The sequence below is a fragment of the Carassius carassius genome, chromosome 1, assembly GCF_963082965.1.
Source record: "Carassius carassius chromosome 1, fCarCar2.1, whole genome shotgun sequence".
Classification (NCBI taxonomy): Eukaryota; Metazoa; Chordata; class Actinopteri; order Cypriniformes; family Cyprinidae; genus Carassius; species Carassius carassius.
The window spans coordinates 28,596,791-28,728,137 of record NC_081755.1 but is presented as its reverse complement, the minus strand read 5'-3'; the positions used below and the strand labels follow the sequence as shown (position 1 = coordinate 28,728,137).

The 131,347-nt window shown below is 37.9% G+C and overlaps 14 protein-coding genes and 1 long non-coding RNA gene across 23 annotated transcripts; 8 read left to right on the top strand and 7 right to left on the bottom strand.

The window, feature by feature from the left end:
* Positions 1 to 1,839: 1,839 nt before the first annotated feature.
* LOC132116374 (protein Njmu-R1-like) lies at positions 1,840 to 7,344 on the top strand. The gene is made up of 10 exons (XM_059525231.1): positions 1,840 to 2,226; positions 2,636 to 2,710; positions 3,006 to 3,131; positions 5,073 to 5,201; positions 5,351 to 5,408; positions 5,534 to 5,653; positions 5,762 to 5,826; positions 5,917 to 6,056; positions 6,143 to 6,246; positions 6,955 to 7,344. Exons 1-10 carry the CDS (start codon positions 2,078 to 2,080, stop codon positions 7,171 to 7,173), a joined length of 1,185 nt encoding a protein of 394 aa, XP_059381214.1. The 5' UTR covers positions 1,840 to 2,077; the 3' UTR covers positions 7,174 to 7,344.
* A 3,551-nt stretch (positions 7,345 to 10,895) lies between these two features.
* On the bottom strand, positions 10,896 to 16,711 carry LOC132144263 (sterile alpha motif domain-containing protein 9-like). The gene is made up of 4 exons (XM_059555046.1): positions 16,515 to 16,711; positions 16,225 to 16,304; positions 16,038 to 16,092; positions 10,896 to 15,832 (listed from the first exon to the last, which is right to left on the bottom strand). Exons 3-4 carry the CDS (start codon positions 16,039 to 16,041, stop codon positions 13,764 to 13,766), a joined length of 2,073 nt encoding a protein of 690 aa, XP_059411029.1. The 5' UTR covers positions 16,042 to 16,092; positions 16,225 to 16,304; positions 16,515 to 16,711; the 3' UTR covers positions 10,896 to 13,763.
* Positions 16,712 to 24,611: 7,900 nt separating this feature from the next.
* On the bottom strand, positions 24,612 to 38,616 carry LOC132144234 (mitochondrial Rho GTPase 1-A). Of its 4 annotated transcripts, XM_059555020.1 has the most exons (21): positions 38,249 to 38,616; positions 37,259 to 37,317; positions 37,076 to 37,157; positions 36,890 to 36,933; positions 36,748 to 36,801; positions 36,587 to 36,639; positions 34,712 to 34,820; positions 33,771 to 33,872; positions 33,557 to 33,655; positions 33,286 to 33,394; positions 33,063 to 33,183; positions 32,800 to 32,884; positions 32,360 to 32,505; positions 32,167 to 32,267; positions 31,952 to 32,082; positions 31,792 to 31,875; positions 31,597 to 31,719; positions 30,521 to 30,723; positions 29,039 to 29,161; positions 26,709 to 26,855; positions 24,612 to 25,638 (listed from the first exon to the last, which is right to left on the bottom strand). In XM_059555020.1, exons 1-21 carry the CDS (start codon positions 38,283 to 38,285, stop codon positions 25,521 to 25,523), a joined length of 2,130 nt encoding a protein of 709 aa, XP_059411003.1. In that variant the 5' UTR covers positions 38,286 to 38,616; the 3' UTR covers positions 24,612 to 25,520. The 4 variants fall into 4 exon arrangements, with proteins under 4 accessions (XP_059411003.1, XP_059411007.1, XP_059411019.1 ...); XM_059555024.1 differs by lacking the exon at positions 26,709 to 26,855 and having other exon boundaries at positions 38,249 to 38,614; XM_059555030.1 differs by lacking the exons at positions 24,612 to 25,638; positions 26,709 to 26,855 and adding an exon at positions 27,200 to 27,476 and having other exon boundaries at positions 38,249 to 38,615.
* Positions 38,617 to 41,032: 2,416 nt separating this feature from the next.
* Positions 41,033 to 50,761, bottom strand: LOC132144199 (arf-GAP with dual PH domain-containing protein 2-like). Its single transcript, XM_059554976.1, has 11 exons — positions 50,307 to 50,761; positions 45,198 to 45,328; positions 44,942 to 45,033; positions 44,383 to 44,465; positions 44,141 to 44,250; positions 43,711 to 43,860; positions 43,534 to 43,617; positions 42,830 to 42,892; positions 42,310 to 42,387; positions 41,943 to 42,171; positions 41,033 to 41,856 (listed from the first exon to the last, which is right to left on the bottom strand). The coding sequence occupies exons 1-11, from the start codon at positions 50,392 to 50,394 to the stop codon at positions 41,828 to 41,830; spliced, it is 1,137 nt and encodes a 378-aa protein (XP_059410959.1). The 5' UTR covers positions 50,395 to 50,761; the 3' UTR covers positions 41,033 to 41,827.
* A 132-nt stretch (positions 50,762 to 50,893) lies between these two features.
* Positions 50,894 to 63,777, bottom strand: LOC132144190 (ATPase family AAA domain-containing protein 5-like). The gene is made up of 24 exons (XM_059554963.1): positions 63,638 to 63,777; positions 63,420 to 63,459; positions 63,104 to 63,177; positions 61,251 to 63,007; positions 61,090 to 61,168; positions 60,711 to 60,866; positions 60,443 to 60,584; positions 60,230 to 60,308; positions 59,941 to 60,122; positions 59,709 to 59,857; positions 59,352 to 59,505; positions 58,838 to 59,188; positions 58,432 to 58,528; positions 58,224 to 58,306; positions 58,008 to 58,138; positions 57,738 to 57,909; positions 57,473 to 57,649; positions 56,851 to 57,087; positions 56,708 to 56,772; positions 56,428 to 56,608; positions 56,169 to 56,326; positions 54,902 to 55,761; positions 54,586 to 54,744; positions 50,894 to 51,471 (listed from the first exon to the last, which is right to left on the bottom strand). The coding sequence occupies exons 3-24, from the start codon at positions 63,152 to 63,154 to the stop codon at positions 51,393 to 51,395; spliced, it is 5,499 nt and encodes a 1,832-aa protein (XP_059410946.1). The 5' UTR covers positions 63,155 to 63,177; positions 63,420 to 63,459; positions 63,638 to 63,777; the 3' UTR covers positions 50,894 to 51,392.
* Positions 63,778 to 63,968: 191 nt separating this feature from the next.
* On the top strand, positions 63,969 to 67,269 carry LOC132144222 (serine/threonine-protein phosphatase 4 catalytic subunit B-like). The gene is made up of 9 exons (XM_059555014.1): positions 63,969 to 64,299; positions 64,797 to 65,105; positions 65,266 to 65,317; positions 65,408 to 65,458; positions 65,588 to 65,689; positions 65,793 to 65,966; positions 66,297 to 66,423; positions 66,504 to 66,693; positions 66,825 to 67,269. Exons 2-9 carry the CDS (start codon positions 64,996 to 64,998, stop codon positions 66,952 to 66,954), a joined length of 936 nt encoding a protein of 311 aa, XP_059410997.1. The 5' UTR covers positions 63,969 to 64,299; positions 64,797 to 64,995; the 3' UTR covers positions 66,955 to 67,269.
* A 1,017-nt stretch (positions 67,270 to 68,286) lies between these two features.
* LOC132144206 (ADP-ribose pyrophosphatase, mitochondrial-like) lies at positions 68,287 to 71,586 on the bottom strand. Of its 3 annotated transcripts, none has more exons than XM_059554988.1 (8): positions 71,413 to 71,586; positions 70,970 to 71,221; positions 70,604 to 70,693; positions 70,433 to 70,519; positions 70,147 to 70,258; positions 69,857 to 70,003; positions 68,868 to 68,952; positions 68,287 to 68,784 (listed from the first exon to the last, which is right to left on the bottom strand). In XM_059554988.1, exons 1-8 carry the CDS (start codon positions 71,502 to 71,504, stop codon positions 68,639 to 68,641), a joined length of 1,011 nt encoding a protein of 336 aa, XP_059410971.1. In that variant the 5' UTR covers positions 71,505 to 71,586; the 3' UTR covers positions 68,287 to 68,638. The 3 variants fall into 3 exon arrangements, with proteins under 3 accessions (XP_059410971.1, XP_059410988.1, XP_059410979.1); XM_059555005.1 differs by having other exon boundaries at positions 70,970 to 71,197; XM_059554996.1 differs by having other exon boundaries at positions 70,970 to 71,200; positions 71,413 to 71,583.
* A 1,330-nt stretch (positions 71,587 to 72,916) lies between these two features.
* On the top strand, positions 72,917 to 81,632 carry LOC132144183 (mitogen-activated protein kinase 1-like). Its single transcript, XM_059554952.1, has 9 exons — positions 72,917 to 73,385; positions 75,945 to 76,127; positions 76,249 to 76,438; positions 76,798 to 76,914; positions 76,996 to 77,110; positions 78,064 to 78,195; positions 78,564 to 78,673; positions 78,789 to 78,917; positions 80,589 to 81,632. The coding sequence occupies exons 1-8, from the start codon at positions 73,174 to 73,176 to the stop codon at positions 78,906 to 78,908; spliced, it is 1,179 nt and encodes a 392-aa protein (XP_059410935.1). The 5' UTR covers positions 72,917 to 73,173; the 3' UTR covers positions 78,909 to 78,917; positions 80,589 to 81,632.
* A 3,858-nt stretch (positions 81,633 to 85,490) lies between these two features.
* LOC132144163 (lysophospholipase D GDPD1-like) lies at positions 85,491 to 89,522 on the top strand. The gene is made up of 10 exons (XM_059554929.1): positions 85,491 to 85,788; positions 86,261 to 86,303; positions 86,721 to 86,856; positions 87,332 to 87,377; positions 87,472 to 87,590; positions 87,727 to 87,816; positions 87,917 to 88,050; positions 88,126 to 88,185; positions 88,276 to 88,327; positions 89,184 to 89,522. The coding sequence occupies exons 1-10, from the start codon at positions 85,650 to 85,652 to the stop codon at positions 89,310 to 89,312; spliced, it is 948 nt and encodes a 315-aa protein (XP_059410912.1). The 5' UTR covers positions 85,491 to 85,649; the 3' UTR covers positions 89,313 to 89,522.
* Positions 89,523 to 90,054: 532 nt separating this feature from the next.
* Positions 90,055 to 93,337, top strand: LOC132144173 (protein yippee-like 3). The gene is made up of 5 exons (XM_059554939.1): positions 90,055 to 90,362; positions 91,698 to 91,816; positions 91,913 to 91,956; positions 92,051 to 92,159; positions 92,278 to 93,337. The coding sequence occupies exons 2-5, from the start codon at positions 91,700 to 91,702 to the stop codon at positions 92,365 to 92,367; spliced, it is 360 nt and encodes a 119-aa protein (XP_059410922.1). The 5' UTR covers positions 90,055 to 90,362; positions 91,698 to 91,699; the 3' UTR covers positions 92,368 to 93,337.
* Positions 93,338 to 93,879: 542 nt separating this feature from the next.
* Positions 93,880 to 98,069, top strand: LOC132144151 (sarcalumenin-like). Of its 2 annotated transcripts, none has more exons than XM_059554912.1 (12): positions 93,880 to 94,182; positions 94,647 to 94,758; positions 94,885 to 94,978; positions 95,160 to 95,214; positions 95,294 to 95,434; positions 95,577 to 95,737; positions 96,358 to 96,456; positions 96,559 to 96,704; positions 96,812 to 96,983; positions 97,066 to 97,178; positions 97,669 to 97,753; positions 97,843 to 98,069. In XM_059554912.1, the coding sequence occupies exons 1-12, from the start codon at positions 94,065 to 94,067 to the stop codon at positions 97,897 to 97,899; spliced, it is 1,353 nt and encodes a 450-aa protein (XP_059410895.1). In that variant the 5' UTR covers positions 93,880 to 94,064; the 3' UTR covers positions 97,900 to 98,069. The 2 variants fall into 2 exon arrangements, with proteins under 2 accessions (XP_059410895.1, XP_059410902.1); XM_059554919.1 differs by lacking the exon at positions 93,880 to 94,182 and adding an exon at positions 94,240 to 94,343.
* Positions 98,070 to 99,284: 1,215 nt separating this feature from the next.
* Positions 99,285 to 105,580, top strand: LOC132144136 (rab GTPase-binding effector protein 2-like). Its single transcript, XM_059554891.1, has 13 exons — positions 99,285 to 99,524; positions 100,123 to 100,287; positions 101,253 to 101,341; positions 101,501 to 101,839; positions 102,084 to 102,179; positions 102,569 to 102,667; positions 102,755 to 102,865; positions 102,973 to 103,051; positions 103,279 to 103,290; positions 103,429 to 103,484; positions 103,646 to 103,744; positions 103,831 to 103,947; positions 104,178 to 105,580. Exons 1-13 carry the CDS (start codon positions 99,479 to 99,481, stop codon positions 104,277 to 104,279), a joined length of 1,410 nt encoding a protein of 469 aa, XP_059410874.1. The 5' UTR covers positions 99,285 to 99,478; the 3' UTR covers positions 104,280 to 105,580.
* Positions 105,581 to 105,595: 15 nt separating this feature from the next.
* On the bottom strand, positions 105,596 to 117,124 carry LOC132144117 (sarcoplasmic/endoplasmic reticulum calcium ATPase 1-like). Of its 3 annotated transcripts, XM_059554890.1 has the most exons (25): positions 117,001 to 117,118; positions 116,726 to 116,905; positions 116,016 to 116,033; positions 115,689 to 115,771; positions 114,450 to 114,554; positions 113,548 to 113,686; positions 112,012 to 112,092; positions 111,833 to 111,918; positions 111,313 to 111,610; positions 111,006 to 111,172; positions 110,789 to 110,877; positions 110,586 to 110,688; positions 110,366 to 110,497; positions 110,018 to 110,143; positions 109,719 to 109,937; positions 109,512 to 109,623; positions 109,182 to 109,405; positions 108,843 to 109,063; positions 108,550 to 108,752; positions 108,337 to 108,422; positions 108,078 to 108,211; positions 107,869 to 107,986; positions 106,861 to 106,978; positions 106,412 to 106,451; positions 105,596 to 105,925 (listed from the first exon to the last, which is right to left on the bottom strand). In XM_059554890.1, the coding sequence occupies exons 2-24, from the start codon at positions 116,841 to 116,843 to the stop codon at positions 106,447 to 106,449; spliced, it is 2,985 nt and encodes a 994-aa protein (XP_059410873.1). In that variant the 5' UTR covers positions 116,844 to 116,905; positions 117,001 to 117,118; the 3' UTR covers positions 105,596 to 105,925; positions 106,412 to 106,446. The 3 variants fall into 3 exon arrangements, with proteins under 3 accessions (XP_059410873.1, XP_059410869.1, XP_059410862.1); XM_059554886.1 differs by lacking the exon at positions 106,412 to 106,451 and having other exon boundaries at positions 116,726 to 116,864; positions 117,001 to 117,124; XM_059554879.1 differs by lacking the exon at positions 106,412 to 106,451.
* Positions 114,469 to 119,709, top strand: LOC132144148 (uncharacterized). The gene is made up of 3 exons (XR_009434334.1): positions 114,469 to 114,601; positions 119,309 to 119,404; positions 119,500 to 119,709. It is a non-coding gene; the product is annotated as an uncharacterized LOC132144148 (long non-coding RNA).
* A 7,705-nt stretch (positions 119,710 to 127,414) lies between these two features.
* Positions 127,415 to 129,996, bottom strand: LOC132144094 (heat shock 70 kDa protein). Its single transcript, XM_059554840.1, has 2 exons — positions 129,779 to 129,996; positions 127,415 to 129,385 (listed from the first exon to the last, which is right to left on the bottom strand). The coding sequence occupies exon 2, from the start codon at positions 129,362 to 129,364 to the stop codon at positions 127,433 to 127,435; it is 1,932 nt and encodes a 643-aa protein (XP_059410823.1). The 5' UTR covers positions 129,365 to 129,385; positions 129,779 to 129,996; the 3' UTR covers positions 127,415 to 127,432.
* Between the last annotated feature and the right edge of the window lie 1,351 nt (positions 129,997 to 131,347).

Below are 131,347 nucleotides of genomic sequence, written 5' to 3'. Positions count from 1 at the left end.
AACAGATTATTTTGTATAGCAATTCTAAAGAAGAATTGTGTAAAATAACCACAAAATTATGTAAATGATGAAGAACATGTGATGTATGTAAATAATGCAAGAAGGCTGAAAGCAATGTTATTATTATTATTATAGGTTACTTTTTCTTTTGTTATACCTAGACAATTGTACAGGAATGCTTTATCATTTCTGGGGAAAATGTTCATGATATTGAAACACTCTCCTAATAACAGTCATTAACATATTAATTGTCTTTAATACATTTGTAGACACGAAAATTTGTATAATAATGTATAAAGTACAGCCAGGTGTTTTTAGCTGATTTTAGTGTTTGTAACAAATTGGTTGCAAATTAAATCACACACAAAAGGATGCTTTTTTATTATTATTATTATTTTTATTGTGAACATAATAGACAACACAGATCAATCTAATAAGTTTAAAACTATGTGTAAAAAAAAACAAACAAACAGACATTTAGTATCTTGATGTCAGAGGAAGCTCTATCTCTGATAGAAGGCAGACCACATCTGGTCAGAGTCTATGGTGCATGTCCATTTGGCTGGTTCTTCAGCAGGAGATCCATGTAGGCTCCGTCTATCAGGTCCTCCTCCTTCACTCCCAGGTCCAGCATGAGCTGATTAGCGATGGCCACTCCTTCTTCTCTGCTCTGCTGCTCCTTCATCACCACCTCCAGCTCCATGAAGTCCCCCAGGCCCTCCACACAATCAACGTGCACTCTGGTTTGTCCCACCATGTACAGCCTCCTCTCCTTCTTCACCTGCCCCACTTGCCCCAGTGCGTCCGTCAGAACCTTGACTAGCCCCTGTGGGTCGCTGGTAGGTGTTATGGAGTAATTAGACAGCTTGGGTCCTTCTGTATCTGGCCTCTCATAGAAGATCAGCTGTCCTGTCCTATCCTGGAAGTCCCTGAGTTTCAGGCGACCTGCGGGCACTTTGAAAAACGTGTCCTGCTGACGGATCACTGTCCCGTCCGAACCGCTCAGCTCCTTTGCACGCTGCGTGAGGTAAGGCAAGTCACGCAAGGCTGCTTTTATTTCAACATTTGACGGCATGTTTAAAAGTTATGCAGTAAACTAGAATGTAAGAGCTGCAGTGCAGATCTAAGTGCTCTGGTTGTTTGGCGCGCTTTACACGCAAACCTTTAAAGCGCATGCGTACTAGTGACGCTTTGATTCATTCAATTGAATCGAATCTTTTGAATCCATTCGCGAAAAAGAAGAAATCACATCATGTTACATGATTGCGGCAGTAGGTGGCAAGAGTCTTTTGTGCGCTATTTTAAAACATACTGTCATCCATTGTTAATGTACCTAAATGTTTGAAACGTATAGGATTTATCTGTGTTGTCTTTTGTTTGCAATAAAATGAAACACAATAAAAAGCATCTTTTTGTGTGTTACTTAATTTGCAATTCATTACAAACACTAAAGTTAAAACGCATGGCTGTACTTTATACATTATTATTAGAATTTTCTTGTCTACAAATGTATTAAAGACAATTAATACCGTTAATTACTGTTATTAGGACCCCCCCCCCCCGCCCCCACAAATGACAACAAAGCATTCCCCTACAGTAGTCTGGGCATACCAAAAAGAGTAACCTAATAATAATAACAACATATTGCTTTCAGCCTTCTTGCATTATTTACACACATCAAATGCTCTTCATCATTTACATCGTTTTGTGGACATCAGTTAAAACACTCGTCCAGTGAATGTGCGAATATGATAATAGGTCCAATCAATTATATGGTTTGATGATTTCTATAAAGGTAGGGTGAAATTGTGATGAGAGTGAACACTGAACACAAATGATTCGTTCACTTAAAATATTCATCCAAAACACAGTTACAGCGCATGCGTATCAGTATCGCTGTCACTATTATAGGACTAGTTAAATGTCACGTAGCATTTAAATCGATTTTTAAACAAAATAGTTACACGGCTTCAATGCATTAACATCTTTGGGACTGGAATGTATTAGCATTATCGGAACAGCACGCAATCCGTAGCAGATTTCAGTGTCGCTCGTCTTCTCTTGGTTCTGCAGAGACATGTTTACATCCCAGACCTCTTCCTTCCAGGAGTCCATCGACGTGGATGAAAGGGATCCTGACTTCGACAACGAAGAGATCGCAGGATACAGCCACAACATACAGCAGATCAACAGCTACTATGCCATATACTACTACCAGAACACAAGGTGCAGTGGTTTTCATGTCTAACTGTATCATTGCATTAGGTAACGTTTTGCTAAGGAGGCTTTCCAAACTGCTAGTTGTTTTAGGAATATGTTTCCCTTTTATACCGCATATGGAGTGTATGAGATGCAAGCATGCATAGTAAGGTCTAGCTGTATTTTTCAAAGTTTATGAGATGAAATGCACTTGCATGACACTGAAGAACAAAGCAGGAATATCTTTAATTTGAAGCATGGTTTACAATATTTGGTTAGTCCTATGAAATCATATCAAAACATTATTTCTTGGTATAAGTATATGGAGACTTATAAAGACAGCATAAAACACAGTACATGGCCAGTGAGAAGAACGCCTGAAGACCTTAACATGTGAATGCCTGTGAAGTATTAAACGCATTATCAAACTACCCAGATCTGAGGCTTCTGGAGACAGCGTGGCCTGGAGCCAGAGGAGGTCAGACTCAACCACAAGTCAGGAAGACTTTAGGTAAAAAGGGTCGTCATCTCAATCATTTCAGCCCCATGGCTTTCAGTGTTGTGATGGAAGAAAAATCATGGCTTCGGTCGGGATTCTGCGCCTGGCTTCTCATCATGTTGGCTTGCTCACATCATTCATGACCATTGAACGTATCTGTCTAACGTCAGACTGTATTTCTGATGGTGTGTATCTGCTAGGTGCCGCTGGTGATTCTGTGCACACCTTTGCTTCATTGACTGCTTCTCTGTCCGCCGGTATTTCCTTGTTTTTATTCTAGTTTAACTCATATTTGTCACTCTTAAAGTCTGACGCTGCTGGACGCCAGCTTGCCCCCCGAGGCCGAGCCGGAGCTACGAAGCTACATCTCCCGCAGACTGAGCAAGGGTGCTTTGCTCGGGGGCATGGGGAACATTGCCACGGTGGAGCTAAGGTACAGCATATCAGTGTTGTTATTGTTAAAGTCCCCCTGTGCTGAAATTCTAGTTTTTAACTGTAACTCAAGTTTGTAGCTGGCCCTATATAATTCACTCTTCATCAGACATACAGTGCCACTTGAAAGTTTGGGAACCCCTTGCAGAATCTGTGAAAATGTAAATCATTTTAACAAAATAAGAGAGATCATACAGAATGCATGTTATTTTTTTATTTAGTACTGTCCTGAGTACGATATTTTACATAAAAGATGTTTACATTTAGTCCACAAAATAAAACAAATAGTTGAAATTATTAAAATAACCCCCTTCAAAAGTTTGGGAACCCTTGGTTCTTAATACTGTGTGCTGTTACCTGGATGATCCACGACTGTCTTTCTGTTTTGTGATGGCTGTGCATGAGTCCCTTGTTTGTTCTGAACATTTAAACTGAGCTCTGTTCTTCAGAAATCCTCATATTTGCATATTTGTACTCTTTCCAACATTGACTGTATGATTTTGAGATCCATCTTTTCACACGGAGGACAACTGAGGCACTCAAACACAACTACCATATTAAAAAATGTTCAAACGTTCACCGATGATCCAGAAGGAGACAAGATGCATTAAGAGCCGGGAGGTGAAAACCTTTGAACAGGATGAAGAGGTCCAAATTTTTCTTATTGTGTAGAAATTTTATTTTATTTTAGGGTTCAAATATGCAAAAGAAGCTGAAAACAGTCGTGGATCATCCTGGTAGCCACACACAGTATTAAGAACTAAGGGGGTTATTTAAAAATTTCAGCAATTGTTTTTGTCTTATGGACTAAATGTAAACATCTTTTATGTAAAATATCGTACTCAGGACAGTACTAAATAAAAAATAACATATTTTGTATTATCTCTCTTATTTTGTCAAAATTACTCACATTTCACAGATTCTACAAGGGGTTCACAAACTTTCAAGTGGCACTGTAAATGGCTGAATTATTCCAATATCATATAGTGGGAGTGATTGAGTGTAGATAAGGACTAATATGTATATTCGCATATACTAAATAAGGTAAGGGTTTAGAGTCTTATTCAAGCTGTTTAAGACATTATTTTCAAAATTAGTGACTGCAGGGGGACTTTAAAGCTAAAAATATTGATACGTTTTCGCTAATTGAATAAAATAAATATACTAGATGAAAAACAATGTTGCTTTGACAACTATCTGAAAAATCTTATTTTAAGTAGAAGTACTAAAACTGAAACAAAAATTTATTTGAGCTAAATAGAAATATAAAAAAGAATAGAAAAGGCCATAACAAAATTACTAAAACTTTAAAATAAACGGACAATGTCAAAATAAATGCTAATTTAAAATATAAATAAATAATAGCATTTAAATAGTACTAAAATAACACTGTTTCATATTTATGTTCATATTTCATAAAAGTGAAGGATGTTTTTTTAAATAATATAGTATTAAAACATTTGCATTACTTCAGAACAAAACTAAGTGTGACCCTGGAGCACAAAACCAAGTCACTTAAGTCTTAAGTCGCTGGGGTATATCTGCAGCAATAGCCAACAATACATTGTATGGATCAAAATTATCGAATTATCTTTTATGCCAAAAATCATTAGGATGTTTAGTAAAGATCATGTTTCATGAATATATTTTGTAAATTTTCTACCGTAAATATATCAAAACTTAATTTTTGATCAGTAATATGCACTGCTAAGAATTCATTTGGACAACTTTAAAGGCGATTTTCTCAGTATTAAGATTTTTTTGCACAGATTCCAGATTTTCAAATAGTTGTATCTCGGCCAAATATTGTCTGATCCGAATAAACCATACATCAATGGAAAACGTATATATACAACTTTCAGATAATATATAAATCTCAAGTTCAATCTCATTGACATTCAGAACAGTATTAGAATGGATTGGATGTTTGTTTGTGTTCAAGCCTCCCTGAGCAAGCGGTGGGCTGTTACTGCTGTCTGCTGGAGCAGGAGAAATCTCCAGAACAGCCTGAGGCCGACAGCAACGGCTGGGTGGTGTGTCTTCTCGGAGGATCAGAGAAGGGCCTGAATCAATATCCTTAAATCCCAAAAGACTGACCATTAAACTGTAGGAAATACTGCAGCGTGCACTGAAGAATGGAGTGTTACCAAATGACCACTGTATTCAAGCATGCAGTTCTCTTAATAGGATATTTAACCCATGTTCTTTAACTCTACAAACGTTTAGAATTGAGCTGGACAAGTACGTCCAGGGTCTGCAGGGCTGTCTGACTCCAGAGGTGAGGACAGTTTTTGCCACTGACAATGGAAATAATGTACATGTTGAAATCTGTCCAGTTTTTTGCAAGCACACTCCTTTTTATATCCATTTACCATAAATATTGTTGGCAACCTCTGGCTACAGATGCAGAATTTGGAGAAAGAAGTCAGTCCCTACCTGAACCGCTGGTATGAAGAGTCAGTGATGCACATTCACAGAGTGGTCCAGCTGCTGCAGGCGAACGTCGGGTACCTTCTGCATGCTGTAAGAAACCACTGCTGTCTAGATCAGATACGCTTTGTAAAGTCATATATGAAAGCGGTAACATACTGCATTATATGAAATGGTGAATGAACTACTTCTCTGCTGCAGGCTTTGAGTCACAAACTCGTCGAGGTCACAGGGACCGATGAGAAGACAAAAGCAGACATAGCAAGGTATGCGAAACAACATTTTCTTAATAGCTGCTACATTTTTACAGGTTTAAATACTGATAGCCATTGCAACTTGGTTAATTGTCCTGTTAGATTTATCAAAGCAGCAAGCCTGCAGGGTCTAGTTCAGGAAGACACCACTGCAGCCTCCCTCTGTAAGGCCATCTCAGAGGACTCTCACACCGGTCTGATCATCGACTGCTCCACAAGCCCACCTACACTCACCAACGAAGGTCAGCAGCAGCAATCCACTAAAAGTCCAGACCTCCTCCTTTCATAAATGTCTTATTTTGATATTGTTGTGTTTGTATCTCTGCAGTCAGTAACCGGTTCTGCGATGACTGGATCCAGGCCTTCCTCAATGCTGCTGAGCGCTTTAACCCTTTCCTTCTCCGCCAAATCCTGGAGAACTTTAAACTTAAGGTTAATTTGCTTCTGAAGCTTTCCGTGTATAATTGTAACCTGGTATCCAGACATAACATTTAACATTTGTATTACAGTCACTCATTTTTGTTGCTTGCTCACCTATATTTACTTATACTTAAAATTTAAAAAGTATGTAATAATACACTTATAAAACAGACGTTTCCTCCCACCAATAATTGTCTTTGCTATTAAGGTAGCATTTCTGAAAAAGGAACGTTTAGCATACTAACATACTATTGAAGCGTTAGTTCACACAAAAATGAAAAGTTCTGTTATCATTTACTCGCACTCACGTAGTTCCAAACTTGTATGCATTTCTTTTTTCTGCAGAACACAAAAGAAGATATTTTGGAGAATGCTGATATCTGAACAAGATTTGTAGGATGTTGACTTCTGTATTTTTTGTCCATACAATGGAAGATAGTGGTAACTGAAATTGTTTATTAGCAACATACTATAAAATAAATTTTGTGTTTCAGGGAGGAAAGAAAATCATACAGGTTTGGAATGACATGAGAATGTGGATGCTACCCATCTAAATGCATTTAAAGTATTCTATTAAAAAGTATTAACTTGCATTTAAAAAGTGTTTAAATAAACAGTCTTTTCTGTATAGCAACGAACTGACTTGAGAGTGGTCACATTCAGAAATGCCAATTACCTCATTGTGACTGTCTTCAAAAAGCACATTGTTTCTCCATGCAGGCCATCCAGGACATGAACAACCTGAAGCGCTTCATCCGTCAGGCTGAAATGAGCCACTACGCTCTGTTCCACTGCTGTCTGTTCCTGCAGAGCTGTGGGAACGGAGACGTGCTGCTGCAGAACGCGCGGGCCGAGCACAGCAGCCTTCCTGAGGCCTGTGGCATCATAACTGTGCTGGAGGAGTTTCTCGGGGAGCACGCTCAGGGCACGCTGTACTGACACCACAGTGTTACTGTACATGCACGCACCTGTCTAAAAGCATTCTGGAGGAGGATGCCCAGAATTACTATTTAACACCCATAATCATAACAGTGTGGTTTGCATTTTGAGCAACTTCAACAAACTTGAATTGAAACACTAATTATGGTCCATCTTTGTGTGTGTTGAGGTTCAACACACACAAAGATGAAAAATTTGAAGGATGGTTGAAGGATGAAAAATATTATGCAGTGATGTGCTGCTGTATGTTGATTTGAGGGCCTAAAAATTATAAACTAAATAGATCCTATAAGATGCACCAGTGAAAAATACACGCGTGATCAGACTTTATTTAAATATTTTTTCTCAATATATATGTATATATATATATATATATATATATAAACACAGTACTGTTATGTGACAACTGATTCTAGGAGAGAGTCTCTATTGTGTAGCAGTCATTGTTTTGAGGATGTGTGATTTCTTTAAAACAGGCAGTGCTGTAGATTTACAGAAATAGCTCAGCATCAGCAAATAACGTATTAACACTCCGCTATGATCTACCATACTATGACTTGCATTGTCAGGTTTTTCGTTATTTTTTAGTTTTTTTTTTTTTTGTGGTAATTTGATAATATTCTATTTCACTTTATAATTCCTATAATTTATGTTCTTGTTTGCTGTTTCAGAGTTTTTCTTACCAAAGACAAACAAAACTTCTGATAATCATAAACTTGGTTGTAAATGTAATGTTTAAAAATAACAGAAGTGTGAGAAACATATTCCTTAAACATCATGTATAGATTGACCCAGCTGTAAATGGCGATAATTTTTATAATTATCATAATGTATGGTTTATCTTCTTGCTTAGATTTGATAGACTGTACTGTGAGTAATTTGTTCCAGGGACATTTCATTTGTGTGAACTTGTATAAAAGAAAGAAATGGGAAACTCTGCATCGACTCGCTGTTAATTTAACTGTGATTCTTGAATTCATGCAAGAATTAAAATAACACATTGTGACTAAACACAGGCAAAGTTGGCAGAGTAGTTTTTATTCAGTTTTAATTCATCCACTGTAAGCATCTAATCCATAATTAAATAAACTGGGAAAATAATCATAATCTGCCTGTCAAATACCTGTATTATCTTCCGTAGCCATTTGTAGATTGTTGTGATGTTAGATTATAACCACAAGAGGGCAATGCATAGGTGCTGGAGTTTCTTTAACAGGAGTTCAGATAGATGGAGGACACAATTTTTTTTCTTTTTTTTTTTTTCTTTTTTTTTCTTTCAGAAACAAACAAACAAATACTTAACACCAATTAGAATATAAACAAAAAAAGGGGATACATATAACAGATATACATCATGGACAGTAAAAAAAATATTACAGTTTACAAATGAAATTTTTTAACATGAGGGATGTTTTTATACATTTCTTGTTCCTGGTAGTTGAAATCAATGAGTAATAAAATATTTTAAGCTCTTTACAAAAAAATTTAAAGGAGGGAGTAATGGACATTGTTCTTGCTTTATGTACATGAAACTTCCCAAGAAGAATTATCACCTTCAAAGTGTTATCAACTACATCTGATCCAGTATTACAACTCAAAAAAACGATCATAGATTCGTCTATTTTAATTATTTTATAAAATATATCAAAAACCAGCCTAGATACCTGTTTCCAAAAGTCTTCAGAATATTTACAGTTACAAAATAAATGTGTGTTTCATTTTCTAAATTACAAAAAGAACATTTTGGAGAGACATCTTTTCTAAACCTGTTAATAAATGTGTTACAAGGATAGTACCTATGTAGTATCTTAAAATGTACTTCCTTTGCCTTATTTGGCAGTAAAAATGTGGAGGGTATAAAAAAATATTGTTTCCACTTTATGAGTGCTTTTGGGTAACAGCTGACATCACAACTAATACATTTCCTAATATGTGAGTTATTACACTTTGAATTTGTCGGACAGCTGAATTATACCTGAGATGTACTTTCACAAGGTACAGCAATTTAGGGGAAATGCTTTTCACAACCAAATTATAATCTCTACAGGAAAATTCAATCCCTGAAAAAGAAACAAACTGCTGATAAGTATATATCTCACCGTTAATATTTAATAAGTCTGAAATAAATATAATTCCCTTATCAAACCATTCTTTTTAAAATATACTCTTGTTTTCAGCCAATACAAATTGGTTATTCCATACGATGCAAGTATGTGGAGAAAAATTATGCTTAAAGGCTATTTTCCATGCTTCTAATGATTGCTTATGAAAGTTAGATAATTTTAAGTTTACTGTATTTGAAGTCACACGATAGTAGAAAGGGTAATCAACCACACTTTTCAAAAAACAAATTGGGTATATAACACCATATAGATTTACTCTGGGCCAAGCTTCCATTAGATTCCATTCTTTCAGATGAACATTTATTAATTATAATACCAAGATATCTAACGGAAAGTTTTACCTTAATTCCACATACATCTGATATATCAGCGTGATGAATCGTCATAGATTTAGACTGGTTAACAGAAAGGCCAGAGGCCTGCGAAAACAGTTTTAAAGCTTGTAAAATAATAGGGACCTGCCTTTTGTCTTTTAAGAAAATACACGTGTCGTCTGCAAGTTGACTAATCAAAATAGTGCGGTCTGCAATTTGGATGCCCTCAATATTCGAGCAATTCACTGTATAAAGATTAAGAAGCTCTGCAACTAACAGAAACAAAAAGGGAGAAATAGGACATCCTTGCCTAATTCCTCTCCCAATGACAAAACATGGGGAAGTTCCAGAAGACAAAGACACATTACTTGTGATGTCTTTATATAGGGTCTGTACAGTTTTCAAAAATTTAGGACCAAAACCGAAATGTCTTAAGGCTTCATACATAAAGGCATGCTCAACAGTATCAAACGCCTTATAGAAATCTAAAAAATATATGAAATATATTTGTTGCCAAACATTTGCATTTTGAAGCTAATCAAGGAAATGTCACTAAATAACAATATATCTTATTGTACCTACAAATTAAAGAAAAAAAAAGGGAAAAAATAATTTAACATTCCAATAAAATAACGTTATAATTAATTTGCTGTGTGCACGACCACCACTGCAATGTTTGATTCTAAAATAAAGATTTTTAATATTAAATAATATTCTCTCAAAACCGTTTCATGAGACTAGCAGTGCTGGAGAAAGTAACTTTTAAAAGTAATGCATTACAATATACGTTACTTTATTAAAAAGTAACTAATTACGTTACTTGGTTACTTTTTATTGAAAGTCATGTGTTCCGTTACTTTTTAAATCTGGGCTGGGATCTCGTTTGCTTTTAATATAAAAAGTTATATTTTTGACAAATGTAAAAGCCCTTTCACACCAAAAGCCTCAGGCTGAAGGAAATGTAAATTCACATGGCATGTGTAAAGTAGAGCACAGAAAAAAAAAAGTTTAACACTCTTCAGCAATAATAAAGAACAAATGTTAGTTTATCTTTATCTTGTCATTTTTTCTTATTAGTATGGTTGAATTGGATCATCAAAGGTCAGCAGCAAATTGGTTAATACAACTGGATTAAATAAATACAAAGGATATTTGTATTATTTAACATATTTAATTATTACAGCTTTGAGTAATATTCTTTGAACCATGCTTTGAACCATTTTTATTAATTTTGAGGAAAATTATTATTATTTTTTTATTTTATTTTATTTTTTGCAAGTGAGATTAATGAATGCATGTTCACATTTATTCTAGAGTTAAAGGATATCTTACTCCCGATTTCTCTCAACATGAGGCCAGGACTGCTTTCAATCAATAACTGGGAAGAAAGTAACTGGCATTACTTATTACTTTACTAGTTACTTGAAAAAAGTAATCTGATTACGTAACTGCGTTACTTGTAATGCATCGACCCCAGCACTGGACACTAGTGTAAAAAAAAAAACATCGGTTCAGATGCACATTATTTAATACACATAATTCATATCATGCAGCTTAATTATAGTGATCATTTTTATCATTTGATTGGTATGTTTGAATAAATTTAAAAACTCATCTTTTGAGAAACTCTCAATTGTGGTTTCAAACATGGTTTCACTCTGCCACCTTGATGTCAAAAGCTACCACTCCATGAAGAGAAAATCCTAGGTAGAAAGTCACATTCTCATTTGAATTTGGCAAGGAGGCAGAAAAAAGTGGAATGACTCTTATGTTGCTTTGATCGGATACCCGAACAAACAGATTTCCATTTTCAGTGTATCCAGTAACTCGTTTAAGCTCTTTTACAACGTCTGGGTTTGTCCACACTTCACCGCCTTGCCATTTGAGGCGTCTCTCACTGAGGGTTCCCTTGCAGAATTTTTCAATTGTGGTCTTGTGCACTATTTTATTGAGACCTCTTGCTTTTCCAAGGAAGAAGTGGGTGAAAATCCTGCCTTTTCTCGAGGAAGCAGATTTCATCTCAGTGTATTTTTGAAGTGCTTTTATTGCATTCATGACAACGTCACTTCTTGTATTGGTGGGCTCTTTGCCCATAGAGTCCTCTGGCCAAAATAAGAGTGATAGGAGCAGGTATGCAGTTTCTGGTAAGACAGTTTTCTTTACACTGCAAAACCGTCTGCTGAGATTTTGAAGTTCTTCAATGGAAAGAAGCTTTCCAGAGCCAGGTGAAGCACAAGAGAGTGCTATCTGACAGAAGATGAAGTTTATGAGCTCTGTCTGTTCGAGATCCTTGTTCAGGTCAGCTGGAAACAGGTTAATTATTTCCTCAAGCTTTGCTGCAGCTCTTCGCTTATTGTTATTAGAGAGAAGGTAAAGAATTGTTGTAAAATTGCCTCCTCCAAGTTGGAAAATTTTCATTTGTCTCATAAATGGGGAAACTATGTTTGCATCAGAAGACTCATCCTCCTGAATGTCATGAAAGAATAACTTGGCATACACAGCACTTTTCCTGAGGAGCCATCTTCTTGGATTATTGACCGTTTCAGGCTCTCCTTCAGCCAACTCCTCCTCTTCCTCAGAACTGAAATTCTGAAAGTGAGCAAGATCGTCAGAAATACATTCCAGAGCAAATCTGATGCTGTTTTTCATTCCTTTTAAAAGGCCATGAAACCTTTGCCAAGGTTTCTGTACTTCTTCTGGTATGTAGTCAGTGAGCAGGTAATCCATCAACTCCCTCTTTCCCTCTTTGGTAGAAAAAATGTCTACATTTGACAGGAGCTCAAGCAATCGGCATCCAATATCAACTTCCCCAAAATAAGAATTATTCAAGCAGACCATCTGTGACTGGGGGCATTTTTCAGATTCTCTAAAAGCAGTGATTCAGTGATTCAAGAGCAGTATTAATGATATCAGTGATGTCCTCTGGTTGAATATTAGCATTTTTCTTACATATGGCATCATGTTTACTGTAGAACCATTTTTTGTATACTTGTCCCAGTGTGTCAAGTATGTATATATGCTGTGGAAGATCAGATTTGGCTCTTTTAGCCCAAATCTCGGCTTCCTCAAAATTTTTGTTTTCATTTAGCAGCCGTGCAAGCTGTTGAGCAACAAATGCATCCTCATCAAAACGGGTGTAAGCTACATTTAAAAGCTCAATGGCTTTCTCCACATCTTCTGCCTCCCTAACATGCTCTATTAAGGGAGAAAACCAGCTGTCATTTGAATCTCCCTTGATTTTTTTAGTGCGTTTGATGAACAGATCTCTGACAAACCTTCGAAAGTCATCTCTTCCAAATCTGTGGTCAAACAGCACTTTGTCCTGAAGCAGACTCATTGCTATTTCACTTTGACTCTGATAACTGGAGAGCTGCTTCAGGATCTCCTTAGCTATCAAATGATGAATTATTCTCACAGAGGAGATATGAGTCTCACTAGATTTTAGCTGTATAAAAAAATACCTAGCCTGCTCACTTAAGGAATTTTCGAATGTCTGGTGTCGAACTTCATCAATCCATGTGGATTTTGGCAGTTTGGCCATTTTATCAAATTTGTCCAAGTGGACTCGTAAACCTAGGAATGCCTCACAGTGGGATACAGACAGGTATGAATTCTCAATGTGGCTGTTCAGTAGTGCTACAAATTTAATCAACTGTGTCTGAAGAGATGAATGATCAATTTCCTTCATCAGGTTTTCAACAAAGTCTGTGATGTAAGACTGTACAAACTCTTCACTCATAAGCACAAAAGTAAGTATAAACTCTGGTTCAAACTTCAGCTTGAGACTCCCTGCTTTCTTTGAGAAGAGCTTCTTTTCTGCTGCCGATAGTTTGTGTGTAACTCCAACTGTGCGTAACGGCAACGCTGTGCACATCCTTTCTGGATCAAGAGACCTTTTACAACAAAGAATGATGAAGCACAGTTTTGAAGGACTTATTTTCATTGTTGTGACTGCATTGCTTAATTCTCGTCTGAGGTCACCCTGATAGTCTGCATTGCAATCCTCTAGCAGCAGAAGCACAGGTAAACAGGCATTGTTGTCAATTTCCTTGTAATTCCAAAGCTGAATGGCATGTTCACAGACAGCCATGGCCTGGTAAGATTGCTTTACAACAGCACATCGCATTTTTTTCCTCCAGTTCCAGAGGATCTGTCAAGCCACTGTGCTTCCTCCACTACCAGGTTCATGATATATGTTGATGTTTTCAATGGACCGTTTTAATGAGTCACTCCGCTCAAGGTCTTCCAACATTTTGTTAATTTCTGCATATGCATCACGTTTGATGACCTCCCCACACTCATTTCTGTCAGCCAGCCACAAATTTACCCAATCAATTTTTCCTCCCTGATAGAAGTATTGTTCAATATTCTGTATTTGCTCTTGCCCCATGACATTCACATTTGTTTCGTCACACTGGTCAACACAGACTACTTCTAAGGAGTTAATACGGTCTATATCCACAGACTTTATAAAGCATACACCATTGTTTGACACAGGTAGACACCCATCCTGATGACTGGTAAGCAGATGGACTTGAATTGTAGCATCTATATGACTCATTGGCATACCAACAACACTGATTTGTTCAAGAACGTCTAGTGAACAAGACACTTGGGCAAGGCTTGACCATATCTTATAATTTTCCCTTGACTCTGAAATGATGATAATGTCCTCATGGCCGCTCATTTCTGCATAGAATTCATGGAAGGTGTCAACGAGGGGTTGTTCAACGTCAGATGTGAGAATGAAAATCACCACAAATGATCCTTTGGGAAGAATTTCATTACAGATAACACATACAGCTCTTTTCAACAGTTTCTTCTTGGTTTTGATCCAGGTTTTTTCATCACAAGGACTCTCACCTCCACTGTAATCACTTCGACCGTTGCAGAAAATCCAGCTTGTTCTGTCAAAGAGCTGTAACTTCTTGATTAAGTCAACTGTGTTCTCCCTATGATCATAATCTCGCAGGAAGTGCAGGTTTACAGCATGGCACTCTTTGTAATTGTGACAAAGTCCAGATGATTTGGAGTCAGGGTCATAATCAAATACACAAAATATATTCATTTGGGTAAGGAACTTGATGTTTTGCAGGTTTTCTTGATCAAATCTGTTTGACACAAGAATGTAACGCAATGTATTGTCCATGTATTTCTTCCCACGTGTCAGAAGAACCAAGAGTTTTCTTTCCAAGTCCTCTTTAAAATGAGCCTGTGCCTGATTCTGGTTGTTTTCTTCTTGTTCTCTCTTTTGGTCAAGGTCTTTGAGAGCTTGAATGAAACCAACAAGTTCATCCTCAGTAATGAATGGTGTATTTGGTCCAACTCTTTTATAATAAGCTTTGTGCTCATATTCAACCTTATTGGTTTTCTCGTTGAACTTTGGTATTCTGGCACCATACAGTTTATCCCTCACAATGTTCACCATGGGAACTACATCCACTTCCACAATCCAGTTTTGGGTCTGACGGTCTTTGTCAATTACTGGGATGAATTTTGGGGTCTTGATACACTTTCTGGCATCAGAATGATGTGTTGGAAAACAATTTTCAATGTACTCTAGAGCTTCTTCAAAGATCTCTTTGTCTTCAATAGGAATTCCAATGATCTCTCCATGTTTGTATGATGTTTTTATCTTGTCCATGACTCCAAAGTGGATCGTGCCATTTGCACGCATATTCATGCATGCACATGCAAACCGAATGACTTCATTAGCAAATTTGATCTTTAGCTTTCTTGGTTCTAATTTACAGGCATTTTCGAGTGATTTGTACTCATGGCATGGAGTGACCAGATTGTCTATTCCTGTCTCTGGTGGGAGTATGGCATGTTTAATGTAAGTGAAGTGTTCATCCTTATCATTAAATTTCCGATACCTACTCTGTGGCAAAGACACAGATGTTTCAGTTAAATACTTCAAATCACTTGATAATAAGGGTTGTTCAGGACTTGTGACGTCATTGGAAGGCACAACTTCATGTTTTGCTTCTTCTCTGTTTTCTCCTTTCTTTTTAATGGTTTTTGACTTCTCTGGTAACAGTTCATCTCTTTTACACAGCAAAAGCTGAATTTGGCCACCTCCCAGACCAAGTTTTTTTAAGAATGATTCATTAATATTTAGAAGAACAGGTCCTGTTACCTCTTCTGCCTTAAGTTTCTGTATGTGCTCTGGTTTAATCCCAATGTCCTGTAACCATGAGCTGACGTTGTCTTCATTCCAGTCTGAACAAGGTATGGAATATAACTGTCCTAAATTATTAATGTATATAGGAAACGGGCTCTCATAGGCAAATGTACATGTAAAGTGTTACAAAGGCAAATTAAAAGAACAATATTAGCATTTTCCCTGAACATAGAATATGCTCTATGGTTCTAAATTCATAAGAATTAGCTTATCTGAAGACTTTTTCTAATTATAAATACTCACCCATTCTGTGAGGAACATTCAAGAAGCACGTTTTAAAGTTTTTGTGCTATCAGTGCTGAAACAAAGAAAAAATTGTTTACTATATTTGAGCCATATCTATTTGAATGGTTTTATACTGCCAGGTGTAATTTTATTTAATAGTATAGTAGTAAGTAGTCACAAACAAAAAAGTTCACATAAAACAAACCTGAAATTGATTTGCTTTGAACAGTCTTAGTTTAAAGAGTTTTTTTTCAGGATGCATATCATTCTTGCTTTCTGTGTAACCTGAAGGATTGGAAATAAAATATTAATAGAAGAAATACTTTGATCAACCGGTTCAACTTTCAACTAATCATTTGCTAATGCAATAGAAATGTTAGGAGCATGAGGCAAATCAAAACTTCTTTCAAACAGTGGTACCTGCAATCAACCATCTACATATGTTTGTCATGGTTCACAGAATACTTAAGAAAAGAGCAAAAACAACATACTTACATTAGCTCAACCAAAGTCCCTTTCAAATAAAGTCTGTTCACTTGGTGGCCATATTTGCCATGCCTCTGGGCAGCTATTCTGGGCAGCTATTTCGGGCAGCTATTTCGGGCATCCAAGACCAAGTCCTATCTAAATGAATGGTGAATTCTGAAATCTTAAAACCTGCCCCGTGAAATCACAATTAAATTACCTACTTCAAATCAGCAACAAAATCTGAAATTAACTGCCCTGTGAATGTTGTTCCTTATCCTCAAATAGATTTTTTTTTTTAAAGCTAATTTTTCAAGCTAGACCAGCCAATGCACATGTGCAGTTACACCATAATGGGCATTTTTAACAGATGGCATTTTTCCTTGAAACAAATTTCCATCTTTTAGATGCACATTTGCAGTGGTTCCTACACTTTTGATTTTTAAAACGTGGACAATGTTTTATAATTACATATTTTGTGACCATACATCAATGCTTATAGATTGGGTATATGAGTCATTCCTGCGATTTAGTGCCTTTTGTGTTCCTAGTAAAGATCATGATCTTACTTATTTAAAATTTGCAACAAAAGCCATTGTAATGCTCTCTTAGTCAAAAAAAATTAACACCATTTGAACGCTAAACACATTGAAGTTAATTTAAAGAAAATAATTAATTGTTAGACATTTTACAGCATTTGAACTATATGACTATTTTTCTTCTGTCCCCAACCTTGTGTTTCCCAATTTCATGATAGATACATCACTTACTATACATGATTCACCCATTACTGTTATTTTTGACAATTTTCCCTTCAGATCAAAGCTGGGAAAATTAAATGACATCTGTCAAACTTTCATAGAAAATAACTCGGAAAAAATGAGCGAGATCCCCTTCTTATTTTAGCACACATTTGACAAGTTATTTCAGATGAAATACGAGAGCTCTCTGACCCTCCATAGACAGCAACCATAACATACGTGTTTGCATTCCTCGGCACATAAACAAAGTGGAGGGTTTGAGTGTTCTACATCAGCAGCACCATACACATGCCTTGCTTATCCACAGAGGAACTCTCGATAATGGCGAGATTTGGTGGAAAATATTTTTTTTTAATAAAGTCAATATTTATTTTATTTATTTTTCTCATACAAAAACTATTCTCATAGCTTTGTAAAATCGAGGATGAACCACTAATGTCACATGGACCGTTTTAACAATGTCCTTACTACCTTTCTGAGTCTACCATCTACCATCTGCGACAGCTGAGGAAATTCAGGGTATCACAAGCAATCCTGAAAACTTTCTATTCTGGGGCTATAGAAAGTGTATTGACTCAGTGCATCTCAGTGTGGTATGGGAACAGCTCCAGTCAAGACTGCAAAACCCTGCAGAGAGTTGTGTGCTTAGCTGAGCGCATTTCAGGGTCTGCTCTCCCCTCTCTGCAGGACATCTACCTCAAACGCTGCAGAAGTAGAGCTGCTAAAATCATCAAAGACTCCACCCACCCCAGTAACCATCTTTTCACTTTGCTGCCATCTGGTAAGCGCTTCCGTAGCCTGATGGTAAAAACCGAGAGACTCGGGAGGAGTTTCTTCCCCCAGGCCATCAGGCTCCTAAACTCTAAACCAGCCTCTTAACATCCTCATGCCTCCACTTAATGTTCACTTTATTAGTAAGATATTCATCATTCACTACCTCACATAGACACACTGACAGTGTCACCCTGTTTGCACATTTGCTTCTTGTACATTCCTGTGTATCTTAATATTTAAGACTACAGTAAAATGCACATATGCACATTGTACATTCCTGTATATCTTAATATTTAAGACTACAGTTTACTTTCATGCACATTATTTTGCGTTCTATATTTAATTCTACAATATATATTTTTCTACAATTTTTATATTTTATTCTTATATTTTGATTGTTTACTTTTATCTCATTCTTACATAGCTATATTTATGTATATTTTCATCTGTGTTGTTTTCTTTAATAATTGCACTGTCCATGGAGCGGACCTGACTCACATTTCACTGCTGGTTATATATGCTATGTATAATTTTGTATGTGACGAATAAAAATCTTGAATCTTGAGTCTGGGAACATTTCAACATTGCTGTCTATGGAGGGCCAGAAAGCTGTCGGATTTCATCAAAAAATAATTTCATTTGTTTTCCGAAAATGAATGAAGTTCTTAAAGGTTTGGAATGACATGAGGGTGAATAAATAAAGACATAATTTTCATTTTTGGGTGAACCCTTTAAATAGACTTGTAAATAGATTTGTCTTGCAAATCTGCAAAACAACAGGTGTAAACATTCTGTCCAAAAGTTAATTTGTTTGATAGTTAATTTGTTATTTTGAGTTGTGACAGGACAAAAGATGTGTTGACACTTCACATATATATAACCAATGGATCAGTATTATACAGTAGGCAAGGCAAACCTAAATGCAGACATGTGGACATACTTGTCATACCGAAATACCATTCGCTTGTAGCTCATACAATTTCCAGGCAATTCAATGATTTTGTTTTGGAACTTCCCTGGTTACAACTTCACGAGCCTCAAATCACATGGAATAATGGGCAAATCACACAATGGTCAGAGAACTGCTACAAACTTTGTTTGCAGGCAGTGGAATCACCAATCCTTCAGGCAGCCACCATAAAAATAGAGACTCCATCAGTGCCCAACCTACTTTTGGAGTATGCTGATCTGGCAGAGGCATTCAGTAAAATGAAAGCCAATTACCTCTCCATAGACCCAGCGACTGTGCCATTGAGCTGCTTCCTGGTACAACTCCTCCTAAAGGCAGGACTTTCCCTCTATCTCAGCCCGAGTCAGAAGCCATGAGAGCCTATGTTGATGAGGAATTAGCCAAAGGTTTCATTCATCCCTCCACATCACCTGTTTCCGCTGGGTTTTTCTTTGTCAAGTAGAAGGACTGAGGTCTGCATCCTTGCATCAATTACAGAAGTCTGAATTAGATCACAGTAAATTTTTTAGTATCTCTCATCATTAGAACCAGCAGCACTCGAACAGCTTCACACAACCAAACACTTCACCAAACTGGACATGCGCAGTGTTTACAACCTGATCCATATTCAAGAGGGGGATGAACGGAAAACAGATTTTTCCACTGCTTCTGGGCACTACAATATCACATCATGCCATTCGGGTTAGTCAATAGTCTCTTTGTGTTTCAGGCCTTCATCAATGACATCTTGTGCAATATACTCAGCGGATGGGTCATAGTATATATCGACGACATTCTCATTTACTCAGATTCTCTCTAGACCCTAATTTCTCATGTCCAGGCTGTTCTTCAGTGTTTGATTTCCCACCAGCTGTGTGCGAAAGCTGAAAAATGTGAATTCCAACAGTATTTAATGACATTCCTCGGATATGTAATCAGCCTGGAAGGCGTGGCCATGAATGATCACAAGGTGCAAGCAGTCTTTCACTGGCTTCAACCCATGACAGGGAAGGGGATGCAATGCTCTCTAGGATTAGCTTTTTTTTATTTTCTTTCATAGAAGTTTCATCAGAGACTTTAGTTCCATTGCAGCTCCACTAACGTTCATGATTAAGCGGGGGGGATCTGCCTGAAACACGCTATCTGGGGTCAAAAGAAACAGGCTGACTGTCTCTGACCTCCCAGTCCAGAGTATGCTCCTGGACAATGGGTCTGGCTCTCCACCTGCAACCATCGCTGGCTGACATATGCTGGAGTATTTCCTTGAACTACTCTGTTTGATTACCGTGTTTGACCTTAGACTGTTACCTGTTTCACGATTGTTTGCTCCCTACCTCCATCTCCTTGCTCTGTTGTTTGGACTCTGATTCTGCTTTGGTCTCGTTTCTGATAACCCTGACTACTGGTGATTGAACCTGCCTGTATTTATACTCTTCTTTTAAAATGAATGAATGAATGAATGAAAGTTGCACATAGATCCTCACTCTGTTGACCCCTCATTACTGTTAATATATGATATTATATTTAAACAAGCACTGCCAAAAAAATAAAAATCATTATACACACCTATTCATCTGTGGATGAATCTTGCAAGAACATACATAGACATTTTTAAATGCATCTCAAATGTTATTTGGCCTGGGAAGTTTCCCAATACAGAAGATGGATAAGGAATTTCATCTGCTAAAGGAAATAACTTAAAGGGATGGTTCACCCAAAAATGAAAAATGTGCAAGTATGTGCACTGGTCAGTGTTAAGTAAATGTCAAAGTCAAAGTCACCTTTATTTATATAGTGCTTTAAACAAAATACATTGCGTCAAAGCAACTGAACAACATTCATTAGGAAAACAGTGTCAATAATGCAAAATGATAAAGGCAGTTTATCATTGAATTCAGTGATGTCATCTCTGTTCAGTTAAATAGTACCTGTGCATTTATTTGCAATCAAGTCAACGATATCGCTGTAGATGAAGTGACCCCAACTAAGCAAGCCAGAGGCGACAGCGGCAAGGAACCAAAACTCCATCGGTGACAGAATGGAGAAAAAAACCTTGGGAGAAACCAGGCTCAGTTGGGTGGCCAGTTCTCCTCTGACCGGACGAAACCAGTAGTTCAATTCCAGGCTGCAGCAAAGTCAGATTGTGCAGAAGAATCATCTGTTTCCTGTGGTCTTGTCCTGGCGGTACTCTGAGACAAGGTCTTTACAGGGGATCTGTATCTGGGGCTCTAGTTGTCCTGGTCTCCGCTGTCTTTCAGGGATGTAGAGGTCCTTTCTAGGTGCTGATCCACCATTTGGTCTGGATACGTACTGGATCCGGGTGACTGCAGTGACCCTCTGATCTGGACACAGACTGGATCTGGTGGCTACGGTGACCTCGGAATAAGAGAGAAACAGACAAATATTAGCGTAGATGCCATTCTTCTAATGATGTAGCAAGTACATCGGGTGTTATGGGAAGTGTTTCCAGTTCCGGTTTACCTAATTAATGCAGCCTAAAATCCTTTAACGGATTTGGATATTAAAAGTATATTAGTATGTTATGTATATGCCAGGTTAAAGGGATGGGTCTTTAATCTAGATTTAAACTGCAAGAGTCTGTCTGCCTCCCGAACAAAGTTAGGTAGGTTATTCCAGAGTTTAGGTGCCAAATAGGAAAAGGATCTGCCGCCCGCAGTTGATTTTGATATTCTAGGTATTATCAAATTGCCTGAGTTTTGAGAACGTAGCGGACATAGAGGATTATAATGTAAAAGGAGCTCATTCAAATACTGAGGTGCTAAACCATTCAGGGCTTTATAAGTAATAAGCAATATTTTAAAATCTATACGATGTTTGATAGGGAGCCAGTGCAGTGTTGACAGGACCGGGCTAATATGGTCATACTTCCTGGTTCTAGTAAGAACTCTTGCTGCTGCATTTTGGACTAGCTGTAGTTTGTTTACTAAGCGTGCAGAACAACCACCCAATAAAGCATTACAATAATCTAACCTTGAGGTCATAAATGCATGGATTAACATTTCTGCATTTGACATTGAGAGCATAGGCCGTAATTTAGATATATTTTTGAGATGGAAAAATGCAGTTTTACAAATGCTAGAAACGTGGCTTTCTAAGGAAAGATTGCGATCAAATAGCACACCTAGGTTCCTAACTGATGACGAAGAATTGACAGAGCAACCATCAAGTCTTAGACAGTGTTCTAGGTTATTACAAGCGGAGTTTTTAGGTCCTATAATTATCACCTCTGTTTTTTCAGGATTTAGCAGTAAGAAATTACTCGTCATCCAGTTTTTTATATCGACTATGCAATCCATTAGTTTTTCAAACTGGTGTGTTTCACCGGGCCGCGAAGAAATATAGAGCTGAGTATCATCAGCATAACAGTGAAAGCTAACACCATATTTCCTGATGATATCTCCCAAGGGTAACATATAAAGCGTGAAGAGTAGCGGCCCTAGTACTGAGCCTTGAGGTACTCCATACTGCACTTGTGATCGATAGGATACATCTTCATTCACTGCTACGAACTGATGGCGGTCATATAAGTACGATTTAAACCATGCTAATGAACTTCCACTGATGCCAACAAAGTGTTCAAGTCTATGCAAAAGAATGTTGTGGTCAATTGTGTCAAACGCAGCACTAAGATCCAATAAAACTAATAGAGAGATACACCCACGATCAGATGATAAGAGCAGATCATTTGCAACTCTAATGAGAGCAGTCTCAGTACTATGATACGGTCTAAATCCTGACTGGAAATCCTCACATATACCATTTTTCTCTAAGAAGGAATATAATTGTGAGGATACCACCTTTTCTAGTCTCTTAGACAGAAAAGGGAGATTCGAGATTGGTCTATAATTAACTAGTTCTTTGGGGTCAAGTTGTGGTTTTTTGATGAGAGGCTTAATAACAGCCAGTTTGAAGGTTTTGGGGACATATCCTAATGACAATGAGGAATTAATAGTAGTCAGAAGAGGATCTATGACTTCTGGAAGCACCTCTTTTAGGAGCTTAGATGGTATAGGGTCTAACATACATGTTGTTGGTTTAGATGATTTAACAAGTTTATACAATTCTTCCTCTCCTATGGTAGAGAAAGAGTGGAACTGTTCCTCAGGGGGTCTATAGTGCACTATAGTGTCTGATGTGATACTGTAGCTGACGGCTGAATGGTTGCAATTTTATCTCTAATAGTATCGATTTTAGAAGTAAAGTAGTTCATAAAGTCATTACTGCTGTGGTGTTGGGAAATGTCAACACTTGTTGAGGCTTTATTTTTACAAAAACAACCACTGACGTGAAGTGTCATAAAGAGCAGTGGCACCAGGGACGGCTTTGCCGACAGGCGACATCTGCTGGACGGGGCGCAAAATTGCAGAATTAAAAAAAAAAGCTCTCTCACCTTGGGCACCAAATTCTTCCAGTCACAACAAGCGCCATCCATGTTCCCTTTTGAAACTATTATGACGGCCTTGCCTTACTCTCAACAAAATTACGTTGTTCACATGTGGTTTTTAGTAGACCACATCCTCAAACACAGATTACAGAAACTCTCTTGATCAATGTAAAACTCACCAGCAATTTCTTCTTCCCATTTTTCATTGTGATCTCAAATAGGTATCGATTGCTCTCAGATCTGCTGACCTCCTGCACAGACTGAACCTGTTTAGCCATGTGAAGACAGCATGTTGTTGACACGAGAAGCACATATTTGACCTTCTAATAATCAATTTACCAGCATTCACACAATTAAACTCAGATTATGTTACAAACCGACTTTACCTCAGATGTATAATACTGGCCTCTGAGATCTAACTGTTGGAGTTCAAGAGAAACAATGGATTAATAACCATAGAAACAAGAGCCTTTGTCAGTATGTCAGTAAATCATATTTTAATCGAAAGCAAGGGTCCTCAACAGGTGGGCCACCATTTATAAATCTTAAACACATTGCACAAAAAAAAAGTATTTTTTTTATCTGACATCAGCAGTAATTTTTTTAAAAGCATCATAAGAATTTTTAAATGAAACAGTTGAATACTTACAGCACTCCCATGTTTTTAGTGTAGAAAAAGAGAGTTGTATGGTAAAGTCTGAAATAGCAAGTCACCCACCAAAGCCTCTGAGGAAAACACATTCAACCACTGAGCAGAGATTCCCTTAGGTGTACACATTATGTACTAATAAATATAAAGGGAGAATATAAAGCATTCTGCAACAGGCCTTTAAATTAATTTAGCAATAGCTCTTTTTAGTCACACGGTTCCTGCAAATAAGAGACATGAAATATGTACATTATATTCATACCATTTTGTCTTTGTTTCTTCAGAAAGCCCTGGCAGAGCCAAGCTGGCACTACTCCTCCAGTAGACATGCTCATGGCTCTTTGTATGCTGAAAGTGATCACACTTCACCATTAACTTAAATCAACATCATGACTTCCCCCTGAAACGGTCACATCCTCTCTTCTGATCTTTGTATAAGAAAGAGATGCTGTACTCAGTCAAATGCCAAAATATAGGAAGGTTCTGGTTAATTTGCTTTGCAGTTCTCAATTTTATTCAATTTGTGCTCAATTGAGTTCCCATTATTGCAAAAACTGCTAATTGTGAAAAAAAGCAAACAAGATTGATGTATTCACACCATTATTTATTGTAAATGTTTGAAAACCCACATGTGCAACAATCCCATGGTTTTGAACAGGGAAAGTGCATTAAAAGTTACATATGCATAAAAGCTGAAACATTAGAACAAACATGACAGTCTCTACATGATTGTTAGTTAGGAAGAATTCATACAGTCAGGACCTTCTTAGTCTGCTTTGGAATTAACCAATTCACGCCATCTCATTACTGAACATAAAAAGGGTTTTTTCCTATGCATAATCTTTATAAAGGCCATGAGTAGAAAAGAAAAACAAACAAATTATCAAAATAAAAAACATATTGCATAAAAGAATCCATAGCTCTATGACTGCTTCAAGCAATGCCAAAAAAGACAGAAAAAAGGCAAATAAATTAACATAGCTGAGATGTGTCAAGAGTAAAATGACCTTAACATGCGAGAAATGGCTTTGTTTCAGTGCTCCTCCCACAAGCACGAGTGTTATCAAATACAGTTCATATATGGTTTGTTCACTAACTAGAGACAATCTTAAGAGTGTCCAGTAAGATATATATACACACATATAAACCTAGTGTTCAGTCACCTATCAGTAAACCCTCGCGCTCTGCTGTCTCTTCAGTTTAGGTCACACCAATTAATACTGACCTGAGGAAAACATCAGTGTGCATAAATAAAAACCTCATGTCTGAAGAGCAGACAGCTCCCGCCGTTACTGTAGATGTCCTGTTCCACCACACGGCTGATGAGGTGAGTTCCTATAACACTTGGTTTTGGGAAAAGGTAATTTTAACTATACAAAATGTAGCTAACTATTACTAGGAATCTTCTCTCCTAAATGAAACTAGGATGGAATGAGGGATCATGGGTGTTGTAGTTTCTCAGAGGGCCGGGGTTGCTTTAACATGCCGGATGCACTGATCACCGCTGCTTCAGGAGAGCTTTGTACATGGCGAAGCCAAGAACGGCAAACACGGTGGCACCGACGCTCGCCCTCAGCCAAAATGTAGAGTTTTTCAGGTCAGCTTGGGTCATGTGTCTGGTAAAAGAGCAAAAGTGAAGGGAAAAAAAAGTGGATGTTTGTTAATAAAACATAAGTGCACTCATATGGTTTGTGAGATGAAAAACGACTAAATGCCTAAATATTACTAGCGTTCCCTACATCATTTATAAACCATCATGTACAAACATATTTACCATTATTTGAAAGAACAATCTCTCCCAAATTTCCATTTCCATAAAAATTACAGTTGTTAAAAATGTATTAATGTAATTACCAATATGACACATTAAAAATATGCAGATATCAATGTTGCATTATGTAAAAAACTAAAGTAGGTTTCATTCCTTTAAAAAAAATATACAAATTATGTAATATGGAGACATTTGTTTTTCACAGGCAAAAAAAAAAATCCTTCAAAGGGTAAGTAAATGGGCCTCGTTTAGATCAAGCAACTTTTTTTTTTTTTTTACATATTTATTATTTTTTCTAGGGGGATTTGGGGGTGAATTATTTGAGCATATAATAGTGTTAATACTTAGTAAAAATGTATTTTGTTTTGCCTATTGGACATAATATACACAGATAGATACGCTGTTGAAATGGGGAAAGATGTAGCATGGGAAAGCATTAGAGCCAGCTAATGTTTTCAAGGGATGAACATGTTTAAAGGCACTCAGAAGATAAAGACATGGTCAAAGTGAGAAACCCAAGAGGTCAAGAGGTCTCTGGTGAGATGAAACCCACCCAACAAAAAACCAGAAGGTTCAAAAAGCTCAACGCTGCACATTCAAACTTAAGACTGAGACACAAAACTCTAAAGGTTTATCAGCTCAGTGTTTTGTGTGTGTGAGCAAAACCTATGAAAACATGTATCTGAATAAAGCCCACATTACAGCAACAAAAGTGTCATTCACATAATTCATAATCTTTACAAATCAGATCAGTCAGTGACATCTGCAGATACCTTAAGGATGTGATGAGAAAAATGAGTAAAGAAGAATTTCATTTAATCACCTCACTGAAAACCAGTCAAGAAGAATCCTTCTTTCTACTTAACATGCCATTTAAATCATGGCACCTTGTACTCCAGTGAGCGGGGGCTTTACCTGTTACACACGGGCACAAACGGGTCGACAGACGACTCCATGTAGACCGAGTCCTCTACAAAGCTGACTGCATGAACCTGATGGGTGAGGCTGGACTCCTCGTCAGCCAACAGAAACGTGCCCACATCTTGTATAAAAGGCCTCAACCTTATGCACACATGCATGGCAGTTCAACAACCACACACCTGACAGGACCACCGCAATATACCCCACTGCTCACCACATGCTCTAAACACACACACACACTCTTACACACTCACTTATTAATGCAAAATAGCAACTTTGTCACTGAATTTTTTTGTTGTTGTTTTCATCATATTTAATGATTGGTTATTTAGTGGCTTTAATGTGTATCAAGCAAATTTGTTATAAAGTTTTCAAAATGTATATATACTGTTTAGAAATATATATAATAATAATTATTTTTTGTGCTATGTTTTTTAACCACCTGTAAATTAAGACGATCCACTACTTAAACAGCACTGACTAAATGACAGTCAAGAACAATCCATGAAATACTATCCATCAAAGCACCAAACAATAATGGCAAGGGAAGCTCGTGTTTTAGATGAAACACTATATTAGCAGCAACAGGTTAGACGTGTTAGTCATCCAAATACAGGCACGAACACAAACTAGGGTATTTAGATGTCTGAGAATCTGATGATGGTTAGAGAGGACAGGGACAGACGGGGAGATTGCTAACATGATGTAAAGAGATGCAAAGCAAAGATGAAAAGGGCAAGCCAGACAATTGAAAAGGAACACCTATGTAGGGACAGAACAAAAATTCACAAGATTAAATCCAACAGATTTAAATTCAATATATACATTTAAAAAGGTTTAACAAAATTTTGTGCACCTTGAGAATGAGATGGAATACATGCACATGCTTTAAAGAAAATATGATGCATAAAATAAAGTTCTGCAATAACATTAATGGTCACTTATTATTTTCTATTGAAATAAGCATTGGGGAAATTGTTGAGTTCACACCCGTGCATTCTTCTGGTGTTACAGTTTAGGAAACAGTAAGAAGATTAGAAGATCTATGAAATCTAAGAGATCAACTGTGCATTATCTAAAAACAACTCAGGAAGAAATGCAACCAAAAAGCAAGGGCTCATATGAACCAGCTGGCCACATTTGTCCCTGGAGCAAGGATGAGTGAATTAGTGCAGATTTACTGCTTGCATATCCACCTCTACTCACTAGAAAGAAGGGTTAAACATCATGAGGACAAATGCAAATCTGTCTTATCCTGTCCAGGATCAAAAAGATTCCTTTTTTTTAAATGGTTTTAATGTTTATGGCAGGTATAAAACAAACTAATTCTTCTAAGCAATGATGCATGAGCCTGAATGAAAGTATGCCTAAACACAAAAACTAGAGATGAAAATAAAACGATTTTAAATATGTTCGCTCAAGCTCAACCAGGCTGCAATTGTATGCACAAAAAAAAAAAGTCCAAGTGCAATATTGGTAAATATTATTAAATAAATAACAGTTTTCTATTGTAATGTGTTTTACATTTGTATTTATTTTTATATAGATTTTATTCCTGAGATGGAAAATCTGATTTTTTTTTTAGCATCCATTACTCAAGTCTTAAAGGGATAGTTCATCAAAATTGAAAATTCTATAATTAATCTGAATTTCTTTTTGGGGTGAACTATCCTTTAAGTGTCACATGATCCTTATCTTTAAATATTGGTTGTCATACGAATAATGACTAATCAAACTGACATGGACTAACAAACAATAAAACAAACAATAACGAACACCATATTTGGTTTAAGTAAAAAAATATTCCCATCTCTAGTTTTGAATTAACGTTCATATTTGAAAAAAAACAAAAAACAAAAGTAAAGCTCAAACACGCAAGCAGGATTTAGTCGGCTTCGCACAGTGGGTTAAGAAGTATTGCTAAGATGCTTGAAGCAGAATCAAAAGTGCGCTACCATGCCTCATTTGAATTACTGAGACATAAATAGCACATGCTGGATTCAAAGGCAATGTAAATCAACAAGAGCTGCTAGAATGCCATATGTTTGGGCTTTGTGTGGATGAAATGAGTCGCTGGGAGCATCTAGCCAATCTACTTGGAGACACATCTCTGACTTTTTTAAACTTATGATAAATTTGAACTGTAAAATAACACCGAAGTGATCATTTTAACATGGAGCCAGAACATTTCCCAACATCTCTCTGTGGATATGCAACGTAAATCTGTCAGGCCAACAGCAAGAAGGCGTGTTAAGAAGCCGAGGTTAGAGAGATCGCCCTGCAGAGTGGGAGAATGGGGGATATATAGAACTATACTCAGAGACCTGTTCAGAACAGCACTGTAGAGTTTGGCCTTTACCGAGCGCACCAGCTCAGAGTTCAGGAGGTTGTGACAGATGCAATAGGTGCACCTGTTGCAGCTGCACATGCAGCGTAACCTGGCGTGGCTGCAGAAACACACAGACAGGAAGAGTCAGTATCATGTGACCGTTCAGGAGAGCTGGATCCCAAAGCTGCTTCGCTTCTTGGGCTTGGAGATGGAGGAGTACAGGGAGGTAAGCTCAGGAAACAAAATATACGGGGGGGGTTGGACAGATTCTACTGCTGCGAGAAAAGATTATTGGGAAAACTGGCTATCTACAGACACGCTATGAAAAAAGAAAGAAAGAACAGGCTCGAAACATCACAAGGAAAACACGTAAAAGGAAAGATTCCTAGAAGCTTGCAAAACAAACTCGAGCAAAAAGCTTGAATGGGGCTGCACGATTAATCCAAATAAAACCTAATTAGTCATATGGTTTAAGAGCGATTTGCCAATCACGAAGCCTGCAATTTAATTACATTTTTGTGCTGCGTATTTCAGAGTGAAGCACACCACTTTCCAGCTCATGATCTGGTCCGTGTTTTCAAAGTCTCATGGCAGCTCAGTTTGCAATAAATGCTGTTCATCCCAAACTCCATCTTTGGATTTGCTGTGAGTTTTTTGATCCCTTATAACATGCATTTGAGAAGCAACCATCTTCCAAACTGGTAACGAGAAGCACTTATAAACTGACTGCCAGCAACAAGTAGTAGTTTAAAGGAACAGTTCAGCCAAAAATGAAAACAGTTGCTGGTACACATTGACTTCAAGAGTAAAGAAAAAAATACTATGGAAGTCAAAGGGACAAGTAATTGTTCACTTGTGATCAGCAGAATAAGGAAATTCATACAAGTTTGGAACAACATGAGGGTGACTACATGAAGACTCCCTGCAGTTTGCCACCAAAATAAAAGCTTGAGGGTTTAAAGTTTGAAAATGCTTAAAAACTTTGAAAAAAATTAACATTTCAAATGCAAGTTTTTTTCTAAAAATAGATTACCAAAAATGAAGCGTATTAGTACTCCGTATTTTATAAAGCGGTCCAGACCAGTAGCAGGCCCTTTTTCACATACACCCTTTCCTGGAAAAAGAATGGAATTTTTATTGTCAAAATCAGTTCTCATACACAGCCTTAGGAAAGAAGAACTGGTGCATAGCTTGCATGTCACTACATCACAAATAAAACCTGAAATTGTTTTGCGCTTCATTAAAAGAGCATAGACCAAATAATAGTCGAATGACTCTTAAACCAAATCAATGAAAGATCAGCTTTCCGAGATACTGCAGCTAGCTGCAACTATGATACCTAACAGCTTTAGAAGCACAAAAGAGAAAATAGATAGACAAACAAAAGAGGGAGAGTCAGAGGAGCCAATCACGATCTACCAGGAGTAGCAGAGAGTGGAGCAGATGGGTCTGGATGAAGAAGGGGCGGTGTACTCACGGATACATGGCCATAGTGGTGAGTTTGGTGTAGATGTCTTTGCTGGGTGCTTCGTCTGTGTTGCAGGTGAACATCTGTGGCGGGTGAAGCTTGTGTTTCCGACAGAAATCCAGCGGGGAAAGACCGTAGTACTGACGGGCTTCATGCAGGTCTGACTTGGCAGCAATAATCACACAGGGAGTCTTGCTGTCCAAGAAGTGTTTCTGTCAAAGAGCATCACAATGTTAACATGTGGAGTCGTTTTTGTATTTTTATTGAGCTTTTTGTTGTTGTTGTTGTTGTCCATTACTGACTGTTTACCACATCTACTGAGCTTAAACTGATTCACAATGAACTGAAAAACAAGTAAAAGAATCTTGGAGAATCAAGAGAATTACCGGATATCAATAGAATTTTTTTTTTTTTAATGGACTAAAGCACTTAATTGCACAATAAGAAACTAGAATGATATAAGACGTTTTGTGAAAACCATACACAAATTCAATTTAAAGGCTTTGGGTCAGTAAGTATTTTTTTTATATTTTATGACGATAAAGACATTTACAATATTAAAAAAAAGAAACGCTGTTCTTTTGAAAGTTCTATTCACCAAAAGATCCTGAAAAAAATGAATGCACATCACAGTTTCCACAAAAAATATTAAGCAGTGCAATTGTTTAACAGTCATGAGAATGTTTTTGTGTTTAATATTTGTTGAGCAACAGATCAGCAAATTGATCGCTGGAGGATCATGTGGCTCTGAAGACGCGAGTAAAGGCTGCTGAAAATTCAGCTTCGTCATCACAGGAACAAATTACATTTTAAAATGTATTACAATAATAAATATTTCTTATATTTGTAATAATATTTCACAATACTGCTGTTTTTCTGTATTTTTAATCAAAGAAATGCAGCTTTGGTGAGCATAAGAGACTTTTTTCAAAAAGATTTCCCCAAACTTTTGAATATATGCAAGACAATTATAAAAAGCGGAATTATTATTTTTCTTACCAAAGTGACATTTAATCACATGAGAAGGACATAACCAGTGCTCCAAGCTAGTATCAAACTGACTAGAGTCTTAAATACAGGCTAACCTTGTAGACTTTAGCGCAGTACTCAAAAGAGCGCGAGTTGCTGATGTCATACACCAAGCACACAACATCACAAGCCAGATCAGCCTCAGAAAGGAACTCAAAGTCCGGCAGCACCTCGTGCAGCTGAGAAAGAGAGAAAACCAATCATGAAGATGACTACACATTAGTGAACGAAGTAACAGAACTTTGCCTTACAAGCAGATATTTCTCTTGTCCATAAACATAAGTGGTGCTGATGGCATAGTAAGACTTGTGGTCTTCTCTTATCCTCTTCTGACGCTGCAATATGAAGGAGACAGTCAAAATCAAGTCCACGTCTAAACACTACATGCTCCTGTGAGGCATCTGTACTCACCGCAAGGTTCCTGCCAAGGAAAGCCTGCAGAAAGCCACTTTTACCGCTGCCTCGAGCTCCTAAGACATTGCAGCGGAAAACACTGCGCTGGGTCTGTTTCTTCTGCAGGTCGATGCGCTTATTCCTCGTGACTGCACAGCAACGACACATTCATGAATTCAAAATCAGCCTTATATATGAACGAATGATTCAAGATGCATACTAAACACTCTTACTTGTGACAGCAGCTGCCTGTGACTCCTGTTCTTGGATAATGGAGTAACCAAGATAACCCAAGTACTCTAGACATCGCTGCACATCGAGGTATGTTGTAAGCCTGAAACGGAGATAAATCATGTTTAAGTCATTCGTTCAGATGAAGTCCTTTATTTCCATTTTTAAGTACTGTAGGATGAAGGCAGCACTCACGTCCACTGGGAAAGGTAGCCTTGGTAAGTGATCCAGCCCTGCTCATTGGTGCAGACTGTGTAGTTGACATCGGGACCCCAGGGCATGTAGGGAAAGACCTTGAACAAATCCTTCAGCTCATCTGGAGACAGGGCACAGTCTCGATCCTAACATACAAACCATTTGGGGTAAAAAAAAACATGGGTATCTTTCATTTTTGCATCACGCCTCGCTATTTTTTTCTTAAGCCAATTTTTAAAAACTCAAAAATGCCTGTGAAAGGCTCCTGTCATGTCCTTCTACAAGGAGGCATCTTAAAACACACCCTTGCATTACGCAATTAAACAAAAACCAGATGGTGTACAGTCAGTCAATCATCTACATTCATGCTCTGACTGAAGCTAGATAACCGTTCTTATCAAATGCAGCTATTTGGAAAACTTGTATTTGGCTGAGCTCACTTTGTCGTGCTTGTCAAAGACGCTCTGGAGGAAGAGGTAGGCGTTGTGGTTCAGCTCTGTGGTGCAGTCTGGAGGTATTTTTAACCTAGGAAAACAAATAGATGTTAGGAATTCTTCTGAACCAATTACAAAGCCACAATTTAAATTTGTATGTTTCTTTGCAAAACGGGCCAGCGCAAAAGATCTGTAAAAAAAGTGATCCAACCAGAGATGAGCTACTTGTTGAGATATGACTCATGTACTGGATCTGGGGTGGGACTCACAGTGGAAACAGGTATTCCTGAGTCAGCTCCAGGTCGTCATCATAACCAAACCTCCTGAGCACAGTCCATGTGGTCTCATGCCTTCCTCTCTGAATAAAAAGTGTATGAAGGAACAGGAAACCTAGAGAAACAGAGAACATCTCAGACACAATAGAACCTGATAAATGAAGGAACATGAGGAATTTACAAATATGCACTATATATGTTTGTCTACGCAGCTCACCCTTCAGTGTGAGGCCATTGTCTTTTACTCCATCAGACATATTTTTCCGCACAACATTCTTCACGTCCTCCAGGGCTTGAGGTGCTAGGGGTATGTTAAAACAAGTTCTCTGCAACGCAGTACCAACAATCATCAACAAAGTTGCTTGAGAAAACACAATGCTCTCATTAATGTGCAGTTTGTGCAGATGTCTGTGTACACAACGCTCTGGAGGAAGTTTTAAAATGCCAGAGCAATTTGAACACAGAGTGCTGAAGAAGACTGCTCTCACCTGGAAGAAATTAAGCTCATTATCGTTCAGAATGCCATCGTTGTCCAGGTCTGATATTTTGAAAATGCGAGTAAGTGCTTTGATGCACGAAGGCTTCATCTGGAGAATGAACAGAAAGCAACACATTACTTATTTGAATATTTTGATGGTCTTCTTTGTAATATAAAGTGGTCATATTAACAGGTCCAGCAGTCCCACTGAAGTAGTATTTGACCTCTTTCTCTTCTGGAGAGTACAGCGGTCCTGTCGGGTGCAGAACAGCCTTCTGGGCATAGTAGAACAACTCAGAGATGTTCTTCAGGTTTTTGGCTGAACACTAAGAATGAAAAAAAGTAATTATATCAGTAAAGTACATCGTGGTTTATGTCTTCCATATATTCAAAAATATACTTTTTTTTTTGTTTTTGGTTTTTTTAAGTACAGCATTCTTTTTTCCCCTCTACATCTAATATAATGAACACTAATGAACATTAAGCAAAAATATACTGTAAACAACAAATAATAATTACTTTGCTATCAGACAAGGATCTTTAAGAGGGAAGGAACCACAATATATTTTGTATAAAACTCAATAGCATGGTCTATAAGGACATAACTAACATATCATAAAATATTTACATATTTTGCCATTCAAAAAAGTGCTTTATAACGGACAAAGTTGAATACTTGCATTTGCATTTTATTAAATTAACTTATTATTATTAAATTAATATTTGTACATACAATCCTCACATATTGATTTTAACGATTTTTTTTTATTACATTTCCCCCCACAAATAAATAAATGATAATGATCTGAAATCAAACAAATACTGGTAGATACCTTGCAGTATCACTACAGAAGATACCCGAAAAAGAAAAGAAAAGTGTGGTTTACTTGGTGGTGTAAAAACCGCATGATACAGAGTCATGCAAATCAGGTAAAGCTTCATGTGCACAGGAATAAAGGACTTTATTTATAAAGGATTTGTTTGCATTCACTGGACTCTCAGTGTGACAGCTCTGTCTTTCCTTTTAGACTAAAACCAATGGCTCTAGTAAAGCAGGAACGAGCGATGGACACATGTCACTCTCCTCCATGACAGTCCTGTCCATATACAGAGGCATATACAGCACGCCGTCACTACGTTTAGATCAGACTGTGCAGACTCTCACCTCCACACAGGTCTCAATCTCAGAGAACTGGTTCATGATGGGCAGGATGGTCTCCATGCTGCTGTGCTCCACCAGGTCAGATTTATTCCCCACCAGGATCAATGGTACTCTAGGACAAGACAATACCATTTTAACATTTAATAGCTTTAGACACAATGCTTGAATCATGTGTGAAATTTTGGTGTTACATTGTGCAAAAAAAAAAAAAAAAAAAAAGGATAAAGAGAGGAATTTCATCAGTTTTCCTCTAATAAAAAACAGCCTAAGAATGCCTTGCCTATAGATGCCTCTGTATATTCAATCAGGTAAAAGCAACTTACCAAAAAAACAAACAAACAAAAAAAGGCAAAGTGAGGACATGCATACAACTATTACAGAATTACATTCCAAGTACATCGATTATTTTGTTACACTTTATTTTAAGGTGTCCTTGTTAGTGTAACTGTACATTTAGGAACGGAGTTATAAAAAGTAAAAAAGGCCTCTAACACTAGCTTGCTCTATTCTTTTCCTCTTCTATCTTTTTATTTTTATTTTTTTATTTTTATTTTTTGCATTAATCTAACTGAGACTTGTTATAGCACATGTATATCATTGCTCTTTTGTTGTTTTTGATTGCTTCCACTGTCCTCATTTGTAAGTCACTTTGGATAAAAGTGTCTGCTAAATGACTTCATGTAAATGTAATATTAATTAACTACATATACCTACTATATGGTTAGGGTTAGAATTAGGGGTTGTCTTAGACTTACTTGCATGTAATTACCTATAGTCTATGGTAATTATGCATAATTTAGTGTTGTTAAAAGTATGAGTATATGTACACACACACACATATAATAATTTTTTTTTTTTAAGAATAACGGCACTTAATGGCAAGAACATAATACATGAAAGCAATAAATTAGATGAAAAAAGTTTATATATAATATGCAGTGAGTACATGGAGTCAACGTTACCATTTAATGATATTTGCTGTACTGACACTAACATCTTATCAAACAGTTATTTACATGTGTTTTTTTAGCAGAGGTTTAACCAATATTTGCATAGTTATATAATCAGAGCTCGAAAATAAGAACAGCCCAGTGGCCCAGGGCCAGTGTGAACAACACTTAGGACAAAACTGATGATTCTGTCGTATTTATTTCTGCTACTGCTGGTAATTCATTTATTTGTTCTTTCATTACTTACAGTTTACTAATAATGTTTCTATGTTTTAACAGCATGTCAGCAACAAAGACATCTTCATGGTGAAAACAGAAAAAAAAAATTACACAATTAACAAAAAGACATTTAAGGGTAATTAATGTTTGAAAAGTGTGTGTGTGTGTGTGTGTATATAAAAATAAAAGTGTTGTCAAATGATTAATTGTTCCAAATCCAAAATAAAATTTTTTGTTTAAATAATATGTATTGTGTAATTTTTTTTATGTATATTATAAATACAAACACATGTATAATGTTATGTGTATATATTAAATACATTTATATATGATATAATTTATATGAATATTAATATATAAATGCAAATACATGCTAATATTTTCTAAATGTATACTGTATATGTGTGTCTTTATATATAATGTACATAATAAATATACACAGTACACATACATACATAATGAAACCAAAACTTTTATTCTGGATGCAATTAATCCTTTGACAGCACTATATATACTGTATATATATATATATAGAAGAAAAAAAACATGTATATGTGTGTTAGGCTGGTATTTTTTGCTCCAGTATCGAAATTGAAATCAAGAAGTGTGAAATTTGACTCACATCTACATTTTCGGTGTCATAACCTTATTTAACAGAATACATGTTTCAAAAAAAGTAAGATTAAAAACCTGGCAGGACGCCACACACCTGCTGTCCTTATCTGTTCTTTCATTGATGAGGGGAATCCAATGACTCGTCACCTACAGGACGCCAATATGATGAGACACAGCTGTACCATTCACATTCCACAAGTAAAAGCTACATTAGACAAACTAAAAACCCTTGGCATACAAGGAAACAAGACTTACCTTTTCGATTGATTTCTTGTTGTTTACTGAATATACGATGCATATAACATTGGCCTGCGCCAAGAGAGAAAACACAAGGGAGGTGAATAAAACATTAAAATCAAACTAAATTGTGTCAGCAAAGACACTAAACCAGCCCCACCTTTGATATTTCTTGGTAAAGCTGCTCATCTGACTGTTCTGCTTCTGTGGGATCAGAAATATGGAAGAAGAGAATTCAAAACTAAAGGAATAACCAGCTTAGGAGGAGAGGCTTGAAGCACTGACATAAGAACAGCAATGCATGCCATACGAGTCTCATCATACAGTGATGTACATGTCTCAGTACCTGAATAGTCCACTATATGAGTGGGCACTCTCTCAGGAGTGACGTCCGCTGGGATAGTGATCTCCTCAGCTCTGAGAGGAACCTTTCATGAGAGACACAACAAGCATGAGAAACACAATCAAGCATACGATTGACCTGAAGTTCTCTTTCAACTTGAAGAGTCATTTCAGTGAATGACTGTACCTCATCAGGGAATTCCTCACTGACGAGAGACATGATCAGGGAGGTCTTCCCCACTTTGGCTGCGAAGAAAAAGAAGTCCACAATGACCACTGACTTCTAGATCTGTTCATAGCACCAACTGACTAACAGAAACATGCCTGTCAAGATTTGGGCGTCCTTATAAAGGGGTAGCGCACACATTTCAGTTGAACGGTTTCATTTCAATATTAACCATGCAGCTTTTATGACCTCATGTTATGACCTCATATAAAGACTACTTTGAATAAAAAAATCATGTCACACCACAAAATAAAAATGAACTAGCATACCATTAAAAATACGGTTTTAGTTATTTTAGTACATCAAATGAAAATGAGAAATTCTACCTCGTCGTCTACCTAAAATAAAAAGATTATTTTTTTTGTTTTGTTTAACATTTAAGTAACAATTTATGAGTTTAGTTTAAGTTAATAACAATAACCCTGGTTCTAATATTTCCAAATATAACAAGGCACTGATGAGCGATCAGTATGTTATCTTCTGAATCTTAACATCTGTAAAATGCTGAAATGTCACGCATCAATGATAACTAAAGACAAATATTAAATGACAGGCTGAGGGGTCTGAAGCTTGATGGTTTGGCATTGGAGAGCAGTATGTTTACATGGACAAAAACTGCTATTCTTTCGATTAAGTCACACACAATACACAAGCATACACACAAGCATGTGTATTAACATACGATCTTTAATGACTGTAGTCAAATTGGACAACATTTAAACACATGTACAAAGCTTAATACTTGTTATCTCTGGGAAATTAGGCTATATCTTTCATTCTGTCTTGTCAATTTAATTTCACATGGCTGAATAAAAAAAGTTTGTAGAGACATTTAAATCTAGAATTAAAGAATGTTACTGTGTTTATGAGCAGCTATTAGAGAGATGCAAATCATCTGACTAACAGCAGCCATCTGACACTTACATAATTGACCTGAATCAATTCACTTACGTTCACCGACTAGTAATATCCTCACGTCCTTTCTCATCGTGGCAGCTTTGATGTGATCGAAATCAAGAAGGAGCGAGCTCTTTGTCGTGGATCATTGATCCTGCGGTTATATGTAAGTTGACAGAGCAGGCCTCTGTAGGGCGAAGCGGACGGATCAGCTTCTGTCTGTCAGTCTGATTAAAACCTCCGCTCACAGCACGTTCACACACACCGCTGATTCACGAGACCACGAGGGCACTGCTTGCTTTCTTCAGATTCACTTCATGACATTTCGCCGTTCACATTTCAAGCTCACGCCAGAAACGACTGACCTCCAACAACCGGTAACTACGGGACGCAGCACCGGACAAACGCGGAACTCTTCTTCTTCAAACCAGCTTGGCGGATCTCCTGTTTTCCGTTCGCAGTTCTGATGTTATAGCGCCTCCTGTAGGACTGGAGAGGAGACGCTCGACCTCAGGGAAGATCTTTACAGCTGGCTAAACATTGACATTTATACTGATATTCCGTCACTACATTTATTTCAGGTTTTGGTTTATGCAGTTGGCCTTTCTAAAAAGATGTTATTTATGTTAAAGATTATTATTACAATGGGTAAATATCATATACATAAAAGTAAGCACAATAAAAGTAAACCCCCTTCAAATTGAAAATGAATGCTAAAAATGAAAACGCTTGTTCAAAAATACCAACCCTTTGGTGAATTGTATGAAACCATGTACGAGTCACTTTCCTTTTAAGAACGGTAAAATACCAGTTTGGTAAAGAAAAAAAAGGAAAATTATATTCAAATTTCTGCATAAGCCCCAATTTTTTTTTGGTTACTCTTTGAATAAAGGGTGGATTAGGGTAATGAGGGAGATTTTTAGCCATTTTGATTTGGGCATCATATTTCCATATGAAGCCAAAATGTTACATCAAAATGTTATATTATTATGAGATCCCTAATATATATTAGTGCTCCTTGTGCCAAATCGTTTAAGAATTTGTTGATTTTCAAATGTGGGACAGCGCATGCTCAAATCTGGGACAAATTGTTTTTGGCTTATAAGTAGTAAAAAAAAAAAAAAAAAAAAGTTTTTTTTCCCTTTAGGACATTTAACACTCCTGTTTAAATGTGCACACCCATGTTTGCACATTTTATTACATAAATCTTATATTATTTAAAATAATGTATTATTTTATTATTTACAACAATAATAATAACCATGTAATGAATAAAATAAAATTGAACTTTATGAAGATAGCAAAATAATTAAATTTTTGTAAAAATGTAAAATTTGGAACATGGAATGCTTTTAAAACTGTTATTAAACTTCTATAAAATTCTACTTTTAATTTTTTTTTTTCAAAAGCTTATGTTAATCATATTGTAATGGTAAAAACACTTTATAACAGAAGTAAGCAGTCCAGGGCAGTCATGGCCTCATTATGGTCCAGGATGCCATTGTCCTCTAGTCGCTAAATTGTGAATCTGGATCTTAAAAGAAATAATACTGATGCATTATAAGCACCACAACTGACAAAATTACATGAATGGCATTTAACCTTCTTAATGCACATTTTATCAATTGAATAACATAGTATATTTAACTGTCCCACTTTAGTCAAAACATGCTGTCCCACTTTTGAAACATCCTTTTCTAAAGTGGGACGACAAAGATTGCTTTAAATAGAAAATATTCTTAACACATTTTAAGAATATTATTGCAAAATCTGATGTCTATATTCATGTCAAATATAATTTGATAACAATTTAGAACATTGTTTTATTTATAACAGATTTATATCCTTAACATTAATTTAGTCTAAAATTTATGTCAATGTCATTTCAGTGAACTTTACAAGAGGTACTTCCTGTTTGTTGATTTTCTTGGCCACATCTCTGACATAATTTCCAGAAAGTCAAGTGATTTCAATAACTTGACACCCCTGCTTGAATTCAACACCAAAACATGTTCACTTTTAATGTTGTAAAAGAAGAGATAAACGCACTGAAGTGTGGGTGTCCAACATTAGTCAGTGTCCCACATTACACTAATCCACCCAAGACACTTCTCACTTCAAATTTATTAATTTATTGCTTTAATTTATAAGTTTACATTCATAAATGTAGATTTTCAGAAAAAAAAAAAACAAATTTCTCTTTGTTTTTAGGAAAGACTTTGATGTGTATGTGAACTTTTTAAGAAATTCCAAAAATTCTATTTGTATGCAAGAGCCTTTCATGGTGTGATTTTTATAAGATAACATAATGTGCTTTGGATCAGGCTAATGTGTGTAACCCTATTTGTAGCCTACTTATTCTTTTGCTGAATAATAATAATAATAATAATAACAATAACTAAGTTTAAAAAATAAATATTTTTTCTCCTTGCCACCCCCTGAATTGTTTAAAAAATGTTTTTTGTTTGTTGTTTATTGTGTGTGGATATACACATGGATATTTGTGGATGACTGGAGATGCACTTATGGAAAAGAGTGTGTAAACTGATATTGTTCTTTAATAATAATACAAAAGGTACCTAACTCAAAAACATTAACTAAAGGATTACCTAAACCATATATTTGTGGGGTTGCACTTCAAATGACATCACTTTTCTGCTTCATTTGTAAAAGTTTGTCTTTGCTGAAAAACATCGCTGCTGAACGCTGATTTAAGATCCAGGCTACAAACTGTCCACAGTGCTTTGCTGAGAATGACAGCCTCTTGGGTCAGTGTTATCTGTAAAACTGTTATTACTTTATTATATATATATGTTATATGTTATATGTTATTATAATATAAAATATAAAATAATATATTTCAATAAATGGTAATCTAGCAAAATCAACATATTGCTAAAGTTATTAGTCAGTGAAGAGAATGGCATCCACCGTGTTAGCAACAAAAATACAATTTCAAATGTAGTATTGATGTATTATATGGTTTGAAAATAGATTTTACTATAAACAAAATTGAAGAACTGTGAACATGAAAACAAGTCAAGTTTTGTTCAGTCGCCCATATGATTACCCCAAAATAAAAACTGGCCAAATGTCAGTTTATGAACCCCAGGTGTTTTACGACCAGCATTTTCATCACACACTTCATGTCACTTGCATGTGTCCATTTCTGCACAGCCATAATTCCTGATTGTTTCTGCTTCTATTTGGTGTCTCAGCTCCTGCATGTGAATCTGACTGACCTCTCACTAGGAACCGATTCTCATCTTGGTCAAGGCTTGTTTCAAGATCTCTACTTGCAGCGAGAGCCCAGAGCTTATCCATCTTCAGACGCAGTCATTACCTTTGAGCTCCTCAGAGAGTTCAGCCAGTCAGTCTGTCTTCATCTGACCTGCAGCAGTCTTCTCAGATTGGTTTCACATCCCAAAAAGGACCAAGATAGAGTTTTTTTAAACTGCTTGTTAGGAAACAATGCCCCCCCCCCCCCCAAACAAAAGTCACATTCTTCCACGGTTCTCTTTGAGTCCCTAGGACTCAAATGTTTTAATCCTAGATTAACCTAGCGTGTCAGGGTTCATTTTAAATAAATTAAGTGACAGAGTCTGAGCTTATTGTCCCATCCACTCATGGTCTTCACCTCCGTCTACGGATATTGGCTTCAGCTGAAAAGAAGTGAGTGTTATTTTTGTTACAGCTCCTTTATGTTTTGCAATATTAGCACATCTGATTAAAAGTGTTATATTCTTACTGGTGTAATCTTGCGGCATCATGGGTCTGGAGATGACAGTTTTCAGGGCCTCCACCCACTCTCTCTGATCGCGCTCCTGCTCGCACATGAAGACGAACTGCCGATCGGGCGTCTCCACAATTACCCCACACTTCCACTTGTTTCCTCTCGTCCCTTTAGGGACACACTCTCTCACGGAATAACCATGGTTCTCTGAGCCGATGAAAACTACCCCAAGCTCAATGGCATCCTTTAGGACAAAAAAAAGAGAGAAGATTCACAATTTCACATAGTAGAAATGCTTTCAAATTCATTCGACACTCACAGGTTTCAAGTTAGAGTTTTGTGAACTAAAAACACAGTAGGAACAGAAAAAAGCAATTCATACCAGCTGTGTTTTAAAATAGAGTAGTTTCCTGTCCAGGGAATCCAAAATAAACCATCTTTTCTTGAAAGGCTCTCGCTGCTGTTCAACATACACAAACAGCCAGTGTCATTTGTTTTTAAATCGGAAATACTTTAAATCATTTGTCACATGCTCAACATAAGTTGTAGAAAATTATTTTTTCCTTCTATGAGCTATCCTACTCTGTCTGCATAAGACAGCAGGACAATAAACACAATACAGAAATGTTATAATATAATAAAAGCACATGCAGAACTATATAGAGATGTTGGAAATATATAAAGAAATTGGACAGAGTGGTTCAACATGTAATGGTGCATTATTGATTGTGAATGTTTAAAGATGTGTTTAAGGAGTGTTTCACAAGAATAGCTCGATTTCCTTAAATACTTGTGCAATTTAAGGGCAAATACAAACATCTTGCTACATTTGAAAAAATCTAGTTTTCAAAATATGCAAAGAAGCAACACAGAGGGAACCATCTATGGGGGAAAACTCTTACCAGGGGGCCAGTCTTCTCCATGTAACCCTCTTTTAAATAGCTTCTGGTTATCCACGGGATTAGCTTTAGGCCAAAAAGAAAAACACATTGGTAAAAGAGTTTATAATCAAGATGATATATACAGTTACAGTTATTAACCCTTCGCACAAGAAAAAAAAACGTAAAAAGTTTGATCACCTTTCACAACTGTTTCAGAGAGGTTTGGTTTTATTTAGAGTAAATTTCAATCATTTGTGTTTACATTTCCTAATATCAATTTCGTACTGCTAACTCTACAGATCTGATTCAGATAAACATGTAGCAGAAATGTCATTGACCCAAATTAAATTTACATCTACAGTGATTTTCAGTGTTTCACAGAACAATCTGTTCCTGAACTAGCCCAGAAAACTAGTGAATATAAGACACACAGAGACTCACAAAAAAGCGACACCACATTTCCGTGTCCTGTTAACACTGTGGTGTAGGGCGTTTGTTTGATGATCATTCATGTAGTGAAATGGAAGGGAAGACAGGCTTTAAGCTGTTAATGGTTTCGGGAAGTAAAATCACTTGGAAAAGGGGAAACTCGCAGTACTTCCTTTTTATGTGGCAAGGCTGACGCAACTACAGCGGGAGAAAACTATACGTTTTTAAGATATTCAAAAGCTAGGTGACACATGGTTCTCTAACAAGTCAAAATTAAGTATTCAAAATGTACTTACATCTCCATCGCTAGCTGTAGGAAAGGCTGTTTTCAGGTACACATGGCGAATGGCTCTAATGGCATTAAACCAATTGACGATCTCCTAAAAGGGAGGAAATACAGAGGCAAATACTATTTAGTGCTCAAGCTGCCTATAAAAAAAAAAAAAAAAAGAAAGAAAGTTTCAGAGGTTTACCAGTCCATTTTTATGGTAAACAAAAAGGTTTCTGGTGTGATCATCCACAGAGTAGGTGATCTGAAGGCCGTGAGCGTGTCCTATCTTCTCAGACTGGAAGGTTGCATTCAGGCCCTTCACAGAAATAACAGCCTTTGGTCCCTTTGATTCCTGAAAAGCACAGGTATAGTGTTTAATGAATATCTCACTTGTGCACCTAACACTTCATTAGATTCTATTATTTTTAATCAAAGTCAGATATTTTAAAATACAGCTAGAATTGTGTTCGATGAAAGATATTGGATGATTAATGCATACTATTAGCTTTGATGGACTTAAATGTCATGTAGTCAGTCTGTGCTGCCATTTACAACAAATGCCTTTGATAAAATATTATTAATTTTTTTCTGGACGATGTGCAAACATCATTGCTCAACAAAAAAGTTCTCACATCCTCCTTGTAGTATTTGAGGGTGAAATCTTGCACTGAAAGGACAAACTTCCTCTCGAGAAACTGTCCGTTATCCTTTCCTTTCTTCCACAGCATGCCCTCATAGACACCTAGAGCAGGGCAAACAATTTCACTGAAAGATTAATGTTATTCATTGTTAATATTAGCAGGGATGAAACAGAATTAGGTAAATAAACTTTTAAGGTAAAAAAAGAAAAGATCTGGGAACTGAAATGGATTACCTGCTGTGTAGGGTCTTTCTGTTTTTTCCTCTGTAAACTCCATTCTTTCGTATTTGGCTCGAATCCATTGTTCTCTGAGGACCCTATACAGTGTGCAGAGTTAATTTTGTTGAGCTACGTTCTGGGGATGATTGATGTGTAAATGATAAACAGTATATATACACATTGCAGTCCGAACATACATATACGAACTTACTATTTTATAATAACAAAGCAGATTGTACTAGTTTAGCTGAATGTGGCCATATATTTAACTAATAACATACGCAATGCAGTGTACAATTAAGAATCAAGTGTGCAATTGACAGAATCAAAAGACTGGACTTCAAAACCAGAAACCCTTTTTAGTTGAAGCAGTAGTTCCTCTTACTGTAACCAACAATAGTACATAGCTTTCTTTCTTGCCGGTAAAATGTTTGCTTGATCAGCTATATATTTTTTTTACTTCCTAAAACAGAGATCTGTTCCATTCTGGCGATAAATTAGTAAGTATATGTTTCAGTTTTAAATGATGCTTTTGTTTGACTTTTCAGTCAGCAGAAGAGATTGGACTACTCACTCGCAATCGTCCGGTTGGGGCTGATAATAAAAGACTGGGACAAATTTCTCATAGAAGTTTTTGGCAGTACGATTTCCATTGGCCTTCATGAACTTCTCGTCCAAAAAATGCATTGAAAGGAAGTACAACAGTGTTAAGTTTCACATTCATGACCTAATGTATCCACTAGATTCAGAAAACTGAAACAGTGACCTTACAAAATCTAACAGGCAGGTGACAACCAATATTTCATCATTTGAGTTTTTAGTTCACATACCAGCACAAGCTCATCATCCCAGAAGTCTAAGCGTATAGACTTGATCCGACTTACAGAAGGAAGATTGCGATGAGTTCCAGAACAGTTTAGACACACAAATATTCCCAGTGTGTATGAAGCCCAATCTGGATCTTCAAATAACAAGAGTCAAACAAACAAACAAACATGTAAATAACTCAAGACACACTCTAAAAAACGCTGGGTTATTTTAACCCGATTTTGGGCTGAAAATTGGTCTTAATCATAACCCAGCAGTGCTGTGTTTGGGAACACGGACGTAAAAGAGAGCATGCATGTCACGTTAACATCGGACATCGTCAGTGCGAGAAGCCACCATTTTCTCAGGGTGAAAGAAGCGAGAAGTGAGTGAAAGACATTATGGTAAGTAACGATTCAAAATGTAAAGTTATCATTCATTGTTTATGTCCGGAAATATTTTGAGGTTTCATGAAACGTGGAAATAAAAGAGCTTATATTGAAAAATACACAGACGCGGTTTTCACCTCAGAATACAATATCTGCACTTTTTGAGATATTAATAGAAGGTTATGGTTACGGTTAAACTAATGTTAATTTGTTTTCTTATTTTGCGTATTGAAACTGAATGTACGTTAGTTTCTTAAAGGAAGTGGCGTTATGTAATAAAGACTAGCATACTTATTTTGAGACTGTTGAAATGGTAATAGTTAAAAGTAATGTTTTGCATGTAATATTTCAGACTTGTTGAGCTTGTGTCTTCATTGTGCCCACGCCGGGAGTTAACTAACGTTACACAGAGCCTGCTTGTGTGAGGAGGAGGCACTTCTCTCAGCTTCTTCAGAAGAGAGGAAAAGACGGGTTTAAGGCAAGTAAACGTCATAATTCCCTTATCAATTTATTACTTTATTATTTTTTTTTTTTACTAAGAGTAAAAGAATGTTTGTTTGTTTTTGTTTGTTTTGTTTTTTTTTTCAGATGTTGAAACCCAGAGACATAGGAGAGAATAATTCATTTGAGATTATGTGAGATATTTTTAGAAAATGAATGTTTCTGTTGCCGGCCTGACTGTCTCAGCATCAGCATCACATCCACGGACCGTTGGCTAAACTTCAGCCTGAAGGTCTGGCTATCATTGCAGAGCTCAAACCAAGTTTGAGTCATCCTTCGTTGTCTTTCCTCTTAAAGGAATAGTTCACACAAAAAAATCATTTACTTGCCCTCATGTCATTCCAAACCTATAAATGTTTACAACACAAATGAATATATTTTTACATTTCTCATAATTTTTAGTTAATCCATTGAGAGTCTAGATAATCTGTATTTTCAAGCCTCATAAATACAGAGTTACTGTAGAAGTAATCCATTACAATATTTATATATGAATAAATCTTAAATTATATGACAGCAAGCATGTCTGTTCAGAAGAAAATATCGGTCTCCCAGACTAGCAATGGAGGACAAAAAATAAAAAAATATATTTATGTGTTCCAAAAATGTCCAGAGTTTGTATGGGTCTGGAACAACATGTGGAGAGTAAATTATGACCATATTTATCTTTTGGTGAACTAACCCTTTGAAGAGCAGCCCTCCATGTACATGAACATTTGTGAGGTATGTGAATCTCATGTTTTAATGTTTCAGTAAAGAAGTAGCTTTCTGAGAGCAATACATTATTTCAAACAATATTACATGCCCTCACACTAGTGCTGCCATTATAGCCTTATGGAGTGCTGTGGTAGACAGAGACATTAAACAACCACACAAAGTGTTACAATTATTGAACCGATTTTTTACCTATCCTTACTGATGTGAATACACCTCTACCTGAAAATGGATAGAGCTTGATTAAATCCTTCTCTTTTTCAAATGTGTTTCTCTTTTAGGCCACTGATGAAGAACAGGTGGTGACTGGGATGAAGGCTGGTCAAACTGATTCAGTAGTGGTTTTAAAGGAGGACGCTGCCCTGGAGGATGTAGATGTCATCACATGCTGTGCTAATTTTCTGAAGAGCGTTTTTGAAGCTCAAATTGGGCAGAGCAGGCCGTCGGCATCTTGGCAGCGAGTCACAGCGCGTCACTCCCTGATAATCGAAAATGGGAAAAGAGGCGGGAGCTGGATGCTGAAACCACGCCCACCTAGCTCGACGGCGGTGAGAGCAGCAGCAACCCACCTTTCACTCAAGTGGCCACGCCCTTAATTATGTAGAACATTTAAGGCTTAATATAATTTAAACGGATGAGTTATAGAAATAAAAAAAAAACTCACCCCCTTCACAGTTGTCATGAAGGGCAAAATTAGCCATATAGACCAAAATAATTTTTTGTACTAAGCTGTAAATGTTTTTTTTTTCTGCTGTAAAGTTGGGCAGTTTAACATGGGGAGTCTATGGGATTGACTCCCTTTGGCAGCCAGCCTCAAGGGGCAGTCACACTAGACTCTGAACGTGCAAAAAAAATTTGGACACCGCTGCGAATATGGGCGGGAGCAGGATATAACGGTTTCCCCTCAGTTATCACAACATGGACTAATATGTGCTTGTACTCTTTTGTGATGCTGTCAAAAGCGTCTTATTATATTGTACTCTCTGTCTCTCTCTCTATATATAAATATATACACACTAAGCAATAAAAATTTATAAAATGTGTCCTCATTCAAATGTACCATCTGTTCATGTTTCTAATGACACTGCGAACCATGCAGCTTCTTTTTTTATTTTATTTGCATAATCTTTTAAATATATTTTAAATAAAATAGGATGCTGCGCTACGGCTAAAATTAGCGCTTCCTTATAATTTTTTAATTTCTGTACAGAGAGGTCACGCAGTGACGTATCGATCTTCTACCGATGCGAATTCGCAGGTCAGAGTTCACCAAACTTGAACTTTGGAACTCTGCAAAATGCAACATTTTTGCAGGAGCTTGTGTTTCCGGTCTGATGCATTCGCATGCGTTTGAATGGAAGTCAATGGAACGAAAAGTGCAGTGTGACCACCATAGACAGTAAAAGAAATGGACACAGCAACCCCATTGGATTCAACGGAGAAAAATGAAGTCAATTAGAAGCACACACTTCCTGGGGGTCGAGCGTACTGAGCAGACTCAAACTGAGCTTGATGACGTAGATGTCACGTGAGCAACCTGTAAGTCTTCTAATCGCTGTGCCAAGAGAAATCTGAATCACCCACCGAATCTTCCAGAGAAGGCGAACATGAACAGGAGCAAATTTTGGTAAGTATTCTGATTAATTATCTCTCTTGACTTTATGCCTCCACGTCCCCCCGATAGCCTCATAGACAGTAACGCCGCCTTCACACTGGCAGTTGAAATCAGCTCCGATACGGCAGCGAAACGACCGGAAGTCATTCATTTTCTATGGAGATTCGCAGACCACATGCGAATGGGTCCGAACCAGGTGCGAACGAGTGCGGTGCGAAAAAAATCGTGTCCGTTGGCCATCCGGATGCGTTCAAAAAATTGAACTCTTGCGAAAGGCTACGGACGGTTCCTATCCGACAATTCCAGCGGAAGTTGGCGTTGCTATGGTACTGATAAACAAACCTGAATTCTTAACTTTTAATAAAATAAATAATGATTTTATAACGACAAGTTGTCATGTCATTTTTTCATTTTAATGATTTTATAACGTAATTTATGCAGTTAATACAATTAAATAATTAAATATTTAAATATTGTACAATTCAATGTTGTGGCCATTTTCCCGCTCATTCACATACAGCCAGAAAATTATATTATGGCTAATCGTAGACTTGTCAATGCTCTTGCTGTTGCTCTCCTATACTGGAGAAGCAAGCAAAAAAAAAAGAGATCCATGTGGGTAAAATACTACCTGGCAGAGAGGTATCAGTACGGGGAGTTTCACCGCCTGGTGGGTGAGCTGCGTCTGAACAACGGTGAGGATTTCAGGGAGTATTTCAGGGTGTCGCGCTGTCAGCCTTTCCAACCTTTCCGCCATTTTTGTTCTACTCGGTTCCGAGGCTTCCGACACTTTTCACCGTTGTGTACGACGTCCACTGGGGGCGTATTGCGTATTACGGAGCTGATTTCAACTGCCAGTGTGAAGGCGGCGTAAAAGATTGCCTGCGAGCTTCTCCTCCTGTCCATACGGTAATTTCTCTACTGTGCGACACAGTGAAAGTGACGCCAAAATGAATGGGAGTCGATGGAAAGCTAACAGCAGGTGGGGGTCCGCTAGCCAATGGCGGCGCCCAGGGGTGCTTCAAAAAAATATGAAACCCTGCCCCTCTGGTGACCACCGCTTCAAATGGCCAGTCGATGAATTGCAATTTTAGTCACTTCCGTGTTGGCTTCACAAGAGAGAGCGAGAGGTTACCGCTTGATTCTTTAAAATAACCCAGCGCTGGGTTCATCATTTTCTGACCCAGCACTGGGTTGTCAAAAGAACCCAAATTGAGTTGTTTTCAACCCAGCAGTTTTTAGAGTGCATGTCAAGCAACATCCAGGAAAAGAGACCTAATGAAAATAAAGCCTATTTACATATGCAATATTTTTATTCTATTATCTGCTAGAGAATTACTTTTGAGAAACAGTAAACAATGTTATACAACATTGAATGTTACAGATCCCTATACAGTTATGTGATCTCTCTATCTATATCTATAGAGAGAGAGAGCGAGAGAGATTAATTAACACTCAGAATATGGAATCATGCAAACTGTGTGAGACATGCTAAGCATTCATTTCGAGTAAACTAGGGCTACCCTGTCAGATTTGGCTACCTCTCATTAAAACAGATGGAAGGATACATAATTCGATAGCGAAAAGTGCTAACTTGCGGATTTTGCTTCCATCATATTAATAAGTTGTGAGGGTTTATTAATATGTACACCTACCCCAACCCTAATCTTACAGTAGGATAAATACAGTGTTGGTAGCATTATTCGTCAGAACACCAGTTTCAAAACAAATGCCAAAGTTTTACTGAAACCAGTTACAATGATCAAACCATGACAATGAGATTTACTTCATTGCTACACTGCATAATCTACAGAACTGAAAACCATGATAAACAGCGTGTCGATATATTATGTCAGTAAATCCCTATTAGACAAAGTACTGCTGGCAGTGAGTTTAGCTGTTACAGTTCTTACCTGCAGCTCCACAGTCAGCACAGCAGCTATTCTCTGGCAGCTTCGCCAACTCTAGCAGTGTCTTTTTGTTCTTTTCCCGATTTGCCATAGGCAAAATGCTTTAAAAAAAAAACAAAGGTAGCAGGTTGACCTCTCTTATCACGCGTGGTTAGTCCCGTCGGGCGAGGTTTGAAGGTTTGACCAAGTTCATTGAGTCACTGTGCGCTTTTGTCGCGTCAGATTCCAATCTCGACTGCGCTCGAGCGCGACAGAACACTGCGGCTGGACGATCACGCGAGGTCTTCCGCGAGCATTCCATTACTGAATAAAAAAATCCCTTAGCGTTCACTTCCTGGAGAAAACAAACTACCTACATAATTACACTAACATAAATTACTCTCTCTTATAGGTAGGAGTAGGCGATAATGACATTAAACTGTAAACAGTGACACATTGTGGATAGTTTTTCTTTTCTGTGCTTAATATTATAAATAAAAATGTAAATGTAAAATTACACTTGTACAAAGCAAGCAATGAGATTATCAAGACTGATATTATTTGCCACATATTTTTTCAAGCTAGTAAATATACTCCAGTCACACTGAAACTGCATACACAAAATGTTGTATTTACTCGTTTTACAGGTGTACATCTTCCCAGACTCAAGTGGACTAAAACCATCAAATTTAGAAGATGTGGAAGTGAAACGTGTGTGTCATGACTCCGGGTTTCACGAAAAAACAATGCTAGTTTTGACTTCTCACATCATGTAAAGGTGATTAAATGCATGCGTTAGAAGAAAAAAAACATACACAAACTGTACAAAAATTCAAATAGCACCATGTTCACCAGTGCTCTTGCAATGTACATACATATTTTAAGAAATACATGTTTGCTGGCAAATGGCAAAATCTAAATTTATTACTTGATAAAACATTTTGGAAGATGCATGGCAGTACAAAAAAAAAAGAAAAAGTCTTCATAATGGGAAACAAATTTAAAACAGTACAAATATGTGCTGTCCACATAACAACATAAAACCACGCTCCTTCTGAGTATATATTACTGTACAAATGCATTAATTGGCTGCCTAAAGATGCATGTAATTTAAGGGAACTCGGAAGCCAGGAACTCCACCGTGCTTTTAGGGAGAGTGAAGTGTATACCGTCCAAATAGTGCAAGAACCTTGGGAGAGAAACACACAACACTGATTATTTTATGTTAAAGTGGAACTTTGAACTAAGTTTTGGCACACATACAAGGCAAGTGAATGTGATCATTTAAAACAAACAAACATGGTGACAAAATGCAAAAGGCCGACATATATAAAACATCATAGGTTAATGTGACCAAATCATATTTGAGCTTTGCAAAAGCCACATCCTGTCCCTCCACTTTCTTTTTTAGACCAATGAACTGTGACCAAGTTGCATTTTCACACTTCTTTGGCAGCACAGCAAAAAAAACAACAAGAACAAACTTGCATCAGGCGCTGAGCACACTATTTATAAGACACAAGTTTAAAGAAAAGGTGTGGTGTCAAATACAGTGTTGAACCAGACAGTATTACTGACATACACAGAGCAAAAATATAATGCCCCCATTTTCATTGAGCTGAACTCAAAGATCTAAGACTTTTTCTATGTACACAAAAGGCCTATTTCTCTCAAATATTGTTCACAAATCTGTCTAAATCTGTGTTAGTGAGCACTTCTCTTTTGCCGAGATAATCCATCCACCTCACAGGTGTGGCATATCAAGATGCTGATTAGACAGCATGATTATTGCACAGGTGTGCCTTAGGGGTGGGCGATATCGCGATATTTAAAATATATCGAGATATTTTTAAACACGATATGGATTTTGGCATATCGTATATATCGATATATTGTTTATATTTAATTCTGATTCCGCCACTTTGCTTGTTGGCCTTCTCTGTGCTGTGCTCGCCCCCGCTCGTCGCCCCCCGCCTCCTTGCTTTTGTCCCCTCTCCCCTCGCGTGTAGAGAACTAGTCTAAAAAAAAGTCTCAAAAAAAAAGGACAACTGGCTCCATTTTATGGAGATACTTCGGTTTTCAGACATCGGGCGAACAGCAGGCAGATGTCTACTGTATGGCCCAATGATTTCCACGATGCAGAAAACGTGGAGGGAATCATAAAAACGGAATTTACAGTTTAACACGGAATGGCACCGAATTTGTCAGATTTTGAATGAATTAATCAAACGTAGGTCATTGCACTTACATCAAATCGCGATATGGACTAATATCTGCAAATATTAAGCCGTAAAGGACTATTTAAATATGAATCCTGCGTGTCTGTGTTAATGAATGGAGCAGAAGCGCGTCTTCATTCATTAAACACACGGAAGCGCGCGTGACGCTCGCGGTGATTTCAGCTTCTGTCATCTCACTAAATCAGGACGTAAACACATGAAGAACATCTCCAGAACTGCTCTGAGAGTCACTTCATGAGCATCTGACCGTTTGATTTGAGTAAAACTAGCGGGCATATATCACATCATAGACTGTAGTATCACATACACAGAACTGTAACGATTCGTCAAAATAAAAGTATTTGCCAGAAATCTATTACTATTGTTCAGCAGAATGTACATAGCCCACTACTACTACTATTAAAAAGAAACGAACAATTTTTAAAGGAATAATCACACAACATTTCTTCCATGTTTTATTTTTAATAGTAAATCCCCTTTGTTTACCAAAAAATAAAGTTTGCTTAATTTTAAATAATTCATAGATAAATTAAATGAATGTTTTATGCCTTCATTTGATAACCAGAAAAATGTAAATACACAGAATTTCTGAAGGGAAAAAACATTTCACATAAGGCTATTGTAAGAATTTGTGTAGAATTTTTAAATAATAATTAAGTTGTTTTTATGCATTTAAATAATTACACATACACAAAAAAACATATGGTGAAGAAAAAATAAAACGTTTCATAGGGCCCTAAACATGTAATATTTGGCATATTTGTTTTTGCAGTAGTTCTAGGGGGGTTATTTTTCCTGTAATGATATCGAGATATATATCGTATATCGAGATACAGCAAAATATATCGAGATATATTTTTTGCTCCATATCGCCCAGCCTTAGTGTGCCTTAAGCTGGCCATCATTTGCCTCAGGGAGTGCAACACATCTCCTTCGCATAGAGTTGATCAGGTTGTTGATTGTTTTGTGGCTAGATTTGTGAACAATATTTGAGAGGAATAGGCCTTTTGCGTACATAGAAAAAGTCTTAGATCTTTGAGTTCAGCTCATGAAAAATGGAGGCAGAAACAAAAAGTGTTGCGTTTATAATTCTGTTCAGTGTATGTTTTCATGTGAGGTATTTAACTTATGTAAACAGTGTATGCAGTCTTAACGATAAAAATGTGCCTACTATGCAAAGGGAGTTCCCTTGTCACTGTTCAAACTATGAATAACTGGAAGTGATCTCACTTTGCTAGCGTAACAAAAGACAGAGTCTGTTCACCAAACAGGGTGTGTTATGCATGAAGAGACGCCAAGCAGTTACGAGAACACTACAGATAAACTGTTGTGTTTTTAAAACTTTTATGAACATTTCAGGCTCATAAGGTAATCGAGAGTACACCAGAAAACCAAAAGATTTTTTTAACCAAAAGATATCTCAAAGTCAAATGATTCAGCAATTTGCTGTTCAGTTTTTTGCATTTTGTATTTTTGCATGTATTTTGCCAATTTTTTTCAGCATTGCATAAATTAAATCATACAAATGTTACTTTTATGGCTTTGTCTTGCTTTTCAAAGAAATAAATCAACTACAAAACAACAAATTTAAAAATACTTAACACTTAACATTTGAATACTCAAGTAGATATATACACAGTACCAACAAAACACAATTTAAGACAGTATCTCACTGTCGGTGTTTGTAACGAGTTTTGCATCTTTCTCTGAAAGTGTTAAATGCCTCCACATTGCTGTTTGTTTGCTGCATTATGAAGAGTGTGCATCTCTCACTGTAAGGTTGTTATTCGATCACGTCAACAAAAATTTCATTGTTCATTACAACAATGTCTATATAAGTCTTTTCACTTGTTCTTTGCCATTTTCAGCTGAATAATTTTGGTTACCAAAAATCTGGTGCATTCCTAATACATATTAATACATTAATATAGAAAGGTAGTCTAGACCTATCACTGGTGCACCACCTAGTGGAAGCAAATGATGACAATAAATCAGGATTGTGCTAACTGTAACTAAACAAGTGCACTGCAGACAGGCTATGAATGTGTCTGCTAAACTCTCACCTGCGTTTGATCTTTCCCTGCTCCTTCAGTTTCTCTGACCTACAGATGGTACGCAGAGAGGGGAGGTAGTCCAGAGCCGCTGCTGCCTGGTTTCCAAGCATCCCAGTTGATCTGGAGGAGAGCACCGACTTCATCACCTCACTTCTCCTCTCCATCACCCTACACAAAACAAAATCAGCACGAGTTTACTTTTTATCTAACGGTATGTGTATAAATGGCCTCACAGGACAAAGAGACACTATAAAGCTACATGACCCAGTCTTGGATTATTAGAAGTATAAATACAAACAAAAAACTAAATGAGCTAAATTCTCACCTCGGGTCACAAGGTATAGTCTGAGTGAGGCTGAACCCATCTTTGTGTGGAGCCACAGGGAGGGTGAGCTCCTCCTCTGCCTCTCTTCTGATCTCCTCCTCCAGTTGCTGTGCTCTGTCCCAGGCTTGGGAGACTTCAGCCTTGCACTTCCTTAAACTCAAGTGCCCCAATGCAGCATGGATTTCATTGACATTAACACCATTTACTCGGCTGGCACACTCTAACCGAATGTCATCGGTCATCCCACTTTTGACCTGTGCACCAGTCCAGCCGAAGACTTGTGGTCTGCAGGAACCCTCTGTTTGCAGCGGCTGGTAGTGAAGTGAGGAGTCCAGAAAGGACATGTGGTCCATATACTCTGCTAAACTGCTTAGGCACTGCATCACTGGTTTGCTCTTCTTCCTTTCAGCTTCGGTTAACACAATACGCCTTGATTTTACTGGCACAGCTTCGGACACATTCACAGACACATCGGCTGGATCTTCATTAGTGCTTTGAGCAGGATCTCGGCTTGTTTTTGTTAGTGAGAGGAAGTCATCCCCTGACTCTGAATCAGACTGGAAAACATCTTTATTGCCAATGCCCACCTTCTTCCGCCCCCTCATTCTAGAGGACACTTTAAGGGGACTACCCTCATCAGAGGGCTCTTCCAAAACTTCCAACCACACAGTCAGAGGTACTTGCTCAGGATGGGACTGTGGGTTTGGTGTTGGTTGTGATTTGAGTGTAGACTGTGGTAAAAGACGAGTTGGCAGAGGAAGCAAACTCTCCATATTGGAGTAGAGAAGATCCACTCCCCTTCTATGGACCTCTGAGAGAAGATCCCAGCACCTAACGCTGTCTATTACTGAAGACTCATGCTGTAGGATAGGAATAGATTGATCAGGTCATACATCAGATATACATGTGGATTACCCTAGCAATCATCTGCACTTAATCTTTAAAACACTAAGAACTTAACACTTTTATCAGGTTTAGCAAATATGAAAATTTACATTTAAAAAAAAATATTTTTTAGTTTTTATTTTCATTTAAACTAAATATTGCTCACACAAACAGATAAATAAAAGGTGTTGATTTCCACCTCTTCTCATATTTTCTTCCCCAGAATTCTTTGATGTTCTAAAATTCAAAACAACAGCTTCTATTTATTTAATTTAAACAGAAATCTTTACGGTCACTTTTGATTTAATGAATCCTTGCTGAATAAAACTATTAATAGCTTTAAAAAAACAGTGTTTTTTACATTAGGGAGATAAACAATCACCTTAAGCAGCAAATCTGCAAGATTTTCTGTTTGCATATTTCGGATCCCAAGCAAACTCTCAGTGCATGCAGCGTGGCAGGGTGGTATTTCATCCTCATTTATATCCTGAGCTTTGACAGACCGACGGTGAATGTCACTCTTGACGTCCCCTTTGAGCACTACAGAGTGAAACAAGTCGTTTTTGATGAGAATATTCACATATTAGGACATACAACCAAGAGTTCTTAGTGTACTTTTTCAGAGTCAATTATATCTTTACCTGAGGAAGGCAAAGGCCGATGCACCTGCTGTCCACCTCCACTGCAGGCCCAAAACTGCAAGTGCAAGAGGCTTTGACGAATATCACACCTGTTCCAGTCCAGCAGACAGGACAGATCCTTACTGTCAGTTCTCATGTTTTCAGCTAGACACAGCAGCTGGAGGTAACTAGACACATCCACCTGGAAAAGTCAAACATATCCACAATCACAAACAAGACAAAACACAAGATTTTTTTTTTTTTTTTTTGGCAAAGAAGAAAAGAAATTAAGTGGATTTACCACTGAAGGAGATTTGAAATGGATTTCCTCAAGGTATCCATCAAATGTAGCACCAAAGACTGGATCTGCACAAAACAAGTCCCATGATGACTTATTCACTTATCACAAACTGTAACTTTTTGTTACCTGACAAATTTACTCACCACTGGTTGTTAGAATAACTGGTCTCTTTGTTGTAGTCATGAAGTGTTTTATTGCAGCCAGAAATCCAGTGTCATCATCAAAAATGATATCCACCTCCTCAAATAAGATGAGGGATGTGGCCGTCCTCTTGTCCTGGTCTTCAGTGGAGATCTTGGTGCCTGCTGATGTTTCCCCGGGGCACTCTTTGCCGTCAGCCTCTTTTCCTTTGGCAGACTTTTTGGAACAAGCTTTTAAGACTAAAAGAAAACAAGAAATGCCATATAAAGGTCTCAAACATGAATTTGAAAACACTTTCCTAAAAAAAAAAATAAAAAAAATAAAATAAAAAAAAATCACATTAACAGCCATTCTTTTGAACTTATATTCATAATTGGATACAGGGAAAAAAACTACCAGTTCCCACAAAATATTAAGCAGCACAACTGTTTTGAACCTTGATAATAATTGGAAATGTTGCTTGAGCACTAAATTAGCTTGTAGAGGAAAACAAGCAATGCCACGTAAAGGCCTCAGACATGAAGCAAAAAAAACACAACTTGTAAATATGGCTCACTATAAATGTCAATATCAATTAAATATTTGGCATCACTTGACTTTGATTACTAGATTCTGAATTATTACCAGGTTGTGTTTTCTTGTCTTGACTGTTTGCTTCTTTGCCAGGGGGCCTTCCACCTGCTTTGAAGAAATTGGCCAAAGATGTCGGAGTCAAGCCTCCTCTTCTGGATGAAACACTTCGAGGGGACTGAGGAGGCTTCCTGGGCGATGACACAACCCTTCTGGGGGAATTCAACTTCCCTGTAATTGGAAGGTACACTGAGAACAAGCAAAAACGCATGCACAGCATATTTTGTATTGTTATCACAGAGGAAGGAAACATTCATACTGGGAGAGTTGCCGGGTTTGGTGGTGGTGCTGTTGTTGCTATAATTGCTGAAGTAGGATGGTTTCTGAGCGTTGACACCCTGGATGTCCACCTGGTGGGACTGAGTGGCTTCTTTCAGCTGGGATAAGATCTGACGACCACTCCTTTGAGACGAGGAGTTCACCTCAAATACCTTGAGAGAGAAAACCAACAAGGTCTGTAGAAATACTTTACTATTTTGAATAACAGACAATTCCAAAATAGTACAGAAAATTGAAAAGTGAACCACACCTTGAATCCGAGTTCTTGTGCACAGGCATAGACTGCAGCAGTCTTGCCCACTCCAGTGGGTCCAGTGATGAGAAGCGTGTTACACAAATGATCTTCGGTCTCATCCAGGCCTTCACCTACGAGCCAGGAGTCTGGATAGGAATAACGTTGAGACAATGATTTTTAAATATGGCAAGCAAAACAGCTAGTACTGTGCCTTTTAGCATCTTTACATACCATTACTGTCCTCATCTTCCTTCTTCTCCTGCTGTTTCCTCTTTTCTTCCCGGTCAGCTCTCAATTTCCACTCTTTCAGCCAGCTAACAGTAACGAAAAAAGTGAAATATTAAGAAAAAAAAAAAAAAAAAGAATATTAATTACTGACATGTTAAAAAAGTGAATGGGATCTTTCACCATCTTAGTTTAAACTAGACAGCATAGTAACCTGTGTAGCCTCCGGACTGACTCCATATTCCCGATCACTTCACTGGAGTGCTGCGGCTGATACTTCTCTGTCCAGAGCAAATCCTCTTTCACTCCATCTCCAAATGAAAACACAAACCACCACAAAAAAAAAAAGAAGAAAAAAAAAAAGAAGAAGAAAGAAAAACCGTGCAAACAGATTGTAATATTATATTTAAATAATACTTTGTAATAAAAGATTTTACTGTAATTTCCTTTATCTTATTCTCCTCAACTTTTATACTCTTGTTCACTGTTAATTCATGTTTGCTGTACAACTAATGCTCATGAAATACTGTAAAGTTACTAATTTTCATAAGGAGTCTTTTAGATGAAAATAACTTTTCAGGGCAGAAAAAAGATAGTCTTAAAACTTATTTAATTATCACCTTCTGTGCTTGAATTTTCTGCGACAGGGGAATCCACTATAATGACAGCATCATTCTGGTTCACCACAGGTGAGACTGACTTTGCTGGCTTGGGCTCTTCTTTCTGCTTTTGCTTTAGTGATCGACCTCTTCGTCTTCTGCCAGACGGCACTGTGTCGGAGACATTCTGTGCTGCCTGACCTCCTGACGGTGGACTTTCTTCAATCATTATAACATCCCCTTCTGTGTGATTGGACTTTGGTTTTTTACCCACTTTGCCTGTCATCTCTCCTTCATCCACACGCTTCCGTTTCCTTCCAATGCCATCCGATGATCCAGAAGGGCAGGACACCTTAGACTCACCTTCAGGTTCTACAGATAATCATATAAATGAAAGATATATGAAAACAATTTGTCAATTATCCTGGCATACACATCTGATTATGAACACATTTCTGCCTAAGAATAATATCTTACTGTAAGCAAAAAAAAAAAAAAAGCAAAAAAAAAAGATTTAATTGTCTTTTTCAGTCACCTGAGGCAGAGGCCTGGAGGATGTAGTCCTCACGTCTCTTAACAAACCGTCTAAAAAAGCGCTGATGAGTGAAGGAGGGATTGGAGATTCTCATCTCCTCCAAAAGATGCAGCCTGATTGGCTCAGATAACTCAGATCTTCGGCAACAGGACATCTAAATAATAAAAAAAAAGTATTAATTTCATTCAGAAAAAAAATAAAATAAAATAAAAAATTATATATATATATATATATATATATATATATATATATATATATATATATTACTGATCCCAAACTTTTGTATGGTAATGTTAACAAATACTATAATATTGGATAAAAATATAGAGCAAAACACATAAATCCTAGATTACAAACCTGATGGCAACTGGCTCTCTTCGTAGGAACTGTAGCATAACCTAAAGACTTCTCCAAAGAAATCAGAGGTACAGATGGTAAATTACAGGACTCCTTCAAACAACTCAGGAAGGGATCTGTGGGCCACTGGAGATTCCAAACAGAACAATCTGACATGGAAAGAAAGGAGCACATTAGTCTTAAATACACACACCCTTTGAGAACACACTCTAGAGAACACCTGTCAGCTGACCTGCAGCCCTCTGCTGGACATGAACCACCGTCTGGAAGGAAGCACAGGCCTGGCTGTAAGCCTCTCGGCTGGCTGCTGTCCTTGCGATCTGCTTTTTGAAGGACTCCGGAAGGCCACTCTTCAGAAACTCTCTCTTTGCTCTGAACTTTTCATCATCTTGCGAGTTCTCTGATGCCTCTCGACTGAAAGCGTTGAGTTTGGGGGTACAGGCTTTTATTAGAATTTAACAATAAACGAAATGAAGACCATTTGCCAATTCAACTATTGTCTGTTATTACTGGTGTAATACCTGCTGTCGTCAAAAATGGAGATGACAGCCGACAGTGTCTGAGCTTTTTTCTCACCGAACAGAGGAGCCACTTTAGAAGCTGAAAAAATTTAAATAGACATCAACCCGCTTTTTAATTACTTTGATTTCCAAGTTGGCACAAAATTAGAATTAATTAATAAAAATAATATTAAGGTGCTGACTTCATTTTAACCATTTGTGTCAGTACCGTACCTGCAGGAGTCTTAGATGTTTTATTCTGAGATGTATTTTTCCCCAAAACTTCATTCAAACTACGAAGCTTCTTCTGGCTTTTTTCATTTTCCTGTGAGGTGACTAGAGTGCTTTTGCTTTCCTCCAAAAACACTACAGAATCCTAAAAAGAAGAAATTATATAAATTCTAAAAACTAAAATAACTTGACTTATAAAGAATTTGAGTAATTTTAGCAGCAGTTCCTGTAAGCAGAAAACATTTACACAAATTTAAACCCACTATCTTACCTCATCTTCACAGTAATTTACGACGGACTCTTTGCTTCTTGTAGAGCGTCGTACAGTATCTTTATCTTTAATAGTGTCCTTTTTACTTTGCTGAAGAGTTTTGGCTTTCTGCACCAGCTTTCTAGCCTGTTTTCTTTTTTTCGCTGCATTTAATTCCTAACAAAAAAAGAGCTTTTGTGAGTTATCTTCAGTCTTAAAACAACTACTGATAACAATTGTTTTTATTAATAAAATAGAAATATTTCATGTAGATAACAGATTTTTTAAATAAAATAATTACATAAAAACACTTATATAAACAATTATTTTTAAGAGCTGTTAAATTCCATAGCAATAGCATTATTTTTTATAACATTCATAAACCATAAATGTTAGGTACCTGTATTGAGAGAGGACTTGATATTTCAAAATCACCAGCTTTTGTAGCAGAGGATGGAAATACCCTGGTGATTCTCATTCTGTTGAATAAAATGTTTGAATTACTGTCTCATATACTTCACAAAAAACAATTAAAGTAGGAAATTAAAAAGTTAAATTCACCTGATAGGGCTGCCTTTCATGTCTGGTGGGCAGAGCATTTCAGATCTATACATGCCTCTTTTGGGTCTTTGAGCTTTTGGGGTAGAGGCCAGAGAGGGAGAGGGTGTATTTTGGTTGTCATCATCTTTCTTTGAGTCCTCTTGCCTCTCTTTCTTCTGTGGTGCAGTATTGAGCACAGCAGCTGACTGTCTACGTGAAAGCTCTCTGGTCGACCTCCTCAGCTCTCTGACAGCCTTTTCACTGTTGTCATTATCAGCTGGGCTAATGTCTTTGTCGACTTCTGCTGGAGGTTCTTCAGGTTTCAGAGTTGCAGCTTGTGCATCTTCAGCTTTCTTAGCTTGCCCCTTCTTCCCAGATTTCCTAACTCGCTTCTTTTTGTCACCTGGACAGCTTTTCTGCTCTTTGTGCTGCTCCGAGCTGGTCACTTCAGTTTTGCTCTCAAGAGATTTTTCTTCAGTTTTGCTCTCAAGAGATTTTTCTTCAGTTTTGCTCTCAAAAGATTTTTCTTCAGTTTTGCTCTCAAGAGATTTGTCATGTTGATTGTCTGCTGCCTCCGAGACTTTCTCTTGAACCTGGTTCTGCTTGCTCTGAACCTTGTTGGTTTTGTTTTTAAAACCATCAAGACTCGGCTGTTTAAAGGCACTCATAAACTGCTTTCTCTCCACCTCAGTGCTTTTAGGAATGGGGCTGGACTCCACCACATCAAGTTCCAGATCTTCCTCAAGAAGAACAACGTTAGACTTCCTTTTGAGGTCAGGCAACACATCCGGTTTAATCTCCGGAACAGGATCAGACAAACTCTTGTCCTCTTTTGACTGACTTTTTTTATTTCTACTAAAAATAGATGCGACTTTTAACTCCTTGGCAACTTTGAGAGACTCGAGATGATCAGGGGAAATGGGATGCACCTCAGCTTGAATCGTGAGAGTTCGGGGTGACACGTGTAGAGGACCGACTGCAGAATCCCTCTGACCACTGCAGAGGTTGCCTTCACTTGATGTGCCAGCAGTGTCAGTCTTAGGAATCACATCGCTCTCTTCCCATTCTTGACTTTGATTCTGCACAAAGTCTTTGAATGAGATTGTGACAGTGCTACTTTTCTCTTCTGCACTTCCCTCCAATTTAGTCTCACATACAGGCTCTTGTGCATCAGCATCACATTCCTCAGTATCTTCACAGCCATCTTTTGCCTTCCGGTTACTCCTCAGAGCAGATTTTCTGTTTGGACAGTCTTTCCTCCTGCTTTGGTTTAATGAGGGTTTTTTCTCAGAACTTTCTGCAGAATTCTTAATAAACAAGACATCTGGATCAGCCTCTGTGGCATTTTTCCTCATGTCAGATTCTTTATCAGAGGAGGCATCGTGACAGGTTTGAGCTGGAAGGACGGCAGTATTGCTTTCCTTTACAGATGATTCACTGGGACTTTCTATCAAGACAACATCGTCTGTGACCACCTGTGCAGCCTTCTCTTTGGACTTCTTGTTCTCTTTGGCCTTCCTGGTTCGCTTCTGCCCCTGTCCTCTTATAGATTTCACAGGGATTTCATGACTTGCTTGCTCTGAAGGTTGCAAGGAGTTTTCTTTAGCTACTAGAGAGCAGCTTTTTATTTCTTGTGCAGGCGAGGTCCTCTTAAAGTAGTCCATAATGTTGTTAGACTTTGGTGGTGAGAACGGTTTCTCCACCGGCTTGGGCATAAAGTAGTTAGTAATAGTTTTGACAGCTGGTGCATCACCATCCTTTCTCAACTTCTTACATGGCTGGAGAAACAGAGAAATAACGTAAACAGCTGAAAATCAATGTATACTTTGTTTGTTTTTTTAAATAGAAAATCAGTACTTTTTTGTGACACATACCTGACCATCAAAATCCTCTATGACAGCCGCCATAGCCACGGCCCCAGCCATCGTTTCACACCCAAACTATAGATCTGTATAGATTTAACAGACAAAACCAAGGATTTTAAACAAGTTTAGACAGAAGCACACACAACAAAGCTACATTCCTCACATCCAAAGCTTATTTAAACATATTTACAACGTGTACATTTTATATAACAGTAACAGTTAAAGTTTGAGCGAATGACGGCTCCATAATCGCATTTATTAAATGTTTACCTGTCAACTAACGTTATGTGTTTGTAGAAGAATCATAACCATTTCAGGCACTCACCGGTTATTTTCCTTCCTTGGTGGATACGTTGATACATACTCTAAATATACAGTGTACGGTGCAAAAACTATGAGTAACGTACAGTAGCGAATTACCGTTAAACACAAAGCCTATCTACACATTTCCCAAAAAAACGATATACATTCCAAAACCGGAAAAAAATAAACAAACAAACAAACATAACATGTGATAATAACTGCCCCCCAAACCCAGTTTACGTGGAAATGAAGTCTGTAAAATTAGAAGATGATTTGAATCTAAAATGGAGAGCCCATATTCCCTAATAATGTAGGTTTTGGCGAAGTTGGATTGTTTTCGACAAATGGCGCCAAATATCATGGAGGTCTTTCGCCGCGCCGGTTCGGCCAATCACAGCCCGTGTCGTCATACATTCTGAAACAGGAAAAAGCGCTTTTTCAAACCACGTTCGATTTCAAAATACCAAACAATCGTTTGGAAAATACCACAAGAACAAAGAGGCCTTTTTTTGGTTTTATTTTAATTTACATTAGTTATAGTGTCATTTCAAATGTAATTAACTTTCATTTAGGGTTACATCACGCCTAATATCTGTTAATATCCAACATTTAATATTTATACTGTTTAATATTTATAAAAAATTGCACCATGAGTTTAACAATCTTAACCTTTTCTGTCAGATCAAGATTTTTTCCACTCACCTATTTTTATTTTACGAGTTTAATGTATGTCATTATTAAGAGCAATATGCTGAACATGTGGCCTTTATTTTGAAATATGAGCCGAGCAGTCGGATGCTTGTTGATGTGATGGTCACACACTTGCATAACGCCGCTTCCCCAACTTACCATCTTACAAAAGAAACGACGGATGCCTAAACAAATTTAACCCAAAGCGCAAGGTATTTATTATTTACTTATTTAAACGTACATTTCAACGCAAGAAATGCAATTCTTATTTTAATAGTAGAAAGCTGAAAGCTCAAACAAACACAGCACAGTTTACGGAATAACCCCTTTGTCCCTAACGTTACACTATTTGTGTAAACCGGGCTTGGCTATTCTAATTTCTGCAAAAAAACTGTAAGACAACGTTACTCGATTGAAAACTACAATGCAAAGAGGTCGTCAAAATGAATGGCTAAGTTGTGTCCAAGGAAGTAAAGAACTAAAATGGTTTAATTTGCTGTATTATTTTTAGTAATGATATTTAAAATAACAAATAAAAAAATAAAAGCAATATATTCAAATAAATAATTATTATTAATGCTGCTGCTGTTGTTATTATTAAACTTACAGATGCACTTAAAAGACTCACTGTTACATTTGTCTCAAGTTTGTTTCAAGCATGCTTCTGATTGTTCGACATTTGATAATTCTTTTCTTATCTGTTTTTCAGTCATTTTCTCATCTTGTTATCATCGTTCGGGATCATCTCGGTGTGTGTAATTATGTGCACACCCTCATAGTCTCTTAATTTCTCAGGAGGTTGAGTGTGTTCGTGGTCTCTGTGAGACTAATAGAGGACTGGCGAGCCAGTGAGAGTTAGGGTTTTTAATCAGCCTCTCATTGAGGAGGATTTCTGTGAGTGTGTATGCATGTGTGTCATGATGGGCGACGTCATTGACTTGGACAGACAGATCGAGCAACTCAGACGCTGTGAACTTATCAAGGAAAATGAAGTCAAGGCGCTGTGTGCCAAAGCGAGGTAATGCTTAGGTGTTCAAGAGACAAGATACCATTATGCATCTAAATGACTGGTGCTTACTGTTAAGTTGTGTATCATTATACAGTTGCTTATTTTGAATTAAAGTTGCAAAAGATATCTTATTTATGCTGTGAGTTTCATGAGTTCCTATGCTGTACAGGGAGATTCTGGTGGAAGAGAGTAATGTTCAGAGGGTAGATTCTCCCGTCACGGTGAGTATTTCTGTATGCATCGCATTCATATTCTTTTACAGGATTATGCAGTTTTGAAAACAGCTCACTATTAATTTCTTTAATTTGTAGGTCTGTGGAGATATACATGGGCAGTTTTATGATTTAAAGGAGCTATTTAGGGTAAGCAATTGAGAATGCAATATAGCATTTGTTAACACTTTCAAACTTGTGTGGACCGGTGGAAGTTTCTAAAAAGCAATTCTTTGTGCTGTGTTGTTTGACTCTTCTCATTGTCCTCTGGGTCTTCAGGTGGGGGGTGAAGTTCCAGAGACAAACTACCTCTTCATGGGAGACTTCGTGGACAGAGGCTTCTATAGTGTGGAGACTTTCCTGTTGCTGCTAGCATTAAAGGTGCAGAATCTATCCTGAAGTTAATCTTTTAATGTGTGTGTTAAAACTGTTCTGCACTCTGTAGTCTGCCCTTATTCACAGTCCTGTATATTTATGTCTCCAGGTGCGATACCCCGACCGAATAACGCTGATCAGAGGGAACCACGAGTCGAGGCAGATCACACAAGTGTATGGCTTTTATGATGAGTGTCTTAGAAAATACGGCTCTGTTACAGTCTGGAGGTACTGCACAGAGATCTTTGACTACCTGTCCCTCTCTGCTATTGTCGATGGCAAGGTAGGTCCTCTTATAATTTGCTATCTTTACACTTTCTATTTTAATATATTTAATAATGTAATCTATTTCTTATTTAGCCTCCATAACTCCAGTCTTCAGTGTCACATGATCCTTCTGATTTGGTTCACAAGGAACATTTATCAATGAACACAGCTGCTTACTATTTTTTTTGTGTGTGTGTGTGTGTGTGAAAACATTGAATAGGAAGTTTAAAGGAACACAATTTATTTGAAATACAATTTTGTATGAATGTAAAACTCTTAGTGTCACTTTTAATGCATTTCACGCATCCTTGCTGAATGAAAGGATCATCCTGTTTTTGCTCCTCAGATATTTTGTGTGCATGGTGGCCTTTCTCCATCTATTCAAACTCTGGATCAGATCAGGACTATTGACCGAAAACAGGAAGTTCCTCATGATGGCCCCATGTGTGATCTGCTGTGGTCCGACCCAGAAGGTGCAAGAGACTACTGTAATGTATGACATAAAGGAAAGGCTTTCAGTATGTTGTTTTAACTAAGATGGTTTGGTCTCTAGACACCATGGGGTGGGGTGTGAGTCCCAGAGGAGCTGGATATCTGTTTGGTAGTGATGTGGTGGCACAGTTTAATGCTGCCAATGATATCAGCATGATCTGCAGAGCTCATCAACTGGTGATGGAGGGCTACAAGTGGCATTTCAATGAGACTGTGTTAACAGTGTGGTCTGCTCCAAACTACTGTTATAGGTGTGTTTCTTTCTTTCTATCTATCTCATAGCAGTCTAGTATGTTACACACTGGTGTGTGTACCAGTGACTATTCAGCTCTGAATGTGCTGGTTTTCATTACTCAGTTTCCTCTTTTTGAATATTTCCTAGGTGTGGTAACGTGGCAGCCATTCTAGAGCTTGACGAGCATCTCCAGAAGGAGTTTATTATATTTGAAGCTGCACCTCAGGAAACCAGAGGAATCCCCTCTAAGAAACCTGTAGCGGACTACTTCCTTTGACCTTTTTCAGTCCGGGAGAAAAATTGAAAGCTTTAGGAGCAACCTGTATGAACTGATTTTTTTGTTTGTTTTTTTTGCGCTGGCCGACTTTTATCTGCACAACATTCAGTACTTCTGTGAATGGACCAGTTACAGCATTTACTGCCTGTTTCTCATTAGCCTTCACATTCCTTCCTCATTACAAATGTATTTCTTGCATCTTGAAAAATGTATTTGAACCTGTTTTGACTGTCCCTAATTATGTGGTAGTTTTGTATTTTCAAACTGGTGATATTTTTTCCAACAAGAAGAATAAAATGTGTGGGTTTATATATATATATATATATATATATATTTGTATTTATAAATCTACAAAAATGAGCATAGCCACAAACTTGCAGTTAGTTTTTAATATGCAGCTGCTTGTATTTATATATTCAGTGTTCCATATTTGTAATCATTTAGGACTGATAAAAATGTTTGTAATCAAACCTAAATCAAGAAATCTTGCATCAAAGGCTGTGAAGATGTACGTCATAAATCAATAGCATCACAGACAAGATAATACACAAAATATAGCACTTTAAACTTTTAGGTGCTCGGTTAAAGGCATTGAAAACTGGTTATAAATAAGTTGTTGTATATTCTGAGTTTAATGGTTAGATGTTTAATAATGGGTTGTAGTTGAGGTGCGCATAATTTAGAGGCTGTTTTTGTTCTGACCTCTTGCTATTTTACAAAACAATTTTAATGTCCAACATATTGTGTTGTTTGATTGCCAACATTAAGCAGATTATTTCTTTTGAGTAGACTATGTAAGATATTTGCTATTAAGTATTTGTTTTCTGAGTCTTTCTAATCTTACAGAGTGGCCAACTAAAATGGATCAAAGATGTGCGAGGAGAAATCAGATAACATGACTTATTTAGTGTTTTAAAATGCAGTTAAACTATGTATTGTCCATCAAATCACACATTTATGCTCTAAAGAAATAAGAGAGGCCATGATCAAAGATGATTTTGTCACCGTACAATAATTTAAAACTGAAGCCATGATGAAAATCTCCGAGACAGATCTTTCTACCTCATCAGGAACTCTCATCCCTAACCTGAGAGCACATACTTCATCATTTTTGCAAGGTTAAAACTAACAAAGTATTTTCCCTTGTGTCATTCATATGCTTTAATGTTGACATGATCAAAGATGTTGCAAGTACCTACTAGAGTGCCTCACTGTAACCTCTACTCATAATTGAAAATATAATATATAATTGAAATATAGCACAAGTGACAAAAAGATTAAACAACACACATCATAAATGTGAAATATTCTTTTTCTTTTGGTTATTACAGAAAAAGTCATACACAAGTTCTTGGGTAGTAGTGGTAAATTCAGAGTAACAGGAAAACTTAAATAATCCTTATGCCTCCATTTTCAGTAGCCATGCTTTATAATATGGATATTAAGAAAGTTTACAGTTAATTGAGGTGAACCTTTGGTTCATTAGAATTCAATTGTTGGCAGTTTTGTGGCAAACATTTCATACTTCATATAAATATGTGTCAGCACCCGAACTGATTTTACTAGTTTGCATCTAAATTATATATCCAAGCTACACATCTTCATACATGTCATTTAAATTATACATATACAAAGATTTCTGTAATTTATGTTAAAGCAGAAAGGCATTTTTTACTATTTTCTGTTACCAGTGTGCATTTCTTTCCTTTGCAACGGTCTCTAGGAAATGCAAGTGATTGGCATAAAGGGCCAGAGAGGAGTCAACATCCATCCAGCTCACTTGACCTGCGTCATCGCCTGCTTGCAATGGAAGCTCACTCACACTATTACCTAGACAGAGAGAATTGTTCTTCACTCAGTCAAAAAACATATGCCAAATATTATTCTATGTTTCATCAATACATTGTTTTTACCTGATTCATCATGGAAGTTGACTGCAACTGTCTCCATCCAAGCATTATCTGTGTTTCTTGGATCATCTACATAACCTTTATACACCTACAGGAAAATAGATGCTGTGTTATATAGCGCTCCAATACAATGCAAGGAACAGTCACAGTTGTTTGGTAAAATAAACTGTGAGTGAAATCCAGTAATTACAACAGGACTCTGCATAATCTGTTTTCATGAGTGTGAAAACATTTTCACTGTGTTAAATTTGATCACATAAATTCACTGTTGGCCAACAGGTTTAAAATTGACTTCTGTGTATACGGTGGTTCATGTATCGCTATATGTTTTTTTTGGCCTGCATATACTGTAATAATATAATAATTTAAAATTGGAAAACAGTTTGAAAAGACTGTTCAGATTTTTATCGAAACTGCAATACACTACCATTCGAAGTAAAAAAGCAACTAATACTTTTATTCAGTAATGACAACATTTAAATACGTGTGATGTTACAAAATATTGCTATTTCAAACAAGTCGAATAAGTTGATAAGTGCCTATTCATAAAAGAATCCTAAAAAAAAAACTATCATGAATTTACACAAAACAAAGCAACTTGAGCATCAAATAAGCATATTATGACCCATACTCAGAATTCGTGCTCTGCATTTAACCCATCCGAAGTGCACACACACAGAGCAGTGAACATACACACACACACACACACTGTGAACACACACCCGGAGCAGTGGGCAGCCATTTATGCTGCGGCGCCCGGGGAGCAGTTGGGGGTTCAATGCCTTGCTCAAGGGCACCTAAGTCGTGGTATTGAAGGTGGAGAGAGCACTGTACATGCACTCCCCCCACCTACAATTCCTGCCGGCCCGGGACTCGAACTCACAACCCTTCGATTGCCAGTCTGACTCTCTAACCATTAGGCCACGACTTCCCCATATATCATAAATATCATAATTATTCGAAATCACGGAAGTGTAATCGCAAGGTCTCACCTGAAGACCTGCGGAGTTGAAAAGTTCAGCGATTCGCTTCTGGATCTTTTCCCTCTCACTTGGAGATGCCTGCAGAGAGTTTAACGCCTCTTCCGAGAACTCGCGCTGCAGTGTTTGAGAAATGCGCTCTCCAGGGTCCACTATTCCCTGAAAACACAACAACAATTATCATAACCATCTGTGAGCATATTAGCAGAATTCATTTTTAAAAACCTCACCCCACAGATGCTGCAGCTCACTCAAAATAACCACTCTGAACATTTAAAACAAGCACCGAGGTTTATGCTCACCCCTGGGATGGCCCATTCGCCACAGTCCAACCTCTTGATGGACACAAATTGCAGCACAGGTAGTTGAGAGTTAGTGTTGTTGACACGCTGTCCTGTAGAGTCCCTTTTCCACCTGTATGAGGCCACAGGAAACCGGAATGAGTTTTCAAAAATGTTTTAAGCATGCGAACCCACCCACATTAAACACAAAATTCCTTGCATGCATGGAACTGTTAAACCGGTCAAACGAGAAAGAGATTACATGTAAAAGGTTGGTTTCTTTTTATACCGACACACATTTTAGTACCTGGTAACTATTGGATCAGCGGCGTGGTTCGGACCCCACCTTCCCAGTAATCCTCGGCCCTCCAGCCCAGTCCTTCCATGTGGATTACTGAGGATGATTTACGGTAAGTAACAGCATTGTAAATATTACAATTATTGAAATATTTTTGGATAATCTAGTATTCGGACTCACAGTGGTTTGCCATTTTGAACATGATACGAGCCCTCATGGCTTCTCCTGTCCACAGATTGATCTATAGAATTGAACTGTGGGGAAAATGCACTAAAGAAAGCATAAATAGATTGTTATACATATATTTCAAAACATTATTAAAACGTTTTAACAAGATTATCCTGTGGTAAACCTTTTTTTTCTTTTCTCTTTTAAAACTAATAAATCATAAAATCTACAGTCTAATATTTATCAATCAATTAACATTTGATAAATATTGCAATTTAAGGTTGCAATTTATTGTAGAAATAAAAATAATATATGCTTAACATGAATAATATATTTCTTAATGTTGTAATATTATTTGTTTATGTATTTTGTACTCACCCAATCTCTGGGTCAGCCCAAACAGGCTTGTTCAGTACAGTGGGGGCGGTATAGTTGACAGGGCTGTACTGGGGCCAGTCTGTGTCCCAGTCTACTGTGTGGTCTGGGACAGGGAAGCGGTGTGTGTCTGATCCGGGATACACCGGGCAGCGAGCCTTCACGTGCGCGGCGGCAGAACACATGTAGACTGATGTTGATGAAAAGACACTGCGGGTAATGGCCTTCTTACTGCTGGAAATTGGTTGGACGCACCTATTAATTTAACCCTTAAGTTGCAATTCAACTCACAAGTCAAAAAATAGAGCACTACGAGGAAAAAAATGCATTAAAGAACCAGAAAATCTGTTGATTACACACCTGTCAATGTCAAGCTCGTGTCACAACTAACTAACTTACAGCTTCAGAATTCAAATTAATATTAATTATGACATTCATTCACATACCAGACTCCACTCGTGGCAGCAGCGTAGGGAAGCCCAATAAGACTAAGCGCTACATGCACCGATGCAGCCCAGTGACGGGACACTGCTTTCATTCCTGAACAATCAAATCTCTAAACCAGCAGAGTTGCAGCAACCCGGAAGAGAGAGACTGGCCCCGCCTCCTCGGTGACGCAATCCACGCGACGCGCCGTGGCTGCTCTGCTCTACATGTGACATGTGAACCTCTCTAAATGTAGATTATACATTTCTTAAAAGAGAAATCGTACAGTATAATCGACCCAATATAAAGGGCACAATTAATGCTTTTTGAGAACGTGTAGATGTGTTTGTTTAAATCGAGCGCCAACCTCCCGCTCTCTCTCTCGTGAGGCCAATAAGGAAGTGACTAAAACTGCAATTCATCGACTGGCCGCTTGAGGCTGGCTGCAGTAAGAGAGTCAGTTCCATAGACTCCCCATGTTAAAATGCCCAACTTTACAGCAGGAAAAAACATGTTTACAGCCTGGTTCAAAAAATGATTTTGGTCTAAATAGCTAATTTTGCCCTTCATGACAACTGTGAGGGGGGTGAATTTTTTTATAACTCATCCGTTTAAATTATATTAAGACTTAAAGTTCTGCATAATTAAGGGCGTGGCCACTTGAGTGACGGGGAGATTGCCGCTGCTGACACTGCCGTCGCGCTAGGTGGGCGTGGCTACAGCAACTAGCTCCCGCCTTTTTGCCCATTTTTGATTGTCCGGGAGAGTCGCGCGTTGACGCGCTGCCAAGATGGCGACGGCCCGCTCTACACACTTTAGGCTTCAAAAACTCTCTTCAGTAGTCTACGGGTGACGTCACGGACACTACGTCCATATTTTTATACAGTCTATGGTTTAAATGCATTAAATTATAAATAAGATTCAATTGCGTTTAAATAAGGGCTATTTTTTTGTATAAAATATTACGATCCATCACTCTAGAACCACAAATAATAATAATAATAATAATAATAATTTACACTAGTACAGACTGAACAAAATAAAGCATTGCTTAGTAATTGGTTGACCTAAATTGGTATTATCCAGTTGTGTACTAAACTTTAACAACTGACAACTATTCAACCTACTTCATTACATACCTTTCTATCAAAGTTATCTGACATTATCAAGATTATTTGTTAGTTATTATTTGTTCTGACACAGTTTAACTCTGAGTTCTTGTCATATTTTATTACCATTTTCTAAACTATAGTGAATGAACTGTGATAATGTGAGAACTGTTGAAGGTGTCTGAATAAATTTTGGTTTGACTGTGTGTGCGTTTAAGTAAAATGTATGTAACTGTGAGAGAATATATGATGCATGTTTTTGTTCCAGTGGTAAATGTTGTTCATATGATGTAAATATGTTAGTGTTTTTCTCACTTCAGTATAGCCTCTTCTCCCTTTCTCTTTTTTTCCAACCACAAACTGTAAATCACGCCGCAGGGCCTGCCGTAGCCGTGGGAGGAGGCATGCGTGCACCCGCGCACCCGCTCGAGCGCTCTGGCCGTCCACGCGCAGCGCGCGCCCAACTGTCGTACAGGAGAAGTGCGCGCTCGCGCTCCGTTTAGATGCTCGCATCCACAGGGGCCTTGACCGACTCCTCTTCCACTGTCAGCAGAGCACACCGTATAACGGCAGCCTTTACGATTCAATAGCCCTGTCTTTGATCTGAAGGCAAATAGGAGGCTCCCATACCCCAGAGACTGCGCGAAGGCGATTGATTTGCGGACAGAAGTGATGGCGGAATCGGGCAGCAGCGCGGCGGGGGCCGGAGCCGCGGGCTCGAGTAGCAGCACCGCTGGGGCTGGAGCTGCCGTCGCGGTCGGGGGAGCTAATGGAGCGGCAGGACCCAAGCCTGGCCTGGAGTCGGTGAAGGGACAGAATTTTGATGTTGGCCCCCGATACACCGATCTCCAGTACATCGGGGAGGGGGCCTATGGGATGGTCTGGTAAGCGGAAACTGCACGGTTTTGCCGTCGCACGCGTTGGTTGGTGATATTGCTGAATCGGAGGGAGTATTAATGTGCTGGTAATGTTAACGTTACTGATCAGCTGTTTGTAGTGAAGAAAAAGGGTGTTGATTCTCTGAAAGCCTGTGGCATTACGCTTTCCTTTTTCATAGACAGAAAAAAAAATATACACGGCGTTTCAAAAGCAACAGAGAATCGTTTTCTCCCCTCAACAAGCACATCCTTTATAGAATCTCAGGGCTAACAATAGATTGCTAGTAAGACATTGGATTAAATCCCATTTTTTTCAGCACTGGCTGTGTTTGAAAGCTTTGCGAGCTGCCTAAATTACATAAACCGTGTTTTTGGCATCATGTAGGAACGATCAAAAATGCTGTCTGGTTTCCAGTGTCTCGCTGCACGTGAATATATGTTTATATAGAGAGAGCTCTCGATGAGTTTAGATGTTGAAAGTCACTTGTCATTTGTGATTTGGGGAGTGTTCTTGTTGTTTGTAGTGTGAGACTGCATGCTAGTGCTGTTGTCTTCACCGCTAACAATCTGTCATCTCTCTCTCTCTCTGAGCTCAAACAGGCGTGGTTACGATGCGGCCAGATGTGGATCAAGTGGCTTCGCAAACATTTCCGCGGTTTTTTCTAGAAATAAGTTCGCACCGTTTTTGAGATGTCAAATCAACTGCTGATAAGTGTTGGTTAAAATATGCGAAATATATAAGGGGCAGAATTCATAGCTGTGCGCGTCGGTCTGTCCTCCATCCTCAAAACGACTCCAGTTTCGCTGGAGGATGTAAACAAACCCCCTGTAATAAAACACAAAGGCCTTCTATGGACATCTTTGGGTAGGGCTACCAGACAGCGGCATAATAAGAAAAATATATAAAGAAACATATACTAGATATTTCCACAAGTACAGTGCACATAGTAGTTTTAAACACATCAAATATATGTAAAATGGGGATTTTGGACTGTCCCATCTGAGAGGTTTTCTTAAACCTAACAATTAAAAGCATACAAAAAATTATTTAATTTATGTCCATTTTGGTAGTCCTTAAAATAAACAAATTAGAATATTTAAAATATTAAAATAATAATACAAAAATGTATGTCCTAAAATTGGGGCAACTTGGTGGGAAGACAAGTGAATGATCTTATTTAATTTAATTTATTTATTTACAAATATTTATATCCTGCATATGCCAAGCCTAAAAAAACAACCTGCAAACCAACATCTGATCACCCCCCCCACCCCCAAATAGCTGTCTTTATTTAAAAAAAAAAAAGTATATTTTATATATATATATATATATATATATATATATATATATATAATGTGTGAAAAAGTTAATTTAAAGGTTATGTCTAAAACACACAAAGCAGGGATTTAAACAATTTATACATAAATATGAATAATATTTAACATAGCCTTAGGTTGACGTTCAGGATTTTTCTTAATTGGTTAGTTCGCCCAATTAGCAAAATTATGTCATTAATAACTTACCCTCATGTTGTTCCAAACCCGTAAGACCTCACCGTTTATCTTTGAAACACAGTTTAAGATATTTTAGATTTAGTCCGAGAGCTCTCAGTCCCTCCATTGAAACTGTGTGTGTGGTATACTGTCCATGTCCAGAAAGGTAAGAAAAACATCATCAAAGTAGTCCATGTGACATCAGAGGGTCAGTTAGAATTTTTTGAAGCATCGAAAATACATTTTGGTCCAAAAATAGAAAAAACTACGACTTTATTCAGCATTGTCTTCTCTTCCGTGTCTGTTGTGAGCGCGTTCAAAACAAAGCAGTTTGTCTCATCCGGTTCACGAATGAATCATTCGATGTAACCCAATCTTTTTGAAACAGTTCACCAAATCGAACTGAATCGTTTTAAACGGTTCGCGCCTCCAATACGCATTAATTTACAAATTTCTTAAGCTGTTAACTTTTTTAATGTGGCTGACACTCCCTCTGAGTTCAAACAAAAAACTACTGGTGATCCGAAAACCGATGCAACCGGTTCTTGACTCGTGTGAACGAGTCATTATCTGGCTCGGCTCGGTGACAAACTGCTTTGTTTTGAACTGTCTTACAACAGACATGGAAGAGAAGACAATGCTGAATAAAGTCGTAGTTTTTTCTATTTTTGGACCAAAATGTATTTTCGATGCTTCAAAAAATTCTAACTGACCCTCTGATGTCACATGGACTACTTTGATGATGTTTTTCTTACCTTTCTGGATATGGACAGTAGACCGTACACACAGCTTCAATGTAGTGAGTGAGAGCTCTCGGACTAAATCTAAAATATCTTAAACTGTGTTCCGAAGATAAATGGAGGTCTTACTGGTTTGGAATGACATGAGTTATTAATGACATAATTTTCATTTTTGGGTGAACTATCCCTTTAGGTTTAGTTTAAGCACCTCTGTTCACTTTTTAACATAATTCCCGATGCTGTTTGAGTTAAATATGTGCACAAGTTTGTATGAGAATTTTTTGAATACTCCCTCCTCTCATCCCACCATCTCTTTCCCTGCCGCCTGCAGCTCAGCTTTTGATCATGTGAATAAGATCCGAGTGGCCATTAAGAAGATCAGTCCGTTTGAACACCAGACCTACTGCCAGCGCACGCTGAGGGAGATCAAAATCCTCCTGCGGTTCCGTCATGAGAACATCATCGGCATCAATGACATCCTGAGAGCGCGTCGCATCGATTATATGAGGGATGTGTATCCTTAAACATGCACTCCAAGCATACAGTGCACAAGGCTGAATTGTTGTACATACAGTACCATTGTATTCTGGAGAATTTGGGCCGTGTTATGCTGTAGTTCTTTAACTGCATTTCAGCTACATCGTACAGGACCTGATGGAGACCGACCTTTACAAATTGCTGAAGACACAGCAACTCAGCAATGACCATATCTGCTACTTTCTGTACCAGATCCTGCGAGGGCTGAAGTACATTCACTCTGCCAATGTGCTGCACAGAGACCTGAAGCCCTCGAACCTTCTCATCAACACCACCTGTGACCTCAAGGTCAGAAAAGCCACACAGATATTCCTGAAGAATAAAACTCTGATCATAAAACTCTAGGTCTTAATATAATAAGCAGCATTTAGTGAGCCATTGACAGTGACAGAAGCTTCAGACAGATAACCTGACAGTAAAAAGTAAATATGAAACCTGATGTGAAATGGAAATAGTTTTGTAAGTGATCTATTTCAGTGCAGATATTTTGAGCAACGCAAGACCAAATTTAGTAATGTAGTTCTTGTGCTTTGTGCAATCTTAAGGCAGTGAGCCTAGAGAAGCTAAATATAGAAATGAGTGGCTTTTAAAGCAAAATTGCATGTTGGAGAGTTGTATGGAGGATAATTACATTTCCTCACCCATAGATCTGTGACTTTGGGCTGGCGCGGATAGCTGACCCTGAACATGACCACACCGGATTCCTCACAGAGTATGTGGCTACTCGTTGGTACCGTGCTCCTGAGATCATGCTCAACTCCAAGGCATGTCCACGTGTCTGTGTGGTTAGCATTTAACACATTACCTTGATGCATGTTTTCACATTCTCTCTCTTAATCTTTCAGGGCTACACTAAGTCTATTGATATGTGGTCTGTGGGTTGCATCCTAGCTGAGATGTTGTCCAACAGACCCATCTTCCCTGGAAAGCATTATCTGGACCAGCTCAACCATATTTTGGGTGAGAACTAGTGCTTGATGCTCTTTTGAATTTCCCCATTTTCTGACTTCCTATTCATTTGTTTAATTTTCTGCGGTACCTCAAGCACAACATAAAAAAGAAAAAAGCTTGTATATGGCAACTGCATGCAGCTCGGAGAGTGCTGTGTTATGACTCAGTGACACGCTGTATCAGTGCGGGCAGGAAACACTCTGTAGAGTATTGACTATCTGCTTCTGAACAGTGTGCAGTGTCATCATCAGCCACTTCCCTGTTTTCCGGGAACATACTAAGCGGCTGTTTTCGACATTGATTATAGTAAGAAATGTACCAAATCAGCATATTAGATATTATTCTATGATTTCTGAAGGATCGTGTAACCGTGAAGACTGGAATAATATCTAATGAAAATCAGCTATCAAAGGAATTAATTACATTGTATTCAAAAAGTAAACGATTATTTAAAATTGTAATGATGTCCCATATTACTCTTAACTTTTTTTTTTTTATCAATTAAAGGCAGCATTGGTTAACATAAGAGACTTCTTTTAAAAGCATATAAATTTTATAAAATTTTATTTTTTAACGTATGTTAATTTTATTATTACATTTAGTTGCTACGCAGCACAGAATTTAAAATGAATTAATTACAAAATACTGTATATTTTGATTGGATGTGCAAAAATGCTTTTGAAGGTTATTCAGAAGTATTTTCTACTCCCTTAAAGAGTCATATTTCTTTTTTATTTTAACTATGCACAATGAAAGGTTAGTTGCATTTTATTGTTCCATTAGTATTGTTTTCTTCCCTGATTTCCGTGATCTATCAAGGCTGCTTTTCCTAAAACCAAAGTAGACTGTGGAAACAATGGTTTTCAGTTGAGGACCACTGTACTGTATTGTTGTTATTTGTCCCATTTGGGAATGCAAGCACATTGTTCATTTTATGATAATTTTCCTGCCCCATCAACAAGGTATTTTGGGCTCCCCCACTCAAGATGATCTGAATTGCATCATCAACATGAAGGCCAGGAACTACCTCCAGGCTCTACCCCAGAAACCGAAAATCCCATGGAGCAAGCTGTTCCCCAAAGCAGACAACAAATGTAAGTTTACACATTGGGATGTTTAGTGAAATGATATGTAGAGGGGTCTGGCAGGAGCTGTCTCAAGCATGTGTTTGTATGTGTGTGTGTGTGTGTGTGTGCGTGTGAGTGAGTGAGTGAGTGTGGGAGTACTGAACAAATGTGGGTGTCAACAAATGGTCTTTTTGACAGTCTGACTGCATTGTCCAAGTATGTTTAATAAAACATTGGCAGGGAAGACATCCTTGTATGCTTTTTCTCTTTTGTGACTATAGTTGAGCATGATAATGTCAGTTGTATGTTAGAACTAGTGAATAAGTTGCTTTGTAATCATAAATTTAACATAGAAATGTGGAACTTCTTTATGTACTTTTACCGTTGCATTTCAGCTCTGGATTTATTGGACCGCATGTTAACCTTCAACCCCATCAAACGTATAACTGTGGAGGAAGCACTGGCCCACCCCTACCTGGAGCAGTACTATGACCCCTCTGATGAGGTATCGTCTTTCCCCTCTCCGTCATTTCTGTCTAACTCCCCTTCAGTCTGTCATCTGTACAATCCCATATCTGTTAGTGAAGCCTAACAGCATTACGCATTGTTTGCAAATTTAGCCGGTGGCTGAGGAGCCCTTCACTTTCAACATGGAGCTGGACGACCTTCCTAAAGAGAAGCTGAAAGAGCTGATCTATGAGGAGACGGCACGCTTCCAGGCCACCTACCAGGGCTCCTGAGAGGGACAGGTACAAAAACACAAGTGTACAGGTCAAATGACCAAAAGTGTTAGAAATGTAAATATATGAATATGGTTATATAGTAGTATTCTTTGTAAAGGATTGTTCACACCAAAGATGATAACTATAAAGATATAGTATTAAAAATCGTTCTGCGTATTGAAGAATAGCAGAGCCCACACCACAGAGAAACGATAATATTGGAATCACTTTCAGAACATTTATTTCCAGCTGATGAACGATACAAACATTGACACCCAATCAGAATCCGTGCTGCTATAACGAGCTCGAGAGTTTAAAGTGGCAGAAGCGCGTGCACTTAGAAAATACATATGATGTCGTCCACTGTTGTGGATACTAATATTATTATCTTTATAGTTATCTTTATAGTTCTAGTTCTTGGTGTGAACAGGGCTTAAGGCATGAAAGAAATAACAGAGGTCAAAAGCAGTGACTTACACAAGTCACATGAAGCAATTAAAGACATAGTTCACACAAAAATGAATCGATGGCAATTTTACTCCCCCTCATGACTGGTATGACTGATTTCCGTCCACAAAACACGAAATAAGATAATTATAGCAATAACAATATTTAAGATAATAATTTACATGAAAGGAAAAAACAGTGTAACTTGTGCACCGTATTTGTGGAAGAGACTTAAATGGTTATTTTCACATTTTATATGTGCATATTCATATTTGGTAAGTCTTTAGTTATGATGTCAAACCATGTGTTATACATTGTAATATACATGTACAGATGAGATTCTTTTTTACATATATAAAAAATCATTATTTTAACTAATACAAAAATGAAAACTGACATTTCTCTTTTTTGTTTGTTCTGTATATTAGCATATTTAGAATTACTTTTTTTTTATTATTATTATTGAAGATTATATAATTGCAGTTATTTTTTTCAATGAAAGCAATTCTCAAATTCTCCCTAAACTGAGTAAAGCCACACTGAGTCTGAAATTTGTGCAACGTTAAAAGAAATTATACAACCGTTTTCATGTTTTGTCAATCACGTTTGCACACTGCCTCCAAACCTTTTGTCTGTCATAAAAAAAAATTGGATTGGGTTTGATTTTGTGTTTTTCTCATCCATAGCGAGCTTTTTTTAAGAGGCGTTTTGACAATTAAGAGCCACCGCACATGCAAAGCCAAATTCAAGAATGACGCCTGACAAGCTGATCCACTTTGTCCCGCAGCACAGAAATTGGTGGTGTTCTTTTTAATATATGGCTCCAGTAGTGCTAGCAAAGCATCAAACTGAGCCACTGACATCCTGAAGTGAACTTTGAATCTCCTGGGATAATCCCGCAGCTCCTCGATAAGCTCTCGACGCTATCTCAGGATTGAGTGGACCCAGTATTTCCTCTTTCTTTTTCTCTTTTTAAGAAGGAAATCATTCTCACTGCTTGAAGACTCCATCTTGTATAGTTTTTTTTTGTTGTTGTTTTTTTCACAAAAGATTAATTCAAATTAATCGGACTCTGTGTGCAAGGTTTCTTTAGGATTTTTAGGATGACGAATTCGAAAAACGCATATGAAAATTTCAGTCTCGGTGTGCTGGGACCTTTACTCTTGTTTGAAGAATTTCCATGCTTAACCTTGTCTTGATGTCTGTCTACTGATGGTCAGTAATCCTTTTTTGTAATTTTTTTTCCCCCAGCCATCACGGAGAATAACCGAGCAGCATGGAGTCTCCGATAAAGATAACTCCAGACAACCTGCAAAAACATATACATACATATATACATAAAAAAACAAGATAAAAAGACAAAAAATAGATCTACATTTAAAAACTTGAGCTTTGTTTTATCTGTCCATCTCTCTTTCTTGTTGGAAAGCTGTACGCTAGTTTGTGCTTGTAACATCTTATCATAACGCCATTAATGAGGGCCGCCAGACTCGCTGTTTTCATCGCATACCACACACAGCTCCTGCGCTCTCAAACAATTGCATCTTTCACCCTTTCTATCAATACCCTGCTTATCTCTGTCTGTATCCATCTCTTTCTCTTTCTGTCTCTCTGGAGGGTGTCTCTCCACTGGTCTGTGATGTTCCTTTCTTCATTCCACAGAGATGGAGAGAGAGGAGGAGGATCTCTATGATGGGCACTGACTGGTGTGTGTATATATAAGTGGTTTTGAGTTTCATTGGAGTAATGTAAGTTGGCAATCTGTTTGTACACTGTAATTTGAACGTTGCAATCAGTTACAAATCGTGTTTTGTAATGTTGGGAATTAATATTTGAGTATCTTTTGAAATATAAAGTCATTGCTTGTGTTTAATTTTTTTTATGCATTCAAAGACAAATGGCTACATTTAATGAGCTTGGACTTTTGTTTTGTGAGGAAAAAGAGGTGGAACGGAGGAAAGCGTGCAAGATGGAATAGTATCATCTGCTGTAAGATGTCATGTTCTACTGTTGAGAACGGAGACTATTTCTTGCCAGTGTTCTTGGGAAATTTAAGCCATCAGTATCATTTTTTTCATTTAATGTTGGCTTCCTTTCCCTCTTTCTCCTCCTCTCGCTCGTCATTTAATTTGCTGGAGGTTCTGTGGTGTGCAGACCTTCATTGTGCGTTTTTTTTTTTTTTTTTTAGGGGGGTTGATACTGATTTCCTTGTGAATAACAATAGTTGTCATTGGTTACCATGTCCATAGCTACTGTTGCCATGATTCCGTTCTGATAAGTCACACGTAGCTCCCCACGTTCTGGCTTTGTTTCTCGCAGATGTCGGCCCCTTCTTCTTTTGTCTTTCGCATCTTGTTTTGTTTTTCTTCACTTGTCCTGGAGTGATTGAGGAAACATAGCCAAGCTTAACACTTTCAGAGCCATAGCACATTTTTTCTCATTCCCTCCCTGTGATGTCAGAACATTTCAAAGGGCTTTTCCACAGGGCTTGCTGACCTCATCATGCCTCTCCTGCCTGTGATTGGCTCAGCTTGTGTTTATCTAGTTTCGAAATTACTTATTCTGCATGCGTTGCATCTTAGATGCAACTACCTGCCTTTTATTCTGTGTTTTCGGTGAGATGTCGCCATCTTTCGATGCCGTTTTTAAAGAAACCCTCATTGCTTTTGGCCAATCATGGATGAGGAAAGCATGTTCAAGTGGGAAGAGTTAAAATGGCACAGTGTATAGCTGTTTTGCATAAATACATGGCGTGAGTTGCATAAATTAATAACCCCCCCCCCCCCCCCCCCAAATTCACCCCGCATGTCAATCAATTTAACATTTCTCAATCGGTGCACCTGCACTTTGTCCAAATGACCAAACGTTTGGTTTTCATTTCAGTTTTTAGTGCAATTTGATCGATTCCTGTGACAAACATTTCCTTGTTTTCTTTCTAAGCTTTAGTCTTCTTTTTTTTCTTAATCCCCTGCTTGTTAGGGTGAACTGTAACAGGCAGTGATGGTTGGTCGAGTCCCATGTCTGTACGTCTGTCCTTTCCAACCAGAAGCTGCTCTTCTCTGCTTCCTCTTGAGGAGCAGTGATCATCCCACCCTGTGTTCTGAGGGAAACAACTCATTACCAAGAAAATGATTATTTATATTACTGTATTGTCAATGGCAATGACATGCTTATTGTGAATGGGACCATGGGGACTGTCAACAGTCTCACACACACACACACACACACACACACACACACACACGTTTTTCTCACATATAAACCTGCACGCATACAGTGTATGATTTCAAAAGCCTGCAAAGGAGGCAGATATAATGTCCTTTTAATGGCTGTTATTATAATTATTGCTGGTGTTAAATTGGTGAGTTTTTTTGTATTTTATTTTATGAAAGGGATTTAAAAACGTATGTCCTTTTTTAAAGTATGTTTTGCATTTCTTTCATTTTGTTCGCTTTGGGTGTGAAAAATAATTGGCTGTTCACTCTTTCTGGAGTCTGTTTTTTCCCTAGACCTTATAAGGAATTATTTTAAAAGACGATTAAAGAATATGGGTAGATTGTCAAGAGAAATGAGCTATGGATGGTTATAGTCTATGTATATGCTTATGGGTATAATAAATTAAACAATTAACTAAAACAGAATTATATACATATATTAATTAAAATTCTTGATACTGTAAGTCTTTGTCTCATGTGTGGTTTTTTTTGTTTGTTTTGCTTTACTGATTTTTTTTTTTTTATTTAGTAAAAAGGGAAATAAATTTGAATAAAATTTTTATTTTTCAGGTATTTATCTTAAAATAATCATATAAACATACTATTTACCATCAATAATCAGCCCTATATACTGACATAATGAAGTTTTTATTTTCAAATATTAAAAAAATTAATATGTTCTCCTTAAATTAATTAAAAGCATTACAGGTGTTTTAGATTTAGTTTAAGACCTAATGGCGCACGTGACTCATTTAAATGGACTTCTTTGCTTGTGCACTTAAAAGTAATTCGATTTTTATTTGTGCTTGACTTTTTAATTGTCACTCAAATATAAATCATTATTTTCTAATATGTTCGATCGATAATTATGTTCTTGCCTCTGTCTAGTGAATAGTTTGAGGGCATTTTCCAATTTCACAATACACAGGTTTTACGTTTCCTTTTAGTCATATTCCCTGATATAGTTTTTGAAGATGGGAGTTGTTATCTGGTTTTGTGTGAAGGGAGTGGCATTGTGGCTATCAAAATCCAATTAATTTTCCTTATCGATGGAAAAGTAAAGCATGGATGTGCATGTCAAGTTCAAGCCGAGCAGAGGTAAACTTTAACAGAAGTTCATGTGTCGTTAATTTTATGGCTAATGAATGGACTAATATTCTCCTCCAAATTCCATTCCTTTTTTTCTAGAAACTTATTTACCTTTTCTCCCTTCATAAATCAGCCAAGTTGTCTGTCCAGTTGGACCACTCCTCTACTTCGCCAACATGTTTGAGCATGGGTTGGGAACTCTGCTTTGAGGCATTCTGCTCTTGGAGACAGATCCAGCTCCTTGTGCATTGGGTGTGTTTGCATGCTACTCGTTCAAACAAAACTGAAGTGACTAAAAGGCTTTTATTAGTACATTGATTCACTGCAGTTTTCGTTATGTGAAACTGAGGTGAATCAATTTTTTGTTGAAACCAGCTTGCCAAGACTGCACAAATTAGCTATTCAATTCAAGTTTATTCAATTCAAGTTTATTTGTATAGCGCTTTTTACAATACAAATTGTTACAAAGCAACTTTACAGAAAATTATGTTTCTACAATATTTAGTAATAGCTTATAAGTGGTGACTGTCAGTTTGTGCACGTATGACAGGATTTGTAGAAAAATATACAAGTCGTAGTCAGCCAGATGATGAACATTATTAATATTATTAATAATTAATGGAATGGACTATGGATTATTTGTATCTCTCTCAGCCTCACTTCCCATTTGTTTTTGCCTCCCTTTGTTCACTTACAGTCTCTCAGCAATTCTAAACAAAAACCAAAACAATAGAACACAAAAATGTTCTGCTGACAGACAGAACTAACAGTGAGTACATTTGTTGTGTGTGCATTACTTTGAGTTCGCATTTATCCCACCGTAAGCCTTTGTTAAGCACTGAAATGTGCCAAACATCAGCTCGTGTCCTCTGCTATCTACTACCAACTGTTGCAATGACATGGAAAAAAACAAAAGCCTCCTGTGCTGTCTATCCCGTCCTGTGGGTTCTCCCTTCATTTCTTGCCCTAATGCCCTAGTCAATTTGCACTAGTGAGAATTTAAAGTAAAGAAAAAGTGAAGCATCCAAACAGAATGATATGTGCTGGGAGGCCTCAGACAGAGGGTTCAAACAAAGCTCAAAAAGACGAACAAACTGCATTCCAAAACATTCATACACCACTGACATTCACAGAAAAGGGGTGGGTGGGGGTTCTGAGTGGCAAAGAGCACAGCTACCAATGACTGACTGATAACTAAAAACGCATACCTAGAGAGAAAGGTTTGTTTAGGTCTTTCTCTTCTGCGATCGCATTGCTGTTAGCAGGAATGAAGGAAAAGGAGGAAGATTTATTAATCTCATTTTGCTTTGCTCATTAGGCAACATTTCTTGCTAAGAAAAGGGAGTGGCTGAGAAACTAGTGAACTAGAGCGGCAAGGGAAAAGATAAGGAGAATCACACTGGCATCAGCACTGAAGACAGGTGAAGCAGACACTACTGGATAGCTCAGAGAAGTTCAAGGAACAAACAGAAGTACTGGCAAGTTGTTTTTGGGGTTTATTATTACTAGATGGGGATTTATCATGTGTGTATATACTGTATATGATACAATATACAATAAAGAAATGTCAAAGATTTAGAATTAAACATGAAAATTTGAAGTAGAAAGGGTGAAATAGCATATTTCGTTAAAAAACATACTCCAATAATCTTTTATTTTTATTTTTTTTACTTATTTTATTTGTGTGTAGTGTGATAGACAGACAGATATTACACTTTTAATTTGTATATGCATTTGTAATATATTTTACAATTAATCTCATTGGTGTATAATAGGATGTTTTGGATGTTAAATTATCAGAGTAAGACATATTTTTGATATTACATCTTTGTTTAGATATGTATATATAATACATTTTAGAGTTTATTTAATGATATTGCTGTATAACATTACAATTTTGATGTTAGATTCAAAGAAAATATGAAATAGTATTAAAATCGGATATTTTCTTCAAAGATCAGCTTTGTGCGTTCACCTGCTGCTCTCCGCGCCCCTTGTAGTGGGAGTCATGGAAAGCTACCTGTACTTCCTGCTCCCAGCAGTAGGGGGCTACGCTCTCGCTTCACTCTTCTTTCTGAAGAACCCTCACATTCTGCACAAGAAGAAACAGACAGCCTTCTACTGCACCCACATCTCTCACAGGGGAGGTACGGTATCCGAGTCATGTCTGGGGTTTGGGATTCTTACCTAGTCACAGTAGTGGAATAGTGTCATAGTAATTAACTGTAATGATGCTGAAGATAAATATTATATTAAATCACAATGAAATCATCTGCACCTGTTGCTCTATGCATGTCACGGCTTAAGTATTTTAAGTGACCTAACATACAGCAAGGAAAGTTACCTAAACCTTCTGATTTACAAAAGATTATTTTATCAAATGTATATAATATGTTGATAAATATATGGACATCTTGTGACTATCCCGTAAACCTGTCAATACACAGCATTAGATAATTCTGTTTATGACAGCATGTATGAGTGTTTTCCTCGTGGGGTTTGTATATAAAGCTAGTTAATGTGTGACTGAGTAAGCAATTAACTATTTGAGGAATTTTTATGTTTGTGTGTCTATGAGAGTCAGTCCACATTTCCTGACCTCCTGCTCTCTGTCCTCAGGCAGTGGTGAAAGGATTGAGAACACGATGGAGGCCTTTACACAGTGAGTCTCAGATCAGTTTTTCAGAACGAACCGTAGATCAGTATCGGCTCCTTTTAACGTCCTATCTTACATTTGTGTTAGTTTATCACAATTTGAATTTTCCCTGTCCTTTTAGGGGAATAGGTCTCCCTAATATTAACATACTCACTCTGATCTTGTTTCAATCCTTTCAGTTTGAATACTTGGGCCACTGTTTTTTAATTAATAAAAGTGAATAAGGACTGGGACAAAACAGTCCAAAAAAACTAATAAAAATGAATCTCTCAAAAAAAACCTCATTCATTATAGCTCAAGTAATTGAAAGTAATACCTACGAAACTGGATGACATTTATTCACTGAAAACATTTACCTTAACTGTTCTAGCTGCAGTCATTAAAGTTGCAAAATTATGTCCAAAATGTCTCTTTTCCTTTCAGCGCTGCTGAAGTGGGCACAGAGATGCTGGAGTTAGACTGTCACTTGACTAAAGATGGTCATGTGGTTGTGTCACATGATGAGAACCTCCTGCGACAGACTGGGCAAGATGTCAACATTTCCTCCTTAAACCTGGAGGTCAGGGGTCAAGCTTTTCTCATGATATACTGTACTGTGCAGCTCTACTTGCTCTGTTTAATACTAACTACTTATCAAAGAAAACAGTGAATCGTAGTTTCCACAAAATTATAAAGCAGCACAACTGTTTTCAACATTGATAATAATAAGCAATATTCCTTGAGCACAAAATCAGGATATTAGGATGATTTCTGAAGGATCACGTGACTGGAGTAATGATGCTGAAAATTAAGCTTTACCATCACAGTAATATATTACATTTTAAAATATGTTCAAATAAAAAAAGTTATTTAAAATAGTAATAACTTTGAAATACTGTACTGTTTTACCCTACTTTGGTTAAATAAATTGTGAACATTAAAACAAAAAATGTAAAAAAAAAAATCTTACAGACCAAAAACTTTTGAATTCTAATGTTTATATTTGATAATTAATGTTTTTTTTTTTCATAATTATTATGAATTTTATTTGTTAGGAGTTGCCACCTTATAATGAGACACTCGAGGTGACCTTTAAGACAGGTTTGTGTTTTTTTTTTCCAGTGAAACTGCTAACACATAATAACATGTTTATTAATGCATAATGATTATACATGTTTTAATTCCCTTTGCACAGGCCATTTCAGCACTGGGTCAGATAGAAACTTTGCACTATTAGAGGATGTCTTCCGCAAATTTCCACACATAGCTGTAAACATTGAAGTGAAAGAGAATAACAGCATGCTGATAGAGAAGGCAAGAGAGCAATCATCATCCTCACATACATGTACTACGAAATCTGATCCCTAATTTAACTACATCTGTTTACTAAACCTCCCTCTTTGTTCTTTTATCTCAATAATGTTATATTTTATGTGCTGTTTTTATTCAGATTTCTGATCTTGTGAAGAAATACAACAGAGAGGCCATCTCAGTTTGGGCCTCTGTTGACTCCATCATCATGGAAAACTGTTGCAAAACAGTGCGTATTCATTTATGTTCTCCGTTTTATTTCAAAGATTTATCGCCCACATACTTTCCTCTTTCTTACCGCTTTAGTTTTCCTTTTTTGTCAATGGCAGAACTCCTCCATGCCCTACATGTTCACTGTAAAGCGGGGTTTAAAGCTGCTCCTGCTCTACTACACCGGTCTCCTGCCATTTGTTCCCCTCGGAGAGAGTTTCCTGCAGTTCTACTTGCCACAAATCATGAACAGGTCAGTATACCCCAGATATTTAATTCTGTGTTGTGTAATCACACTGATGCATTTTCACTTATCTCTTTCTTACAGAGAATTCATACCTGAAATGTGGATTATGAGATGCAGACTGGTCATCCCTTTAATTCAAAGGTAACTAATCTTATTGGTATTATCAGACTATACTTTTATTTAACTTTTTATTCTTAGATTGAAATGGTTTTCTGTGGTTTTCTTTGTCAGACTAACATTGAGGAAAGGGATGTTCAAGCACCTCAGAGACAGAGGAATTCAGGTCTGTGGCCATGCTATATCATGTTTTGTGTTGTTAAAGGAATAGTTCACCGAAAAAAATAATTTTGCTGAACATTTACTCACCCTTAGTTTATCCAAAGTGTTGTTGAGTTTGTTTTTTCATCGTAACAGATTTGGATAAATGTAGCATTACATCACTTGCTCACCATTGGATCCTCTGCAGTGAATGGGTGACGTCAAAACACATCAATATCACAATAATCCACACCACTGCGGTCATAATGTCTTTTAAACGAAACAGATGTGGGTTTATAAGAAACAAATCCATCATTTAGACGTTTTTAACTTCAAGCATTTGGTTAAAAGTTGAGTCTTCTATCCATATAAGGAGAGTAACATGGACAGATTACGCACTGTTTACAAGAGAAAACTATTCTAAACAAATATGTCAGTGGATATGGTGTGAGGACAAAAGGTTATGGATATTTTCACTGGAAGAAGCATTGTTATGAACTCATATTTTGGCCAGAGACTATGTTAAACACCTTAATGAAGGATTTGTTTCTTAAAAATGCACAACTTTTCACTTCACAGAACTTTAAATGATGGACTGGAATTGTGTGGATTATTGTGATGTTTTTATCAGCTGTCTGGACTCTGATTCCGACGGCATCCATTCACTTGGTGAGCAAGTGATGCAATGCTAAATTTCTCCAAATCTGTGCCAAAGAAGAAACATGCTACATCTACATCTTGGATGGCCTGAGAGTGAGTAAATGTTCAGCAATTTTTCATTTTTGGGTGTACGTCCTTTTAGAAAAGAAACTGGTCTCAGTTTGTGCGTATGTAGCTACATGTATCAAAATTAAGAAACAAAATGTTCTTTTTCTCTTTAGATTCATCTCTTTGTGTGTAATGAGGAACAAGACATTGAGGCTGCGTTTGCTGCAGGAGCAACAGGAGTCATGACTGATTATCCCACCCTGTTATCAAACTATATTAGAAGACACACACAAGACACGTGATCAAACACAGATACACAATGTACTGAACCCTTGTCTAGTCAAACACACACTGTACAAATACTGTTTGCCTTTAAACATACAGCCACGTTTTATATTAGCTTATCAGCACTGGCACAGTGTTGACATGAAACTTGTTTTATGGCATTCTTCATGGGACATTTCTTGAGTATGAACACACATGAGAATAAACAGAACTCGTATACTCTACAAGTGGACTGTTTTCTTTATTATCCCACCATGTTTACAGCAAGTTTATTGTGGTTTTCAGTCAGTCTGGGTCAGTTTAGCGCCTCCCTGCCTGTGTTTGCAAACAAACATTATCCAACTTTTTTGAGAGGCGGTGCAAAGTGCTGAGAGCTGTGCTCAACAGGGGATCTGTAGACATCAAAGACTGTCCTTTTATAAATCTGCTTCAGATACAAAAATAAATTATCTTTCAGTAAATCGTTTGATGTCACACAGAACCACGGCGGATTTAATTATTCAGTAAAGTATTTTTCAGAACATCTGCGTGACTTGTTTGTCATGCAAACAACAAGAGGACCAAAATCGCCACTTCTAAAGAAGCGATAAGACGAAGATAGCCAAAACACGAGGACTTTGTTGTTCTGCTCGCTGAAACGTTAACGCAAACGCAACTGTTGAGTTCAGGTGACTTCGAACGCTCGAGAGGAGCGCTTCTGATTGGCTGACCTATATTCCAGACGTCGCTGTCTGGATTCTGATTGGTCAGCCGCGGTTTGTTTTGCTCCACATGACGTATAAGAAACTTCCTCAGAAAAAAAACAGTAAACAAATTCATATATTCGGCTGGAACGTATTGAGCAGCGCTTGCTTGCTTTAATTTTTTGGGAATTACGAAGCTTTCGGTTGACATCACACGCAGGTTAAAGCAGGTCGACATACAGGAGCGACACAAAGAAGTGAACTGTAGGAAAAGCTCAGCGCGCCGAACGTTTGTTTAGTTTAGTGATTAGTGAACGCTCAGGCTTCTCTTCCGGTAACAATACTACGAGCAGCGCTCGTCTTGAAGAAATCGTTCATATTTAGGTGAGTCCATTTTCATTGTTACGTAGCGAGTCAAATGGGTCGAGGAGGCTCGGAGCAATTCTAATGTGAAACGACTCTACTCATGGTTGTAGAAGCCAGTAACGTTACACGATGGTGAAATTGCAGGGGTTTATTTCGAAACGTGAATAAAAGTGACTGACATACGTGCAACTGGCCGCGTTCGTTAGTTCTATTTTCTATTAGTGAAGGGGGAATGATTCAAGTCCGCGAATCGGTTCTTTTGAACCGTTCATTTCAAAAAAAGATTTGGCGGTCATTTTAAGCTGTGATTGGTCCTTGACATTCTGATACTTCGTTTGTCATTTTATTAATTTATTTATGTTATTATTGTAATTTCCTGTGCCCCTATTCAGTTGGTTGCAATGGTGATTATTCTTGTGAAACATTATCATTAATTCAAAAACCCTAAGAACAGTTTAATTGTACATTTCAAATAATACTAAAATTAATTTTAAAGTTTGGCTCGAAGTACTTTTTTATAAAATCAGCACATAGTGAAGTAAATTAGTTTTCCCCTAATCTTATTTGTAATATTTTGTGTTATTATTTTGCTAATTTAGTGTTTTAATGTTTGCCCCATCAGGCAAAATCTCTTGTTCTCCAGATGATTTGACTCTCAATATTCTCTGCTCATTGGGAATCGGTTTGGAACACCGGTTCAGCCGAATCGTTGAACGCACCCGACTCAAATGAACGATTCATTCACGTTTTTCCAGCTGCATTTTGGGACGTGCTGTAACGTTGTAGTCAATATAAACTGAAACTAGAATCGTGAGCGTGTCTGTGGAAATGTTGTAACTATTAAAGTATTTTATAATTTAAGCCTTTTTTAGTATTTATTACAGCATGCCATAGTTATTAATTACCTCTCACCCCTTTTTACCCTCGTGTCTGGCATGCCATATATGGGGTAACTAGAGTGTGGGCAGCCATGCAAAGTAGGTCATGTGGATGTTTCTTTTTTTTCATGCTATATCTCTGAAACAGGATACAATATTTGCAGCGATGTGAAAATGCTTTTCAAATGCACAAAGGAAAAGCTTGCCATAAATGTCACTTCCAGCATGCATCAAATCTCAAAGCATTTGGTTTGCTTTGAAAATCTCAACATTAATAGCTGAAGATGTCAATGCCATGCTTTATAACCCATTTGGCAACCCAGCAAGGAGCTGTTTTGTCTGTCAAAGCTGCTTTGTAGCCTCTCCCTCAAGTTTTTAATGGTCTCATTCAGACATGAGAAGGGACAGCAAAATATGTTATCCTTGCATATATTATCTGACACTCACTGTTTTTGATTGTGTGTGTTCCTCAAAGACATGGTGAAGCAGACCAAGGCCAAAACTTTCCAGGCCTATCTGGACTTCTGTCACCGCCGCTACAGCTGCGTCCACTGCCGTGCACACCTGGCCAACCACGATGACCTGATTTCTAAGGTGAGAGTTCCTCCGTGTGATTTTTCACATTTACAGCTAGAATTGTGAATGGTGATGCTGTTTGCATTAAAGATTCACGTGTTTGTCTGTTTTCAGTCATTTCAAGGCAGTCAAGGACGTGCCTATCTGTTCAATTCTGTGTGAGTATCACTTCTGAAGAAAAAAAAATCTCAGAGATTGAATCAGATTGTGATGGAAAAAATAGTTGGTTTAACTGTCATTTTGTGATTTCAGGGTGAACGTGGGTTGTGGCCCAGCAGAAGAAAGGCTTCTGCTGACCGGTCTTCATGCTGTAGCTGATATTTACTGCGAGAATTGCCACACCACACTGGGCTGGAAATATGTAAGCATGTATTGTTTTAATAAGACATGTAGTAGGACACTTTTTTTTGCAAAAATGGCTTTATTTCTATCACTGCCCTGCAGTCTGATTGCAGTTTTTTTTCCTCTTTCCTCTACAGGAGCAGGCATTTGAGTTAAGTCAGAAGTATAAGGAGGGAAAGTTTATTATTGAATTATCTCACATGATTAAGGATAATGGCTGGGACTGAAGCGTTCAGCCTTTGCTTTAACTTTGTCACCGCTTGCAGCTTCTCCAAGAACGTCATGAGATGCTTTCTTTTATATCTATATATATCCATCTATGATCTACATTTACTATTGTGAGCACCTTTTTCCACACTTGTATCCCAATGCACCAGTTTTTTAAGGGGGCAGGGCAGTCTTGGGTGATTGGTTTGTGTGTGTGTTTGTGCTTTTTATATGTATTTGGAGGTGTGCTTGTGTGTGAGGCATGCTTGAAGAAACCGTGCTAAAATTATCAACTACGTAAATCCAGTTTTAAAGAATTCTTGGCATAAGCCCACAAATTCTCCAAATTAAGTGCAGTTCATGAGGTTTGGTTATAGCATGATCAAAATGCCAAGATCCAATGCTTTTTTTTTAAAATTCAATTAATTTTTACTTTAAAGAGCGAGGTATTTGTGAATGAGGTAGTGCGAGTGAAATAACTTTATCGTATGTTGTTTGTGTCTGTGTTTGTGGGGCTTAGAGTGGATCATGTGCAATATGTGTGTATGTGAGAGAGTTTGCATTAAGGATGATTCATGCCTCCAAATTAAGTCATTTTTGGTTGAATTCATCTTTTACTTCACCAAGTCACTGGGGAGTCCCAACAGATTATCATCCTGATGAACAAGCAGGCTTGTTGCTGTAGAGATGTCCACAGTTGACTGACCTTCTTAAGACACGTCAATTACAGCTTATAAGTATATACAGCTTATTGTAATTGGGATATAAATTTTTCTCTGTTTGTCTTGTTTCTTGTTTTGGTTTTTTTGTCTATGAGAAATGTATTAAGTATATTCTAACACTGAGCAGCATGTACAGAGACATTGATCTGATCATTTTAGAGCAGACATGTAAATGTGCTTATGATTGTGTAGCAGAGTATTTCTTTGAATGCTAAAGTGTATTAAGTTAACCTGAATTCTTTACATTAAAGTATGGGGTAAATGAAAACTGTCAAGGTTTTTTGTTGTTGTTGTTTTTTTTATTACTAAAAATTGGTTCGGAGCAGTGTATCTTTAATGTTAAAATACGCTTTTTTATTCAATATTCTTCAATGTTAAAATGATACATTATAAGCAAAAGTACAGTGTACTGAACAACACTGTACAAGAACTAACATGGACAAAAATATGTGAACATTTTCAATGCAGTGATCTTAAATATGATGGACGTGTTATATAATGTAACAACTTACTCGTATTATATCAAACAGACTGTATAAAATTATATCGACACGTTTTATTACGCACACACACACACACACACGAGCAAGGATTAGTATAATGGATTAAAGAGCGCGAACAAATGCTCAAATGAATTGACGGTGCTTTTCACTAATGCAAAGGACACAACTACGAAATTATGAATGATTATATAATGCTCTATAGACGACGTGGTTTTTAAATAAACTATGCGGAAGCAAAAGGCAGCTTCTCTGTCCTAATTTTTAGAACCACCTAGAGTGAAACGGATAAAGACTACAACGCCCACAAGTCTTTGCGCACATCGGTGACGTGGCCAGCATTACCCAGCAGACCGGGGCGATTTGAACTTCATTTTGGATGCAAGTAATTTTCTATTTCATTTCATTGTTTTCAAACCATTTTACCCGCGGATTTTACCTTTATATGTGATAAAATCCAAGCTATTTTAGTACAGCCAGTAAGTCCGCATCACGATGTCCGGGAAAATCAAAAGCAGGAGCGCTGCAAATGCCGACTCGATATCTGCCAGTGTGTCCTGCGACGAGCGCATCTTACGGGACTGCCATCAGATGTACACCAATCCGGAGAGCGGTAAGAAACCGGAACCTTTAGAAAAGACTACATTCACGTTGATTTACCTGGTTTATTATTAGAGCCGTGTCTAGGCGTGGAGAGGAGGTGCTCACGGTAACCGTTGAGCTGAAACGCCAGTTTGTAACGTTATGTAAAGTATGCACTTCACAGAGCGAAAGGTATTATAAGTTTGTTTTTATAACTGTGCGATCATTACATTTCCCGTTTAATTCTTCACTATTTACTCCAAGCAATAGTGCTTCAACTTTAAATTGTATACAGTTTTCGTCTTTTGCTGTGATTTGTCACTAGGTGGCTGACGTTTAAGGATAAGACTCACACTTACACAGACACACACACACACACACACACACACACACACTCAAACAATGTTCTTCACTTACTCACCCACTGAAAAAGTGAAATACTTACACTTTCTTTTCAATCTAGTTTGTCTAATCACTCAATCCTTTGCTTTGTAGGACTAATATCAATCGCTCAGACTGTTGGGGTGACCTTGCTGCCTCCCCGGAAAAAGATAACTGCGATGTTGATCGGGAACCACTCCGCTGGAAAGAGCAGCTTTATCAATTGGTAGGCTAATGTACAGACATGAAAACATACACTACAACCATGCACTCAGACTGCTGTTCATGTTAGAATGAAAAAGTGAGTACCGGTACAGTTCAAACAGTAAGCCATCGATGTATTGCTTTGCAGGTATGTGGAGGAGCATATCCAAAGAACAGGGGTCGCTATAGAGACACAGGGTTTCAGCTTTGTTACAAGTGGACGAAAGCGGGAATCGCTCACAGTAAATATGACCCTATGCATATCGCATGAATATGAGGTTCCATTTGTGCCAAAATTATGTCGACATGCTGTCTGTCTATGCTATGTGTCGAGTAAGTTGAGACGACACATAGCATAGACCGACAACATGTCGACATAATTTTGGCATATGTCTTGTATAACAACTGTCGCCTTGGCTTTAGGGAAATGCAACGCTCCATCTCTATCCCCATTTCAAAACATTGAAGGAGTTTAAAGGTTTGTTGTTTAATCGTGCTAAAAAGAACTACATGCTTATGGAAGCTGTGTCTAAAATGTCACTTTCTCTCAATTTCAGGGGTGTCAGAATACCTCAGCACCGAGATCTGTACTTCACGACAGAAGCGTTTCAGCTTGGTGACCTTTGTTGACACTCCTGGTCTGGTGGATGGGGATATGAAGTACCCCTTTGACGTGGATCAAGCTATTCTGTGGCTTGGTGTGTGTTTGTCTTGAAGTTATGTGTGTGTTCCAGAGTTAGTATTTTTGTAATGTTGCTTGTAAATCTAAATGTACTATTATAGATGTCCTTTTGTAATCCTAATAAGTGTCTCTATTCTGATTCTGCCTGTCTACACCAGGAGAGCTCTGTGATCTGATCCTGGTCTTCTTTGACCCAATGGGACAGGCTTTATGCAAGCGCACACTCAACATTGTAGAGAAACTGAACGAGAAGCAAGGGGACCGTCTCCGTTTTTATCTCAGTAAAGCAGATGAAGCTGGAGGAGAGTCTGATCGACAAGTAAGATGCTCTTATACATAACTACTGTGAACATAAGCATATGCACTACCATTCAGAGAAGCATTTGTTTTGATCAATATTACAGTAATAATAGTAATATTATAATTTATTACAATATCTAATTTTTTATTTTTTTATTTTATTAAATATCAATGTATTAATGGTATATAAAATATTAGCAATGATAAAAAAAACAATATGTTCCTGTGATTAATTTGAGCTGAATTAGATTATTCATATTTTTGTGGAATAGATTTTAAATAGAAATCTTTTGTAGTATTGTCAATTCATTTTCTTGCTTAAGTATTAATTTAAGCAATAAAAAAAGTATTAATTGTCAGTATTAAACTGACTCCAAGCATTTTAACAGTAGTGTATATGGATGTTTCAAGAGACCGTAAAGGACAAGATCTTTAAAGGCAAATGGTCTTTGTTTGACTGTTAAGTAACGATATGTCAAATTGCTTTGTTCTTGGCTATTTCAGTGGTTAACATTTTTTTAATTGATTTTCAAGCACTTTTCAGAATACCACATAATGCATCTGTACAAAATCAAAGTTTTCACCCCAATATCAACAACCACCCCCCCACCCACACAAAAAAGTTTTTGGCTATTTCAGAGAGTTATGATGCAGATTGTGCAGGAGCTTTGCAAGCGTCCAGGACTCAACAAGTGTGGTTTCGACATGCCCACCATCTATGTTCCCAACCCTAATAAGGTGCTATCACAATATTTCATTTCCTCACTGTAACTGTGACAACTTTCGTGCTTAAGTAAAGATTACTGAAGATGACTTTTTCCTCACTGTCTCCACCATCAGCCCAGTCGATGTGTCAATCAGATTGAGGAGGTGTGTCGGACTATAGAGAAGACCATTAACCAGACTGTGCAGAACACACTTAACTCACTGGAGAAGGACTGCAACCTCATCACCGAGGCCATCGCTGAGACTCTTGATAATGACCGGTAACATCCTTGTTTTGTATCATACATATTGAATTGTATAGGTATACATCAATGTTTATTAGATTGTCTAATATGACCGTTGCTGCTGTGTGTTAAACTCTGTATAGGCAGTGCAGTATAGAGAACCGTCGATCACGTTTTAAGGGCTGTTTGTTGGGCATGCTGGGTTTCACTGTGCCCCTGCTGCTCCTCGTCACCCTGGTGCTTGGCAGCCTCTCCAAAGATGTGCTGGTGCTCATGCTGGGTAATAGTGGCACAGAGGCACTCACACTATATGTGGTTAGTATGCATATGCATTCCGGTGTGAGTGTGTGTGGGATTGACTGTAGATACTGAAGTAAGTGTGGGTCTGTGTGTTCAGGTTCCTGCAGTGAAGGTGTTTGAATCCTTGTCAGCGGAGGTGCAGCTGTACAGCTGTGCTGGACTGGTGCTGTTGTCCTTCTGCTTTATCCTCATTGCTCGCTTTTCTTTCAGGTGAAAAAAAAAACTTTACATGCATAGTAGTTTTTTCTTTATCAGACAGAATTAAACCATTTAATTTACTTAACATCATTCTAAAATGTGGCTGCTTCTGCTAAGCATTAAAGGAGGTATTTACTATAATTTTCACATTCAAGATTTCTTTAAACCTTTATTAATCTTAGACCTGCAGTAGAAAAAATTAGTGAGAAATTCCTCCTAGCTATTTTATGTATTTAGAAGTCATAGAATGTAGTGCTATGGCCTATATATTATATATTGTTTCTAGAATAGTTTTTTTTTTAGAACTGTAGCAGAAGGGAAGATTAGTGAATGATTCTTTTTTTTTTTTTTATAAACAAAAATTCAGATTTACTCCTAGCTATTAGGGGAAGATTAGTGATTAATTTTTGCCCCTTTATGCCATATACTTTTACTGTGTGGAAAAGACCAGCCTCAGCATTTTGCTAAACCTCTCTTGTTTTTCTCTGTATTCCACTTTTAGGACCAAACCAACACTGTCTGGGAAACAAAAGAGACAGCTTCAGCAAAAACTGGAGTATGTCCAGGAGGTAGTGAAGAGCAAAAAGGTATAGTGTGCATCTGTGTTTTGTTGACACATCTAAGAACAGCTACAGTGATGATGGACTCTGCTAAAGACTCTTGTATGTTTATGCAGAAAAATCTCTATGAGGAGTACCTGCGTCAGAGTGTGGGTGATCAGGACATGAACTGAGAGGGAATATAGACTTCAAAGATCTGGATGGGATGAATACAGCACAGAAGTACCACTAAACCGTATCTAATCATTCCTGTAATGTATCAAGACACAGAGAAGCTATTTCATGGGCACTTAGTTGCACACTACTGCTCCTGTAAGCTCTGTCTTTCAGCATTAAATAATGATGGAGCTGTGGACCAATACTATGTTTGTTTAATTGTTTTAGTCTCATTGCGGTATAACAATTGTACTGTAAGGAATAGTTGAAGGGCCACATTAGGAGATTGGATTAATTCTCTGAATTATCCTATTATTTGGCAATAGCAATTTTTAATATCATTCTCCTTTTCTCTGCTATATATTTAAAATACTCTCTATATTATGGTAAATAACTAGAATGACTGAGAAATGAGAAGCCCTTCATTTGTTACATTAGATTCTTATGACATCTGGTGTTTATTCACATTGTCAATTTTAATAGAAATATTGAAGCTGGCTTTTGTATACCAAGGTTTCCTACGTTTTTATGTCAAGTTGTTGCTGTTACGATAATAAAATAATAAATGTGTATGTGTTTGGCTTCATTGCTTTTCCGAAACTGGCAAAGCAAGGACTAGCTGCTAACTCGGGCTGATGTTAACATCCAAATCCTCTTTGGATTTTTAGAGTATGCGTGCGCGATAGATAGATAGATAGATAGATAGATAGATATTATCTGGTGTAAGAATATATAATCTATCTAGAGACTATTGTTTTGAGTTTATATATTGTATATATTTTGTTAAAACTTGCTTGTAATCTTAGCATACGGTGGCACCACTTTCGATTCGTTCTTTTGAATCGGTTCTTTGTAATGAATCTGCCAAAACGGTTCACTTGATTCTTTTGCATTGATTCAAAACGATTATGACATCCTTGTTCATTTCTCAGAATTGAACGCAACGTTAATTCAAATTGCATTTGGGAACGATTTTTCCTGCATCAGACAATATCTTTCTTTTTTTATCTGTTGACAACAATAGCATTTTCAAACAGTTTTTAGAAAAATCGTAAAATATAAAATACAAGAATATGAGAGCGACTTGATCACAATATTATTTTATTGCGATTTTAACGTAAAAAAAAAATAGCAGCAGCTAAACTGCGGAAAAATGGTTGTCATGGCAATTAGGACATATCCTAATTTTAAGCCTATCCTCTAATCGACAAGCTGCGGTGTCTACACAAGTGTTTTATTTCTCTTGTTTTGTCATTCAATTGCACGATCAACCACAGGTTTTGGAACATATTCAAAGCCATCTAGCTATGTATTTGCATATATTCTCCAGCGAAGACCGCGAGGATAGTTCTCATCCTCTCCGGCTGTGTCTCAGATCCTAGTGAGCCGCCTACCTAGACAATCCCCGCGTGTCTGTGTGGCTCTAGGGAGCATGGTTAGGTAATATCCGCAGGACTGAACCGGGGAAAAGTTGTTTCCTGAACTCTTGTTGAAGCCCGGCCCTGCTGCACTTCACACAGGAAAAGAAAGACGGATGCGGGCGAAGGGAAGAACATCGAAACGAAAGGAAAATACCGAGACCGATGTCCTGAAACCATGGAGGTCTTGGACACGACAGCATTGCGCAGTGAGGAGAACAACGGTATGATCAACCAGCAGCTCACTGCTTAAACTGACTCACAGTCTGAAAATAGAGATCTGGGTCACATTTAGGCAATTATTCCGAGACGAGATTGTTGCGATTGAATTAAACAATGACAATCCAAGCTTGGCGTGCCAACATATCTGATCATGTAATGTTAGTTGCCGAATAGACGGCATTAGATCATTCATATATATATATATATATATATATATATATATATATAGGAATGATGATTCTTATTTTCTGTTGTTGCTGATAATAACAGCAGCAAATCAGTGCTGGAGAAATCAACTGGTGTTTAGGACCAGAATCTATATAAGATATATAATTTTATATATATTTTGTTATTTTTTTGTGTCATGTTTAAATCTTGAATAGGCATTGGACAAATCAAATCAAGTGCTCTTAGTGGTAATCTGCTTTTGGCAAAGTCCATCTTGTTAATGAAGTAGAGCTCTTGTCATGTATATCTGTCTGGGATCTGTTTTCGTGTTATGCACTTGTTTTAAACGATACTTTACAAACATGAGTGTGTAGGAGAAGGGGACAAGGCTGTGTAGAAGAGTTTGTGAAGTGCTCCTGTGTTTTCCTTCAGGAGGAGCTGAGGCAGACCTGCAGACGCAGCTCATCGAGTGTCGAGCTCAGCTGGAGCACTGGCAGGGCGTGGCCAGGATCTGCGAGCTTGGCAAACAGGAGGAGCTCCAGGATCTGCAGAAACAATGCGACCAGGAGATTCAGTCCTTGCAGGAGGCTCTGAGAGGTGAGGAGGGAGGGATTGAAGGAGTGTGGTCACCTGAGGTGGAGCTGAAGCACAAGCCTGTTTGTGGCTTGTTGATTAATCATGGAAATTGTGTGGAGAAAAGCTATACTGCGTCTTTACAAGAGCAGTTCATCCAGCAATAAAAATGATGTCAATATTTACTCAGTTCCATGTCATTCCAAACCAGTTTTTCTGTGAAACACAAAAGGAGGAGAACATTTCTGTCCATACAACATGATAGCAATGTTGTACCCAAAAGTGCAAAACAACATAAAAAGAAAAAACCTGTTGATGTTGGCATGAAATGGAAAATGTCATCGTCTTTTCTCACCTATCGTGACATATTTTTTCTCCAGTGAGAAAAAAATTAGGACGAGACTTGATTTTATCCATCAGGAATTGATTGGATCATTGTATTTTTGTCATTTGTTTATTATGAGTGGAAAGTTGCTGGATGGGAGGGATTGTTGTTTGTTTCTCCTTCAGATGCACACGTCATCAGAGAAGAAAGGGAAGATTATGTTATGATGATAAATCATGTATGTTCCATAAAAAAATAAATAATAATAATCGATTTGGTGATGTTAAAAGAGTCTATACAATTTGTGAGCTGTGTTCTCAGTGTTCTGTAATGTGTATAGTATTTTTAAAGACAGTCATTATTATTACCACCACAAAGTACCAAGTACAATAATAATAAGTAGTAAATTCATAACTTAAAAATACATACTAAAATTACTATTGGTTATTGGTAAAGTAAAACCAGCATCTTTTTTTTTTCTTGTTCGATAAGCCATTGCATTTAGAAGCATGTTACAATTCAGAAGTTCAGTTGGTTGCAGTTTTATTTCATTTGCCAACTTGCATGTCATGAAATCAAATTTAACCCAAAGAACTGGAATTGACAAGGAATTTCTTTCAGTATACTTCCAGTATGACTGATCCCATTTTTTTCTTCATCTTAGAAACAGCTGCTCAGTATGAGGCTAGAATATCTGTTCTGCAGTCAGAACGATCACATTATAGGAGAGCCACTTCACCCCAGGACACTAAGGTTTGTCTGTCCTCCCGTCTCTTTCTCTTTTCCCCTCTTTGTTAACTAAGTTGACTTTTTTTGTGTGTGTCTGTTTCTCTTTTTGAAAGATCTTTCAGTTTCTTTATTAAAATGCTCGTAAGTCACTTTTGCATTTTACACATTTCATTGTGCATGCAGGGCATTTCTAAAAAGGGCCCTCCACAGGCCGGATCCCCTCCCCTGCGAGCTGCTGATCATGAGGGCTCAGGGTCAGACTCTGATCCACTGGAGCTATTGGCGGAGACGTCAGATACAGAGACAACAGGCTTTATGATGGACTACTTTCCCCAGAACTGTGACTCTGCATCCCTGTCTTCTTTCTCTCTGGACACACCCTCTTTGCCCCGACATCCGCCCCCTCAAGATGACACCGCCTCCCTGGTGTCCACAGGAACGCTGGTGCCTGAAGCCATCTACCTGCCACCGCCGGGACACAGGCTGGTCACATATGCAGACTGGGACAAATTGCAAACACAAGTCAGTATGCGCCTAGCAGGTGTCCCACAACCATTACAAAAAAAATGTTTCAAGAAATTGTAAGATTGTGTTTGGCAGGGCTGGAAAAGTCATTAAAATAAAATAAAAAATACTAAAAAGTAATGTTTTTCTAGTTAAGCTTGGCTATAGAATGCTTTACAACTATAAATAACTATGTGGATGATGTCACCATCCCCCAACTAACTGAATATCCAACTTGAATCTGATATCATGACATTTTTAGCTGGTAGAGCTTCAAGAGGAGGTGACCGAGCTTCAAAAGCAGAAAGCTGAGCTGGAGAAAGAACTGGATGTCCAAAGCACAGAGACACAAAAACAGGTACAGAAACTCTCAGTTCCTGTCTTTCGCCACACAGAGTAAAAACACAGCCAGAATTAGTTGCATTGCTTAATATTTTTGTGTAAACAGTCATACAATGATAGATTGATACATTATTTAATGAGTAGCAGGTTCAAAAGATGACCATTTATTAGAAAGATTTTTTGTGGCATAATAAATGTTTTTACTGTCACTTTTAATCAGTATAATGCATCCTTGCTGAATTAAATTGTGTATAAAAATCTTAATGACCCCAAATATAATATAATATATATTTTTTCAATGTGGTTTCATTGCTTTAGGCATACACCCTGATATAGCATATCTACAGATAATTACTTTCAAAGCAAAGTTATATATTGATATCTTTGTGTTTTTGTCTGTTGCAGTTGTCAGTGCTTCAGTCTCAGGTGCAAGCTTCTGAGACTCTTCTTCAAGACCTACAGAAATCATTTAGCCAGTCACAAAATGCCGTTCAGAGCAGATTGGTGGGTAGCAGGTGAATGGTGCAATCAAAGGGCAGCAGGAATCCATGATCCAACATCTTGAGTCTGTGTGTACTTGTTTTCTTGCAGGCGGAGCTGTCCTACTCTCAGAAGAGAGTAAGTAATGAACTCTCCAAGTTGAAAGGTGAAGACACTGATGTGAATGAAAGTAGCCTTCCACCCCGCAGTCCAACACTAGAGGTATGTGAGTGAGTGTGTAACAAGCGGATTTGACAAAAGGTGGTCAGAGGTGTGTGTGTGTGTATGTCTTAATACGTGATGAAGTCAGTGTGTATCTCTGTGCATAGGCAGCTCACTGTGAGGAGAGGCTTCGTATTGAAATAGTCAACCTACAGGAACAGCTGGAGACACGCACCGAAGAAAGCGGTCAGTCAATATCATTAGATGACATTACAGGAATGCATTTGGCATACACTTTTTTTTTGCTTTCCCTCACTGTTTGCAAAACAATTGTATTTTTTTTCAGAATAAATCATTTGACTCGTCATCTGCCATTTGTCCTGTTTGTTGAAGCTTCTGATTGTGTTTTCTCTTCAATGACGTTCTCCTTTTTGTCTTTTCTCCTCATCTTTCCTGTACATCTGCTCCTCCAGAAATCTTAGAAGGTAAGTCATTCATACTTTCACTTTTTGTCAATCGTGTAGATCCTATTTGTTGCTTGAGGATAGGTTTTGATGTTTTAGTGTATTACCATGAAACTGTGTGTCCAGTGTCAGTTTGTGATTGAAATCTCTCTTCCTCAGTTAAGCTTGCCAGCCTGACAGTAGAGACAGACCGCATGCAGATCAAAAAGGAAAAGGTATGGCAGCCTTTAATTCTCAGGAGTTATGCATGCACGTAATGAAATCATGTGACAACAGTGTAGTGTTGTTTGAAAAGTTTGTTGTATAATGTGTTCAACACAATGCAGTTTGCTAGTATTGCAATGAGATCATACGATTGTCCCATCTGTGAGTGCAGTTGGAGGCTGAGCTGCAGGAGTGTCGTGTGGAGGTGCAGGGTCTGCGAGTGGCGCTTTCTCACCTTCAGAAGGAGAACAAATCTCACATCCAGGAGAAGGTATGCATGCATCTTGGTGTCAATGGGTAAATATCACTGAATTTGATTATATAGTAGTTTACATCCCTCTACGTCTTGTCTTTCAGGCAGTATTGCAGCAGCAGTGTTTAGAGTATCGCAGTCAGGTGATCAGTCTGCGCTCTCAACTAAACACTAGTCAGGCTGTGCAGAAGGATTTTGTGCGGCTGTCGCAGTCACTGCAGGTACTTCACTGATTTAGGATTGGCATTGAGTTCATACTCTTCTTAAATTTGCAAAAACACTGCAGGCTCTGTTGACTTAATTCCTCAATTGCTGATGGTACACACAAGACCGTGTCCTCACTACATGATTTCTGCTCCGATTTTGACATTGCAGATTAATCTTCGAGATCTATGGCAAAAACTTTAAGCATGGGTTTTTTCAAAATCATTTCTTCCCTCTGCATTCTCAGGTGAAACTGGAGCAGATTCGCCAGGCAGAATCTCTGAACCAAGTGAAGCACATTCTAGGAGAGGAGATTGAAGACACTGATCTGTCTGCAGATGCCACATGAAACAATATAAGACTAGGTGACATTTTTGCCAACCAAAGGGAAGAGACTGTAGTGGACAAGGAGGTGGTCTTCAAAAAGGGCCAAGCTGAGGTGGGCTGCCTACATGAGAAAGAAACCTACAGTGACACGAAGAACTAAATGGCCATTCCTGCACTCAAGGGATCACAATTGTTCTAATGAACTCAAACATATGGGGGAAACACGATTCCTTATCGATCTGTCCAAACTGGAATTGCTAATACTTGAATTTTGTGAAAAGCTAATACACTGACTACTAGCTGATTAGACTTAATGCTATTGCAGTGTAATTAAATCTTCCTGGCCTAATCCTTCTTTCCTAATAGATAATGATGGATATATGTTACACATTTTCAGCACCTGTCACCAGCAAAATAAAAAGCAAAAAAAAAAAAAAAAAAAAACGGGGGGCAATTGGAACTTTTAGAATTTGTATTTTTTTCTCAGACTTCTACAGATCTACCTGTTATCGCTATAAGAAAAAATCTATCTGCCAAAGTATCATTAATAAATATATAATGAGAAGGATGATCATAATATTTAATATTATTCCACATAATATCAGAATATTTCTCACCTTTATTTGGTACTTATTCTTTTAGCTATCTTAATGTCTTAAACGGTAAATACATTATAATTTTTTGAAATGAAGTGCAACCTTTTTACTACACTATTTTAATAAGCAAAGTGTAATTAGCTGTTGACTAAAAGATTAAATCTTTAAACTCATATTATTTTTATTCATAAGTAGTGTTACAATTGCCCTACAGTTTCACAGCCATGATGAAATCTTTAATGATATCCACCAGCAACCGTGTTAGCATATTCCTTTTATGTTAACTTAAAGCCAAAAATCAAGAGGTAAAATAAATATTACTTTAAATTAAATGCATTAGAAAATAGTTTTGCACCTCGAATGGTTTTTGTTGAAACTTTATTTCAAAGTGAAATATTCATACTTACTGTTCTCAAACAGCTAGAGAACTTATACTGAAAAGACAGTTGCCCTCTGTTATAATACTACCTACCCTATTATAATTACTTTTGCATTCAATTTAAGGCCAAAGTCACTTTACTGGAAAGAGCCATCATTTCATTATGAAGCATCTGGTGCCTGAGCCAGTGAACACTGGAAGATCAATAGTATGCTAAAGAGTTGATAAAACACTAAATCTGTTTGAATGGGGCTGATAAATGTTAATTCATATATATGTAGCACAGTGCTAGTAACAAATCTGAGTGCATTACATATGTATGAAAAATAAAGATTTAACTAAAAGACATTGACAGATCACGCATGTTTTTTATACACATCTTTATTTTAAGAATAGTGTTTTCATTAGAATATACCGTCCATAACAATATATATATATATATATATTAAATTATATATATATATATATATGTATATTAAATTAAGTCTTAATACATATACATACCACACTTCAATATTTTTTTTTCCTTTGTTTTATAAGGTTTTAGATTTTATGGATGATTTCCACTGGTTCACAGTGGTTTTCGTTTTCACTCCTGGCGAACTTCATTTTTTCTTCTTTGGAGTGCTGTTTTGCTCATTTCTTCTTCGCTTTTTCAGTCCCACTTTTTGGACACTAGATTCTCATCTTTCTCTGTTCAAGAAAATACGTTATGTGAGACAGGATGACTTAAAGATAGCCCACAAAACCATTGTGAATTTTAAATAATTTAGGCACACATTGCTTTGAAGCACATAATCATTAATGTATATATATAGTCTTAACAGTCATAATTACCTTTTTACAAATGGAAAAATTAAATATACCTGTTTCAATTGAACATAATGTACTGTCTGCATTAACCAGACAAAACCACATATATAAGGAAGAGTTTTTGCATTAACCCTGCATTTTCCCTGCTGATAATGATATTAGATTCTACAGTGGCATCTTTTGCTATATGGAGCATTACTGTACAGTCATTTACTGATTCAGCAGTCATGAGGTCTGAGGAGCTCCACGACTGACACTAGAATATATACATGTCAATCAATAAGCCAAATAATGTAGCACAATTTGTCCATACGCAAACATACACAGGGATGCAGGCAGGCACGGACAGAGAGGATTGTGGGATACCTTGCTTTGTTACAGGAATATGGAGGGGAACAGGATTAGGCTGGAATGAAATAAAAAAGGGTTGAACAGGGGATTGAGTGAGGAGGAGAAGGGTAAAGAGGAGGAATATTTACACCACCAGAAGAAATGGAGCACAGAGAGGAGGGTTCAAAAAAAGAGGACAAGAAATAAGTAAAGGATAAATGTTTTTAAAAAGGGGAATTAATAAGCCATAATAGGAATTTATATTTGCTTGTTATACAGTTAGTCAGTACTTCATTACATACAGTAAGTTGTTTAATTGGTTTTTGTATGTTACTTTATGCTTAGTATGTTTATTTTAAATATACATATCCATTTCTTTTATTAACATTAAAATGTATTAATCATTTGTAAATCTTAAAGAAAACAGATACAAAGATTTAAACTGAATTTTGTGATGTGTTTGTGTGTTTTAAACGGTTACTTACGCTCCAAGTAGTTACGGGCAACAAACTTAAGCAGCTCGTCAATAAGGATGACAGGGAAGGAAAGCTTCAGTACAACGATCCACTGGTCAAAGCTGAGATGGGTTAGCTTGAAGATCATCTGTTAGAGGAAAAGGCAGAGATTAGCAAATGATAGCTTATAACAGTCGGATGATGTGATTAATTAAATGAATTGAAGTGAATTAATTAAAGAATTAGAATATTGCCACTTTATTTTATAATGGATTTGCAGTTGAATCAGTTTTTGGGACATGACTTGGACTGCATTCCAGTTTATTTTTTATTTTTTTTATGCCCTTCAGTCAATAACTTCTCTCCGTGTCATTAACATGGATGTACATCACTGATTACGTTGCATAAGTGCCCACTACTGGCAGAACCATTGCAATGGGTTGAAGTGGAACATCTAAGCCCTTGATCAGTCGAAACCAAACCTGCTATGGAGCTGATTTATTACTTTTTTTTTTTCTTTTTCTTAAGAATTTGATTGATGCAGCATTCTACGTGTATATAGGTATGCTTGGGCTATTTTAAATATTTAAACAAAAAAATATTTAGATATATATTAGAGTTGTTTGGGGTGGGGTTAAATTAAAAGCTATGTCACAATCGTGTTGCATTGTGGTCTATGGAGCAACCTGAAGTGTAATTATGAAGTAGCATTGCTCCCTCTGACAGAATCAAGGGGTCGAAGCCCTGTCCATATAAACTTCCCTCATTCACTTGACCAAGTGGAACACACTTGGAAATGGTATTGGGGATTCCCCCGAGGGAAAGTGCTTAGGGAAGTTTGCGAGTGTATGTCAAAAAAGCGAATGCAGCCTTGGACATGAAAAGTGTCTCCTGGCTGGCCCTGGTTATGGTCTCCTAAGGCTCCTGGGCACATGTCTTTCATCACCCTCTAGTGGCAGCCCCTTTTGCCTGCATAGCAATATTGCTAAACACATGAACTGAACCAAATTCAACATGCTGGATGGACGCAGTACTTACAGGAAGAGGGTCCACATAGATGATCATGAAGTGAAGAGACATGGAGAGACTCATGGCTCCCACCAACCACACATTGCTCCATGGAGGCATACGCACCAGAGACTGATTCTCAGATAAGCTGTAAAACCATGCGCCAATGTATGTTAAAATCAGCATAAAAACATTTATGATCAGCTACTTTATGATGTTTGAATTTGGTAAGCACTGACCTGTTCAGAGCGTTGCACATCTCAATGGTGACCAGAACAGACAGAGCCATTGTCATGGGTGGAGCAGCCTCGAACACCTCACATTCAATGCCAGCAAAGTCCTCGTTCTCAGCAGTGCACTGCATGAAGTGGGACTGGGAACAGAGAATTGTGAAATGTACCACATTGTTACTGTCATTTATAAATATCAGTTGTTTCATTTTAACATTCAGAGACATCAGCCATCCATTATTGCATCCCTGTAGCATTAGATTCTCACCAGCTGGTAGAAAGAGACCATAGGGCCCTCGTCGCAGTAAAGGAACCACCAGCCAGCAGCAGCGACAGTTGCAGCACCAACATAACCTGAGATAAAAATCAAACAGAATCTCTAATGCAGTCATGAGGTAATCCGGGAAGGTACAGTATCACTGAATACATGGTGCACCTAGAATAGATCAGGGATGAAGCAGAAATAATGAAAGCAGCACACCTCCAATGGCCAAGTATCTGAAGAAGAGCCAGCCAGAGATGAGGGGCTCTTTGGGGGAGCGGGGAGCCTTGCCCATGATGTCCAAATCAGGGGGGTTGAATCCCAGAGCGGTGGCAGGAAGACCATCAGTCACCAGGTTCACCCACAGAAGCTGAACTGGGATCAGAGCCTCAGGAAGACCAAGAGCAGCAGTCAGGAAGATACTGAAGAAGATGAAGAAAATAAATCAGGTTTAGAGTCAGCCTATTCCCGATTCCAGAGGGCCAATGTTTAAGAGAGAGACTGTCACTCACCACACGACCTCTCCGACATTGGAGGAGATGAGGTAGCGGATGAACTGCTTCATGTTGTTGTAAATGGCTCTGCCCTCCTCAACGGCAGCCACGATGCTGGAGAAGTTGTCGTCGGCCAGAACCATCTCAGAGGCTGACTTGGCAACAGCAGTGCCAGAGCCCATGGCAATACCAATCTCTGCCTTTTTCAGGGCAGGGGCATCATTCACACCATCACCAGTCTGGAGAATGTTTAGAGGAGGTAGGGAGTAGCAAAAAACAAGCATGGTAAATATATTTCTAAAATATATCTGGGCTTTTGTAACATTTTCTGTAATTTGCTCCATTCAGATCCTTTACCATGGCAGTGATCTCATCAAAACCCTGAAGGAACTCAACGATCTTGCTCTTGTGGGACGGCTCAACACGAGCATAACAGCAGGCCTTACGCACAGCCTCTCTCTGCTGGGCCAGTGGCAGGTCATCAAACTCACGACCAGTGAAAGCACGGCCTGTCACATCCTCATCATCACCAAAGATGCCAATACGGCGGCAGATAGCCACAGCGGTACCTTTGTTATCACCTGGGACAAAGAAATTATATTTTCAGGATTTTTGCATTGGATTACCTATTATGCATTTTTAACAGATGTTCTGTCAGCACTTATTTTGGGATCAAACATGATTCACCTGTGATCATGATCACACGGATACCAGCAGCCCTGCACAACTCAATGGATCCAACAACCTCTTTACGAGGAGGATCCAGCATACCAACGCAACCCACGAATGTGAGATCAGTCTGTGAGGAAAGCAAAAAAGAAGGGGTTAGCTTTATTAAAATTCAATTAACATGATCGTTGGAATACAAATTGTGTTTTTCTTTCAAATAAATACCTCATAGTCAGCAAACTTGGTGGAGTCCTCCAGGTTCATCTCTTCCTTTCTCAGAGGGTTGTCACGGGTTGCCAGTGCAAGGCAGCGGAGGGTATCACGGCCAGTTCCCCATTCCTTGATCACAGCCATGATCTTATCCTTAACTGGACCAGTCAGGGGCACACGGGTGGTTCCAACACGCACATAGGCACATCTGTCAATCACACCCTCAGGAGCACCCTACAACAATGAAGATTTTGGGATTTAGATTATCTTTAAGGTATTTAATTTAAGTAGGTTGTTTTGAGGATCAGTGTTACCTTGACAAACATCTTGCTTCCAACAACGGCCTTGGAGGCCTTTGCAGGGGAGCAATAGACGGACATGGACTTCCTGTCACGGGAGAACTCAAGAGTAAATTCCTTCTTCATAAGCTGCTTGACCACCTAGGAAAACCAAGAGAAACAGAGAAGCATGGAATTAAATGAAAATTCTATATTGGAATATGAACTTGACAGTTGAACTATTACAAAAAATCTGACCATATGTGTGTAGAAGCACCACTATCATAGATATCCTTTTGATGTTTCAGTCATAATGTAGGGCTAATACAGCTGAGGGACACAGTACAGCAGACCAACATGAACTTAAAGAGCTGAGATACTTACAGTGCAGCATGTGTTGGCTCTCTCCACCTTGGACAGACCACGAACATCAGTGTTGAACACATTCATCTTTTCAACCAGGCAGCACAGGGCGGTCTCTGTAGCTTCACCCACTTTCTCATAGATTCCTTTAGACTTTAAAACAAGAGAGTGAGAGTTAAGCTCAGTTGTTGCTCAACAAAATGGAAGACATTTGATGAAAAAATAATGAATGTTTGCTTACCTCATTGTAGTCCAGAGAGGAGTCATTACATAAGGCGCAGATGGTTGCCAGTTCAACAAGGCCATCATACTGACTACACTTGACAGGAAGTCCACCCTTAGTACTGTAAGTTAAAGAAAGGAGAATGGTAAGTCTATGTGTGTGTGTGTGTGTGTGTGTGTGTGTGTGTGTTTGCATCACTTAATTAATATAAAATTACTTACACTTCTCCTTCTGGTGTGTACTTGGATCCAGAAATGTCATACTGGTCAAGACTCACAGAGTCTCCGTCCACCTTCTCAATGACGAACATCTAAATAAAAAAGAGAACAAAGCTTAAAACATTGTGTAGAACAGAAGGGTTTCATGGTTATATTGAGAGGATTGGTGTATTTGAGCTTGCTTAATTTCTTTTGGAGCAAGACAATGTGTCTCACAAACCTTTGTAACACACATCTGATTGGTGGTGAGGGTGCCGGTCTTGTCTGAGCAAATGACAGATGTGCAGCCCAGAGTCTCTACAGAGGGAAGAGAACGGACGATAGCGTTCTTCTTAGCCATACGGCGGGTTCCCAAAGCCAAGCAGGTAGTGATGACAGCAGGCAGACCTATTGAAAAATAAAAAAAATGTGTCAAATACACACTGTTGGATTTGTTCAATGTATAAAGACATGAACCTTGTATGAATTTTTCCTTTTGATTTCACACTGCTGTACCCTGATTTGTATCATGACCCCAGCATTCTCACCTTCAGGGATGGCAGCTACAGCAAGAGCAACAGCGATCTTAAAGTAGTACACAGCACCACGGATCCAGGAGCCACCGTGGACAGGGTCGTTGAAGTGGCCAATATTGATGAGCCAGACAGCCACACAGATGAGGGAGATGACTTTGGAGAGCTGCTCACCAAACTCATCCAGCTTCTGCTGCAAGGGGGTCTTCTCTTGCTCAGTGGCAGCCATCTGGTCACGGATTTTACCGATCTCAGTGGAGACACCGGTGGCAACCACAACTCCGATAGCCTTGCCAGCAGCGATGTTAGTGCCCTAGAAAAGAGAGAGCATGTTTTAGTGCTAGATAACTACAAGTGGCATCTTCAAACAAATGATGCTAGAGCTTTTCTTAGTGATACCTTCAGTTTTGCCATTGACAGTGGCCAAAACCACTTTAAAAACCATGTAAAAAGCATGTTTCTAGCCTGATTAGCAATGTTTTAGTGCTAGAACAAGAGGAGAGGGACACCGAAAGCTGACGAAAGGGAAACTCACAGAGAAAAGCATGTTCTTCTTGTCCTGGTTGACAGCCCTGGGGTCAGGAACAGACTCTGTGTGTTTAATCACACTGACGGACTCACCTTAGAATAAAGTGAGAAAAGGGTAAAGATACATGCAATGTTTTTGTGAGTATTGGGAGGCAACTGATCAGATTTTGTAATTCAGAGACGAACCAGTGAGGATAGATTGGTCCACACGCAGAGTTGTGGAGCGGATGGCGGTGATTCTGATATCAGCAGGGACTTTGTCACCAACTACACAGGAAAAAGTTGACAATTAAGAAGACATATATGAAGAACAATTCATATTTAAAACTTAAATATTGATACATTTATACATTGATTAATGGTTTGACAATGATTTGAAATTCTTCTAATCCAGGGCTGTTCAGCTCCTGGAGGTCCACCTTCTTACTGAGTTTAGCCACAGACTATAGAAATACAAAGAGTGTTCATTCCATAGATATGTTTGGTTCACTCCTATAATTATGAATGGGAGAATCTGCAATGCACCATATGGCAGTATAGTCCTGTCTCCTAAGCGAAAGAGCCAGTCACTGATTGGTAAAGTCTTTGCATCACTGCAGCAACCATTAGAAACTCCAGTTCCCATAGAAACCTGAAGCTAGACCATCTAAAGCGTATGCGCAGTCATTACCGCATTATGACTGCATATGCACATTGGCTGGTCTAACCTGAAAAATAAGCTTTTTAAACGTTATTTGAGCAAAAGAAACAGTTAATTTCAGATTTTGTTGCTGATTTGAAATATGTTATTTAGTTGGGTGTTCATCAAGCAGTTTTTGTGATTTCAGGATTCTCCCATTCTTTTAGACAGGACTTGGTCTTGTATGAGTTGCCCATAGGCATTGCAAATATGGCGGCCGAATGAACAGACTTTCTTGAAAGGGACTTTGGTTTTGCTTCAACCCTACTTAAACAAAATACAAATACAAAAAACATCTCTTTGAATGAGGAAACATGAAATTCTCCAAAACTGTTCACCAAGCTTGTAATTAAGTCTTCAGGACTATAAAAAAATCCAAGCAGATTTGTCGGTGCTAAATTGCATGTAAATGGCCCATCAGATTTGGTCTCCTTATCTAGTCTAAAGATAATGCCGCTTTCAATAATGTTTACTGATCTTTTGGTGAAAGATTAGATATTAAAAAAGAGGACTTGATCAAGGGGAAGATGCATGAAAGAGAAGAATGACAAGGACAAGCTGACCTTCAACATGAACATAAACAACATAACAAGTGGCCTAGAGAAAATGAGTGATGAGGAAGGAACAGGTGGAAGAGGGAAAGAGAAGGGGCAAGGGATCGAAAGAGGGCAAGTAGAGGAACAGGTGCTGGGATGTATTTATATACAGGCTTTTTCTTTGCTCATGCTCTCGCGGGTTCTTTCAGCCTTTTCTGATCCCATTACTCTATATTCTTCCTCCCACTGTCACACACACTCCCCATATTTGCCTTAAAAGGACGCTCACACTTTCTCAAGGGCATAAGTCACATACAGTCCTGTCGCCTCCACACTCGTGTCTCATTACTTGACATCATTGTGGTTACAGAGTGTAACAGTTGGCTTGAAGGTGTTGCTTACCCTGCATTTCCATTTTCAGACCATTGCACTGTTCTTGTGTGTTAGAGCATTACGAGATTGTTCTGTGTTAATGATGCTGTGAGACACGCATGTCCACTGGTATACCTGACACTTCCACAATGTCTCCAGGAACAATCTCTCTGGCTTTGATCCTCTGTACGCTCTTTCTGTCAGCACGGTAAACTTTTCCCATCTCTGGCTCATACTCCTTCAGAGCCTCGATGGCGCTCTCTGCATTGCGCTCCTGTGAAAATAAATTTCTCTATCAGTTCCTGCTCTCCTTGGGATTTTACACCTTGATGTCTCCAAGGGTGTGCATACTTTCCAAATGCCCTTTGTGCCAGCTGTATGGACCCTTGATGAAATCGGATCAGCTTCTAGTATTTTTGCCACTGGACCTTTGTGAATACTGCTGTGCCTAACCTTTGACCTCTGATGTCATTTACACCACTCTAAGTTCTAATGCTTGCATTCACTGTATATTATATATAGTGGCCCCCAAAATAGTTTTGGACTTAAGTAACTCTTGAAATGCTTTTTTTTTTAATTTTATTAGATAACTGCAAGATAACTACAAGTGGTATCTTCAAACAAATGATACTAGAGCACATCTTACTGAAACCTTCAGTTTTGCCATTTACAATTATTTTTCAACCAAATGGACAAGGTTATTTTACCAGTAGTGGATTTATACGGTCCGTTTCTCTCAATTCACATGTAATTGTAAGTGTAGTTAACCTTCACCAGAAAATTTCCAAATACGTTTTGCCTTCGATGTGAACAATATATCTCCTGTCTTATGATTTAAAGCCTTTTAAACATGTTTTTGTCCAACGTTTTGAAGTGTTTTTTACATTTTATTTTACTTCAAATTTAATATTTCTCTTTTTCTGTTAACAATAAATGCACCTTAGTTTAAATGTTGTCATTTTATTTTATTTTTGTTTGGAGGTTGCTTCTTATCCAGATACCTGCCACTGTATTTTGGGATTGATGTGCATATTTACCTGCCATACTCCAACAACAGCATTTGCAATAAGGATGAGAAGGATGACAAATGGCTCGACAAAGGCAGTGACAGTTTCCTCGCCTTCCTCAAACCAGGCCAGTACCTGATGAACAGAGAGAGTGTGAGAGACATCCAAGATCCATACGGGAGGTAAAAGAAAATAAAATATTTGCAATCCATTTCTTTACAGTCTAATTAAAGAGATTAAAAGTGTTTTTGTGTGTGTGCACTCATTTGGGTGGTTTATGGGAACACAAATCTGTATAATGGCATGGATATGACGAGGTATTACAATGTGAAGGTGGTTTATGAGGACACTTCCTACGTCCACATATTTCAAAAGGCTTCAAAAAACATACTAGATGGAGGAGTTGTTGTTTTTTTTAATCTAAAACTGCACAAAGTTTTCTGTAATGGGTAGGTGTTAGGTGTGTTCTGTATGTGCATACACTCTGAAAGGTTTGCTCAAGTAAGTTTAAGCCCCCCCCCACACACACACACACTTCATCTGTACATCACTTTCTTTGGACTGGCATAAGACCACCTTAAAATAAAACTCCATTCCTCTCTGTCTTATTCACTTTCTCTCTCTCTCTCTCTCTCTCTCTCTTTTCCCTGTCCTCCCTTCTCCTCAAAGCTTCTGTCCTGGCCTTCTAAGGCCATAGGAACAGCTGTGATAAGGCTCGACGAAGACCTGAACAAAACCGCAGAACTAATGCTGTCTGCTTCATTTATTTCAAAACAGATTTGGAAGAAAGAAAGAACTACCCTTTTAATGTGCCATCACTCGTTCATTATCAGAGCGGCAAGTACTCAGATTTCAAGAGTGAGGCCATGTGTGTGTGTCTGGGACTAAGAAAAAATACCTAGCATCTCATGCTAGCAGTGTTGTTTCATGGAACTGTATGAATTCCATACTACGCGGCACAGATAAACAGCTGGATTATTGTCTACCCATTATATACTCAAGGTCGCAGGGTTTCAGTTTAGCTTGATTGACAGGAACGGATGGGAATGTGGGAAATGTGTCCCTGTCCTTCACATTTATATTATTAATCATGGTCTGTACCTCTAAATGAAACTCCTTCCATTCATTAAAATGTTACAGCTCTGTGACTGTAAACGTAATCTAAGTCAGCATGAACCAGGCTATTGATTTCTGAATTACTGAAGCATTACCTGTCAGGTTTCTAAAAGCTTTGCACTACAAGATGTTATTTAGTTTCTGTTTACTTACAAAAGAGATGCAAGCAGCCAACAGCAGGATCCTGACCAAGAGATCTTCAAACTGTTCAACCACCAGCTCCCAGATGCTCTTACCTGAGAGAGAAGGTTATGTTTATATATATATATATATATATATATATATATATATATATATATATATATATATGACCAACTGGTTAGCACAACAAGCATAATCTTTATTTGACTGAAAAAAGAATTGCAGAAATCAAATGGAAACTAACTGAAAAAAACACAAACAACTGAATTACAGCACTGATGTCAATTCTACGTCTGTTTTGTCATTTAATTCTATAATAATAGTAAATGGAGAACTCACCTTCTTCAGCAGGCAGCTCTGTGATTGGTCAGTTTGGTCCAGTAGACAAGATGAATTGCAGATGTGGGTAGAAAAAAAACCATTACAATAAGCCATCGATATATTTCCTATCAACAATCACCATAACATGGCATATTAAATGATGGTATAATACTTCATTCTGAAATGAGCTGAGCTCACACATATCAAAGTGTTTAGTTAGTAGTCTAGCCATTTGTCCTTTTGTTTGACCTTCTACCGAAATCCCTGTATGCTTAAAAATGTCCCCTGTGTTTCAGCTGTCATTTCAATGCTTTTCTTCTTTCTTTCCTTTATCTCCTAATCTTACTTTCCCAATTTAATGTTATTATACTGCATAGATAAGTGCATCTGTTCAGGGTCATTTTGCTTTTGGCTGAGAGCTTTAATTTCTCTATGCAGTATGTAAAGATCTTGTAAAAACTTCTGGAGATGTATGCTATCATCTCTAAATTTTGAATGCATCTGAATTTAATTTAAAAAAAAAGACACAGTATACTTGAGATACAGTATAACTAATTGAGGTGTTTATCCAAGTCTGATGTCTGTTCTCAACTGATCACAACTAAACATGTACTAAGTTGGGAATTCTTGCTCCCTCCCCATCAAAAGGACCTGTTCTGTTAATTCGTTGTTTCATTGTAATCAAAGATTTTTCAGATGCCTCCATCATTCGTCCACGCTGTCCTCACCGTTGAATCCGTACTTGGCTTGGCTTTTCTTGACCTGATCCGGAGCTAGGCCTGTGGTCTCGCTCACGCCGAAGTAGGCCAGGCATTCTGCTGTTTCTTTGGTGTGTGCGTTCTCCATCCTGTCTGCTCAAAGGGGAGACTTCAAAAATACAACACAAGAGATGTAGATGAGTTGGATTCCTACCCAGAGAAATGCAGAAAATCCTGTTTTAAGGCTTTTTACAGGAAACTAAAGTTATTTTTAAAACAAATTGAGTGCAAAAGAGAGTACGCACCAACACTTTTTAAAAGTGTAGGATAGGGACAAAACAGATGGCCCCTTGTTTCTCTCTCCCCTCTCTCTCTTTCTCTCTCCTTCTCCTCCCTCTGGAGCGCAGGGCTGACAGAAAGTGCATACTTCCACCCATCTCTGTAGAGTTTTATAAAGACACCAGACAAACCATCTCCCAGGTCACACCCAGAGGAGGCCCCCTATTGGCTGAGATCAGACAAATATGGTGATGAAGGGGCATAGCCTTGGGAAGAGAGATGAAGGGGTGTGATTGGAGCAATTGGGCGACAACTGCAGAGGGGGTGAGCAGCCTTGAAAGCGGGGTTGAAATTTGGATCTGTTTTTGGAACGTGCACCAACAGGAGGATGGAGACAGTGAATGGGGAATTGTGGTGCTGGTATGGTAGTGGGGGGGGGGGGGGGGGGGGTGGTTTTGCGATGTTGATATACAGTAAGGGATGACCAAGGACTTGGCTTTTTGTGGGGATTAAAAACTTACAAGGCCTTGTTATAATTATGTGGTACAGGATTAAAACGTCTGTCCATTCTGTAAGAGCTGTAATGTGAAGGTATGTTTGAAAATACATGAAGATCGTCAGATCGGGATTAGCACCCGAGATGAACAGCTATGGAAAAAAGGTGTGAGGCTAAAACAATTCTTCAGACATGACAAATGTGCTGTAAAACAGGCTGGGGGGGGGGGGGGGGGTCATTAGCTAGAGTGTGTAACGAGGGAAAGAAAGAGGTGAAGAACGAAGGAGGACTGTTAAGGTAGAAATGAAGGCATTATTAGATTCTGAATGTCTCTGAGTCTGTAGATCTTTTGTCTTGTTGACAGATTGTTTGGAAGAATAGACAGTGATAGATGACTGGTGAAATCATTTTTGCCAAACCAGATTAAGGACAGGAAGAAACTATTGTATTATTTTAGCCCATTTAATGGCCATTCATTCATTTTTATGATGATTATTTTTAAGCAAATGTATTTTTTAACAACTTAATGCTATCAGTTAATAACTATAAAGCTGGTAATTAGGGTGAAATAATAAAACAATGGATGAAGTAGGGAAAACTAGTTTTGCATTTAATACTTATTATATTTTACTCTGTATTTTGTAGTAAAGATATTTGTTTAAAATTAAGACAGTGATCATATTTTAAGACATGGAAAGTGGCAAATGATCAGTTGGTCAGTTCAGTCAAGTCTCAGGCTTGTTTGCTTTAGACGGGGTTCAACCTGTCAGTTGAAAACTGAATCCATACCATTAGACTTACATCACAATCAATTTTAATAGTTCTTAGTGTGTCATTTTATTGGCTACATTTATTCAATAATGCATAAAGTTGCAGTCCTACATGCATTACACATAGAGAGCATTATAAGACTATATCAGACAGATGAGTAAATGTCTCCAAACATCTTTCAGCCTTTCCTTTAATTCACACCTCACGGTCATGCCTACAGTTCGTGCTTCCCTTCATCTGCTACTCTGCCCTTTGACCTTTGGATCATAAAGGCTTGTAGTTTCCAGGAGTAGGAACATTTAATTCCCATCAGATCTGATCATGTTTTTATCCATCAACACTTGCACAAGAGGGAACACTTTTTTTTCGTGCCACAATCCATATTATTATTGTTAACAAAAAAATATATTTTTTTAATGTTAACTGAAATAAAATATAAATATTAGAATCAACACAGAAAAAAAATTGGAACTGAATAATAAATTAGAATAAATTATAAATTAGCATGCAACTAACTGTATAAATAAAATAGATTTGAGTATATAATTACAAAAAAATTGAAGATGAAGTAAAGCTAAATAAAAAATTAATATTTAAAAAAATCTAAAATAAGAAAAGACAAAAGCAGAAAAATACTAAAAGCCAAACTTAAAATTAAAACTGAAATTCTAAAAATAAAAGCCAATTCTTAATTAAGTCATAGTGTAAAAATAATACTAAAATAAAACTCCTCACAAAAAAAGACTTCAAAAATAGTTCAGTGTCAGTTTTGCTCTGTTTAACAGTACTTTTTAATGCTGGCCTACCCTACATATGATGTTCAGTATACTCTCTGAAAGCCTTCTCTGCATCTCCTAACTGAAAAGAAGACTTGTTCTTCTACCCTGACTATTGTTATTTAGGTGTTACCATGGAACTAGACCCTGTCGTCTGTGTCGGTGGGGGGCTGGTGGTCCTTTCATTCTTGTGTAACTGTAGATTGAGCAGCAGTTTGTTTATTAATAGATCTGAGTGACGTGCATGAGCGGCAGCTTAACTCGATTGTTGGATTTTTGTGTTTATTTCAGGGATGGAGGAAGGGAGGTGACCCTCACAGCTCTAGCGTGGCCGAAGAAATGGAGATTGTGTGGGGTACAGCAGTTATTTTGCCATTCAGGCTTTTAGTAAGTGATAAAGGTCACAGTTCCCACACAGGCCTCAGACATTCTGTGTTTTGTTTCATTTGACTTTCTCTCCTGTTCTTTGTTTCTTTTCATAGTAAGTTGAAATAGTTTTCACCACTGACTCTCTGTGACTTTTCGACTCTGACCCCTTGCCCCCTCTCTGACCTGGGCCCCATCAGGTGTGCTTGTGTGTCATGTTTCTGACATCCCTGTTGTTGTACAGAATGTGTCCCGGCGCTGCTGGCATGTCTGTGCTCATGTTGCAGCAAGGGTCGCATTGCTGCAAAAAATGCGCTAGATGATTTCTTACCAGTCACACTATTTTCTTATGTCAAAAATTACAAAAAAAATTCTCTGTAAATAGCTTTTCATCCAAGTGTCCTGAGAAAAAGTATCCCCGTTTCCACGATATATTAAGCTGTTTTCAACATTAATAATAAGAATTGTTTCTTGCGCACCAAATCAGCATATTACAATGAAGACTGGACTGAAGAATACAAATGGCTGTTCAGCTTTGCCATGACAGGAATAAAATATGTTTTAAAATATGTTAAAAAGGTTATGTTATCTTCTAATAAAATAAAATTCACAATAAAACATGGCATATTAATACATTATCAGCAAATCCGGCTGAATAAAGAGTTGTTAGATAATGGTGCACAAAAGCACAGGAAGTTTGATTAGAAATGAACTGAGTGATGATCTTCTGCTGGTGAAGTGATTGACGACTGATGTTGTGCTGGAGAGAGATAGGACACGGAACTGACAGGTTAGTGCCGGAAGATTTAAGAAATAACATTCCCTCATTTTATGAGTATATTTATCCTTCTGTAGCGCTGTCATTGTGTGTGTGTGTGTGTGTGTGTGTGTGTGTGTGTGTGTGTGTGTGTGTGTGTCTTCCTTTTTAGGTCTGCACTTGGCTCAGGGCACATACAGAGACGCTGCTGATGACAGGAAGACGGATCAAGGGAAAGAGAAGAGGGACTCAGGAAAGCCAAGATGCTGGGATGAACTGAAGGTTAAATATATACAGTGGTGAATGAGAGGAGTGTAGAATGGAGTTAGGGAAACAAATATGAAGAAAAAAGTTTAGAAGTGACAGAGTAAAATGTGAATTTGAGGAATTAGAGTAATGAATGAAGAAGAAAAGCAACATCTTGGGACTGTTTGACAGTGGTTGAGGTGTCAATTCTACTTAACTGCCTCTAACAAATGCATTAATTTCAACCACACTATTGATTACTGTGGCCTTTTTTTCTCAATACATTTATATTCAGAAATGAACATTACAAAATACAGAAGTAAGGGTGATTTCACACATCTTACACATGTGCAAAGTATGTTGTGTACATGTGTGTTCGCCAAACAAGTGTGTGACAGGTGCTGGACAGGAATGGTGTTGAATTCTCAGCACTGTCCCTATTCTTGGTTATTTGAATCTGAGGCTCCAAAGTATGGAGCTGTAATCCAGTCTTTAATGACTAACGCCTCTATACACACACACAGATGGCACGTGAATACGTTCAAGATCATCTAGACATTAATTACACAAGTTAAATGTTTTACTTCATTATAGTGTATTCACATTTTATCTTAGCTGCAATTGCAATAGAACATTTCCCTCCATTATTTAAGTTGGGTGAAATTAATAGTAGCATATTATTATAGGAAACCCATTGCCAAGAAGAAGAAGAAAAAAAAAAAAAGGTATTTATTTCACAATTTGAACTTTGTTTTCCTTGAAATTCTGAGAAAATAATAATCTGATTTGAAATTGTGAGATGTCAACTTGCAATTCTGAAAATAAATTCAGAATTTCAGATTTAAACTGAGAACTCTCACCTTTTTTCTCACAATTCCGAGATAACTCACAATTCTGAATGCATTTGCCAGAAATCTGAGTTTACATTTCAGTTCTGATTTTTTTTTGTCCACCACCGAATAACATATAAAAAGTGAAATGTCTTTATCTCATGATTCTTACTTTTTTTTCAAGTTTTATATTACAATTTGGAGTTTATATGAATATATCATAACACGTTACACTTACCTTTATTATTATTATTCCTATTATTTGTTCTGTGGGTGAAATGGGCTTCTGATGATTTAATGTGTTTTGACACATCTCACTCTGTGAAATAATAGATGCACTGACCATCATAAAGGCAGGGACAAACATTATTTATGTGGGTGGTGGGGAGCTGTCAGATGAAAGAGAATGTTTTTGAGCGAGTACATCCGATGTCACAGCTGTAAAAAAAAGTTACCACCTTTTCCAGTGAAGGAACATTTTAATGGGAACAGCTTCTTATCACTATTAATAATAGCAGGGTTGTCCTTGGGTATTCTTGAAAGAAGAGAGGACAGAGGATATCCCAAAGAAAACCTAACACCCTCACTCAATAAGCTCTCTCTCACTCTCTCACACTCTCTCACACTTTCTCTCTTTCTCTCTCTCTCTCTCTCTCTCTCTCTCTCTCTCTCTCTCTCTGCCCCCTTCAGGTTATATTTAGTTCGGCTTTAGGGGTGCCGACCTCTTGCTCTGCACCAGACTCTGGCCTTACAAGGCCCAACCACAAGTATGGTTTCATAGCAACCCTTGATGTTTTCACCTATGTGAAGGAGTCCACCAGTGTGGTGTCTAATCATCATAATCATCCTATAAGCATCAACAACATCAGCAGCAGCAGAATGAGCATGTGCACCTCGTGTCTGGTGATGCTCCTGTTGCTGTGTGCTATGATGCATTAATAATTTCACGAAAGGTTACTGTAGTTTTTAATCATTTTGTTTTTATAATCGTAGTATTTTAGTGCTGCCAGAGTTTAATGTGCTAAGCTAACTACTGTCATTTAAAGATATTTAACTGCTAATTACTTAGCACAGTCTATTTTTATTGCCAGTTGCATGCTCATGTTTAATGTTAATTTATATTAATGATAACACTTATTTTAAATGTTTTCCCTGACCGGACTGTTCTAACACAAAACCTAAAACTTAATAAATAAAAAAAATAAATACAAATAATTGAGCAAAGAATAGTGGGTAGATCCATCTATTACATTTATTTACATATTGCATTTTAAACAATAACGATCAGATTAGTTAGCTATTCTTTTAACTATATACTTCGACAAAAATCTTCCACAGCATTATAAATAGCAGTGTTGGGGAGTAACTAGATGCATGTAATAGATTACATTTTGTTTTTTTTAAATAAATTATATATTGCTATTACAGTTACTGCAAAATCAACGTGTAATTAAATTACAGTTACTTATGAAAATGTTAACAATTACAAAGGGGGTTACATCTGAATATTTTCTGTAAAAAAAACTGATATGCTGAATAACATTCATATTGCCTCCTGCCGTTTAAAGGCTGTTTAGTAAAGTCATGCTATTCTGGTCCTTTTGATTGGTTCTCTTGTATGAATTTGCAGCACACCACTGCCGTTGAAAGATTGGCAACCTGTCCGAGAGTTGCCTCCATAGTGAGTGAGAAAAAATGCACAGTTCAGTGCAAAATATGTTTTCCCGTATTAAAGTGCCACTGACATCAATGGTTTCAATGTTGAACCTGAGGAAGCATCGTATGTATGTAACTTATGTAAGCAGTCATTAAATAAAATAGGAAAGGCACTGACTATTCCCACCTAATGGGTATTCAAAACATATTTCTGTATTGCTCTGTGCATGTCCAGTCATTTATTTAACCATGTTAATCTCCATTCATAACAAATTAGCAAGTCTGCTAGCTAGATAAAGAAGTCTTTACCAGCCACACTTCTATTTATGAACCCTTTAACTGAAAATATATAGCTAAGTTTTTCCTCCTTGAATGAGGTTGATAACCATGCCAGATTTAATATTACAGTTATTTCAGCAGTGTAGCATAACCTGCATGGCTTACGGGGACACGGAGTGAAATTCAGGGCAACTGAGTACTGGGCTACTGTAAGGTTAACCTGCCTGGTTTAAATGTTTGAATATGATTTACAGTTGAAAACATTTGAAAAGTAATTAAAAAATAATCAAATGTAATCCATTACATTATTTTAATAAAGTAATAATCTATTTACATAAGTTAACTTCATTTCCAAAGTAACCTTCCCAGCTGTCACAGGCTTGTTTACAGGGACATTGTTGATTGGTTGTAAGTCTAGAACTCACACACTCACAGACCTAATTGTGCTAGGATCCAAACAGTGTATCTTCTAGAACTTAATAAAGACATTTATGCATATTTGCTTTTAAGTTGACATTTGTATCTGCTAAAAGGAAATAATTAAACCTGGTGGTCAATTACAAGCTTGTATACAACAATTTATTTTATAAATATTCTAGCGTGTATTCAGTTGGTTTGTGTGGGTAAGCAGCTATATGTGATTGTAGTATGTGTAAACAGCACTGGGCAGGATAAACAGTGTTCATTCTGCCCGGGTGTGAGTATGGAAATACATTCAGGCATCTATTTGTCTAATAATAAATGGAAGGTGCAGTTGTGCACTATAGAGTTACAATATTTGTTCCATACAATGTGATTCAGTGTTACTATGGAACAGACAAACAGCTAAATGAGCTGTATATATGAGGATAATGGAGATGTACCATGATGTTTTTAAAAGCATGTCATGTGACTATGTGTCCCGCTTATGTTTTGATGAGGGTTTTTTATTGTTCTTCTATTCCTGAGTTGTATCTGTGGTCGGGCATGTTTTGATTGGCATGCTTTAGCCTTAAAGAGCTGTCCTTGTCATGCCAAGGGACACTGCTTAAACTTAAAGCGTGAAATGTTGTACTTCACACATGGGGGCCTCACACTCTTCCTGATATGCTCACATTCATGCACCTGTGGCGTATTGGCTCCGGTCACAGCAGAGACACACATGCCTGATGCCAACATAATTGCCCTAATCGGCGTCTTAAATCAGTGCTCATTATAACTCATCAGCAGCTGTTACAATGATGGCCGAATGTGTAACTGATGACTAAACTAATGGCTTCAGTTCAATTAATGTTCTGGATACAGTAAAAGTTAAACTCAATCAAAAACACTATGCCACAATATTTCCACGTCTCTCCTTTTCTTTAAATAAGACTGTGGGTTACATAAATGTTCAAATAATCAATGTTTCAATTGTATCACTACAAGATACAAACATTTAATCAGCGTTATGGCACAAATGATGTTAACTGAACTTGTTGAACACAGAATATTCCTTGAACTTGCATTTATATATCAGTATTTAAAGAGCAGTTTATTAAAAAAAGAGAGAGAGAGAGAGAGAGATAAATTTACAAGTGTTTTCTTAGAACATTTATCCACAAGTAACTCGTGCATAAACACTTGAATACATGTTTGTAGTCACATGTCTTGTCCATGGTCCATGTCTTGTTTTAATCTTAGGGATGTATTGAACGTCAGACTTCTTGTTACAGTGAAATAAGATATGAGCAGTAAAGTAAGGGTCATCTCATGTACTTTTGTGCGTCTCTGGAATGTGTTCTACAGTTTGACATTCAATATCCTTTTAGTAACTCCAGATGGTGTTGCTGTCATAGATGAATTGCATGATTCCACTATTGGTAATTAAACATCTTTTGTATATAAGGACTATGTGTTCCATATGAAGTCAGTTAAATAGTGTTGGAAGGGTGTTTGGATGAAGTGATGAGGATGTGTGCAAAGTCTTCAGGAAGCAGAAGATAATGAAAGCCAAAGGCCCAAACGGTGTCTCCAGCCTGCCTCAAAGCCTGTGCTGTTCAGCTATCATCTGTCTTCACATTGATCTTCAACAGATCCCTGGAGCTGTGTGAAGTCCCCTCCTGCTTCAAACGCTCCACCATCACCCCTTTACCCAAGAAACCAAAAATCACAGGACTTAATGACTACAGACTTGTTGCTTTAACATCTGTGGTCATGAAGTCATTTGAGAGACTGGTTTTGGCCTACTTGAAGGACATTACTGGACCCTTGCTGGACCCCCAGCAGTTTTCTTACTGAGCAAACAGGTCTGTGGATGAAGCAGTCAGTATGGGATTGCAACTATATCCTCCAACATCTGGACAAACAAGGGATTTATGCAAGGATCTTGTTTGTGGAGTTCTGCTCCGATTTTAACGCCATCATCCCAAACACCCTTCAGAATAAACTCACACCGCTCTCTGTACCCACCTCCATCTGTCAGTGGATCACCAGCTTCCTGACAGACAGGCAGCAGCTATTGAGGCTTGGAAAACTCACATCCAAGACCCGCACCATCAGCACCGGAGCACCTCAGGGCTGCGTTCTCTCCCCGCTGCTCTTCTCCCTCTACACAAATGACTGCACCTCTAAAGTCCCTTCTGTCAAGCTCCTGAAGTTTGCAGACGACACCACACTCATCGGCCTCATCCAGGACAGAGAAGAGTCTGCTTACAGACAAGAGGTTGAGTGGCTGGCTGACTGGTGCAGTCACAACAACCTGGAGCTGACAACACTCAAAACTGTGGAGATGATCGTGGACTCCCCCCACTCACCACCATGAACAGCACTGTGACTGCAGTGGAGTCATTCAGATTCCTTAGCTCAACCATCTCTCAGGACCTGAAGGGGGACATTCACATTGACTCCATTGTGAAAAAGGCCCAGTAGAGGTTGTACTTCCTTTGTCAACTGAAAAAGTTAAACCTGCCACAGGCACAGATGACACAGTTTTACTCTGCTATTATTGAGTCGGTTCTGTGCTCTATAACTGTCTGGTTTGGGTCAGCTAGCAAATCAGATTTAAGAAGATTGCAACAGACTGTTAGGACCACAGAAAGGATCATTGGTGTGCACCTGCCCAGTCTTCAGGACTTGTACAACTCCAGAGTGAAGAAATGGGCAGGTAACATCATCAAAGACCCCTCTCACGTTGGACACAACCTGTTTGCACTTCTCCCCTCAGGCAGATGCTAAAGATCTCTGTGCACTAGAACATCTAGACATAAAAACAGTTTTTTCCTCTATGCCTTTCTTAAACAACTCACATATTAATCATTACCTGTGTTCTTTAATTCTGTGTTCTGTAGTTCATTTCCGTAAATCATTCTACATCTTTAATTATTGCCTTTCTCAAGTATTATGTAAATACATATGCATATCGCCATTATTTATCCAGTTCTGTATAAAGTAAAAATGCACAAATCTATACATAAAGCAATATACGGTTCCAGATTCATACACATTATTTATTGCTAAGTCTGGCTAAATGTATTTTTATTTTTGTTCTCATGTCAGATGTGTAGGCTATGTATCCATACATGTACGTATGTATGTAACAGGAGCACATTTAAACAACCACAACAAATACCTCTTTTGTTTAAAAAGTTAAACAAAAAGTTAATTCTGATTCTGATAAAGTTTTTTTTTTTTTTTTTTTGTTCTGCCGTACTCGTGCCAGGGTTAAACTAAAAAGCCTTCAAGCAAACAATGAGGTCCAGAGATTTGCGGTTGTCGGTTTTAAAATCAGGACATGCTGACCCCCGCTATTTATGTCAGGAACTACAGCATAAATGTGAAGAAGGGCCTAAACACATTAGAGAAGCTGCAACTTAAACTCAAAACTGATGTCTGCATATGTATATACCATAAATATCTTTAAAACCTATTGGCATTATGATATAAATTATTCTTATATAATGTGACAGGCTCCATAATATATGGATACTGCCTAAGAGTTGAATGTAAATTCTACCTTTACTGTTATTTTAAAGTGATTTTATGTAACTGAAATTACACCCACACAATTTAAAATATAAACAATTTTATTTACAGTTTCGCCACAACATTTTTCAACATGTAATGGTTAAAAAAATATGAATTATAATTAAAAAATAACCCTAATATCTTATAAAATCCCAAGATTATTTTTAAGTCAAAAACTTTTGACCAAGTAATGTCAAGTTTAACAGTAGCAAAATGATGTAAACTAACAATGTGCAATGATAGGAGACAAAAAAAAGAGTTTTATCAGTCTCTGGACCATTCAGTTCCTGAGGTATTTTAATCCACCTCTTCAATAGTGGGCCCCTGAGCAGTGGCCCCTGATGCTCCACGTGCCTGAGCTCCACAGCCTCCAGCTGGCATACCTCCCTGATACAGTTTAGTGATAACTGGGTTGCAGACCTTCTCCAGCTCCTTCAGCTGATGTTCATACTCCTCCTTATCAGCCAGCTGGTTGTTCTCTAGCCAGATGACGGCCTCGTTACATTTCTCAATAACTTTCTTCTTGTCGTCCTCACTGATCTTTCCTTTCAGGTTCTCATCTTCCACACTGTTCTTCATGTTGAAGGCGTAGGACTCCAGAGAGTTTTTGGCACCGATCTTCTCTCTCTGCAGATCGTCTTCAGCTTTGTATTTGTCCGCGTCCTGCACCATCCTCTCAATCTCCTCTTTACTCAGTCTGCCCTTGTCATTGGTGATGGTGATCTTGTTCTCTTTTCCGGTGCTTTTGTCCACCGCCGACACATTTAGGATTCCGTTGGCGTCGATGTCAAAGGTGACTTCGATCTGCGGGACTCCACGTGGAGCAGGTGGGATTCCTGTCAGCTCAAATTTACCCAGCAGGTTGTTGTCTTTTGTCATGGCCCTCTCTCCCTCGTAGACCTGGATCAGGACACCGGGCTGGTTTTCTGAGTAGGTGCTGAAGGTCTGGGTCTGTTTGGTGGGGATGGTGGTGTTGCGTTTGATGAGGGCCGTCATGACTCCACCTGCGGTTTCAATACCCAGGGACAGAGGAGCCACATCCAGCAGCAGCAGGTCCTGGACGTTTCCAGATGTGTCTCCCATGAGGATGGCCGCTTGGACCGCGGCACCATAAGCCACTGCCTCGTCTGGGTTGATGCTCTTGTTCAAGTCTCTGCCGTTGAAGAAATCCTGCAGAAGCTTCTGGATCTTTGGAATTCTTGTCGATCCTCCGACCAACACAACGTCATGAATCTGAGACTTGTCCATCTTGGCGTCTCTCAGGGCTTTTTCCACAGGCTCCAGTGTTCCTCTGAAGAGGTCTGAGCACATCTCTTCAAAGCGCGCTCTGGTGATGGACGTGTAGAAGTCGATGCCCTCGTACAGTGAGTCGATCTCAATGCTGGCCTGAGAGCTGGACGAGAGGGTCCTCTTGGCTCGCTCACACGCTGTCCTCAGCCTCCTCAGGGCCCTCTTGTTCTGACTGATGTCCTTCTTGTGCTTCCTCTTGAATTCTTCAACAAAGTGATTCACCATGCGGTTGTCAAAGTCCTCTCCGCCCAGATGAGTGTCTCCAGCCGTGGCCTTCACCTCAAAGATGCCATCGTCAATGGTCAGGATGGACACATCAAAGGTGCCTCCTCCCAGGTCAAAGATCAGCACGTTGCGCTCTGAAGCTTTGCCTTTGTCGAGGCCGTAGGCAATGGCTGCAGCTGTGGGCTCGTTGATGATTCTCAGGACATTCAGTCCAGCGATCACTCCAGCATCTTTAGTCGCTTGTCTCTGGGAGTCATTGAAATAGGCAGGAACTGTGATAACTGCATTTGTCACCTTCTGCCCCAAATAAGCTTCAGCAATCTCCTTCATCTTCACCAGGACCATAGAGGAGATCTCTTCGGGATAAAAGGTCTTGTTTTCTCCCTTGTATTCAACTTGAACTTTCGGCTTCCCTCCATCACTGACGACTTGGAAAGACCAGTGCTTCATGTCAGACTGCACAACTGGGTCATCAAACTTTCTACCGATCAGCCTCTTGGCGTCAAACACGGTGTTGTTGGGGTTCATGGCCACCTGGTTTTTAGCTGCATCTCCAATGAGCCTTTCGGTGTCTGTGAAGGCAACATAGCTGGGTGTTGTTCTGTTTCCTTGGTCGTTGGCGATGATCTCCACTTTTCCATGCTGAAACACCCCCACACAGGAGTAGGTGGTGCCCAGGTCAATCCCAATAGCAACTCCTTTTGCAGATGACATCTTTGATTTCTTTTTGTCTACCTGTATTAAATAAGCAAACGAAAAAACAAAATCACTGCAATGTAAAATCACTAATTTTCATCATTGAATTACTGTAATTTTTGCAGTTAAACTAATTGTTTCTATGTAAATATAATTTTTGCATGTTCACACTATATTAATACAATCATATATTATTAATAATACATTATTATTATGTTATTATTATTTTAATAATTACAATAGCAATAATACACTTAAATAGTTGTAGAATTAGTGATTCATTATGCGACTCTTCGTGAAATCGTGAAATAGATATGCATAAGAAAAACATAATTTACAGTAGGCTGAGCGTTTCAAGTCTATGTCATAAGTATTGAAATTCCAATAGAAATAAAAACGAACCGTGGTAGTATTAATTAATTTTCAACTTACCTTGTATGAATTCTGTCCGGCGTAATTGTGGCTCGTTGCTTGGATAGTTCACTTCAGTGTCTCGCTCTTTCCGCAGTAATTCAGACTTCTCCTGAAGTACACAACGAACTGATGGCATCAGCTGTGTTTTATACTGTCCAGGGTTCACTGCTGAAGTTTCTCGAAAGCGCCAGCGAGTTCGACCAATCAAAACGCGGCACAGTAGAACGGCTCCACCCACACAGCTGCGTCATCGCATAGACAGACCGTTCTAGCTGTTTCTGGAGTTTTCTGAGCACAGCACATGAGATCATAAAATTATAATGAATTTCTTCATCTGTAATAGTGTTATCTTTAAACATTAACTTTTATCAACTGTGTTTTAAAAGCAAATAGGCCTACAAAAAGGTTAACATTAGGTTATTTATATGTTACTCAGAAACTTGTTTCAATTGTGTTCGAATATCAAGGCGAAATTAAAGATCGTAGTTGTAAATAAACAATTAACAAATGTTCGCTATTTTTTTCTGTAGGCTATGTGAGTTAAAATCATGGTTTTAATTACATTTTGCAGATAAACGAATGAATCTTGGATTTAAACGAGTAATAAGAGAATCTTTGTCCAGTTAATGAAAAACTGTTAAATGTTTTTCATTGTAATTATTTTTCTTTTCAGTTGAGAAGTACCTTTTACTCATCTGTAAGCCAGTGGGAATAAGCATGTGTTTGATTTGCAATAAAGCAAAAGATGATTCTGGAACACTGGAGACTTTGTTGCAGTCATTCTGCTCTATTGTCAACAGAGGGCTCTGTTACATTCATTATTTTGCAGTTTTCGCCAGACCAGTGGTTCCCAACCTTTTTCAGATCGTGGCCACACAACCAAACACATTTGTTTGCAAGGCCCATTGCAAAAAAAACGTAACTGACCCCACTATTGTTGGGTTAATAACGTAGTACTCAGAAGCTAGATTGTTAACGGTCTTTATTGAACGAACTGGCAATGAACAGAAAATAACTCGGGCTGGCACCGTTTGGCACAACTGCTGTTGTTCTGTAGCAAGATAAATTATTAATATTTATTTTATTTATTTAATTATATATATATATATGAAATGATGTTATTATGTTATGACTTAGACATGTTTACATATATGAACAATATTATTATTTCTTTTAATAGTAATTGGCGGCCTGCAGGTTGAAAACCACTGCTCCAGACTATTTCTATCCCTTCTGATCTGCTTAGCTGTACATAAAACACCTATGTGTGGTTATTATTAAATTACAAATGCACAATTTGTTTAAAGCTATGGGCTGTGAAATTAATCAAATAGCCTTAATATCAAGGTAAAACTTTACAGCCTTCACTAAATGGGTGGACGTTCCCTGTTAAATAATCGGATTAAGACAATGCTGTGCTGGTACTGTTATATTTTGCATGCTAGTGTTAGAAATCTATCCCTTGATGCACCTCTTATGTGTCCTGATGATAAATGTATTACACAAATTAACAGTTTGCCTAAAATTACTAATTGAATTACAGGCTGTGAAATGAAATGCACCAGTGGCATACTAAAACCTGACTGA

Coding starts and splice junctions, on each gene's coding strand:
- LOC132116374 (XM_059525231.1), top strand. CDS start 2,078: ATGTTTACATCCCAGACCTCTTCCTTCCAGGAGTCCATCGACGTGGAT. Junction 5,202..5,350: donor TCAGAGAAGGGCCTGAATCA/ATATCCTTAAAT, acceptor AACTCTACAAAC/GTTTAGAATTGAGCTGGACA. Junction 6,057..6,142: donor ACCTACACTCACCAACGAAG/GTCAGCAGCAGC, acceptor GTATCTCTGCAG/TCAGTAACCGGTTCTGCGAT.
- LOC132144234 (XM_059555020.1), bottom strand. CDS start 38,285: ATGAGAAAGGACGTGAGGATATTACTAGTCGGTGAAC. Junction 32,268..32,359: donor GGCTACCTTTCCCAGTGGAC/GTGAGTGCTGCC, acceptor TCTCCGTTTCAG/GCTTACAACATACCTCGATG. Junction 30,724..31,596: donor ACTGCGCTAAAGTCTACAAG/GTTAGCCTGTAT, acceptor GCTCTTTGACAG/AAACACTTCTTGGACAGCAA.
- LOC132144199 (XM_059554976.1), bottom strand. CDS start 50,394: ATGGCAAATCGGGAAAAGAACAAAAAGACACTGCTAGAGTTGGCGAAG. Junction 43,861..44,140: donor TCAAATACTACAAGGAGGAT/GTGAGAACTTTT, acceptor TGTGCTTTTCAG/GAATCAAAGGGACCAAAGGC. Junction 41,857..41,942: donor GATGCCGCAAGATTACACCA/GTAAGAATATAA, acceptor ACTTCTTTTCAG/CTGAAGCCAATATCCGTAGA.
- LOC132144190 (XM_059554963.1), bottom strand. CDS start 63,154: ATGGCTGGGGCCGTGGCTATGGCGGCTGTCATAGAGGATTTTGATGGT. Junction 61,169..61,250: donor ATGAAAGGCAGCCCTATCAG/GTGAATTTAACT, acceptor TTTATTCAACAG/AATGAGAATCACCAGGGTAT. Junction 60,585..60,710: donor TAAATTACTGTGAAGATGAG/GTAAGATAGTGG, acceptor TCTTCTTTTTAG/GATTCTGTAGTGTTTTTGGA.
- LOC132144222 (XM_059555014.1), top strand. CDS start 64,996: ATGTGTGTCATGATGGGCGACGTCATTGACTTGGACAGACAGATCGAG. Junction 65,318..65,407: donor GGGTAGATTCTCCCGTCACG/GTGAGTATTTCT, acceptor TTTAATTTGTAG/GTCTGTGGAGATATACATGG. Junction 66,424..66,503: donor GCTGTGGTCCGACCCAGAAG/GTGCAAGAGACT, acceptor TTTGGTCTCTAG/ACACCATGGGGTGGGGTGTG.
- LOC132144206 (XM_059554988.1), bottom strand. CDS start 71,504: ATGAAAGCAGTGTCCCGTCACTGGGCTGCATCGGTGCATGTAGCGCTT. Junction 70,004..70,146: donor GCGAATGGGCCATCCCAGGG/GTGAGCATAAAC, acceptor TTGTGTTTTCAG/GGAATAGTGGACCCTGGAGA. Junction 68,953..69,856: donor TCAACTCCGCAGGTCTTCAG/GTGAGACCTTGC, acceptor ATTTTCCTGTAG/GTGTATAAAGGTTATGTAGA.
- LOC132144183 (XM_059554952.1), top strand. CDS start 73,174: ATGGCGGAATCGGGCAGCAGCGCGGCGGGGGCCGGAGCCGCGGGCTCG. Junction 76,439..76,797: donor ACACCACCTGTGACCTCAAG/GTCAGAAAAGCC, acceptor CCTCACCCATAG/ATCTGTGACTTTGGGCTGGC. Junction 76,915..76,995: donor AGATCATGCTCAACTCCAAG/GCATGTCCACGT, acceptor TTAATCTTTCAG/GGCTACACTAAGTCTATTGA.
- LOC132144163 (XM_059554929.1), top strand. CDS start 85,650: ATGGAAAGCTACCTGTACTTCCTGCTCCCAGCAGTAGGGGGCTACGCT. Junction 86,857..87,331: donor TTTCCTCCTTAAACCTGGAG/GTCAGGGGTCAA, acceptor TTTATTTGTTAG/GAGTTGCCACCTTATAATGA. Junction 88,051..88,125: donor TTGCCACAAATCATGAACAG/GTCAGTATACCC, acceptor TCTTTCTTACAG/AGAATTCATACCTGAAATGT.
- LOC132144173 (XM_059554939.1), top strand. CDS start 91,700: ATGGTGAAGCAGACCAAGGCCAAAACTTTCCAGGCCTATCTGGACTTC. Junction 91,957..92,050: donor GCCTATCTGTTCAATTCTGT/GTGAGTATCACT, acceptor TTGTGATTTCAG/GGTGAACGTGGGTTGTGGCC. Junction 92,160..92,277: donor CCACACTGGGCTGGAAATAT/GTAAGCATGTAT, acceptor TTTCCTCTACAG/GAGCAGGCATTTGAGTTAAG.
- LOC132144151 (XM_059554912.1), top strand. CDS start 94,065: ATGTCCGGGAAAATCAAAAGCAGGAGCGCTGCAAATGCCGACTCGATA. Junction 94,183..94,646: donor GTACACCAATCCGGAGAGCG/GTAAGAAACCGG, acceptor TTTGCTTTGTAG/GACTAATATCAATCGCTCAG. Junction 95,215..95,293: donor AACATTGAAGGAGTTTAAAG/GTTTGTTGTTTA, acceptor TCTCAATTTCAG/GGGTGTCAGAATACCTCAGC.
- LOC132144136 (XM_059554891.1), top strand. CDS start 99,479: ATGGAGGTCTTGGACACGACAGCATTGCGCAGTGAGGAGAACAACG. Junction 99,525..100,122: donor GCGCAGTGAGGAGAACAACG/GTATGATCAACC, acceptor GTTTTCCTTCAG/GAGGAGCTGAGGCAGACCTG. Junction 102,180..102,568: donor GCACAGAGACACAAAAACAG/GTACAGAAACTC, acceptor TGTCTGTTGCAG/TTGTCAGTGCTTCAGTCTCA.
- LOC132144117 (XM_059554886.1), bottom strand. CDS start 116,843: ATGGAGAACGCACACACCAAAGAAACAGCAGAATGCCTGGCCTACTTC. Junction 110,878..111,005: donor ATCAGATGTGTGTTACAAAG/GTTTGTGAGACA, acceptor TTTTTTATTTAG/ATGTTCGTCATTGAGAAGGT. Junction 108,423..108,549: donor CAGATACTTGGCCATTGGAG/GTGTGCTGCTTT, acceptor TTTTTATCTCAG/GTTATGTTGGTGCTGCAACT.
- LOC132144094 (XM_059554840.1), bottom strand. CDS start 129,364: ATGTCATCTGCAAAAGGAGTTGCTATTGGGATTGACCTGGGCACCACC.